This window comes from Astatotilapia calliptera, chromosome 18 (assembly GCF_964374335.1).
Source record: "Astatotilapia calliptera chromosome 18, fAstCal68.1, whole genome shotgun sequence".
Classification (NCBI taxonomy): Eukaryota; Metazoa; Chordata; class Actinopteri; order Cichliformes; family Cichlidae; genus Astatotilapia; species Astatotilapia calliptera.
In genome coordinates, this window is record NC_137439.1 from 36,774,870 (window position 1) to 36,919,048 (window position 144,179).

A 144,179-nucleotide genomic window follows, 5' to 3' on the forward strand; every position below is an offset into this window, starting at 1 on the left:
TAAAACTGTAATAATGAAAAATGACAAAGTATTGAACAGTCCTGACACCATCTGAAATCTCAGTAATTAGAAAGCATTTCAAATTAATTAATATCAGCTTGTTCAGGCTCATCAAATATATATATAATTGAATTTAAGCTCTCTTGTTACCAAGGTGTCACACAACATATATCCAGTGTTGGGAAGGTTACTTTTAAAATGTATTCCACTACAGATTACAGATTACATGCCCCAAAATGTAGTTTGTAATGTATTCTGAATACTTTGGATTACTTAATATATTATCATGCTTTTCACAACTACATGAATGTCCTATTGCTGTGTGATTTGTTACTGTTACTGAAGGTTACTCTCCACACCAACACCAACTAGATGTTTAAATCTTAATATAAATGAGTAACAGTAGGTGGACATTAGGTAAAGCTGCACTTTTTTCGTATAGAAAACTATTCCGTGCGTATATAAAACAGGTCCGCAGCTCTGAACCGTAGTAAAGGGACCTCTGGCTAATACGTCGGGCTCGTAGCTGAAAACTAGCTTTACTTTGTTGTCTGGGTCAAGTTTGCTAGCAGAGACAGAGAGAGGCGTTGAAAGGCTGCTCCAACCGAACTTATTGTTTCAGAGGAAAACACGAACACAGTGTACAGTCAAGTCTTGATAGCTTACTTACAACTGGGCTCGTCAGGCACTGACTTGGCTGCAGTGGTTATTATTATATTTACATGCTTCCAGCTCCCGTTTCTGCTCAATGACAGCTCGTACTTTTCCTTTCTCTCCCTCCCTCGCTCACAGACACATCACGGGTATGGCAGTCCATTCTCCCTGCAGCACGGACTATCACTCCCTCCAGTTAATACACGACACCACGGTTCTTCATTCACAGATGGATTTATTCTTCCGTCACACTTCTCCTCAGAAACCCCATAAAATCCACCTTCAAACTGTTATTACATAAAAGTACAGAATGACCAACATAAATATTACAAATAAACATTTAAACCCAAGTTAACAAATACGCGATAAACAAACACAGTTAACGTACCTCGCTGGCTGCACGTAACCGTGAGGGAATGAGTCCGCTTCAGGAACAACTTAACAAAAATAATTCCCAATTTCTTCTTCTTTGCAGCTTTCTTTTACTTTAAACTGCTTATTTATTCCTTCTTCTGCCTTAGTTAACTTATTAACTTAGCTTCTTGCACATGCCTTTTACTTCCCTTTACGTCACTTAAACAAACTGACATAATTTACATTTATGGCAGTTAAACGGACTACACTGCCCATCAGGCTGCATGCTTTAGCGCTATGCCTGTAACACTCTGCCTGTTGCCTTCATATTAAATCATTTAAAATATATATTTCTTCACGTCATTATGAGACGCAAGATTGAGACACAGACATTAGAGCCAATTAATCCATGTTTTGTTTGGGTTTCCACCGGCGTGGAAACCAAAAATAGAGCGGGGACAGCCGAACATATCAAACAGGACAAGACCGCCGTGTAATCCATTTATTTCAACAAAGTAACTGTATTCTGAATACCACCTAACGGTAACTGTAACGGAATACAGTTACTCATATTTTGTATTTTAAATACTTAACGGTGGTACATGTGTTCCATTACTCCCAACACTGCATATATAAGTTGGTTTATAATAGTTTGACCACAGTGCACACCTAAACAGAGGTCCACTGAATAAATGCTGGAACCCCAAGAATGTAACTGAAACGTATGTGTTGTTCACACAATGGCAGTGCTGAATAAACTGTTGACCTTAGTGCTCTCACCTCTGTGTATGTGTGGCTATGTACAGCTCTTCTCTTCAATTCAATGTTATTTACACAGCACCAAATCACAACAGCAGTCGCCTCAAGGCGCTTTATATTGTAAGGTCGACCCTACAGTAATACATACAGAGGAAAAACCCAACAATCATATGACCCCTATGAGCAGCACTTTGGCGACAGTGGGAAGGAAAAACTCCCTTTTAACAGGAAGAAACCTCCAGCAGAACCAGGCTCAGGGAGGGGCGGGGCCATCTGCTGTGATTGGTTGGGGTGAGAGAAGGAAGACAGGATAAAGACATGCTGTGGAAGAGAGACAGAGGTTAATAACAGATATGATTCAATGCAGAGAGGTCTGTTAACACATAGTGAGTGAAGAAGAAACACCCAGTGCATCATGGGAATCCCCGGCAGCCTACGTCTATTGCAGCATAACTAAGGGAGGATTCAGGGTCACCTGGTCCAGCCCTAACTATATGCTTTAGCAAAAAGGAAAGTTTGAAGCCTAATCTTGAAAGTAGAGATAGTGTCTGTCTCCTGAATCCAAACTGGAAGCTGGTTCCACAGAAGAGGGGCCTGAAAACTGAAGGCTCTGCCTTCCATTCTACTTATAAATACTCTAGGAACAACAAGTAGGCCTGCAGAGCGAGAGCGAAGTGCTCTAATAGGGTGATATGGTACTACAAGGTCATTAAGATAAGATGGGGCCTGATTATTTAAGACCTTGTATGTGAGGGGCAGGATTTTGAATTCTGGATTTAACAGGAAGCCAATGAAGGGACACTGCAGACATAGAGGACAGCTACAAGTACCTGGGGATCCCACAGGCAAATGGGAACCATGAAGAGGTCGCTAGGAAAGCTCCAACCACCAAGTATCTGCAGAGGGTCAGGCAGGTCCTGAGGAGTCAGCTGAACGGTAAGAACAAGATCCGGGCTACCAACACCTACGCCCTGCCCATGATCAGGTACCCTGCTGGGATAAGTTGAGCAAAGGAGGAGATAGAAGCCACTGATATCAAGACTCCTGACCATGCATGGAGGGTTTTTCCCCAAGTCCAGCACCCTGAGGCTGTACGCTAAGCAGAAGGAAGGAGGCCGGGAACTGGTGAGTGTCAGCAACACAGTCCAGGATGAGATAATGAACATCCACGAATACATCAGGAAGATGGCCCCAACTGACCGCGTGCTCAGTGAATACCTCAGGCAGCAGACCCCAGGTGCAGGCTGTGTAAAGATGCCCCAGAGACAATCCAGCACATAACAGCAGGGTGCAAGATGCTAGCAGGCAGGGCATACATGGAACGCCATAACCAAGTGGCCGGCATAGTGTACAGGAACATCTGTGCCGAGTATAACCTGGAAGTCCCGAGGTCACAATGGGAGATGCCCCCAAGGGTGGTGGAGAATGACCGAGCTAAGATCCTGTGGGACTTCCAGATACAGACGGACAAAATGGTGGTGGCTAACCAACCGGACATAGTGGTGGTAGACAAACAGAAGAAGACGGCCGTAGTGATCGATGTAGCGGTTCCGAATGACAGCAACATCAGGAAGAAGGAACACGAGAAGCTGGAGAAATACCAAGGGCTCAGCTGATCACACTCAGCTGTCCCGTCCTGAGGTTTTGATAAAGAGGGTACAGAGCGTGTTATGGTTCAAAATATTGGGGATGGAGACAAGAGAAAAACCAAAATAACAACACTGGTCCGGCCGGGTTAAGTCAAACGATTTTAATGGTCACACACGTGGGAGATGGAAACTGAATGCAGACAGCCTCTGATCTCAAAATGGTGGAGGATTACTCAAACTCTTATAGCCTCTGGTGCCCCCACCTTATCATAAAAGCCTAAACATTCACATGCTTTTCTCTCACACGGCGCCTAAGCTACAACCTTGGCTCCCCGTTTATCTGCTCCTGCTGAGATGGGGCAGAAAACTCCAGCATGCTCTGTTCTCTTCTAATCAGACAAATAAGGCGATGACTTTCTGCAAACAGTATTTCTTATAACATCATAAAACAATATCATTCATCCACAATAAATCAGCAGTCTAATGTAATTCAAATCAGTTTAACGAATGCAATAGTTATCAGCTTCTTCTAATTCAGGAGAATACTGCAAACTAAAACTACATAATAATTCACAATCTTTAACTAGGGGTATAACATGGCATAAAATAATATTATAATCTAACAATTCCCCCTGATGAGCTCGTTAGAATAATGAGCTCACCAACACCCTATAATCCAGTGTGGCCGGGTTCATCTCTTCTCACTCCTGAGGTCCTTTGTCCCCCTGATGGGTGAACCATATGTGAGATGACCTCTGTGTTTGCGCAGTTCAGATGCAAGAAAAACTATTATTCCAACAATAGCAGGTACAGATGACACTCCCCAGTTCTTCCACAGCTTTATTTGGTGCTACCTTATACCCTTCAGACGTACTCAGACTAGAACCTCTGTCCGAGGAGCTTTTAGCCTTTATTTTATTGCTGCAGCTACCAGTGTCGTCCAGTTGGGTGATCCTCTGCTCTTCTTTCTTCAACCTCAGGGGTTAGACAACCCTTCAGTCGTGGCACAGATCAGGGGATTATTCTGCCTCGATTTCAAACAACGATCTGTGTATCCTCAGGTCCTGTGTGTCCTCCAGAAAAAGATCAGGAAGGCGTCCCCCTTTTGCCCAAGAGCCTTTCGAACCTCGTTGGTCTGGTGTTCCCGGATTTCCGCCAACCCCTTCATGGTTATTGCTGTGTTTATGGAATCCATCCTTTTGAGGTGACTACCCGGAGCCCAAACGCCATCACCCTTGGACCCAGTTGGTGTCTCGGCAGTCACCGTATCTGTCTCTGCTGCCAAGGATCCTCGTATCTCTGTGACCTCGTCTGGTGTCTGTTCCTTTCTCTGTAAGAGACAGAAAACCAAAACACCCCTCTTCCTAACCCTAATAATCTAATGTTGTTATCTACTGACCTTCTAGTGTTTCAAAATTGGTCTAAAACATTCAGAATGTCCCAGGGACTTATTCTAATCATATCCTATGTGTGTGTAAGCGTGTATGCATTTAGCCCTCTGCACTCAAAGTCAATACCTACAATATATCAGTCCGGACCATCACGCCGAACGAAGCTTATGACCTTCAAAAGACCAAGTGCCAACTCATTATAAGCACATATGCAAGGTGTGTCTAAAAATTATTAATTTGTCTAATTAATTCAGTTCATTTCAATGATTAATGCCTAAACATGGAAATAATGATTTATGCTTCTCACTGATCCTCTACAGAAAGTCCGGAAACTTCTCGGGCCACTATTAGCTTAAGCTTTACCATTCCTAAGTTATTAAAGACACAAATGAAGTTATAAAAATGTTCAAATAATCCTTGTTTGATGTTAAAGCTCAACTTTCCCCCCTTTTTTGACACTTTCCATGTGTCAAATCAACAGAGCTAGAACATTCAAAGAAAAGGTTAGGCAGCTACAAGGTTTCCCAGATTGTTAAGGTGATCTGTGTGTGATGTTCTGACTCAGGTATTTAATATTTTAATAAATGTCGTTTAATCAACTGCCACTATTTAGAACTTAGCTTAAAGACATAATTGAATAAAAGATCACAAAGAATAACATGATATCAATGTTATGTAAGCGCGTTCGGCCCTCTATGCTCGAAGCCTTTTCCCTCAATAGATCAGTCAGACATTCGCGCTGACTGTAGCTTTTAACCCTTATTAACTTGAGCACAACTCTACAATGAGCAACAAACTGCAATATGTATAAAAATTATCATGGTTACACCTGCAAAGAAAGATTATATCATTATCCTAACACCTGTAAATAGAAGATTAATCAGAGGTTATAACAATCACAGGAACACAGATGTTAGTATAAGGTCAAAAGCTTCAATAAATGATGATCAATGCAATGCTTGTTGCATGATTCTCATACAATAATAACAGTAAAACACCCCCTTTTATCCCGTTTAACTTGACACATAAACGTTCATAGATGGCTCTCTTAAATTTGACCTTCCCCTGGTTTTTCCTTCACTGACCACAGCAGGGGAAACTCTGCTATGAGTCAGCCATGAATGCAGCTCACCTAATTCATCACTGAGCCCCACCGTCACTGGCGTCTGACAGGGTGGCGCTGCACACTCTTCCTTTAATGTGTCTATTTTCAATCTGTTAATTAGAGTGCTTAAACATGAAGCAGACTACGTCCACCACAAGTCAATACAGCTGTAAATGTGGCCAATTTTCAATCTATTATCAGTGAATAACAACAGATAGCTTTTATTTTATGAATGCTTTCAGTCAACCACTCACCCAGAGGATCTCCAATCCCAGGAAATTCCTTCTCCTCATTTAATGAGTCTGTCCTCCTTCCATGCCCTGGTAACTGGTCTATCCAGAGCCATATGATCTCAAACTATACATACAACAAGCCAAACCACACCTTGGTCACACCAACCCTTTCCCGCCCTGAAGATGTTCAACGCCATCTTAGTCTGGACTGCCTAAGGTGACTTTAACGCTGACTGTTCCGACAATCCATTTTATAACGTTTCCTGGTCAGATTTTGCGAATCTCTGCACCAGGGTTTTAAACATTTTGCCATTTTCATTTGTTTTTATTTTTATTTAGCTTCGACTCCAGATTGTCAATTTTTTACCAGTTGTAATTAGTTTTTACCAATTCTTTGCTAGTTTAGTCTAGTTTTTATTTTCTGAAAATCCTTAGTTTCAGTTTAGTTTTGATTAGCGCCAGTTATAGTTTTAGTTTTGTTTTGCAAAAATTAAAAATTGTCACCAAATCCCAGTTCCATTATATCAATCATGCTCCTCTGCTTATCCTTGGGTATTAAGATTATTAACTCTTGCTGCACCAGGTGTTCCTAATTTTGGTTCAAGTTAATTGATAGACTTTTTGAAGGCGATTGTTTCACACATTTATTTAGATGTCCCAGTCCTGTTGTCTCGGGATGCATCACGCTGCCTTATCTGGGGTTAGCTGTTTTCTGGGGATGCGGGTTGAGTGGGGGAGCTCTTCAAGATAAGCTAGGTTAACCTTCTTGTGTGAGCTTTTCAAGTGCACTTCAAGGTTTGTGGGATTTTTAGTTTTATAAATGTCCCTCAAGACCCCCTGATGACCCAGTAATTCATTTTTGCGCACTGTAGTACACATTTAGTTTTTGCTTGTAGCTCTCATACTCTACTTGCCACTCCTCTAAGTCCTGATGTTTCTTAGAGAGGAAAACAGTACCTTTAACATTATATCACATGTGTTAGGTTTGTAGCATAAACCTATTCGCTGGAACGTTAAGACAATATAATTACACTGCTAAGCAAGACACAAATAGGCAAAGTTCTTCATGTTACTCGTGCACGGGAGAGAACCGGACAACCGCTTGACTCCAGTTGGTCTCGTCCGTTCTCCCATACACTGTCCTTTTATTGAGGTTACATGAATATGCATAAGTTCATTAACATATGACGTCTACATACAAACAAAGAGTACCTTGCCTGTGTGTGTGTGTGTGTGTGTGTGTGTGTGTGTGTGTGTGTGGGGACTGCTGATCAAAGGGTCAAACATCCTTGGTCAGGAAGAGGGTAGCCTCCCCCTCACCCTAGATGGTTCATCCTAGATAACACGGTGAGGAAGTCCTGCAGTTCATCTAAACAAAGAGCACTTAGACTAGAACAGACGCAACTACGTTAATCCTACCATAAAATAATAAGACACGGTATGACCTCTCATGCTCCCAAAGTGCTGTCTAATACACACAAAGTTTGCAGACTATCAAGGATCAAAACCTCTACCAATCTACAACTAATTACAAAACTCTAAGCATATATAAGTAAATATTTCTAAGCATAAATGACAATCAACAATACAAATCTAACAACATGTGTGGGGGTGTGGCCTTGCCAATTGTTTTCCCCACCTTTTCAAAATGGCTGGCGTGCCCACCAGCACATTTTATGGAAGAAAGAAAGGTAAGCTTGATATTTACATTTAAAATGTTTTGTTAAACTCAGATTTTTATTTTATTCAAAAATAAACATCTAGTAAATAATTTAAGGGGTCTTTAAGAATTAGGCTTATTTAGTTTCACAGAGAACATGACTAATTTATTAATGTGTACTCTAGTGCACGTTGGGACTTTTTACTTGTATTTATTTCACTTTTTCCTAGTAGACAACTCTTTAACAAAGGCGGAGAGAATTCTCAACAGAATAATTGAGCGAGATTCAAACAGAGATTTTTCAGAAGATGAGAGTCATGTGAGCCAGATAGGAGAGGGTGAGGAGCCACACAAAGATTATCGAGATGCAGTGGCAGATGTAATGGAGAAAAACACAGGGCCACCTGAAATCTGTCGTCCTATCTGGTCCAAAACCAACATGTAGTAGAATCTGGAATTTTTGATTTTGAGTTAAAAATAAAATATGGGTAAAATGCAGAAATGTTTTCCAGTAAAGTAAAAAATAAGAGTCGCATTTATAAATGAATCCATGACACCTAATTGTTTCTACAAGATCACATCGTTGCTAAAAGTTATCAGTGATCTCAATGTGCGAAAAGAATTCACCGTATCTGGAGTTCAAGCTCCTCTTGGCTGAGAAACCTGGGACAAACATGTGAACAAGACCTGAATAATACCAGTAGTGAAAAGTTCTCTCCAAAGATCAAGAAAAGGAGGCCCAATCAGATGAGAGTGCAGAAAAATATGGTTCACTCCACTTGCCTGAAATGGTTAACGGTCCAAGGCATTTCAGTTGTAGAATAGTTGGGTGCAACAGTAAAACATATGTGAGATGTGGGAAGTGCCAAATGTTCCTTTGTGTCTCCCAATAAAAATATCACAGTACTTCCTCAGATATCATAAATGAATTGACTTTTGTGAAATAGAAAGCCCAGTGCAATCACTGATCTACATTTTTTGATATTATTATATAAATAAGTTTTAATCTCCTGCTTACAAAACTTTCCGTTAACGCAAATGTTTTTCCACTTCTAGTTTTCATTATTTCATTTGTTGTCTTTAATAATACCGTAATAACCTTGCTCTACACACTGGAATAAACATAATCAACATGATCAACATTTCACTGCATATCAATTCACCATATTATCGATTCAAGTGCTCCATCCTTATGTGGTTTGTGACATTATGTTTATCTAAACCTCCACTCTGTCTCTAAATGTTTGAAGAATTTTTCAAGTTCAGGGTCAAATTTTGAGAATTTTGACCATAAGTGAAAGTTATGGCGTTATCACCCCCTTTGGGGCTTACCTTTCCCAGTTTTGATGATATTCCTCCCCATTCTCTATTCTTTGCAAGTACCCCTTTTTCGGTGACGAGAAACTGTTGCTGTGGTCAAGCGGGTGCTGTAAAAACAAAAGCTCAGGACAGAACAGTCACCAGTCATGTACTTCATTCAAAATTAGCATATATTGAACTTCATATTGACCCTTTGAGTGTAATGGTACATTTTAATTTGAATTTCTCAAAGCTAAACACAATATTTTACTTTACCTTACTCTTGTTCTTGTGCAGCACCACCCCTGTCGGTTCTATCTTACTTTTAAATTGCTGACTATTTCAAGAAAGCACCCAAAAGGCGGGGACCAGTGTTTATCATTACATATCTCTATTTTGCGTGTGACAAGTCTATCATTCCCCTGTTATTCATAGACCTCGGTAGAGGGTTTTGTTTTGTTTTGTTTTTTACCTCTATAAAAGTTAATTGACTCTCTACAGTAACCCACTATGGTTAATAATAACATGTTCAGTCATGAGTGGAATCAAACCTTTTCTTCACTTTAGCATTTAACATTCCCAACCATATAATATGATACATTAATCGAAATACAGCTACTAAAACACAATTTTCTTAATGTAAACATCAGTAACTCAAAATTAGCAACCAAAGGGTTAAGTCTGCAGTTCACACTCCTGTGCAGCTACAGCCTCCCCCCTTAGTCTCTGTCAACCTTCTGTTCTTGCAAAAACAAAACAAAGCAAGACAAAACATCCACCCTTCTTTTACAGGCTGGGCGAATTGTTTATGGACATTTACTAATCCTAAAGTCGGTACCGTTTTTGTCTCAGTATCAAGTCAGTTAAAACTTTTAGTCGTCAGTCCATCACAGTCCAGTCACATGCATACATCCACACACATTCATTCCAGATATTGCTGATAATGGGGTCTCACGCGCAACCTATCCGAGCCTCCATCACCAGCAAGATGACGTCATCATTTTAAAGGAAACAGTTCCTTGTTTGTTATTTTTTCTTTGGACTGGATTGACTCGCTGCAATCCTTTTAGGCTCAGGACTTCTCATTCGATCAGTGTCCCATGTAAGTGAATTTCTCCCCAGCCCATTATAATCATGGAGAAAAACACTTTGCCACTGTTTTCAGTAAGAATATTTTATAGCGCTTTAAAGTTCAATCTCTCAGACCTGGATTAAGGAGCCGATTTGTTAAATCAGGAGCTCACAAAATACCAAAAATATCACCACCGGTGGATCACACCTCTCAGACGTTCTTATCTCAGTGCACTGTAACGAAAGCAAAAACAAACGTAACCAATAAAACACTCATATAATAACAGATACTGGGGCCCATTGCAAACATGTTCAAACATAAAACCATCCTTCTCTCTCTTACAGAAGGAAAACAATCCAAACCTCACTGATAGAATCATCCTAGTGTCAAACAAAACCCAAAGATCAACCAAAACTCCACACACAATATTGTGTAGGCATACAGTTACTGAAACTCCTTTTCTGCACCAACGAAAACATGTTGGATTTACTTGACTCAATAGTGGACACTGGTTACACACAGACGCTTTGCTTTGGCAGAAACTTAAACAACTAAGTTAAATCAACACAACCTTTTCATATTCTCTCCGAAATAAAACTCACACCGTTCATTCATCATTTTCACTCTGTACCACTGCTCCTTGTTAGCAGTGTTGGGGAGTAACGGAATACATGTACCGCCGTTACGTATTTAAAATACAAAATATGAGTAACTGTATTCCGTTACAGTTACCGTTTAAAAAGGTGGTATTCAGAATACAGTTACTTTGTTGAAATAAATGGATTACACTGCGGTACTTTCCTGTTTCATTTTGTCGCGGGTCAGGACTGTTTGGGTTTTGTTTGACAGCTACATTCTGTTGTTCCAGGCGGCAGCGTTACGGTTGCCATGGTTACAGGGCGACGCTCTCTCTCTGCGTGTTTCCTGGGTGAGAGAGCGCCTTTTCGTTGTTGTTGTTGTTGTGCTAAGCTAACAGGCAGAATGCTACAAGCATAGCTCTAAAGAATGTAGCATCATGGGCAGTGTAGTCCGTGTTGCAGGGAGAATGGACTGCCATACACGTTATGGGTCTGTGAGCGCGAGGGGGGAGAAAAAGGGGAGTGGAAAGGTACGAGTTGTCATTGAGAAAAAACGGGAGCTGGAAGCATGTAAATATAATAATAACCACTGCAGCCAAGAAGAGTGCCTGACGAGCCCAGCTGTAAGTAAGCTATTAAGACTCGACTGTACACCGTGTTCGTGTTTTCCTCCGAAACAATAAGTTCCGTTGGAGCAGTCTTTCAACGCCTCTCTCTGTCTCTCGCAAGAAAAGTTGACCCACACAACAAAGTAAAGCTATTTTTCGGCTACGAGCCGACAGGGACCCCGCCGTATTAGTCAGAGGTCCCTTTACTACAGTTCGGAGTCGCGGACCTTCAGTAATAGTAATAAATCACACAGCAATAGTACATTCACGTTGTTGTAAAAAGCATGATAATATATTAAGTAATCCAAAGTATTCAGAATACGTTACTGTCATTGAGTAACGTAACGGAATACATTACAGAATACATTTTGGGGCATGTATTCTGTATTCTGTAATGGAATACATTTTAAAAGTAACCTTCCCAACACTGCTTGTTAGGCTGTGTGAAGCACAGTAAACAATTCAGTGGAGGCCTTGAGCCATAAACAGACATCACGCACACACATTATTTTCATTACCAAACTGCAATAGACCTTGTCCCCTAAATCTACAAATGCCCTCTGGGTGACATGAAATGCATTTAACCAATAAATAATTGATGGGTTCTTGTTGTTATAACAGACTCCGTATTTGAATGTTAGTGTGCAGCATTTGTTAGTAAAGCATTCTTCATTGCATCAGCGTGTGTGTGTGTATCACTTCTCAGTGAATTGAATCAGCATTTCGATTTGTGCATGTGTGTGTGTCATTTCCCCCTCAATCAACGAATGCGTATGTGTGTTTGTGTGGGTGTTTGTGTTCATCACTTTCCTGTTGTGGTGTTCTGGGTAAACCACGGCCTAAAGCGTGCCCTTGGGTCCTGCCCTCCTCCATTTCAGTCTGTTTACATCCATCGGTTCTGCTGCTCAAAGTTCTGTCCCTACTGGTTCTGGCCCCAATTGGGGCAGTCCTTTTCTCCAGTGTCCTGCATCTTCTCCTTGTTCCGCTCCTCCTTAACTTGACCCTTTTTCTTCTGTAGCTCCGTCAGGGTTTTGATACGCAGCTCAACCGTCTGGATGTCCGTGCCAAGCTTCAGTCTACGCTGTTGCTCCAGCTCTTCCTCTGTCTCTCCCAGCTAGGTCAAGATTTTGTTCATGTCAGAGTTCAGCTGCTGCCACTGCTGCTCGTTCTGCTTTTTTTCTCATCTCCTTGCTGAGGTCCTGAGCCTGCCGGAGCTTCCACTTCCTGAGCTGCTGGGATCTGCTAGTCGCCCATCAGTCACAGATATCCCATGTATGAGGAGTCCGTTTCTGTGCTTGCAGAAGTGCGGCTGCTGTCCGTTTGTTGCAGGTGGAAACAGCTGACATCCAGAGGGTGTATATGAGAGTCTGCAGCAGCAACCTCCCCAGTGGAAGACCTCAGTGTTTGTTCTGTTAGTTTAACAAAGGCCTCAGGGCTCTCTGGGATCACTACATCTGACAAGCCTGAGGCAGGGCGCCGAAGGAAGTCTCCCTCCTCACTCTGGTGCTCTCTGGGATCCCCACTTGCACTTTCAAGCCCACAGCTCAGGTCGTAGTCGTGGTCCCATTCCAGGGGAATGGAGTCCATGTTTGCTGGGGTGTCTCGGCTCGAGCGTTCAGTCCGGCTCTGGGCAGCCAAGGAAGCTGAGCGACTGGAGGACGGCAGAGGCGACAGGAAGCCATCCCCCTAACGTTCACTCCACAGCAGACTGGACAAATCACAATGCTCATCTGGCTCCAGCAAGCTCCGGCCTGATTTCAAGTCCTGTGTCTGGGACTCCAAGCCTGATGGGTTCGATTATCAGCCAGCTCCTCTTGAGCCATGCTCAGTCTCTGCTCTGATGCCTTGAGCTCTTACTGAGGGCAGAAACCTCAGAGTCTTTTCCATACACATCAGATTGAAGTCCATTGATGTTTCCCTTGCTTTGCTCCACGGCCTTCTGCAGCTCTGCTGTTCGAGTCTTCTTAGAGGTCAGCTCCTGGCCGAGCCCCGACACCTGTGCCTTCAGCTTATTTTCTCCTGGTGCTTTTGTCCATTCTGAGGTGCCTCCTGACCTCAGTTACTCCTCCTGTCTCTGGCACGCCCTTTTTACTGCCCGATGATCAGTGTTGGTCCGTCACTGTCCTGCACAGCTTTGATGCAGAGTGGTTAAGGTCAGCATTGTCTTTCTCGGCCTCACTTTTCCTCTGGGCTTAATGGGCGTCTCCTCACAGCTCTGTCAGCTGAAGCTGTCTGGAAATCTCCCCCGTGTAGTGAAACGGGCCTTGGATTTAACGCTCTCCGTCTCCGCTGCATAAGATCGTTTTCCTGCAGCGCTGTTGACATCTTCAAGTTGTTGTTGTGGGTCCAGCTGCTATAGCATTTGGTCAGGGTCACATCAAAGATGGTGGACGAGAGAGCAAAGATGGTAGGGAGGGGGAGCAGGAGTCCAGGGTCAGCCTCGGCTTTCTGGGCCAACAAAGCAGCCTGTAATCAAACATAAAGAGAAAAAACAAAACAAAAACAAAACAAAACAGAACGAAAATAATGATGTTGTGTTGGCTGTGTCATTCAGAGAGGGGAGAAACACCGGGGCCAGGCCCTGTGTCAGCCTTCTCTCCCCCTTTTTTTGTTTTTTCTCACCATATAATCCTCTCATAACCCACCAAGCTGACAGGACAACACAGGTACATGTTAAAATTCTTAAGATTTTGTTTAAAAGTTCAAAAATGGAATTTTTTTCATTCAGTAATCACTTGTATTAATCAATCAGAAGAAAACATGTCACAATTTGACTTTCCTAACCACTAAATTTGTCGTGCCTTCACTGGTTGGTCATACCAGTGTCTTCTTTTTTTTTTTTTTTTTTTTGAAGTTAAATTGTTGTCCTGCAACCCAGAGAGTTTATTTGTTAGTAGTGGATAACTTTATTGTTTAACGGCGGGTGTATGTTAAGTTTCACTGCTTTAAACTTGCTGGAAAATCTTCACGTGTTCATGGGTGTAAGCTGTTTCTTCATTGCGTGTATGTTAGAGCTGGGCGATAGAACGATAACGATATGTATCGCGATATAACTTTTACTCGATAGAGAAATTAAGCTATCGCGATAGACCTCGCCGCTCTTGTCCTCAAAAAAAAAAAAAAAAAGGTCAGCCAATCCAAATTAAGTAGCGCAGAGCCGAACCAATCACAGCCGCAGCGTCACGTCGGGTGACTTGTTACGTACAGCACAAGTGCCAAGCCGCACGTGTGTTTGTTTGGGAAGCAGCCAGCGGGTAATGGAGGAAATGAGTGTGCCGACTAGAAAAATCAACCGAGCGTGACCGAAGAGAAAACAGATGATGGTTCCAACGCCGGAGAGATTGTCGAACGGAAGAGCCATAGAAGCTCCGTAGTGTGAAGGTATTTCGGCTATTTCAAGTCTGACAAAAAACAGAGTAGCGTGCACTGTAAATTGTGCCGAAAGCAAGTCTGGAAATACAATAAACTGGTGCATGCGTCACACTGTGCGCCACGTTATTGTTTCGGTGAAATGAATTTCTACAATACTGTTAATTCTACTCTCTACAGTGTTTAAATGCTTACATATACACACAGTTACTGTCCCTCCACACATACGACTCGGTTCTGCTTCTATGCCCCAGCTTTGTTTACTTTTTCCCACCGAGGCTTCTAGACTTCTGATTGGCCAACATTTCTGCACGGTTAGGAATCTAGCGCCACCTGCTGCTTTGGCATGTTCATAGCAGCGTTTTCCTTCATTTCTGCCTTTATGTGTGGACGGGATTATTTTTTAAAACGAAAACGGAAAATCTCCGTTTTCAAAAATACCCGTGTACGTGTGGACGTAGCCTCAGTCTCTGACTGGAAGCGCTAATTCGTCATTCGGCTTTTGTCAGACTAAAGTAACTGTTAAAACTGTTTGAAAAGCTCAGCTATACAACAAGGAGAGATTGAGAATTTCCTTTTAGTTCTCAGTTTATTTGATACTGACAAAAGTTAGTCAGTTTTGTCTGTTATTCTGTAAAACAAACTAAGATTTATTTTTAGAATTAATATTTTGTTTCTAAGTGGAATTGACAATTTAGTCTGTTTTGTTTGTTCTATTTTGAAACTTAAACGCTTTAGCGGCTGCCTTTTGTGTAGTTTGCAATATTTGCCTTTATTTATCTGAAAAAGTCTCATGTTCCTTAAGTACATCTACCCTGTTGAACTTATTATGGGAAATAAATATTTAAAAACAAGCTGCTGATTATTTCACATTTTACTTGTGAGCAACGGCACATTTAAATCTTACAAATATAGTTATTTGGCTTATATCGTGATAGATATCGTTATCGCCTGAAATGAAAAAAACATATCGTGATATGAAAAAATCTCATATCGCCCAGCTCTAGTGTATGTGTGTTTGTAGGTGGGTTAATTTAACCTTTTGTGTGCTCGTGGGGGGCAGTTGGTTCAGGCCCATAGCCACCTGTATCAACACACTAAGAGATTTATTTAATATCATTTTCATCACAATCTTACTCTGCCGGCTGAAGTGCCGGCAGAGTAAGATTGTGATTAAGATTGTGATTAAGTTTAAGATTGTGATTAAGACCGGTTGAAGATTAAGATTAAGATTAAGATTAAGAAGTTAAGATTAAGATTAAGACCGGCTGAAGTGCCGGTCTTAATCAAGCACAATTTGTCTCTTCTATATCTAAACCCAGCCAAACATCAAACATTCAGCATAGTCATTCAAAACCTTATTTGTAATATTATAATCAGCAAAATCAGCGTTTTAATTACAGGCATGTATCATTGTTTGCAAATCATAATTATAAAACTCAAAAACACACTAAACAGGAAGCAAAAATCCTCTGTGCGCCTCACAGCTCATTTGCATGTTCACACACAGTCTAAAAATAGCTCGCAGCGCTGCAGTGCGCTGTCGTCACACACAGGGTCAGACAAAACTCAGGCAAGACTCTATTATTTTATATTACAAAGACGTCTTATATTTACAACCACTGACAGGCCTGACAGATTCAGCACCTAACAAATTTCAAAAAATTTTACCATAACGGGTCTCACCGAAGAAAGATAACTTTTTTGTAATCAATTAACCAGTATCTGTTTCCTCCAGAACAGCCTATGGCCTGATTTCTAAAATCCCTAACTCAATTTAACTGTGTCCAAAAAAGCACATCACACCGTTTCCAACGGTGAGGAGACTCTAACTCCTAGCTTATTTCAGGATGCCCTGTACCCCACAGATAAGCCAAACTGAACTATCCCTGTTCGCCGACAGGTCAAAGCCGCGCGTCCACGGCCAGGAGGGAGCGTAACCTCCGGGCTATGCGCTTCTTAGAAACTTCCGGTGCCGTCCTATAATAATTTGTAACAATTTGAAACAACAGTCAACACCTTAAAACAAGAGTGTGACTAAGGCAAGTGCCTAGAGATGATCACACAGGACCACACTTATAACCAATTTGGACTTTAACCAACAACATGACCAATTCCCTACCAAACTACTTGAGCCTTTAACTCAATTCCTTGGGACTCTAACCCAGCATTTCTTTCATACTTTTTCAACTTCATTAAATACTCTTAACCGACTTTAACTGCATAACACACGCGGATCCTCATCAAAATCAAAACAGACCCTCTACCAGTAATTTCAGTGAGTAGACTTTAATTTAGTCATATCCAATTTGGCACACTTTGAAAAAATTCAACAGGTAGTGCCTTACCTTTAGATAAGCCGGCTTATGCCCACTCACGTCAGACCACTGGCTTGTGCCTGTCCGTTCGACAACCTCGGACCGTCCAAACCTTTAAATTCCACCCCAATACCACAGGACGAGCCCCCAAGATGTTATGGTTCAAAATATTGGGGATGGAGACAAGAGAAAAACCACAATAATAACACTGGTCCGGCCGGGTTGAGTCAAACGGTGATTTTAATGGTCACACACGTGGGAGATGGAAACTGAATGCAGACAGCATCAGATCTCAAAATGGTGGAGGATTACTCAAACTCTTATAGCCTCTGGTTCTCCCACCTTATCATAAAAGTTTAAACATTCACATGCTTTTCTCTCACACGGCGCCTAAGCTACGACCTTGGCTCCCCGTTTATCTGCTCCTGCTGAGATGGGGCAGAAAACTCCAGCATGCTCTGTTCTCTTCTAATCAGACAAATAAGGCGATGACTTTCTGCAAACAGTATTTCTTATAACATCATAAAACAATATCATTCATCCACAATAAATCAGCAGTCTAATGTAATGCAAATCAGTTTAACGAATGCAATAGTTATCAGCTTCTTCTAATTCAGGAGAATAATGCAAACTAAAACTACATAATAATTCACAATCTTTAGTTAGGGGTATAACAGGGCATAAAATAATATTATAATCTAACAAGCGCTACAACCACTCAAAGTCCCTTAGTCAAGGTTGACCTATAGGACGTCACTGCCATCAGGGTAGAAATGTTTTACTACAGGATAAAGGATCACTAGACCCAAACCATGGCAGTAAAATCCAGTCCACAAGATTCCTTATGGATTTCACATAATGTGTCATGTTTGTAGATTAGTAAAGAGAACCCTGAGCCTGGTTCTGCTGAAGGTTTCTTCCTGTTAAAAGGGAGTTTTTCCTTCCCACTGTCATGAAAGTGCTGCTCACAGGGGGTCATATGATTGTTGGGTTTTCCTCGCTATTAGGGTCTTTAACTTACATAAACGGCCTTGGGGCGACTGTTGTGGTTTTGCACTGTATAAATAAAACTTAATTGAATATTTGTATCTGATGTCTCATCTATGAAAATCCAATGTTATGACTGTTTGTCTTTTATTTTGTGAGGATATCTGTTAACTATCTACCTTTCCAACCACAATCATGGATAATGTTAATGCACAAAAAGGGCTCTGTGAGGGGCTCGGCTGCAGCAGTGGAGCAGAGGAGGCTGGGCCCTGAGATTTCACCTATAGAACGTTGATGTTAATTGTGAAGGTCATGAAGGGTGAAACTGATCTAACGATTAACTGTGACACACATCCACACAGAGGGTCAGATCACGTCTTCACGTCTGTTTCTTTTATTCACACACACATACAACCTAGCTTGAATTACCACCTTTAAGCTGCACACCACTAAAGTTTAAGCTCGTTCCTTCTATTTCACAACTACACCTTGGTATCCAACAGCATCGCTAAATGCAAGGGTCAGTCCGACTACAAAGAAGCAGTGGGTCAACACACAAACACTCACCTTTAATTCTTTCAGTGGGATACAGTACAAACAGTCAGAGCAGCAGCAGCTCTGAGGCAGTGTAACATCAGGTAAACAAACAGTGTACTACGCAGACGAGAGTTTGGCCCGGGCAGTTTTCACTGGCAGCAGCGTGTTCCTGCTGCTCTGTTTGCACGGCTGGCGTGTTGTCCTTCAGCTGCTGCAGGTTGAAAAGCCCACAGAAGTCACAATTGTTTCTTGACTCCTTACCAGTAAACTTGTACCAGCTTTCCCAGAGCCATCTTATTTACAGAGGACGACCCCGGCTGCAAGCTAAAGAATCATTTTGTGCAACGGCAACTCATTACTACCAGCTAGGAAACGATCTTTAGAGATGCTGCAGTGAAAACGCAGTTTTCAGTTAGATGTCGCTTGACAATAGTTCCAAAGGCACATTAATCCCATTAAAAGGCACGTTACAATGTTATATACAACGTGAAGCACTGTGAGGCGACTTTATGATTTGATGCTGTATAGATAAACTCAGTTAATACTTTGGATTCTTTCATTTAAATGGAAACACAATGAGCTGTTTTTTTTCTGTGCTGTGTCCAGGTTCACTTTGAATATCAGCTGTGTTTCCATTTGAAGGGCTGAAAATATTGTTCAAATGCAGTTCGATTTGAAGACGTAAGCGGCGGTATGGACACGACAGGTGACATTACGGTAGCCGTGCTGTGCGGGGAGGACGAGGAGCTGCGTTCCATGCTGGCAGCAGGAGGACAACCTGCCCAAACTCCCCGTTTGTGTACATTAAGGACAGGGCCGAGTTTCCCCGCCTGTCTCAGTCTGCTGCCACAGTGACGACCGTTGCTTTAGGCTCTGACGTGTTTACATACAGCTTCTTTAGCACCGTAGAAATGACACATTTGTTATCTGGAGCGATGAACACAGAAAGAACTGTTTCCTCCTCATCACCCAGCTCCGCCCCCTAAAGCTAGTCTATCTTCACAGTGTCTGAGTTGGAGGTTGTGACTAAACTAGTACCACAGTCAGTGATATAGTTCAGAAAGGATGCTGGGAGAAGACCTCGTACTGGTATACTTCCCACAATGATAAGGAGAGAATCATACAGTGACCATAAGTTGACCTTTGACATCAATGATTGGATAAAAGTAATCAGGTTATGTTGATGTACTGCGGCGAGCAGCGAGCTTTGTGTAGCACCAATAAAAGCGTGACCTTTGGTAACAGTGGCTGATGCTGAGGTGAGAGGTTACAGCGAAGGCTTCAGGGTCTGGGTGCCTTACAGGACTGGCAGCAGGCTTTCCTGTAGTACCAGTGGGAACACAGCTTCACCTTGAGAACCAGGGCGCAGTTGGCTGTTGCTTTGTCCTGGCAGAAGTCTGCTCCTTGTGATGCTGCAGGATAAACACACACATAACAAAGCTCCTGTTAGAAAGTCATCGTCTCACGGCGGCATCGTCTGCTCTTGGAGTTTTTATACCTGGTGCTTCTGTCGGACAGCTCTGGATTTCACAGCTCTGCTTGGTTTCTGGCTTGAGGGCAGAGTCGCAGCTGTGACCCCTCGTTACCAGCTCCTCCCCTTGGTAACACTTGACCTCTCGAACCTGGACGCCACGCCCACAGGTCTTGCTGCACTGAGTGAACAAGAGGTCAAACTTGCCAATTGTAGTTTGTTGAGGAAAGTTTGAAAAATGTGAGACGGCTGTGATTGTGTGCTGGGTGGCTGATGACAGGCGTCGCTACCTGAGACCAGGATGTGGTGAACCACTTGGAGCAGGGTCTCTGGAAGCAGGATGAGCTCATCTGCGGTTTGTTGGTTTGGTTACAGCTGCTGTCTGGAAACTCTTTGAACACTCCTCCTTCCAGGCCAGCACACACCACCTGACGCTGTTGCACGCCGCGGCCACAGGTAGCGTTACACTGAAACACAGACGCAAAACTAAAGAGTGCACGATCCTTATATAGCGTTAAAATATGATGTCTTCACTGTGCCACAGTCACCTGTTGCCACTCCTGCTCAACCCAGTGTGGAGCACAGTCTCTGTCACCGCAGGGATAGATGGCCAACGGGCGTAACGGCTGGTCACACTGCCCGTCTGACATCACAAGTCCGCCTGACGAACGGCAGGTCACAGAACGCACCATCCTGCCCTCCCCGCACTCACCTGAGCACTGACACAATGCAGAGACATTTTCATGCAAAATACATTTACACGCTGCACAAAAGCTGCTCATAACCTCCACCTCTGAAAACTACAACACTGCAAAATCGAGTCAGATTAATCTGCTGTTTATCCCACTGTAATCCACTGGTTTTCAGCCCAGTAACTGACAGCCGCCGTTCCACTGGGACCATTTCAGGAGAGGCTGAAGCAAAGAGATGGATCGACTGAAGGCCCAAAGGCTTCAAATGCTCTGTGTAGTTCTTTGTTGCTCTATATAAAACCTATTTTAACCTGTTAAACTCTTTTATCTTCGGCATTTTTCGTAGAATAATAAAAAAAACATTGCAAACTCTGTGTTTTTGTGCTAATAACGAATAATCTTAATATGCAGTTTCAAAGTGGTTCTTTGCTAAGCTGTCTGCACACTGCACACACAGCCCAGAGTTGGGCATGAAGCAGTGTTTAGTGGCTTAACAACAAAAACATTCAGGTTCAAGTAAACGAGTGAAAAAGCAGCGAGTGTCCACAGACGCTCATAAAGCCTGGAAAACTTTAAAAACGACAAGAAAATCAAAAGATAAAGACCCGAGTGACTCGAGACTGGTTTGTTACCATGGTGACGTATCTGGTGATACCTCTCACAGACACACTGTCAGGTCATCAAAATGACCAAACTTTACAGTTTCAGGCTTGGAAACAGTGATTGACAGTGTCAGTGTGTGGTGGGTACAGTAAAGGGCTGAACTCACAGGTCCCCAATCAGAAACGCTCCATCGTCTGTCACAAGGTGGGCCTTCACATTCCTGGCTCTCTATTGGCCGAGAGGTCTCGTTACATAGTTTCCTCTCCATAGAGCAACGAACCTCTCGAGTGCGGATGCCCCGAGAGCCACAGCGTGCTGAGCACTGACACACGGAGGGAGAAACGATGAATGACAGCTGGTGTGATGAAGCATGACAATATTCACGTGTCCTCCTGACGGGAGACAAAATCTCAAAAAGGTGAATCATGGAAAGTTTCTTCTTGCTTGTGTTAAGGTTCAAAATTGAGGAAGGAGAGTACAAACCACCCTTGGTCCAGAGGATCTTGGTCAAACAATGATTTTAATGACTACACACGTGTGGGAAGAACACTCTGTACGCCGACAGCAAGTGATCTCCGACTTCCTCAAAGCATACACAGATTTTATACCGTCAGGGCTTGTTTACTGACGCCCCTTCATGCGTCACAGATACATTTTATACATAGATCAGATCAACACCACAATGACTTTTAACCCAGAAGATCATCTTCTATTTTCATGGCTGGTACTTTCCGTTCTTGTCTTAAAGTGAATTGTTCCTCTTTCTTGCCGAGACATGACTAATTTCTCCTCTAAATAAATCTAACTCATGTGTGTGTGTGTGTTGACCCCACATGCTCTTTGTGTCACCTCTTCACCTACTAACTGTCTGTGTCTCGTCCTCAAATGCTCTTTCTCAATTCACCTGTTGCACTTCTGACCTTTCACTAGACCAGAGGCTCACTGAGACTATGTGTATGTCTTCTACTAAATAAATGTTTTAACCAAGAACCTCTACTTAAACCTTAATATGAAATGACCTGATATATAAGTGTTTTGTAAGCATGTATTGCAATTCCTTCTATGTTCTAGTTTTCCCTCAGCATGTATCACCTGAACAGTCACGTCAGTGAAGCTTAAGACCTTTAAAGAACCTGAACATCAACTCAAATAAGCACAGATATGCATTGTGTACACAATAGTTATAACTGCATCTGAAATACAAAATTAACATCATCATAAACATCTTAAGGCCATCTTAAAGCTATCTGTTACATTGTTAAAGCCTCGTCTTAGCCTGCTGCTCAAAATAACTTCCTGCTTCTGCAAACTCTCTGCAAGCCTGTTTCCTGTCAGCCTGTGACTTTTAGCCTTTCTGAAAGACACACTGTTCAACCCCTGAATGCAATATAAACTCCAGATTATATTATTAATGCAATGGTAATAATGATGATTATTTAACAATAGCAGTAAAATAATTTCCCTGCTCCACACTTGGTAACACGTAAGAACATGTAAGAAGTTTGCAGTGAACCAACATTAAACGAGAACTGGTTGTTATGAAAGTTAGACGCTGCTGTAGCACAAACCTCCGACCACTCCGACACCTCCCACTGGGGTCCGCAGCTTTGGCCGTGGCACACCTTCCTATTGGCTGGTTTAGGGAGATCATGTGACAGACAGAGCGAATCGTAGACAGAGGAGTCGAACCCAGGAGACAGCATCTTCCAGCAACGCACGATACGATACTGCACGCCCTCGCCACACGTCCGAGAGCACGCGCTCCAACCACTCGTCTCCCATCTGAGAACAAAGTGGAGTAGTTATCACAGGTCCGTAAAACATCTCCACACATGTAATGAATCACTCTCCTGGATTTGTGCTGGACTTCTGTTTAATTCCCTGGTGGGGCATCCATCCACGGTGGTGACCCCGTGTGATGCATTATGCAGACGGCTTCAGGTGTAACCCAAACTATGGCAGTAAATCAAAGCTATCCCCAAATATTCACTCTTACAGTCCTGGAATCATTTCCAACGTTTGTCAAAAACATTCAACTACAGTGGAACCCCGACTTACGAAGACCCCATTTAACGAGAAATTCAAGTTACGAAGGCACTTAACGGCAATATTTCTGCCCGTGTTGAGGCAAAATGCCCGTGTAACGAAATCCGCTGGCTCTGATTGGCTGAGCCCAGAATGCCTACAATGCCCACGATGCCTTCCGAATCATGTGACAACCCCCTTGGTTTTCGTACTTGCGCTTCGCTGTTCCACTTGAACGACGTATTGTTGTTGCCGTTAGCAACTAGCCTATAGCCTACCGTTCACTCAAAAGGCGCGATGGCTGCTTCGACTTACGAAAGACCCTCGGGAACGAATTAATTTCGTAAGTCGGGGTTCCACTGTATATGCATACGATAACATTTTTAACTAAAATATTTATAATAATATTATAAATAGGCAGTAAAACATGAGGTCTGATAAATCAGCTCCAGATTATTGAGAATAAAAAGAAATCCACAGATATTTAGCAGCTAATGCAGTAACACAATTAGGCCAGATGTTTGTAGGAAATCTGGGTGATGCTGTAAATTTATAGATACAGTTATACAGTGGGGCAAAAAAGTATTTAGTCAGCCACCGATTGTGCAAGTTCCCCCACCTAAAATGATGACAGAGGTCAGTAATTTGCACCAGAGGTACACTTCAACTGTGAGAGACAGAATGTGAAAGAAAAATCCATGAATCCACATGGTAGGATTTGTAAAGAATTTATTGGTAAATCAGGGTGGAAAATAAGTATTTGGTCAATAACAAAAATACAACTCAATACTTTGTAACATAACCTTTGTTGGCAATAACAGAGCTCAAACGTTTACTATAGGTCTTTACCAGGTTTGCACACACAGTAGCTGGTATTTTGGCCCATTCCTCCATGCAGATCTTCTCGAGAGCAGTGATGTTTTGGGGCTGTCGCCGAGCAACACGGACTTTCAACTCCCGCCACAGATTTTCTATGGGGTTGAGGTCTGGAGACTGGCTAGGCCACTCCAGGACTTTCAAATGCTTCTTACGGAGCCACTCCTTTGTTGCCCGGGCGGTGTGTTTTGGATCATTGTCATGTTGGAAGACCCAGCCTTGTTTCATCTTCAAAGTTCTCACTGATGGAAGGAGGTTTTGGCTCAAAATCTCACGATACATGGCCCCATTCATTCTGTCCTTAACACGGATCAGTCGTCCTGTCCCCTTGGCAGAAAAACAGCCCCATAGCATGATGTTTCCACCCCCATGCTTCACAGTAGGTATGGTGTTCTTGGGATGCAACTCAGTATTCTTCTTCCTCCAAACACGACGAGTTGAGTTTATACCAAAAAGTTCTACTTTGGTTTCATCTGACCACATGACATTCTCCCAATCCTCTGCTGTATCATCCATGTGCTCTCTGGCAAACTTCAGACGGGCCTGGACATGCACTGGCTTCAGCAGCGGAACACGTCTGGCACTGCGGGATTTGATTCCCTGCCGTTGTAGTGTGTTACTGATGGTGACCTTTGTTACTTTGGTCCCAGCTCTCTGCAGGTCATTCACCAGGTCCCCCCGTGTGGTTCTGGGATCTTTGCTCACCGTTCTCATGATCATTTTGACCCCACGGGATGAGATCTTGCGTGGAGCCCCAGATCGAGGGAGATTATCAGTGGTCTTGTATGTCTTCCATTTTCAAATCAAATCAAATCAAATCACTTTTATTGTCACATCACATGTGCAGGCACACTGGCACAGCACATGCGAGTGAAATTCTTGTGTGCGAGCCCCACAAGCAACAGAGATGTGCAAACACAACAACACAAACGAGCAAAATACAAGAATGGCCAACCTGAAACTAATAAATATATGTACAATATATAATAGTGTATGCATTTCTGGATGTGTATACTAAATATTTTCCTACGTGTGTGTGTGTGTGTGTGTGTGTGTGTGTGTGTGTACACATATTTTACAAATTAAATAGAGTAAACAATAAATAAAATATACAGAGTGAGACATGTGCAAAACAGTGGCATTACTGTACAGTATGGAGTGCATAATGTTGAAGTTCCAGTAGTGAAGCTGAGGTGTCTATGACGTGTTCAGCAGTCTGATGGCCTGATGGAAGAAGCTGTCTCTCAGTCTGCTGGTACGGGACCGGATGCTGCAGAACCTCCTTCCTGATGGAAGCAGTCTGAACAGTTTATGGCTGGGGTGACTGGAGTCCTTGATGATCCTCCCCGCTTTCCTCAGGCAGCGCTTCCTGTAGATGTCTTGGAGGGAGGGAAGCTCACCTCCAATTATCCGTTCAGAGCACCGCACTACTCGCTGGAGAGCTTTGCAGTTGTAGGCGGTGCTGTTGCCATACCAGGTGGTGATGCATCCAGTGAGGATGCTCTCAATGGCACAGTGATAGAAGGTCCTGAGGATGCGGGGGCTCATGCCGAATCTTTTCAGTCTCCTGAGAAAGAAGAGGCGCTGCTGCGCCTTCTTCACTGTTTTGTTTGTGTGTACTGACCACGTAAGATCCTCAGCCAGATGTACTCCAAGGAACCGGAAGCTGCTCACTCTCTCCACAGCAGCGCCGTTGATGGTGATGGGGGTGTGTACTTCTCTGCACCTCCGGAAGTCCACTATCAACTCCTTTGTCTTTGCGACGTTGAGGGTGAGATGGTTGTCTTGACACCAGTGGGTCAGGGCGCTGACCTCCTCCCTGTAAGCTGTCTCATCACCGTTGGTGATAAGACCCACCACTGTAGTGTCGTCTGCAAACTTCACAATGATGTTGGAGTTGTTAGTGGCTGTGCAGTCGTAGGTGTAGAGTGAGTATAGGAGAGGGCTCAGTACACACCCCTGTGGAGCACCAGTGTTCAGTGTGATGGGGGATGAGGTGATGCTGCCCAGTCTGACCACCTGGCGTCTGTCAGACAGGAAGCTAAGGATCCAGCTGCAGAGGGAGCTGCTCAGTCCTAGATCCTGCAGTTTCCTGTCCAGCTTCGAGGGAACGATGGTATTGAATGCTGAGCTGTAATCTACAAACAGCATTCTCACATACGTGTCTCTCTTCTCCAGGTGTGACAGGGCAGTGTGTAGTGTCAGGGCTATGGCATCATCAGTGGACCTGTTGTGGCGGTATGCGAACTGTAGAGGGACCAGTGAGTCGGGTAGTGCAGAGCAGATGAAGTCCCAGACCAGCTTCTCGAAGCATTTGCTTACGATGGGGGTCAGGGCTACAGGTCGCCAGTCGTTCAATGAGGAGATGGTGGAGGATTTGGGTACAGGGACGATGGTGGCCATTTTGAAGCAGGCTGGGACTACAGACAGAGAGAGGGAAAGGTTGAAGATGTGTGTGAACACTCCAGCCAGCTGAGCCGCGCATGACTTGAGGACGCGGCCGGGAATCCCGTCCGGACCAGTAGCTTTGCGTGCGTTCACCTTCCTGAAGCACTTCCGCACATCCTCCTCAGACACAGTGTGCGCACTGACGTCATCCGCGGTGCGCACACTGTCCGGTCTCATGGTGTTCGCTGCGTCGAATCTAGCGTAGAATACGTTTAGATCCTCACACAGAGAGGCCGTGGTCTGCGGTGTGCTGGTTTTCCCTCTAAAGTCTGTGATCGTGTTTAGTCCCTGCCACATACTCCGAGGGTTGTCAAACTGTTGCTCCACCCTGTCCCTGTACTCACGTTTGGCTGCTTTGATCGTCTTCCGGAGTTGGTAATGTGCGTGTTCGCGGAGGCAAAGGCGGTGTTCCGTGCCGCCAGTGCCGCGCGAACATCTCCGTTAATCCAGGGTTTTTGATTTGGGAAGGATTTAACTGTTCTGGATGGGACGACATCTTCCACGCATTTCCTGATAAATCCGCAGACTGAGTCTGTGTATTCATCAATGTCTCTGGCGGCCACGTGAAACATTTCCCAGTCCGCGTGATCAAAACAGTCCCGCAGCGCAGACTCCGATTGGTCTGTCCAACAGTGCACCGCCCTCCGGGTTGGAGCTTCCTGTTTCAGCTTCTGCCTGTAGGCGGGCAGGAGCAGGATGGAGCAGTGATCTGATTGGCCGAATGGGGCGCGGGGGAGGGTTTTGTACGCATCCCGGAAAGAGGTGTAACAGTGGTCGAGTTGCCGGTTTCCACGTGTGTTGAAAAGGATGTGTTGATGGAGTTTTGGTGAGGCTTTCTTCAGGTTTCCCTTATTAAAGTCTCCGGCTGTGATAAACGCTGCCTCTGGGTGTGCGGTTTCCTCGCTGCTGATCGCGCTGTACAGTTCCCTGAGTGCACGGTCAGTGTCGGCTTGTGGGGGAATGTAAACAGCCGTAATAATCACTGCTGTAAATTCCCTCGGTAGCCAGAATGGCCGGCACTTAATCATCAGGTACTCCAGGTCCGGTGAGCAGAAGGATTTGACCGGGTGCACGTTCGCATAATCACACCAGCTGTTGTTGATCATGAAACACACACCACCGCCTCTGCTTTTCCCAGTAAGATCCTGTGACCTGTCCGCGCGGTGCACAGAGAACCCCGGCAGTTGTATTGCGGAGTCCGGTACTTTGTCCGATAGCCAGGTTTCTGTGAGGCAGATCACGCAGCAGTCCCGCATCTCTCGCTGGAATGAGATCCGTGCCCGAAGCTCGCACAGCTTGTTCTCCAGAGACTGCACATTAGCCAGTAATAAACTGGGTAACGGTGGTCTGTTAGTGCGCCGTCTCAGTCGAACCAGAACGCCAGGTCTTCTCCCTCTGCGTCGGCGTTTGCGGCCTCCAGGGCCAGAGAACAAAGGCGTCTCAGGTGAGATGAATGGGGGGTCTGCAAACGGAGCGTCCGTGTTGCAAAACTTGAACTCCGGAAAGTTATAAGAAAGACCGTCTTTTATGTCCAGTAAGGTTTGTCGGTCGTACACAAGGAGACAAGTGCTGCTCGTGAAAAAATAAAGGAAAAGTAAAATTAAACACAGAAAAAAGCCGTTGCTTGGGGGAGCTCGCGACGAGGCTGCCATACTCGGCGCCATCTTGTCTCATCATTTTCTGATGATTGCTCCCACAGTTGATTTTTTCACACCAAGCTGCTTGCCTATTGTAGATTCACTCTTCCCAGTCTGGTGCAGGTCTACAATACTTTTCCTGGTGTCCTTCGAAAGCTCTTTGGTCTTGGCCATGGCGGAGTTTGGAGTCTGACTGTTTGAGGCTGTGGACAGGTGTCTTTTATACAGATGATGAGTTCAAACAGGTGCCATTCATACAGGTAACGAGTGGAGGACAGAAAAGCTTCTTACAGAAGACGTTACAGGTCTGTGAGAGCCAGAGATTTTCCTTGTTTGAGGTGACCAAATACTTATTTTCCACCCTAATTTACGAATAAATTCTTTACAAATCCTACCATGTGGATTCATGGATTTTTTTTTCACATTCTGTCTCTCACAGTTGAAGTGTACCTCTGGTGCAAATTACTGACCTCTGTCATCATTTTAAGTGGGGGAACTTGCACAATCGGTGGCTGACTAAATACTTTTTTGCCCCACTGTAGATGCAAAGGTCAGTTTTTAACAGTTTATTTATTGATTTATTTGATAAAAATGGCACGTTTGGTTCGTCCCAGTGTGAACTCCAAGTCTCCAGGTCCTAAAAGTAGCATCTGACTTCAGAGTATGTCAGCATCATCTGAAATCAGGCATAGTGTTAGTTCAGCCATGACATGGAGATCCATCCCTGCAGATCTCAGAGTCAGCCAGCATCAGTACTGTTCACCTGGGAAACGTGTGCTACGATCAAAGCTGCTTCTAACCCTGCTCCACCTCAGAGGTCCTGACTGAACATGATTGGTTTCTCCAGTTAACCAGCATTTCCATTCACACATAAAACTGTGTTAAACGTGGTGTGGATTTTGCAGTGAGTCTGAGGTGAAACAGTACCGTGGAGGACATTGCTTTCCAATGCAGAACTCTTGTGTGGGCTCCGGTCGGGTCAGAGAGTCACAATAACGGTCGTCAACTTCAGTGCCATCATACCGGACGCACAGGGCATATGTGCTGGTGATACCTGGGAACACAGTACATCTCAGAACTTCTCTCCTCTGAGCACTTTTACAACTTGCCTCGTGCACCCATTCATTTATGATTTTTCTATGGTTCTTCTGTGTAAGTGCTAATTATCTAATATTCACACACATTCATGCAAGACCCTGCTCCACCTGCTGAGCTACAGCCACCCCACCACACAGTGCTCACAGAGATGAACATCCTCCATGTCCTGGTCAAAAATGACTCCAAGGTTCCTCACAGCGTTACTGGAGGCCAAGGTAATGCCATCCAGAGTAAGAATCTGCTTAGATACCATATTTCTAAGCTTTTCAGGGCCGAGTACAATAACCTCAGTTTGATCTGAATTAAGAAGCAGAAAGTTAGCGGCCATCCAGGTCTTTATGTCTTTAAGACATTCCTGCAGTTTAACTCATTGGTGTGTGTTATCTGGCTTCATGGACAGATGGTGTTCAGAGCCATTTTTAGATTGCTCTGGTAGTTCTGTGCTGCTCTCCTGCTCTGTGCATCGTATGATTTCACCACAGACTGCAACACTACACAAAGCAGACATCAGCTCTTCTTTCAAGCTCACCTAAACAGGTCGATCACGTTTAGGCTGGGTCTCAGTTTGCAGCAGTCTCCCAGCACAAAGCCAGAGCATCACTGTGAGCCATTTTTACCATCACATTGTACTCTCCATCCTGAGTGCAGCTGTGACTGACACGATTATGTGGCAACACTGAAAATGCAGGTTTTTGGCCCCCCGGCCTGTTCATACCATTTCAGCCTGATTCAGTCAGGAAGAGCACGAAGCATCAAACACAATGAAACGTTTCCACTGCAACTGTTGTTGACAAATTCACTTCTTCAGTATGGATTATTAAACAAGGAGTGTTAGTCAAAATCATATTTTTAGTTACAAAGTTACAACATAATACGGTTTGTCCAGTGTCAGAGCAGTACTGTAACATCGCATCACCAAGTCTAGACCTGCATCAGGAGTTCATCAGTCCCTCAGGGATAGCGAGTACAGTGTCACTATGATCACCTTCAGTTAAATGTAGAACAATCACTTTTACACTGTGCTTGAATCTGTGCTGATTTGCAGCAGCAGCCAATCACACAAATATCTGGTTTGGCTCTAACAGTATCAGGTGACAGCTTTGTGTTTACCTGTTGTACAGGTGGAACTGCATGGAGCATAAGCAGACACCTTCCAGCTATACAGGTCTCCCAGACTAATATGTGGCTCCACATCAAAGTTGTTGCTAGAAGGAAGCAGAAACACAGACAGGAGGCAGATTCATGAAACCCACCAATGTCACAATGACTTCACTGAACCTGAGGATCACGTGTTAAAGCCCAGACCAGTCTGCACACATCTGAACCCAGTGTGGTGATGAGATGAAGGACTGTATGTGAAGCAGTTCTTGTTATGATTACAGTACAAATGCAGAATAAGCTCTGAGGATCATGAGATGCTTCATCGTACCTCTCCGTGTCGGCTGCCTGGACCTCTGACACCTGCTGCAGCTCTACCAGGATGGCGGTGTGAGGACCACTGACTGTTTCTGAGGCCACAGAGTCCATGACTGTGACAACGTCCCTGTGCATTTGTGAGCTTGTGTCTGTGTCTGCAGCAGCAACTGACTGCTGCTCAGTGGGTGTGTGTGTGGCTGAGTGAGTGTTTGTCTCCTCCAGCAGCAGGTGGGGAGCATCTTCTGCTGCAGGATGAACCCTCTGATCACCTGTGAACAACAAATGATTTTTAAAATTACTTTCAAGGTTAAGGTTTCATTTTTTATTTTCTAATCTTCATATTATTAGGTGTCTTTTTCATAACTTGTATATAATCAAAGTCAAACTCTACAGTCCTGTTCTTGCGCTTTCCCTCACTTCCTTACAATTTGCTAGAAAAATGGGAAACGGCTACAGGGACAGCAAAAGACTGGGAAAGTTGGTGAACAGGTTAGTGGGAAACAGGTGTTTGTCATGAGCATCCCCAAACGGCTCAGTCGTTTTAAAGGCTGGGGCGAGGTTCACCACTTTGTGAACATCTGTGTTGTGTTACACAACATCCCAACTTCACTGGAACTGTGGTTGTAGTATATTGGCCCAACACTGGTGCGTGAGTCCAGTGAGCTTTGGTGTGACCACAGGTCTTATTCACACCATGAACTCTGAAGTTTAAGCAGCCTTCAGGAGGAGTTCTCCAGGTTCCTTTATTGGCAGTAGAAGCATCTCTGTTCAGGATCATTGTCTGAAAAATGAAGCTGCTCCCAGTCACACACATAGCTGATCAACATCAGACTGTATTATTCCGCGTTCACACCCTGTATTGTCCAAAGTATTCACTCACCCACCCATACTTGTATAAAGCACTTTGAGTGCTCAGATAGAGTAGAAGAGCGCTATATATGAACCAGTCCATTTACCAAATATTCTTCCAAACCAACTTCCTTCCAAGCCAAAGACTAGAACATATTGATGAAGGATATCATGTTTTTGGCTTCACCTGCACAACAGCTGTCGTTCCAAGGCAGGTCTCCCCACCAGGATCTGTTTCCCTGCGTCGGGAGCAGCGCTGGGCTCTCCAAATCACGGACAAACAGGATCCCACATTCTTGATTTTTAGTTCACAAACACTTCTTAAAACGACTAACTACTCCTGAAACTTTGGAGGTTTTAGCTCTTTATACAGTAAAGTTACAGGAGGATAAAAATAATTACCAAGCAAAATGTTTGTTAAAATAATCCTGTCTGTTACCACGTGAGAACAATAAATATAAATTTTCTGGTGTAACCCTCAAACTGAATGGTAATGTAACAACACTCGCTCCTTCCACGTCTAATATCTGTAACGGAGGCGGAATAACTGGATCCTCGCTCCGTGCCCAGTGAATGCTCGCCACGCAGGGGGAAGACGTTTGGTCAGTGACACCGACACAGTTTGTTCCCCCGGTTCAAATCACGGACAAACAGTATCCCACAGTCGTTCATGTTTTAAACACTCTGCACAGACATTTTTTTGAAAAATGTTGAATATTATTACACAGTAAAAACCTAAAAAACAACACAAACAACTATACGTAAAATAATTAAAGATGGTTTGTTTTTCTTTTTTTAAAAGGAGGTAGCGGTTTATTTAATTGCAACCTGTAACCTTTTATTTCTTTCATTGTTTACAATTTATAAACTGCAGTGGAGTTTGAAACAAAATATGGGCGTGTGTGCACGTGTGTGTGTGGGCGGGGTTCTTGTAAGACAACGGGGGCCTAGCAAAGCAAGTTTGGGAACCACCGCCTTACTGTACACAAGGAAGATGTCTGAAGTGAAAACATTTGGGAAACAACTGGATTTGTCTTTTCTACCTGGGAAGGTGAGCATTAGCGTGTTGTCATCTTCAGCCGAGTGCTCGTTGGAAGAGTTGGAAGAGCTTTCTTCATGACCAGAGAAAAGAAAGACAGTGGCAGAAATCATGTGGTTAGAAAGCACCAATATCACGGAAGATTAAAGGATCACTAAAGCTGTTGTTGTCTCCTGATTGAACCTCTGGCACGACTCAGAACATCTTTAATAATACAAGTAAGATGAAACTTACTGTAGCCAGATGGTGCTGGAGGTCCCTGTTCCTCCACATCATTGTGACTAAACACACGAGTGATGACGTCAGCTGGTCTGTAGACCATAATGTCCACTGGTGCTGGTCTGGCGGTCTGGATCTCCCACACCACTTCCTCCTCCTCTTCTTCCTGCAGCTGGACATCTGGGTGGTCGTGCAGGTCGTGATGGACAGATGCTGACCCTCTGCTGTGGTTCATCGAGATACTCTGATCCCCTCTGACATCCACGTTTACGTCATTATAGGTGAGGTTAAGATTGGAGTGGCGTGAGGCCGCGGCAGCTGCTTGAGACTTGAGTGGGATGGTATACTCGTAGGTGATGTGGGGGAGTTTCCCATTCAAGTTGTAGTACTGAAATGACACGCAGCCTTGTTACAGTCAAACTAACAAACACGTGTGTGTGTGTGTGTGTGTGTGTGTGTGTGTGTGTGTGTGTGTGTGTGTGTGTGTGTGTGTGTGTGTGTGTTCCTGTACTACCATAACATTAAGACCCTGCAGAGTGGGTCCCTGGGCAATGATGTATTCCAACCCATCAGACAACACGACGCTTGGACGTCGGTACTTGAACACTGTTCCTGCCACGTGGAAATTCTGAGGATTGTCAAACACAGTGTTCCCATTGAAGAAGAAATATCCCGCTTCATCTGACAGAGCTAGAAAGAAGGGAAAACGTCAGGTAGGAGGGCTAAAAAGTCCTTTTCAAATGTCAGAGCTTCAGTGTGTACATGTGTGTCTTTGTAAATCCAGGCCAATGGTACTGAGCATGTACCAAAACGGGACAGTGTTTTCCTACATGTTGTCCCCGAGCCAAGGGGCCAAACCTACAGCGGGTAGAAGCACTGAGCAAAGGTTGTGCTGGTGCAACCACAATAAGCAGCACCACACTGGCACACAATATCATTCAGATTGTCTACATTCCCATCTAGGCCGTGGTAGTCTAAGGGCTTGAGGAGATGGGACTTGTTTGTTAGTTGTTGAAGAGCTCTCATCTGAAACGCATGTTTCTAACAGCTGACGGGGCTCCCTGACCACATATATCTCACATCTACCTTCAAAGTGACAACTGTGCTCTACTGAGAGACGCACACGAGACAACCTAGCACTATTTTATCATCAGGCGCTTAAAGATTCAAGTCACATATCTGTGGACTTAAATCTCGCTGAACACAGAGCAGTGAAGTACAACTCATAATTCAAAGCATATATTAGACACATGGAAACAGGAAGTACTTGTGATTGGCTGTTGATGAGGAGATGCTGTGTCCTTTGTGAAAAAAAACTCCGCCTACTCTGCAGTTGTTCCCAGACACGTTTTATTTCCACGCTGATGTCAGCTTTAACTGACACAGTAAAATCCCAACTGGGATGTTGGTGACGAACACATGACAAACTGATGGGAGCCACTTGAGGCCAGGGACGTCCCATCAGTTGGTAGGACTGAAGACGCCTTTCAGATGAGACGTGAATGACTTTAGGAACCTAGATAGGTGGTTCAGATCTGCATGTTCTTACTCTCAAATACCTCGAGACAGGAGGAAAATTCACAGAACCCAAAAAAGACGGTCCTGGTGTCAAACTGGACTTCTTTAACTTAAAACTAGTGAAAATGACCAAGTCTTAGCTGGAGACTAAAACGCTCATCACCACTGAAATGTGATGACATTTGCTTCCTGTGCAGGTCTGGGATCTGTAGTGAAATTACAGAATGAACAGCTGAGTGTTGGAAGCCATGCAGAATGCACCTCAACACAGAGTCATCATTTTCTAACATAGCAGTACCCAGAGTTTAGCTACTAATCCTGTTCTCTTCCTTTAAAAAGTTACTTAGGCGTTGGATTAGTTTGCTTACTGTAATACACTAATCATATATATTTCAAACAGGTTTGAAATCCTCCCGACCAAGCGATTGATGATCGGGAGCTGGTCGTGAGGTGTTAATCGCGTCTCGTTGTGCACTGCGGTCAAGTGAGCCCTCACTTACGAAGTCACAGTCAAGCTAGCCGCACCGCCAGCCGCACCGAAAATGTGGTTGCACTACTCTTACGTATATTACGGTATGGGTGAAGCCCGGCTTAGAAACGCAGTCTATTGTGTCCTGACACTATTTTACTTCACAATCCACTCCCAGTTTTAGTGTATCTCCACTTTTCCCCTGTGATCCACAGCCCAAATTACTGTATGATTCAGAGAAAATTAACAATAAAATTTACCCAATTTACTCTACTGTACTTTTAATCTCCTCATCTTTAACCTCAGATTACAGAAAAACTATAAGAGGTGACGCAGATATTTCACTGGATTATGACTCTGGGTGACCCCCACTCTTCACCCTGTCATCCACAGCCAAAATTACTGTACGGTTTTTGAGAAAATTGATAGTAAAATCTTCCCATTTTGCTTTACTGTACTCTATATAGCCTCATCTTTGACCTCAGATTACAGGAAAACTGTAAGAGGTGACGCAGATATTTCACTGGATTATGACTCTAAGTTGTCGCCACTCTTCACCCTGTGATCCACAGCAAGAATTACTGTACGGTTTTTGAGAAAATTGATAGTAAACTTTGCACAATTTACTCTACTGTACTCTATATATTCTCATCTTTGAGCTCAGATTACAGAAAAACTATAAGAGGTGACGCAGATATTTCACTGGATTATGACTCTGGGTGACCCCCACTCTGCACCCTGTCATCCACAGCCAAATATACTGTACGGTTTCTGAGATTGCTGTGTTGACAGAGTATGATAAAGGCTAAGAAAATATACTGCCTAAAATAATATCAAATTTATACAACAAATTACAAAATTGCCACATCTGCTGTTATTGCCATGTGTTAGAGCATTTTTCAGTCATAGAAAATACATATCATTGAAATATCATCAGTAAAAGAAATACTCCCACTATGTAAAACATGTTTTTAAATTCAGTTAATAAATATTGTATCAAGTCTGTACAGATGTTTAAAGACATAATGCAAAGCATGTTTGTTTCTTATTGCTTACAAATGTGTTTGTCTTTAACATAATTTACATTTCATTTATACAGTTTCACAGACGAAACAATAAAAGAGGTTTCCTGAACTGTTCTTCATGGCCCAAATTTTGAATCCTTTTGAGAGTGATGCATTATCCATGATGGTGGGAAATTTGTTCATTGATCTCTGACCCTCACTGACTATGACGCCTCCTAATTCTGCTTCCAGCCTTGCTGATTAATTTGTTCTTCCTTTTGGCATCCCTGTCACTGATGCTGTCACCAGTTGTACACAACATCTGTTTGTCCACCAGTCTAATCCGTAATTCAGGTGAACCCAGAATTACATGTATCTTTGTAATGTTTCAAAAAATATACACTATATGTTGATGGGCATTGTCACACTTTTCTTTCCTTTATAAGTAAGAATCTCTATGGTTTTAATGACAATTCATATACAGATTGTGGAGGACATTTAATTCAACACTCTAAAAAGTTCCTCATCAGCAGACTATAGTACAATTTCAGCCCACCGTTAATAAACCCATCCAATGCAGGGTTATCAGAGAAATTATGCAAATGTTATGTTTTCATGTACTGGTAATCTATTTATCATTTATCATGATTCCTGCTCTGATGATTACTTTCTTCTACTTCTGTAATTTTAATAGTTAAAGGATGTTGAACATTAAGCTCCAAACAGGATGAATGAGGAAGACCACAGAGGAGAATCATGGCTGTAGCAAAAGAATACATGCAGCTGTTTTTTTTTCATGGTGGAGGAGCAACTTCTGATACTATCTTAAAGAAAAAACACATCAAATTGAAGAGTAGAAATAATGACAACAATATGTCTACATTTTTTTATTAATTTCTTAAAGTAAATGCAGTCTTGTCATGGTCAGAGTTGCCCACTCATATTTAACTAATTCAAATACAATTACTGCATATGGGAAGATTTTACTATAAATTTTCTCAAAAACCGTACAGTAATTTTTGCTGTGGATGACAGGGTGAAGAGTGGCGACAACCTAGAGTCATAATCCAGTGAAATATCTGTGTCACCTCTTACAGTTTTCCTGTAATCTGAGCTCAAAGATGAGAATATATAGAGTACAGTAGAGTAAATTGTGCAAAGTTTACTATCAATTTTCTCAAAAACCGTACAGTAATATTGGCTGTGGATCACAGGGTGCAGAGTGGGGGTCACCCAGAGTCATAATCCAGTGAAATATCTGCGTCACCTCTTATAGTTTTCCTGTAATCTGAGGTCACAGATGAGGAAATTAAAAGTACAGTGGAGTAAATTGTGCAAAGTTTACTATCAATTTTCTCAAAAACCGTACAGTAATTTTGGCTGTGGATCACAGGGGGAAAAGTGGAGATAAACCAAAACTGGGAGTGGATTGTGAAGTAATGTAGTGTCAGGACAGAAAACACTGCGTTTCTAAGCCAGTCGGCACCGATACCGTAATATGCGTAAGAGTAATGCAACCACATTTTCGGTGCGGCTGGCGGTGCGGCTAGCTTGACTGTGACTTCGTAAGTGAGGGCTCACTTGACCGCAGTGATCCGGGGGATAGCGCCTCGTCATCCCCCGGGGATGACGCGGAGATTTCTTCGGAGGAGGAAATGGAGGAGCAGGAGTCCGGTTCCGACTCATATGGATCAGAGTCTGAAAATGAGAGCGGAGAGATGGAGGAAGAATCGGCAGGGTGGGTTTCCAAAAATGGAACAAAGTGGTCTCCGACAAACGCTGAGACGCTCCGCTACGTTCCAGCGGCCACGGGACACACCGGACCTACTTTTTATGCCATCGCCCGGATCAGTGACCTACAATCCAGTTTTTCTCTTTTCGTCACCGATGAAATTATCCTGCATATCGTCTCAATGACCAATCTCCAGGGGAGACGTGCTATCGCTGACTGGAAAGACGTGGACAGCGATGAACTGCGTGCGTATGTGGGGCTACTAATTCTGGCCGGTGTTTACCGTTCCCGAAACGAATCAACACTCAGTCTCTGGAGTGAGAAATCCGGCCGGGTGGTTTTTCGGGCTACCATGTCCGAGAAAAGGTTTCGCTACATTACCAGGGCTCTGCGATTCGACGACAGACTTGCGAGACCAAGACACCGTGATGACAAACTGGGTCCATTTCGCAAAATCTGGGATATTTGGACCTATCGCCTCCAGATGATGTTCTGGCCAAACAAGGAAATTTGTGTGGATGAACAACTTGTCCCTTTCAAAGGGAGGTGCGCCTTCAGGCAGTATATGCCCAAAAAGCCAGCAAAGTATGGTCTGAAGGTATGGGCGGTCTGCGATGTAGAGACGTCTTATGCCTGGAAACTACAGCTCTACACGGGAAAAGCAGCCGGTGGGCGCGCTGAGATCAACCAGAGGATGCGAGTGGTTCTGGAGCTGACAGAGGGGCTCCAGGGACACAGCGTCACCTGTGACAATTTTTTTATGTCCTTCCCTCTGTCAGAGGAGCTGCTCAGGCGAAAAAATACCCTGGTTGGCACCATTAGGAAGAACAAGCCCGAGCTTCCGCCACAACTGCTGCAGACAAGGGGGAGAGGAGTGTTTTCCTCCGTCTTTGCTTTCACTAGGACGCACACGGCCGTGTCATACGTCCCCCGCCGCGGCAGAAATGTCCTCCTGATGAGCTCCAAACACCGCACTCCAGGAGTCTGCGACGAGCCGAAGAGAAGGCCACACATAATAAAGGATTATAACAAATCCAAGGGAGGTGTGGACAAACTCGATCAGGTAGGTGTCATTACGCATCAGTTGCGCACGAATTTATTCATTCTTGCTCATATATTCTTGTGTAAAATATACGTAGGTTTAATGGGTTTTTTTTGTGTGTGTGTTTTGTTTTTTTATTAGGCTGTTGCCACCTACACCTGTAGGAGGCGAACGAGGCGGTGGCCGTTAGCCCTTTTCCACCATCTGATTGACATTTCGCTCTATAATGGTTACGTCCTGTGGACCGCGGTTCAACCAGCCTGGCAGCAAAGCAAAGCTTACAGAAGGAGGCTCTACATCGAGGAGGTTGGAGAAACCTTAGTTCAACCGCACATTGCCAAGAGAGAGCGACTTCCCCGCTCTTCCCACACAGCAGAGCATGTGAAACAGGTGCAGGGTGCTGCTGCAGATCCCTCTCCAGGCCCCTCTGCAGCCATCAGATCTAAGGTGAGGAAGCAATGTGACCTTTGCACAGGAAGAAGGAGGGTCTTTACCGTCTGCTGCAAATGTGGGAAGGGCGCATGCAAGGAGCACAGCCTGACCATCTGCAGCAACTGCTCCACCTGTACAGGACTGCCCCCCCCCCCACCCCCAGCCCCCATCTCTCATACCTTTCCCCATTCCAAACAGCACATGTTCATTGTTCTAAAGTTCTAAAAATAAATGTTTTGTGGTTCAAAGTAATCTTGTATTTTTATTTTCATATTTTTTTATTTTATTTTAGAACACAACAAGGTAATAGTATTTAGTGGTAATAAGCAATAAGTAAATAATAAGTGCCAATAAGCAGTTAACATAATCAAAAAGTGAAAACATGATCACCAATATATTACATTTACTGTGCTCCTAGAAAAAATAGTAATTGATCAGAATGAATGTTGGTGCCAGTCTTTGGTCCATCTAAGGGCCTAATTATAATAACAAACTAATATTACTTCAAATGTTTTTTTTTGAAAATATTTAGTTTTTTTGTTTTTTGGGGCTAAAAAAACAGTGCGCTCATGTAATAAAACTGGGATTTAAAGGGTTAAAACAACGAAAATATAATTAAAACTTTATATGAATATTTCAGGGAGAAGTAGTTTTAAAAGACTGACCAATTTAAAGTGGAAAAAAATATGAATATATAATCTTTTTATTGCATTTTTTGGGGCGGGACCATTTTTGGTCCTTAGGGCCTTTACAGGATGCATTTTTTTAAATCTGCTCCTGCAAAAAAAATAAAAGTGGATCAAAATGAATGTTGGTGCCAATCTTTGGTCCAGCTAAAGGCCTAATTATAATAACAAACTAATATTACTTCAAATGGTTTTTTTTGAAAATATTTAGTTTTTTTGTTTTTTGGGGCTAAAAAAACAGTGCGCTCATGTAATAAAACTGGGATTTAAAGGGTTAAAACAACGAAAATATAATTAAAACTTTATATGAATATTTCAGGGAGAAGTAGTTTTAAAAGACTGACCAATTTAAAGTGGAAAAAAATATGAATATATAATCTTTTTATTGCATTTTTTGGGGCGGGACCATTTTTGGTCCTTAGGGCCTTTAGAGGGTGCATTTTTTTAAATCTGCTCCTGCAAAAAAAATAAAAGTGGATCAAAATGAATGTTGGTGCCAATCTTTGGTCCATCTAAAGGCCTAATTATAATAACAAACTAATATTACTTCAAATGGGTTTTTTTGAAAATATTTAGTTTTTTTGTTTTTTGGGGCTAAAAAAACAGTGCGCTCATGTAATAAAACTGGGATTTAAAGGGTTAAAACAACGAAAATATAATTAAAACTTTATATGAATATTTCAGGGAGAAGTAGTTTTAAAAGACTGACCAATTTAAAGTGGAAAAAAATATGAATATATAATCTTTTTATTGCATTTTTTGGGGCGGGACCATTTTTGGTCCTTAGGGCCTTTACAGGATGCATTTTTTTTAAATCTGCTCCTGCAAAAAAAATAAAAGTGGATCAAAATGAATGTTGGTGCCAATCTTTGGTCCATCTAAAGGCCTAATTATAATAACAAACTAATATTACTTCAAATGGGTTTTTTTGAAAATATTTAGTTTTTTTGTTTTTTGGGGCTAAAAAAACAGTGCGCTCATGTAATAAAACTGGGATTTAAAGGGTTAAAACAACGAAAATATAATTAAAACTTTATATGAATATTTCAGGGAGAAGTAGTTTTAAAAGACTGACCAATTTAAAGTGGAAAAAAATATGAATATATAATCTTTTTATTGCATTTTTTGGGGCGGGACCATTTTTGGTCCTTAGGGCCTTTAGAGGGTGCATTTTTTTTAAATCTGCGCCTGCAAAAAAAATAAAAGTGGATCAAAATGAATGTTGGTGCCAATCTTTGGTCCATCTAAAGGCCTAATTATAATAACAAACTAATATTACTTCAAATGTTTTTTTTTGAAAATATTTAGTTTTTTTGTTTTTTGGGGCTAAAAAAACAGTGCACTCATGTAATAAAACTGGGATTTAAAGGGTTAATAACCCCTGTTAGGCCCTTAAAAAATGCACCCTCTAAAGGCCCTAGGGACCAAAAATGGTCCCACCCCTAAAGGTGCAATAAAAAGATTAAATATTCATTTTTTTCCCACTTTAAATTGGTCAGTCTTTTAAAACTACTTCTCCCTGAAATATTCATATAAAGTTTTAATTATATTTTCGTTGTTTTAACCCTTTAAATCCCAGTTTTATTACATGAGCGCACTGTTTTTTTAGCCCCAAAAAACAAAAAAACTAAATATTTTCAAAAAAACCCATTTGAAGTAATATTAGTTTGTTATTATAATTAGGCCTTTAGCTGGACCAAAGATTGGCACCAACATTCATTCTGATCAATTACTATTTTTTTTGCAGGAGCAGATTTGAAAAAATGCATCCTCTAAAGGCCCTAAGGACCAAAAATGGTCCCGCCCCAAAAACTGCAATAAAAAGATTATATATTCATATTTTTTTCCACTTTAAATTGGTCAGTCTTTTAAAACTACTTCTCCCTGAAATATTCATATAAAGTTTTAATTATATTTTCGTTGTTTTAACCCTTTAAATCCCAGTTTTATTACATGAGCGCACTGTTTTTTTAGCCCCAAAAAACAAAAAAACTAAATATTTTCAAAAAAAAACATTTGAAGTAATATTAGTTTGTTATTATAATTAGGCCTTTAGATGGACCAAAGATTGGCACCAACATTCATTTTGATCCACTTTTATTTTTTTTGCAGGAGCAGATTTAAAAAAATGCATCCTGTAAAGGCCCTAAGGACCAAAAATGGTCCCGCCCCAAAAAATGCAATAAAAAGATTATATATTCATATTTTTTTCCACTTTAAATTGGTCAGTCTTTTAAAACTACTTCTCCCTAAAATATTCATATAAAGTTTTAATTATATTTTCGTTGTTTTAACCCTTTAAATCCCAGTTTTATTACATGAGCGCACTGTTTTTTTAGCCCCAAAAAACAAAAAAACTAAATATTTTCAAAAAAAACCATTTGAAGTAATATTAGTTTGTTATTATAATTAGGCCTTTAGATGGACCAAAGATTGGCACCAACATTCATTTTGATCCACTTTTATTTTTTTTGCAGGAGCAGATTTAAAAAAATGCATCCTGTAAAGGCCCTAAGGACCAAAAATGGTCCCGCCCCAAAAAATGCAATAAAAAGATTATATATTCATATTTTTTTCCACTTTAAATTGGTCAGTCTTTTAAAACTACTTCTCCCTGAAATATTCATATAAAGTTTTAATTATATTTTCGTTGTTTTAATTTCTGAGGAATTCTACAGTAAATCTGGGTGAAACCTGGCACACAGGTACAGTAGGTGTCCCAGAGGGGGGATGTGTTGAAAGTTGGACATCAACTACTCAGGATGATTTTTAATGAATTTCTGACATTTCCATAATTGTATTGACTGTATCGGGCTGCTACATTGTAATTTGTGCGCGCGCGGGTATAGTCTTTCAATCGGCACATAAAGCGAAAAGGCGCTACCGTAAAGACTGGTGTAAAAGCGCAAGGAAATTTATGCGGCGGATAGGAGGCGGCTGGCTTGACCGCGGCTCACAAATGACGGCTCACTTTACCGCGGTGTTATGCTGGGCAGACACTGTGCGATTTTTGGCCCATTTTGAGCCGATTTTTGAGTCGTGCGACCGTTTTGGCGATCGGCACGATTTTGGCCTTCATCGTGCGTCGTGCATCGTGTAGTATACGTGGGGTAACGAGAAGCGATTAACACCTCACGACCAGCTCCCAATCATCAATCGCTTGGTCGTGAGGGTGTCACCGCAGTTAGTCACACTGCGCACGCGCAAACACAAATGTCAGCGAAAAAGACGGCGCAGCACGGCAGTGCAGCGTGTGATCTGGACACAAGCGATGGAGGCACAACTTGTAGAACTTTGGCAAGCTCATCCGAGCCTTTTCCATGTGGCCTCACAAAATTATCACGACCACAACAACCGTGAAAATAGTTGGATCTACACTGCTGCTCAATCACAGCTGCCTGATCAATGTTTTTCATTAGCAATTTAGCAAAGTTGACAGAGAGGGAGAGCGAGCGACAGAATTTCTGTTATAACCTTCATTTTATGGACGCACAGTGTGAGCACTCAGGTCGCATCAGAGCATTGGGCCGTATAGTGTGAAACCCTGCATCATGACCTATGAACTTCTAACCCCTGCGAGTCAATCGTACAGTTTGAGCAGGAGCTGAATCACGCGACTGAAAAAATCGCAGTGTCTGCCCAGCATTACCCCACGTATACTACACGATGCACGACGCACGATGAAGGCCAAAATCGGGCCGATCGCCAAAACGGTCGCACGACTCAAAAATCGGCTCAAACTGGGCCAAAAATCGCACAGTGTAAGCCCAGCATAACATTTGCAGCATGCGTGCTTGTTGTTTTTGTCTGCTTCCACTTGTCTTTGCACTAGGATGATGTCGGAGTAAATGTGCAGTCATATTTGTTGTGTTCCCACTAGTGCTGTCAGCGTTAATCTGAAATGACGTTAACGCCACAACACGGCAAATCTCCGTTAACGAGCTACCGCGGATCGCCCTGTGCGTGGGGCTGGACGGTGTCAAGACGAGCTAACTGCGCTAACACACTAGCTCCCACCCATGTAATTGAGCATTGCGTGGCACATGCAACACACTATTTTACTTTTGTCCATGACGCGCTTACCTTCAGGGTCATACGTCACATGAAGAACAAAATAGTTCCAAACGCCAGATCTGAATGAGGGTGGGGGAGGTTCAATTTGCCATGTTGCAACGAGCTTAGCTTCTGTCTTGCTAGCTTGTGCTGCGCTCAGTGGATCTGCGCTCGACAGTGCAGCCTAGGCGGAGTAGTCGAACGCAGATCCACTGAGCGCTCAACACAGACAGCATCGTCAGAAGAAAAGTTGATAAAATAAATTAAAAATTTTGTATTGTTTGATACATATGCGTACCGAACCGAAAGCACTGTATCGAACGGTTCAATATCGATACGAATATCGTTGCACCCCTGATATATATGCATATATTTGATGATATTGAACCATGGTCCCTCATGGTCCCTGATGATATTGACCTTAAAGAAGCTGTACGTTCTCACCCAGGATGTTCTCCGTCTTGTGCCTCTCTATGATCTGAATGTCTGAAGCTCCAGCTGGGATGTTGGTGATAAACACATAACCTGATGACAAAAACAAACTTGTCACTAAACTGCAACACAATTGGAAAGAAAAAACACTCCAAGAGTTTATCAGCAGGAACACATTTCTGTGAATACGAGGACTGAGTCTGGTGAGGACAGATCTCTGGCGAAGGCTAACCTATCTAAGTATGTTTTTAATGCACTGGTACTGCATCACACGATGGGATTACACCATGCGTCGACGTCTGCCTCCAACATCTTTGAAACATGGCTGTAGACAGTTGGACTCCTGATTAGATCCAGTCCGTTTGGATCCATCACTCCATAAGAGTTACGTTGCCTGCGATTTCCAGTCCAGTTCTAATGTGGCATACTTCAGCCTGTTCTCCCTCTTTCTGTTCCTTAACAGTGGCTTCTTGACAGCCGTCCTTCCATTCAGAGCACGTCTAATGAGGCTTCTGTGGAAAGTAAATGAATCAGCCGAAGGGTCAGATGCATTTCTCAGATCCTGTCAGGTCTTTGCTGGATATTTTCCTTATTACTGAAGGACATAACTGTTCATCTGCTGTAGAATTTCAGGTGTGCCACTTCTTTTGTCCTTAACTTCTCCTGTTTCTTCTGATGTTTTAAGAACGTACTTTACACCATGTTGCAATATGCCAAGTTTCATGGCAATATCTCTTTGGGAAGCCGTGTTGGTACAAAACCATGCTGTCAAACAACATTTTTCATTGGTCCAACTAAGAACAAACTGGTGTATGTGTTGCTAGCAATAAATTGCCTACAGATGCAATTTAAAATGTCTTCTTTGCTAAGTTTTCTGTTATGTGTAGAAACAGAATGATGTCAGGATCAATGTAAAGTTATTTAACTGACTGAAAAACATTCCCGTGTCCAAATAAAAACTCATAAATTCAAGAACATTAATGTTCAAGACCAATTTTTTAAAAAAAGATTACAAAGTCTGGCTCCTTGCAGGCAAAATCAAGGCATTAAAAAATATGTTGAAAAAGCTTCCCTCGCTTCGAGAGTCCTGCTGGCGGGCAGCCTGCTGGCGGGCAGCGTAGTAACAAACCAGCAGAAGGGGGTGAAGACATCATGGAGTCATCCACCCCGGTTTCAGGCTTCTATGACGACACATGTTTACAGGACACCGTGCAGTGGATTTCGCTGAGGTGGTTGTAAAGATAATGGTTTCCTTGAGCTGTCTGATGAGTGAAACAATCACTAAATGCTCGTCCTGTGCCAGTTAGATATGTTGAATGTGGTTATCTGTGTGTGTGTTACCTAACTGTGTGAGTGCCTTCCTGTAGGATCCAGAGATCCGCTGGCACGATGTCCCGTTTCCTCCGCACACACCACATCTGTCTACAGTCTTACTGCTGTACAGCTCCCCATCACACCCCACAGGCTGGAACAGAGGAGCAGACATAATACACATACATGTGACACTGTTTGTTCTTCAGAGACAACACTCATGCAGCTTTTTCTCACAACAACCAGAAACACCTGACTTGAATTTTTACTACCAGGAAATATATTCTTCCAAGCCACGTGATTGGGTGAAGGTGTTCACATGTTTTGCTCTTTAAAGCACACTTTTAAACACAGCCGAGTTCAACCACATGTCAGAGTGGGGAGGAAAGGTGACGTGGAGCCCAACAGGGCAGTCAGCTGCCCCACATCTGGGTTCAAGAAGAAAGGTCATGAATGTCAGCTCCTTTAGCTCCCCCCCTACTACAGCGACGGCAGAACATACAAAGAACTTCTTTATAGTGAAGTGAAACCATGTGTTGAAAGGTGAAGGCTGTTCCCAGCATGCCTCAGTACTGACAGCAGCTGCGTCCTCCTCTGCAGAGTTTACCCTCCTCTAACAGATACTCGAACCAAACAGCTCATATCATCTCAGACTGCCTGAGAAATCATGGCGGTAAATTAAAAGCATCATGCATGACGAGCACAATGAGTCTGACAGAGCAGCTGTGGGATGTAGTGGAACATCATGAAAATGCTGACCACAAAGCTGCAGCACCTGTGCCATCATGCCAAAGTATACGAAAAAGTCTGAGCGCCTTGTTGAATGAACACCACGGCGTACAAGCTAACGAAGCAGCTAATGAGTGTATTTTCTATGATGTTGAAAATATTTCATTAAGATTTTCTACAGTAAAAAAGCATCTGAACTTTTTCTGGTTGGTTACCTGACACATCCCCTCGATACACACTCCATGGTTTTTAGTATCCCGACAGGAGGTGCCATCGTGGGCAGGAACCAGCAGCTGTCGCTCACCACTGATGGTGGTACACTGCAGGTCACATGGTCTATTGGAGATGCTGATGTAATCGGCTACATGGGGAAGGACACATTTAAGAAAGCATTTCTTTAACAACATCAACAAATTGCACTGGCTACATCGTGTCAAATACACAATCTTCACATGTTGTATCTACTGTTGCATCGTCAAACGTAGATGATGAAAGTGAACTGACACATGAGGCTGACCTGGGTACAGGGGTATCCACTGATAGTATCTCCTTCCAAAGGCTTTAGAGTTGAACTGGGAACACTGGTGCTGCTTGAAGCTAACACTGGTGCTGGGACACGGCTACAAAACAAATACATACACAAAACGAACAAACACAGACAAAAGCTTCAATGCTTATTTCTACCGTTTCCTTATTGTAATCAATCAGTAAAGGATCAATATCATACCTGCTTTGAACAGAGCTGGTACTTCTTAGGGGAGCCAACACAACAGGAGCTGTTAACATTTTGAGTGGAGGACAGCCTGAGACAGACAGGAGTGTCAGGGTGCAGGATGATCAACACTTTTATTAATGACACCGTTCATCTAACTGCAGTGCTGCTGGCAGCTTGTGCTTTCACACCAAAGTATCAATTTGCCAACTGTGATGGCCAAACCCACGGCCACACTCGAAAGTCGGTAACTCTTGTATTTTCATTTCTTCATTTGAACACAAGAACACACTTTAGTTTCCAATAAGTTTATTGATTGGTTTGGATACATTCGCTCTTTTTGTAAGCGCGCACATTTAGGTTATGTATTCATACCAGTTCATTACTTTGTTTGACTAAGCTTTGTTTCTTTTACTTGCTGCTTACCTGCCATGATCCCTGAGAGTTACCAGACAAAAGGTGGAGGCCAGGGTTTAAAGCCCTTAAATACAAAGAGGGATAATTGGACCGCACCACCACTTCCTGCTGAAGGAGACAATGTTAAAAAAAAAGCTTTTGTATTTGATTACATATTTGAGTTTAGGGTTCAGTGATTTTGACGTTCTTCTTTGGTGTTGACTTTATAAACAAACCAGGCTGTACTGCATAATTTTTGTGGTTTATGATTGCGTTTTATTTAGTTACCCCTCGTGTGTCATGGTGGTCTGATCAGTCCTTATATAAACCCTTGTGTGTCATTTCCTGTTTAGGTCAGTTATGTTTGTTTGGGCTGAGTTTAGAGTTGTTTCTTTGACCTCTTTTATGAGCTCAACGTTTGTTATTTTTGTAAATATAATTTTTGGGGGTTAAATGGAAACCCTGGTTTTTCTAATAATTCCTGTGACCATCATAATTCCTGTGTCCATCACACCAACATACTGACAATAAATAAACTGTGTATAACTGAGTATCATGGATGATGTCACCAAGCTACCCACCAACAGTGTCCAGGTCTTACCTTAGATGGTAAGCTCTTAGAGATGACTGATTTTCTTGAATGGACATGCCTAATCCTGCACTTTCCTTCCACTGCCCACTAGCTACACCATGGTTACTGTGGCACAGTGGGTATCTTTATTTGCCTGCTAAATTCATCCGTTTTTCTTAATCGCTTTGGTCAAAATGAAGTGGAGCTGGAGCCTATCCCTGCACAGACAGGACACACCTGGGTTAACTCACCAATATATCACAGGGTGAAGACAAAGAGAGACACATAAATACTCCCACCCAGCAAAGGCCATTTTAGGATCATCACTTCATTCTGTTGTTCTCAGACTGAGTCACTGTAGGTGGGATGTTGCAGCTCTAACCCGACTGTTGTTCAGGTAAAATTCAAATGTGTTTTTTAAAATCATAATCATTAAAAAGGGATAAAACTTTTTCTTCAGATTCCAAAGTGGGCCATGGCAGAAGAAGCTCGACACCACTGTAGAAACCCAGCAAGCTTGTCTGCAGCCTGTGGGAACAGACCGAAGGAGAACATTTACAGCTCGTACTGGCCTCATTAAAACTTCCTTTCCTACAGCAGTAAGACGTAAACACAGTAAACTATTTAGCAGCCAAAGCAGTGGATCTGTTTCTTAGGAGGAGGCTATCGTGTGTGTGTGTGTGTGTTATTTTGAACTAAAAGAAGAGACTAAATAGCCTTATTTATGTGTTTGTGTGTAACTTTGGGAGGACAGAGAGTTACAGCATCTGTCTTTCATTACAGCGTTAATATCTCCCAAACACACACCTCTCTCACTGTATCTGCTTCCATTAAAATAATCTGCAAAGCTCTCTCAAAGAGACTGGAGAAAATAACCTCCCTCTTAATTCATCCTGACCAAACTGGTTTCATAAAAGGTAGGCACTCATCAACAAATACACGTAGATTACTTAATTTGATAGACTACTCATAAAGTAAAAACCTAGAAACTACAATATTCTCTTTAGACGCAGAAAAAGCATTTGACAGAGTTAACTGGAAATTTCTATTTGCAACTTTACACAAATTTGGTTTTGGATCCTCTTTCATAAACTGGTTAAAAATATTATATAACTCCCCAACAGCTTGTGTCAGAACAAATGACCAAACATCCTCCAGCTTCTGTCTCTTGAGGGGCACCAGGCAGGGATGCCCACTCTTCCCTTCACTGTTTGCAATTTTTATTGAACCACTAGCAGCAGCAATTAGACAGAATTCAGTAATTAAGGGCATAAAATGCAAGAACGTGGAACATAAAATCAGCCTTTATGTGGATGATGTGTTACTCTTTCTCCAAAATTCACAAACCAATATCTCTGGGGTGATTGAATTGAAAAACTCTTTTGCAAGAATATCAGATTACTCAATTAACTGGTCAAAATCTACAGTTCTACCGATTAATTGCTCCTTCCATAATTCCTCTTCTACACCACTGCAATCAGGAAATATAAAATATTTAGGTATTAATGTTTCTCCCAAGCTTGCAGATCTAACTAAATTAAACCATATCCCACTTTTAAAGAAGGTAGAAGATGATCTGGCTAGATGGAAATGTCTACCCATATCACTCATGGGAAGGGTTGCCGCTATAAAAATGATGGTCTTACCAAAAATAAATTATTTATTCTCAATGATCCCAACTAAACCGCCACAAGATTGGTTCAGATCTCTAGATTCATGTATGTCCAAATTCCTTTGGAAAAATAAACCCCCACGTATAAGCTTAAAAACACTACAAAAGACCAAGGATAAAGGAGGACTAGAACTGCCTAACTTTCAGCACTACTTCTTAGCCAACAGGCTTCAGTTTATCTCAGGATGGCTAAAACATACCCTCTTAGATGAACCTTGGCTAGATGTAGAACAAGCACTTTGCAATAATCTAGAGATCTCAGACCTACCATTTATCAGCTCAAACATCCAACGACATGAATGCTTCAAAAGCATCAACATCAGCTTGTCTCTGACAGCATGGTGGGAGTTTCTAAAATTGATGGCGTCTTCATTAATCCCATGCAAACGTACACCTATCTGGAACAACCCTGACATATTACAAAACAATAATATGATAAACTTTTCAGATTGGAGTGATAAAGGAATCAAATATTTAGAACATATACTAGAAGGAACAGAATTTATTTCATTTGACGGACTAGTTACACAATATGGGATCAACAAGAAAAGATTTTTAGAATATCAACAAATTAAATCCATAGTAAAAAAGAAATTTAAACCGGGTCAAGTTGAACTACAAACACCACCAAGTGTGGTTCAATTTCTTACTCTTAAAACCCCCAAATTACTATCCAAAATATACAGAATGCTTTCTAAAACAGATGAATCAATATCACTTCCTATTGCAAAATGGGAAGCGGATTTATCAGTTAACTTAGACCTAAACTTCTGGTCTCAGATTTGCTTAAAAACCTTTCATCTAATTAGAAATCCCAGTCTTCAATTAATTCAATACAAAATACTACATAGAGTGCACTATACAGGTCATCGGATGTTCAAGATGGGCTTTACGTCTACCAACAACTGCTCACACTGCCAAACCAATTCACCGGACAATTATATCCACGCTCTTTGGTTCTGTCCACCAGTTCAGAAGTTTTGGCGCGAGATATGTGAAGACTTATCGAAGTGTCTGAAATGTAACATTCCAACTTCCCCCTTAGTGTGCTTGTTGGGCAGCTTAGATAATGTCACTACAGAAAAGAATATAGCCCATATGGTTTTCACTGCCCTATGCATAGCCAAGAAAACAGTCCTCATGAATTGGAAAAATACTCGAAAAGACTCGAACTCTTCCACGACATGCATTTTTAATTTCTCTTTGATATTTGGTCACATTGGGACCTGATGAATGTAAAAACAAAGAATTACCAGATTTTTTTTAACCTTATTTTTGTTTCTAAGAAAAATGAGAGCCACATATGAGGATATTTGTTTAAAATTTTGATAGAACAGTGGCAGTATAATGTCCTCCTAAGTGGATATCAGGCCCTTGTAGAACAAAATTGAGTATTTTAGTCTAAATAACCCAAAATGTGATGTCCACATATGTGGACGCAGGTCCTAGGAGGTTAATTCTAACCAATATAGAAATTATCTAATAGATTATATTTAGTCTTGATACAGCCTCTGCCACCACATCAGATCAATTGCTCTGGGCTCCTATGATCAGCTCCATCACCTAGTGGGGGTGGGGGGTCATAGTTTGGTCCCACCTTCGCTGTTGTGATTGGTGTGGGGGTAGGGCCCCCACGCGGTAGGATTCAGAGTGCTTTCTGAGACACCAGCTGGGGCCTCCCTTGCTAGCAAGTAAAAGATGTTCGCCTTGTTTTTGTCGTTAACGAGAATAAGTTTGTGAACCAGCGGGGCTTGTGGAAACACAGCCCCAACAGTGGCATCGAGAAGACCGTCAGGGTGTACAACCTCACCCCTGGCGCTGTTGCCCACCTCTCAATTTTAAATACACGTAGACATTGAGGGCTATCAGGAGGGGCTATGCGCTTACCTGCTGCTCTCTGGCAGGTAGCTCCATGCCCTCCTGGGTTTTAAATGCACCTTAGAACACACATGCATCAACACTACATATGAGCGGGTGGAGGGAGGTTTGGAGTCTTCACACACCCCTGTTCTGTGTTGCCTGTTGGGGTGGGGGGGGCTAGGAGGAGTTGGCCGTCCGACTGCGGTCTGGAGTGTGGGGCCTCCCTGCTGCTGCGGAGTCGGGGCGGTCTGCCTCCCCCCACCGCAGGGAAAAGGGTAACACCACCTGGGTCTGGGTGCAGTTCCCCCCTCCAGGGGCAAGGGTACCTAGACCCGGTTCGTAGAGTACGCTTGGGGAGTGTGATCGTGTGTACAGCGTCTCTTTATGTCTGTCTCCACGTTGGTTGAGTGTGGAGTAAGTGCATATGAGAGCATGAGGGTGGGAATGGATGTTTGTATCTGTGTGTGCCTGTATGTCTGTGTCTATATGTCAGGTTGGGTGTCAGACACCACCTTTCTGGGGACATCTCAGGCCCTCCAAGGTTTGGAGGCCTTTCTCCCCCCACCACCACTTCCCCTGACAGTGGCAGACGCCCTCAGACATCGGTGCGTTGGTGGGTCTTTGTGTCTGGGGATGGCATTCAGGTACCCACCGGCTCACTCCTTGGTGGCTGCTTATCGGGGCCTGGAGCCTGGGGCTTGCTGGGCCCCTTCAGGGGTGGGGTGCCCTCGGCCTCTTGGCCTGGGGCTCGGTCACTCAGGCACAGCTGGCTGCCGGCGGAGCTCACGGGCACGTCACTGCACCCCCCCCTGGCTTCTGCTCCGCGGCTGCTGAGTGAGCCCTCATCTGGGACTCTCCTCAGCTCTTTCTGGGACAGTGGCGCGGCTGCCCCTCTGTTGGTCTTCCTTGGTCTCTTGTGTTCTGGGGGCCTCTGGATGTCTGGAGTTTTGATCTCCTCCATACCTGCTTCATGCCCTGGAGGACGGGGCTGTGGCCCCCCCACACCCTCTAACAGATCATTACATGAAGGAACCTTTTAAAAACAAGCGCGTCCATGCTCACAGGTGTACACACGGGTGATCACACACACAAACTACACTCTTTTTGGCTCCTACCTCAAAGCACACTGTGCGCTGTCGATCCGGCACAATAATATTCAATATTTAGTATTTACTGTTATATTCACATAGATTATTGCGATCATGTTGTTTATTATATTGCTCTCTTTTTTTGCTGGTTTTCTCTTTTTTCTTTCTCAACAGGTGATCCAGGTGATTGATAGATGGATTTTTTGTCTGTTTGTTTTGTTGGTTTTTGTTTTTTGCCTTTTATCACCGTCCCTCTTCCCCACTGTTTTTCTTTCCCTCTTTCTTTCCCCCAGTCAAGTCTGTCCCGTGTGTAGCAAGTGAAAATAAATTAAAATAAACAATAAAAGCAAAGGTGAATCAAATAGACCAATACGGCAAGGCCGGGATGGTCCATTTGGTAAAGTAAATCCGTTGGGATCTTTCTTTGCCTTTAGACAATCATTCTGATGGCAGCCTCGCTTCTGTCAGTCTGTCCCAGGACAGCTGTGGGTACAACTGTAGCTGCCTCCACCAGTGTGTGAATGTGAGAGTGAATGAATAGTGGTATTGTAAAGCGCTTTGAGGGTCTCGAAAAGCGCTATAAAAATGCAATCCATTATTATTATTATTAAAAGAACCAAACGGGACAGGTGAAAAAAAAATTGCTATCCGTGTGATGAATGTAGTGCAGACTCACAGACAAATGAAGGATAAATCAAAGACAGACTTTTATTTTGGAGGAAGAAGACAAGTGAGTAGAGACAGCTGGGACACGTCAGGAGGGACGAGTTAACATGAGACACACAAGACGAGGACTATCACAATAAAACAGGAAGTCTGGAGTCGGTGGGCGACTCTTGCTCGTGCTGCTGTTTGTGTGGGAACAGCTGTGGAATCACACTTCGTTTAATTATCTGACATAAATAAATGTAAACCGGTCTCATCCAGGAGATACTGGCAGCCTTTCAAAGGACAGAGATGCTTTTTATGCCTTAATTTAGGTTGTATGTGTACTTTACTGTATTTGAAATGACTGTACTAAAATGTAAATGTTTTCTTTTAATATGATTTTAATATGGTGCAGAAACACTGCAATTACTAAACAAATCGATAGCCACGGCACAGCTGATCTGTTTTATTCTTCAGAACAATGTTTGGTGTTTGTGCGTATGGGTTACAGTTACATCTGTAGGCTGAGACTCCACATGTATTGGAAACCAAAATATTCAGAAGGTGGAATATCATCTGAAAGTCACTCAGTTACCTCTGCATGAGACAGTGTCTCTCCTGGCTCCTCACTCCTCCTCCACAGCTCCTGGAACAGGAGGACCACGTAGACCACTCCCCCCACCACTGAAACACCTCCTCCTGGGAGAAAATATACAGGCCAGTGAGTAATGTGAAGTGGGTCATTAAGGTCAGCCTGTAGCCATCAAACATTAAAATAATGACCGTTATTGTTGACACCACTGTTACGAAGAACGCAGATGTCGTCCTTAGCATTCACAGAAGTGGGCACCAAACAGTGGTCTGTGGACCTACTGACCAACCAAACGTTGACAATTAAAGGTCACCTTTTTAAACTTCTCACTAATCGCTGAAACACGACTGTGTAAAGTGTAATATTACACTAGTCAGGCCAATGCAAGCTGTTCATTAGGTCTATCGCAATATGAACAATGAGTTATTGAAGACAAAAGAATTGATTTAAACCAAATTATTGTTTACAGAAATGTACAAATTCAGATTTAAATGTGTTTTGCCTCTTATAGTAAATTATTTATGCTGAAAATATTTTGCAGGAGCTGGAAATGTCTGCAAGCACTTACTTCAGACTTACTTGAGATGTTTTTGTATCCAAGTATTATAGAAAAGTAACAATTTCAATGTCATCAGTTGTCTACCACTTTTTTGGAGTTCAGGCTGAAGAGGACAGCAGCCCAAGCTGAGATGCCTACTCCGTCCACCGGTCTCCTCAGACACTGAGTCCTGAGGATCTCCAACAAGAAACACCTTGTTAAGGAGCTGTGTAGTAGGGCTGGGCCATATCATACCGTTCACGGTAATACCGGTATAATGTTGAGCAACAATAAGAAAATGAAATATGGCGATAGAATATGGGTAAAACGCGCATGCGCAGTACCTTTGTTTTCATACGCACATGGAGGCGACGCAGAATGAGAAGAGTGAAAGCGGATCGTTGAATGAAACAGATGAACCTGAACTGGTTTGTAAAAATGCTGCAGCTTCACTGGTGTGGAACTGGTTTAGCTTTTGTCCGTCAGATACACAACAAAGCACTATTTTTGGTAGCGCATGCTAGCGGGCCGTCGTTATTACCGTGTTGTTTGGAAAATATGGCGCACTTAAAATCAATCCTTTGATTTTTCTGAAAGTCGACAGAGCCCCTTATAATCCCGTGTGCCTTATGTATGAACTCTGGTTGTGTTTACTGACCTCGAAACGATTTTATGTGCACGGCGCTCGAAAATCTGTCAAATGTTTCAGTACGACTTTGCTAAGCTACGAAGCCGCACCGCTTGATGGAGTGTCGGAGCATTACGGCTATCGTAGGCGGAGCCTCGCGGAGTGATACGTACTGTGCTTCAACATAATATTACCGTACTGTGTGTGTTTAACCTCTTTTTAAGTGTTGTGGATATTATACATGGTTATGCTGAGGATGTGTCGGCCAGTTTCCACTGGAAATGCCTTTTGGTTAAACTGTCAGCGAGGAATTTGCATTTGCACTGTTACATTTTTATATAACTTTAATGCAGATAAAAAACAGCTGCTTGTTTAAGTGGAAATACATTGATGGTTTTTATTGCACTAATAAAGTTGTGGAGTTGTAAAGTATTTTGTCTAGTGCAGGGGTCAGCAACCTTTATCACCCAAAGAGCCGTTTGGACCCAGTTTCCTCGCAAAAGAAAACACTGGGAGCCGCAAATACTTTGTGACATCTAAAATGAAGATAACACTGTATATATTGTTTTTTTACCTTTATGCTTTGTGTGAACAACTAAGGTGTGTTGCTTATGAAATCCATGAAGTGCTACAGAGAAAATTACATTTTATTTATGTAATGAACACATTTTGAACTCTTAAAGAAATATAAGAAAAGGAAAGCTGAACTAAAATGATCCAGAAACAAAAACTGCTGTGAGCCGCCCTCATATCGCCTTTGAACTTTTGGTGCCTTGACCTGACTTTTAAAAAATAATTGGAAAAAAGCACTATGCTGCTGAAAAAAATGAAAAATAAATATTTGCAAAATTCTGCGTAAATATTTATTTATTTACTTATATTTATTTTACATGGTAAATGTGTGTTGCGGGGCGTGGTCTGCAGCGCCGACTATAGGCGTACAGCAACCGTGTGTGAAAAGTGGTCAATAAAGAGAAGCTGTAAAGCGTGTTCATGCAAACATCGTCAGGTCTGCCGTGATATGTTTACAACGGGACTTCTGCTCCTGAACCTCTGCGCACAGCGTCTGCAGGTCGGGGCGTACGAGTCACTTTCATCTTCACGCAGGACTGTAAGCTGTCATCTGTGAGGCATGAGCGTGTTTGTTTTTAACATAGTTCACGGTGGAGCTGCTGACATAATGTGGATCCGAAGATCCATAACTGGCCTACCTGGGGTTGAAAGTCTCGATAAATGCACGGCGTTTCGGCGGGTACACCGGCTTCCGCCAGTGTGACGCTTATTTTGAGCGACGAACAATAATAAAATATAATTTTATTTTTATACTTCAATATCAAAATAATCTTCCAATTTAGAACTACAAGTTTAAAAAGAACTAACATAAATAAAATACACTTCAGCTAAATACTTGTAATTTATTTTCCCAAACCACGCGGAGCCGCAGTATAAGGACTAAAGAGCCGCAGGTTGCCGACCCCTGCTCTAGTGTCAATTATGTCGTCAGTTATATCGTTATTGCAAATTTTCAAATGTATATCGTGATAAATATTTTTGGTCATATCGCCCTGCTCTACTGTGTAGTGACTGTACTGTTAGCGCCTCCAGAACAGCTCAAGTTATTTTTGTGCCTCTATTCTGAGCGCAAATACAAATTTTTTGCAAGTGCACATGTTGGATTTTGAGAAGAAAATTATTTTCAGCGAAGAAAATTGATTGCTGCCTGCAAGAAATGTATTTCAGTATTTGCTATTATCCATACTCACACAATAACAGCCCCTCTCGCTCAGATCTCTGCTCTGTGCACGCTCAACTCTCTACACCATTATAAGTGTGCCACAAAACACGCTCCAAAATGTAGTTAAATCCATTTTCAGTTAGTATGTTGAATTATTCTATTTAAAATTTTTATTTTTTTTTTAAATACCATTGTTGGTTTTAACCTAATTTAAACCAAACCACTCCACTGGATTTTTCTACACTCTGGACCATGTTTCCAGAATGCAGTAGCTAGCAAGCTGATTGGAGACTGTAACAGCCAATCAAAATTTTTGCATCCAAGTCTGTGATTGGTTGGTTTTGTGGCACACTTATAATGGTGTGCAGAGAGTTGAGCGTGCATGGAGCAGAGATGTTGAGAGCGACACACTGAGAGCAGGTCTGCAGATGTCTGTGAGCACACAGAGCAGAGATCTGAGTGAGAGTGGCTGTTATTGTGTGTGTGTGTGTGTGTGTGTGTGTGTGTGTGTGTGTGTGTGTGTGTGTGTGCGTGCGTGTGTGTGTGTGTGTGTGTGTGTGTGTGTGTGTGTGTGTGTGTGTGGATAATAGCAAACAGTGAAATACATTTCTTGCATGCAGCAATGAATTCTCTTCACTCAAAATCATTTTCTCTTCAAAATGCAACATTTGTGTTTCCAAAATGTTATGATGTGCGCTCAGAATAGAGGCACAGAAATAAAGCCATACCTTAACAGGTATTTGCTTGTATCCAAATCTTATTCTTTGTGTAACTATCCAGAGGTTGTGGTCATAGATGAGAGGAGATCTTCCAGTTAAGTATACCGTAGAGGAACTGGTAAACTTCTTCAGGCCTGGCCCTTTGTTCAGCACAACAGACCAGTCCACATCTCAGAACAGTCATCCAGTCCAATTCTTTATCTCCTCACACAATTTGTGAAGTAGTAACCAGATAGTTGCATTCCTCCATGGCATGAAGAGAAACCAAAAACATTAACTGTGTCACATTTTGCCTTTTTCTGCAGTTCCAGTAGAGACACTAAAACCCAGCAATCGGTGAACTGAATAGACTAAAGCAATCAACAGAGAGCTGACATTTAAGGTGTTCATGGGTTGATTTGGTGCTCCTGTTGTATTGAGTCAAGAATAAGGTGAAATATTTTACTAATAACTGGTAAAATATTCCACCTTACAAGCTGCTGGGATGTACTGGTTTGACATTAGCAACTAAAACTTGAGCATAAACAATAATAGGAACACTCCTGTTTCAATCATCTGGTCTCTTTATGTAATAATGATAATAATCCATCAGTATTTTTACAACGTCTGATCAAATCCTGTTCTGTTAAACTTTGTAATTGTATATTATACAAACTCCACACTTCTGTTTCAAAGTAAAAGCGCTTCAAAAACACTTCACTTCTTAACAGGACTTACACCGTGACATTTTCAGGAACTTGTGGCAAACATAGATTTACCTTAATGGTATCTTGATAATGGTAATGGTACTTACAAACGTGTGCAGTGGTTTGTGTGTAAGTTTTGAAGACTCACATCATATTTAAGGTTTAGTAAGTGAGTGAGACGGAGTTGTTATTCAAACTTTTAGATAGTTGTATCCACAGAAAAAGAAAATGATCCGACTCCATAAGCTGAACTTAATTGTGTGTAAACGGCCAGTTTTTTTATTCAGGTTTGGATGAGTCTGCCTACAGTAGGGAGGTTGAACGTCTGGTGTCCTAGTGCAGCCACAACAACCTGGTGCTGAATGCCCAGAAGACAGTGGAGATTATTGTGGACTTCAGGAAGCACACAGCCCCACTCCCCCCCATCATCCTGACTGACACCCCCATCACCTCTGTGGACTCATTCCGCTTCCTGGGTACCACCATCACCCAGGACCTGAAGTGGGAGCCCACCATCGAGTCCATCCTCACCTCCTCCATCACCGTGTGGTACGCTGGAGCCACTATCAGGGACAAACAGAGACTGCAGCGTGTTGTGCGCTCTGCTGAGAAGGTGATTGGCTGCAGACTCCCATCTCTGCAGGACCTGTACACCTCCAGGACACTGGGGCGTGCAGCTCGGATCTCAGCTGACCCTTCTCACCCTGGACACAGTCTGTTTGACCTGCTCCCCTCAGGCAGGAGGCTCCGGTCCATTCGCACCAGAACCTCTCGCCACAAGAACAGTTTCTTCCCCTCTGCTGTTGGACACATGAACAATAACCGTATGACTGTTCCCACCACTAACACATGACCCTACGCTGTGTTCACTGCATCATTCCATGTTTGCACTGATCACCACCTGCACTCATGTATATATCATGTATATATCTATCTACTTAGCACTTTTAACTCTTATTCTTATTTTTATTTTCATGTCTATTTAAGCGTAATTTATGACAGTATGTTTGCACTGAAGCACCGCAGCAATTTCCTAATGTTGTAAACCTGCTCAACATTTGGCAATAAAACCCTTTCTGATTCTGATTCTGAAGCAGTTTTACATGTGCTCAAATTGCTATGTATTTATGTGTGGGTGCAAGCACATGCTTGTGAGTACACACCAATCACTGTACACGTCTGTAACCCTTTTGAGGCACATTTCTCTCCATATTTCTCGCCAGCATGTTAAAAATGCCCCCACCTGCAAAAATTCAGAGTCAGACTGAAATCTACATGACAACAGTTCTGCATGCAAAGAAACTCAAAAGACAGTGATCACCTTTTTGCCTGTCTGTTTCCCATTTTGACTTCCGTGTGATCGTAGATGGCTGTCATGCTGCCCCACCCTTACTTCACTTCTGTCCTAACAGACACAGACAGACAAATCATGCACAGACACAAACATGGAGAACATTAGGACGGCTTAAAGAAAAATAAAAGGAAAAAAATTTATATAAATTTAAACCTGCAACCAGTGATGACAGAGCCCTCGCACACCGCTGCACGTCTAGGCGCACTGCGGTTGAGCGTGCTGCAGGTGAACAGCATCGTGTGCTTATGCGGTTTTCTTTAGCTTGAGATGATAATTGGCTGTTGGGTTGTTTATGTAAGGATTGCCATCTATGCCCACTAGAGGGCGATAGAGAGACTTACCCGTATGTAATGCTGATATATATCATGCATGAAACTATAAATGAAAATTTCATGTAGACTGGATGATGTCGCCATACTCAGACTCCCATCAAGCAGGTAAAGTTTGGGACAGACTGGTACAATGCCGATATACAATATACAGAACACAAATATATAAATATCAGGGGTGCAACGATACTCGTATCGATATTGAACCGTTCGATACAGTGCTTTCGGTTCGGTACGCATATGTATCGAACAATACAACATTTTTAATTTATTTTATCAACTTTCCTTCTGACGATGCTGTCTGTGTTGAGCGCTCAGTGGATCTGCGCTCGACAGTGCAGCCTAGGCGGAGTAGTCGAACGCAGATTCACTGAGCGCAGGGCAAGCTAGCGAGACAGAAGCTAAGCTCTCCTTGCAACATGGCAAACTGAACCTCCCCCACCCTCATTCATTGGCGTTTGGAACTATTTTGGTTTTCATGTGACGTATGACCCTGAAGGTAAGCGCGTCATGGACAAAAGTAAAATAGTGTGTTGCATGTGCCACGCAATGCTCAATTACATGGGTGGGAACTAGTGCGTTAGCGCAGTTAGCTCGTTAACGTGTTGACGCCGTCCAGCCCCACGCACGGGGCGATCCGCGGTGGCTCGTTAACGGAGATTTGCCGTGTTGTGGCGTTAACGTCATTTCAGATTAACGATGACAGCACTAGTGGGAACACAACGAATATGACTGCACATTTACTCCGACATCATCCTAGTGCAAAGACAAGTGGAAGCAGACAAAAACAACAAGCACGCATGCTGCAAACTTTACCCGAGTCATTTAGACAGCCGTTAGCACAGGATTCTCCTTATGGGGACCTGATATGTTTAACATGCTGCTGAGAATATAGCCCAGAAGAAGCGTATAGTATAGCTTTTATTTTGGAAAGAGCCATTTCTCTGTAATAAACTCAATTTACCAAAGATGAGCGATTTCTCGATCGATAGATTTTTTTTTTTTATTATTTTGTTGTTTCAGCAACATTAAATTTAAAAACTGTACTTTTGAGTTAAAATATATATTTATAATTTTAATAAATGACTAATTAAAAAAGCATGAACATTTTTTATATTGAAAAAATATCGAACCGTGACACCAAAGTATCGAACCGAACCGTGAATTTTGTGTATCGTTGCACCCCTAATATATATGTGTCATATGGTGAAAGGTCCAAGTTTGGCATGCTGCTACAACCACACCCTTACATGAAAACTCAAAAGCTTCACAATATAATGTCAACATCGTCTTAAGACTGTATTCACCAAAGATCATGATGATCTGATTAACAAAGTATTAGGCCTAAATATACTGTTATTAGTAATATTAGACTAGGAGATATTCCAGACAGTAAGAGATCTTGAAGTGTGAGAGAAACAAGGATCTGGTATCCACGTGGCCAGACTCAGTTATAAACAGAGGGTCTGAATGTGAGGTGTGGTGAGGTTTTACTTTGTTTGAGAGAGAAGACGAGGCAGTCTTCGGAGACTGGGTGAAGGTCACTTATGCAGGGATAAAGATCTGAACTGAATTTGGTCGTCGTTGAGGTAAACTCTGAACAGCACATGAATCCAGGTAGCAGTGAGCATATCTGTAACGGAGCATGAAAATAACAGAAAGATCCGAAGTTAGAGGTAGACAGCATGAGGTCGAAGATGGATGGGAAGAGAAGTTTAAAGTTTAAAGAAGTTTAAAGTGGTAGTGAAATTAATAAAAATTGATTTCAGTCCAGGAGCAAGGCTGTTGATAATAACTTCTTGGAAAAGGCTCATGAGCTCTGCAATGCTGGGGTTTAGATCTCGAATGTTGTGACCAAAAATCTAGGTACTTGCATCGGGACTGCCTCTGCATGAGGGCCGAGGCTCTGAACGACGAGACAGGGAGACAGCGGTGGAATGATAACGGATCTGTTCTGAGTAAGAACTGGTGGCTGACAGCTTCATGATGGAAGGGGAATTTCTTTGGCCTTTGTTAATTGGTCTACGGTGGCAAGGTTGTCTCAGTGGATGGGAATGGATCTTTTTGACCATTCATGGCTCCATAAAAAACCCGCACTGAATACTAGGTGCATTTTATAATAATCCCCAAATCTGGCAGAAAGAGCAGCATGTGTGTAGAGCTGAATATCCTCAGGGTAGGACAGCTGAACATGATAAAAGAAAGTGATTCCATTCCAGTTGGTGAGCAGAAGTTACCAGACTTGCCGTTCAGTTTCAGAAGATCTGTCCAGAGTGACTGTGTCAAGGAGAGATGGTTAAAAGCGCAGCTTGTGGATTTTTGCACAGGGCAAAGTTTAGGTGTCCTAACAGGTGAGCAGCTGCTATTTAGAAAGACAGGAAACAAGGACGTTTTGAAAAAGGAGATTAATTTGATTTAGTTTTTTTTAAATGGGTAAAGAAGCCTGGAACTGGATGATAACCCGTGAGTTGGAGGTGACGTGGAGGAGATATAATCAGGAAAACTTTACAAAGATGGACCAAATATTGCAGTTTATGGTTGTTGGAGAGAATCCAACATAGGCAATCATTCAAGTCTATATATTCTCAATGACGCCTTATACAACTTTTTTGTTCTAGACAGGCGTCCTATATCATCATCCTGAGCGCATTAACTCAAAGTCAGAGTAAAGAGGGTGTTCACCGTCAGCAACAATAAACCGGACCTTCCTTAAACAGCCTGATGATACAGTTTATCCAATGAAGTTTGTTGCTGATTAATATTTTTCCAGCAGTTCTGACGATCCTGTTCAGTTTGTTCTTAATTGCCCGATACGTAAAGCTATTAACGACTTCTGGTGACTGACTTTAAAATAGAGCACTTTAAAGGAATTTAGTTACCCAAAGTGCTTTCCAGTTAGAAGACGGCGACAATAAAATACACAAACACATATCAAATAAAGAAGACAAAAAATACAAAACAGAAAAATAAAAACACAAAATGTACAATACATAAACATAAGTCTTAAAAAGGGTACAAAAGATTAAAATTGATGAAAAAACTGACTAAAACTACCTGGACGCTAACAGTAGTACTCACATTGAAATCCAAAGGCTTTTTTTTTAACCTCCTATGACCTGGCGTCCACATATGTGGGCATCACATTTTGGGACATCTAGACCAAAATACTTAATTTTTCTCTACAAGGGCCTGATATCCACTCACGAGGACATTATACTGCCACTGTGCTATCAAAATTTGAAACAAATGTCCTCATATGTGGATCTCATTTTTCTCAAAAACAAAAATTAGGTAAAAAAAAAAAAAAGAATTGGTAATTCTTTGTTTTTACATTCTTTAGGTCCCAATCAACCCAAATAGCAAAGAAAAATTAAAAATGCATGCCATGAAAGAGTTTGGGTCTTTGGAGGTTAAACATGATTTAAAAACTGCAACTGCTGGGGCCAATCTAACAGGAACAACCCATTCCACAATCTGGGGACCAACAGTAAACTCTCAATCCACCCAGTGTTTCAGTCTCCACACAGGGACAGCAAGTATAATGAAGCACAAACATAATGAGGTACATTTAAAGTTTGCTGAACAACATTTAGACAAGCCTGGGAAAAACTGGGAGAGTAGAGTCTGGTCACATGAGACCAAAACTGACCTCTGGATGCCAGAATACACCCCATGTTTGGAGGTGAACGGCACTGCACCCCCAAAACACCAAATGGTGTGGGGCTGTTTTTCAGCATACAGCACTGTGATTCAAATAATTAAAGGATGAGTGGAAAAATGTCCTGAGAGTCTTGATAAAAACCTGCTGCCACCTACCAGGATGATGAAGATGAAACGAGGGGACAGTGATGCCAAACACAGCCAACAAACTCGGTTAGTTTCAGAGAGACAAACCAAAGCTGCTAGAATGACCCGGAACCTTCTGGACTGTGTGGCAGCACGGGTAAAATCACACCTGTCACTGTGACTAGTTTCTGCATACAGCAGGCGTATTGAAGCCAACAAACGCTTTTGTACGACGTATTGAATCCATTTCAGTAAACATGTTCGATACTGGTTCCCTCTGTCATTTCTCATCATTGCACATCATTTATGGACATCTATGGTTTGATTTTTTTTTTCTTTTTAGCATGTGGGGATTGGATGGGTTGTTGACAACATCTATTGAAAATTTAATGTCAATAGCACTTTTATAAGTATAAAAATTGGTGATGTGTTCAATACTAATTTTACCCACTGTATATTACAGATATGTATTGCTGTCTGATACGGTTCATCCAAGAAATATATGCTGTAGTTTAACTGAGTGAAACCCATGCATCCCATTATTGTGTTCCTTAGCACCCATACAGTTTACGGATGCAACTTGCTGACCAAGTTTAAAACTTAATAAATATGAGACGATGGGATGGCCCAGACAGTATAAAAGAGGGATATGCAGCTTCTAGGCATGAAGAGTGAAGCCAACACACACGTGTCTTAAACTCACATTCTCTTTAGAAACCGCTCTCTGGTTGTATAGATGTCCATGGGAAAATGTCTCTCAGCCCTCTGTATCTATGACCTTTAGTAAACATTTTCCTGTTGAGTTTGTGGGTCCAGCTTGGGGTCATATTCCACAGAGCATTGAGTCCCTTTTTGTGAATAAGAGTAATTTTCTTATTATGACCATCTTTTATTTATAGTCGGAGGATCTGACTCAAAAAATAAATGCTCTGTATGGACCACAGCTGTTACTGAGAAACTACTGCATACTGTAAAATGCTCTAATTAAGTTTCCGTTAGTTACCTGTAGTTAGCCTAGTAAATGAACAAAGTTCAGACAAAAATAAAATTTTGAGATCTACTCTTGCAGCAAACCATCTGTTTGAATTAGACAGTAGTTCAAGAAGCTGATGTTTTTAGCCACACTGTGATAAACAAGCAGGAAAGCTGAATGGGGGAAGCGGCAGAACAGCCCAAACACTGAACCACCGAAGACAAAAGACGCTTTTTCATTTGGCTTCAAACATAAAGCACACATCATACAGGGCATGTTTGAACGTATATGACACCAGTTATTGCGGGAGAGCTTCAACAGCTAGTGTTACATCTGCTTTGATCATAAGCAACATTTAAGTCACTTCACTGCTGTCTGTTTGCCGTCTAATGTGAACAGTGTTGAGCAGTTTTATGGCTCTTTACAGTCCAACGCGGATACGTCGAGGGGAACCCTGACTTCCCCGGACTGGGGAAGACTTATCTTCCCATCCGCCTGTACGGGGAAGCTCGACGTCAGAGAGCGCATTGCCATGTTACTAATAAACCGACTCGGAGGATGGCATCAATTACGAACTTGATACGAAAACTGGTGATAAAACCGTGAATTACCAAGACCCCCTTCATAACGTCTGAACAGACACAGAATTGATCGGAATGAAGTGAACGGCGACGACCCGAGTTATTTACCTTAACGGGCCAGCTGTCCGTTAGCGGGAAAACCGGGAGATGAAGCAGGAGAATTGAGCAAACCGGGAGAGTTACGATTCCTTTAGCGAACATAGTCCATTCATGTCAGGGACCTACAACACTTCCCCTCCCTCCTCGTTACCTCCGGACCCTCCTCGCTCCTCTCCTTGTGCCCCACTTCGACCCCCCCTCCCCCCCCCCTCCCCCCTTTGAAGTAGCTACGCCTTCTGCTCTCACTTGCACGCACGCATGTGCACACTCATCTGCTTGCCCGGATAGCACAACTCTTGACCGCTACATGACATGAAGGCAGGGGCGTTTCCATGAAATATAAGTCGGGGTGGCACAGGGAACCTAAAAAGCGAGGAAATGCAGATATCTGGTTTGGAATAATACAGTGTAACAATGTATCCAGAGGACCGTGGATGCACTATTCTGGGTTTTCTGCAAATTAAGCAGATAATTACCTTTTCTCTTTGACAGCTCTTCTCTCAGTTACAGCTGCTTTGGTGTTAATGAAATTAACAGGCGCACTACAGTGACAACCCCCAAAACAGGAGTGTGGGGGGCCATTGACAGTTTTTCCCTTCTCATCTTTTCTGACTGTTTTGTCACTAGTTATCCATTTGGTTATGGTCATTGTTGCTACTGGCTGCATTAGGTGAGCCTCCAGAGGTTGCAAAAATAGTCCAACTCTGCCTGGATGGCGCATCAATATGTGCCGCTGACACAAGGCTTGTCTCTCATCACAGTCAAGAGCATAGGAGAAAATCCAGGAGACAGCCAGTTACTCCAGGAGAGCTGAACAGGGCAGTCAAAGGCTACGTTCACACTGCAGGCGAAAACGCATCAAATCCGATCATGGTGTGACAGTGTGAACGGCACAAATCCGATATTTTCAAATCCAACCTGGGTCACTTTCGTATGTGGTACCGAATCCGATACATATCTGATGTTCTAGAAAGCATCTGCTGTTTGATGGTCTTGTCGCATTAAATCCGTCTTTTATGTCACTGACACGAGACAAAACGCCAATTATCTCCGCCGGAGAAGCGCCCGATAAGACATCGTGAACGCTTCCTGGCCATCCAGTGTAGATGTTAGTGAAACTGTTTGGAAGACAACGTTGGAGAAACGTGAACATTTTATTTGTACTGTATAATCTGCAGATTCTGACAGAAATCTGCAGCTATCCTTTGAAGCACCGCTCCTCTAAGACAGCAATCAGGATCATTATTAGGCCAAATGTAATGTCCGTCAGTCAAACAATACTGTTTGCTCTGGGTCCAAACAGAGCGCGTTCTGTGTGATGCCTTCTTTTGCACATGCGGCCGCTTTGAAGGTTCACACTAGAGCGCGTTTGCTGTCACTTTTTATTTGTCGTGTGAACAAGCAGACAAAAAAATTGGATTTGATCAAACAATTGGAATTGAGCATTAAGACCTGCAGTGTGAACGTAGCCAAAGGTCCTTACCTCATCAGCAGGACCTTCCTGCTTCCTTGTGCAAGGAGAAACAGAACCAGCACTCCCAGTCCTACAAAATTACCTCCAGCAGGCACTGGCATGAATGTCTCTGACCAAACAATGTGGCAGACATAGAAGGGTCTGCAGAAGCTGTGGAGAACAACCTGCTGCCTGTAATATCATTCAGAATGACTGGTTTGATGGTGGGTCGGTGATGCTCTGGGGAGGCCATGGAGAGACGCAGAGCTCTACAGGCTAGCACGCTGACTGCTATTAGCTATTGTGATCTCTACTTTCAAGATTAGGTTTCAAACTTTCCTTTTTGCTAAAGCATATAGTTAGGGCTGGACCAGGTGACCCTGAATCCTCCCTTAGTTATTCTGCAATAGGTGTAGGCTGCCGGATATTCCCATGATGCACTGGGTGTTTCTTCTTCACTCACTATGTGTTAACAGACCTCTCTGCATTGAATCATATCTGTTATTAACCTCTGTCTCTCTTCCACAGCATGTCTTTATCCTGTCTTCCTTCTCTCACCCCAACCAATCACAGCAGATGGCCCCGCCCCTCCCTGAGCCTGGTTCTGTTGGAGGTTTCTTCCTGTTAAAAGGGAGTTTTTCCTTCCCACTGTCGCCAAAGTGCTTGTTGGGGTTTTCTCTGTATGTATTACTGTAGGGTCTACTTTACAATATAAAGCACCTTGAAGTGACTGTTGTTGTGATTTGGCGCTGTGTAAATAAAAATGGACTAAAAATCCTTGGACCCATTGTCAGACCCTAAGCTGGTGTGGTGGGTCCTGGATTCCTCCTAGTGCACAACCAGTGTGGGACTAACGTGTTATTAAGTAACGCGTTACAGTAACTACGTTATTATTCTGGTAACGAGCACGGTAACTAATTATTATGCCAAAATCAGGAACGCGTTAATCGTTACTGGGATTTAGATAGGCTCGTTATTCGTTACTTTGTGTGGTGGCTATCACGGAGCTTCCACAGATTCAGTAACATTAGCAAGTGGTGGAGGCCAGCAGGTGGAGGAGGGAAAGGGGACGCAGGAGGAGGAGAGACCCGAGGCGGCCGCCGGTCCGAGTATCAGGTGAACTGAACTTCAGGTAAGAAGTTATGACCTGCAGTCTATCTGGGTCAGATATAAACCAAGTTCAGGTGGAGTTTATTTTCGTTGTGCTGACTTTTTACAGTCAGTTACAATAACTCGTACTGCTACTAGCTAGCATGACGGAGTTTCCATACAGCTGGGTGGTGCTATGATGTTACTGATAGTGAACTTTATTTTATTCATAAGGTTAGTTAGTAGATTTGCCAACCGTCCCCAAAAACACAGAATCATCTCGTATTCAGAGAAAATATTACGCGTATTGAGCTGAGAAGGAACACAGTTTGTCCCGGACTTCAGCTAGAAGGGAAAAAGACACAAAGCTGGAGTTATTCTGTGTCTTTGCTGCACAGCTGCCTCTTCTCTCTCCCTCTCTCTCCTGTTGCTACTTCAGTCATGAAACTGATCAGTGATCAGCTGATCGGCTTTTCTCTCTTGTTTGTTTATCGCCCACTTTGCGCCAGAAAGAGGAAACCAGCGGATGTCGCGCTAAACAACAGCAGCACGTTTAAGCTTGATCAGTTATTGTTAGAATGTATTTAATATTACTTTCTAGTATCAGCTGATGTTTTCTGGAGCCACAGCTGTAAAGCTGCTGGTCATGATGTCGGTTTGGATATGTGGTGAGAGGGAAACATGAAGATGAAACCAGGAGATGTCCTTACTGAATCATCAGAGCTGAACAGGTGATGGAGAAACAGGTTTACCTTTTAGTTAACATGAATGAGTTGAAGTTATCAACTGTTTCTGAGAGATAAATAACCCCAGGATCCTTTTTTTATGTAGCTGACAGCTGGTAACTGTGCAGGGGCGGGTCTAGGAAAGTGTTGCCAGGGGGCCAGATAGGGCATTAACAGGGAGAGGTGGGCACAAAGAAATACTTTTCTTTCTTATTCGCATTTAAAATGTCTACCTTTTAATAAATAATTATCTGAATCTTACAACAAACGATTGATAGATTGATACATATATACCAACAAGACAGTGCACATCAAAGTCAAAGTCAAAGTCAAAGTCAACTTTATTTGTCGATTCTGCCACATGTACAGGACATACGGAGAATAGAAATTGCGTTACTCTTCACTCCCTAGATAAATAGCAAATGAACATTTAAATATATTTAAATATAAAAGTGATTAAAAAATGCAAGTAAAATAATTAAAAAGTAAAAATTTAAATAAATACAATTTTACATATAACAAGAAAGCTATATAATATACAATATAATGGGTAAGTGACATTGAGTGTAAACCAGGCAGAGTAGTGCAAATAGGCAAATAGTGCAAATGGAGATTTGGTAATGTACGGTAAGAGAAAGTGTAACAACAAAGTCTTATGAGGTAATGGCAGTCCAATGCTCCACAAAGTGACTGGTAACTGGTGCAGGCCAGTGAGTGAGTCAGAGAGTGTGTGTGTTTGTGTGTGTGTGACAGAGTTCAGTGAGACCGTGGAGGAGAGAGGGGAGAGGGGGCAGAATCGGGAGGGAGTTAAGCTTCCTGACAGCCTGATGGATGAAGCTGTCCTTCAGCCTGCTGGTCCTGGCCTGGAGACTCCGCATCACTGTCACAACAGCATTTGTTTTCATTCAAAGGCTTTATGATGTTTCCTATAATGGTGGGCCAGTCCAGCCCTGTATGCAGCTCATCTGCAGTCTGGTGTTACCTACATCTTCCTATTCAGAAGGCAGAATTTCCGAGTTCTGAGTACAATCGAAAGCACCACGACTGCAGTTTTTGTGTTGGATGTAAAAAGCACACATGACGCTGTGACGCAGGCTAGAATCATGGCAGCAGTCAATGACGGTCCAGGCGTGGGATTTCTCTTGTGGAAATGTGCACATTATCTTTTCCTTTCTATTGGTAGGTGGCACAGTGCACTGTGGCAAGTAAGCAAGCTAGAAGACTGGCAGTCTGGCTGGGTATCCCGTTAGCAACACGTTAACAAGAGAATTCTGAGTAAAGCCAAAGTTACTTTCCCTAGTAACTAGTTACTTTGAAAATAACGAGTAACTTGAAGTAACTGAGTTACTTTTGATAGAAGTAACTAGTAATGTAACTAAGTTACTAATTTAAAGTAACTTACCCAACACTGTGCACAACAATACCAGTGCTCTTGTGGGAGAGTGGAGGTGGAGGTGATGCCCTGGTCCAGATTTGGGAGGTAATCCCCCAGAACACCATCCACTCATCATTCCACTTTGATTTTTAGGGTGTCCTTAAATTCAGCCCTCTGTAGGTTGATTTGCCTTAGCATCCTTTCCTTACTAACACATTACCTAGTCCACATCAGTATAGATATTACTATTTCAGTTTGGTTTTTTTTACTGTTATTATTTTGGTGTCATTTGTAAAAAGTACTTTTATACCTTGCCGTTCGTTGAAAATAAATGAAATTTCATTATGTCTACTGTCTTATATTAACTAAATGAACTGAAATGAAGTATTATTGTAGGGTCTAGCTTACAATATAAAGCACCTTGAGGTGACTGTTGCTGTTAATTGGCGCTGTATAAATAACACTGAATTGAAGAAAATGTCTGACGCTGTTGGCCTGAAGCAGAGTCCTACCAGGTCTCCAACAGAAACTGTGATGTCCTGCAGCACAGACAACAGTGTAGGTAATTTTCTCCTTCATTCACAGCAAAGGTTTCCATGTGTCCTGCCCCCTGAGCACTCTATCCAAGCTGCACGTAAACCAAACAGTTCTGACGGTGCATGTGAAGTGGACTATTGGATGATTTTACATAGTTTGACTTTACATAATTGGTCCCTGTTGTTTTCCAGCGCTCGTGCTTAAAAGGGCTTCTTTATGGTTATTTATTACTTTTTAATGTGTAATGAAGGTCTTCTTCATTGCTTGGCTAGATTAACATACATGAGTAATCATGACATTTGTGTAAAAGATGACAGTCATAGAAGAAGTCTGACGTGTTTTTATTGGTTATTTGTCTTCAGGTTTTTCTTGTTGGCAGTCCTTCAGTGAGTGCTGGTTAATGTCTGCCTAGGTGGGAAATATTACTTTAATATTTACCTGATGTGCATATAGGTAGGAGGGCCAAATTATATCCTAACTGAGTATTCTGGTGACAAGATTGTGTCTCACGTACATTTTCTCCCTGCAGAAAATCCCTGCAGTTTTTAGTTTGGTTTAGCACGTAACCCCAGATGAGGTTATGGTCGAGGGCCAGTTAGCAACAGCGCACTGACATCAGAGGCTGCTGGAACCATGTCCCACCACTGGGCTGCATCGCTTTATTATGTGTTATGGTTTGGCATTGTTAATGTTGGTGAATAAACACATGGTCGGTTTACAGCTCATCTCTGCCTCAAGCCTCCTGTTTTAGCCCCCTAACATGCTTACAATTAGCGATGCTCTTCTTGGCTGTCTTTTAGCATCTCTGTGATCATTTTGTTCCTACTTGTCAACATTTTGGTGTCATTTTGCACTTTTTCCCCTCGTTTTTTTTAATCATCTGAAATAGATCCGCCTCAAGGCATGTCCTGATATCCTGACATCCACGACTCATGCCACATCTAAGGTTGTGTGTGGTCATAAAATACACAGTGTGTGGATGTTGAAAGTCCCCATAGCTCATGCAAATCGGTGTTAACCAGTCCATTCACTGATACCACACATAAGAATGGGTACAAACAACACAACTAGTGCCTTATTTTCTCAGTGTTCCTCAAAGGTGTAGTTTGTGTATTTTATATCTACATATTATTTTTTCTAATATTTACTTTAGTTATCTGAAACAATAATTAAAAACCATTCAATTACTCTCCTTACTTTTTCTTGTCTTTTCACAGTTCCTATCAGTCTCTTTCTCTTCGTACCAGCTGGGTGTGGCCAATCCCTCTAACACCATACACTATGTGTGAGAAAGCAAAAGACGTATTATGCAATATATCACAACTTATACAGTCATTTCAACCTGCTTCACACTAAAGCATAGTAATTTAAAAGGTATTTAAACAATTATTTTATTAACATAGACATGAGCATAGTTCCCATACTGGCAAACTGCCCTGCAAATCAGTGACAGGCTAACCTCAAGCACTGATGTCCTCTAGTGGCAGTGATTAAAAACTACGTTCCAGTACAATAATTAAAGACTCTGATGTGTGGCTGACTGTGAAGCAGACAGAAAAATGCATCCTTATCAGAGTGTTTCTGTCTGACTTTGTGTGTATTTCTGATCATTTGGTGTAAAAATACCACCCCTGGACAGACCGAGGGTTTCCCTAACACAATACCCTCATTTCTTCCATAGCGTCTCATCATCATGTTGAGATGCATGTATCTGCTCATTGGATTGGTTCATACCCACAGCTCAAAATATAAAAAGGAAAACTATTTGTGGCTTTTGTGCTGGTGGTAACCAGACATAGAAGTTGAATGAACAAGTCAAGACTCAAATCTGTTTCTGATGGGAAAACAGAAAAGTGTGGAAGTCCACGTCTGCCACTGAAAAGAGAAAAGAAACTGGCACAATAATGAAACACCTCTTAAAATGATTGTTTATTGTTTGTTTGTTAATTTTATTTCAATCATGTAAACAATATTCAGAAGTTCATTTAGCAAAGAAAAGAAAAAATCTATACAAAATAAAGAAACATACATTTTTCAATTGGCTTCACCTGTTCTGATTCAGTTACATATGGAAAAGGAGTTTATGTTTAAGTTTTCATAATCAGCACTTTGTGCTGTGTTATAAGGAAATCTCTAAATTATTCTTTAAAATGATGACATTATGATGACATTGTGAATAAGAAACACTTTGTGTTATATTAACATACACATCTTTATAATGACTTTTTTTAAAAACTGCCAGGGCTTCGATATTATTATGTTTGCACTGGAAGGTGTCTGGATAATGGCTGCACACAAGCGTCACAGGTTCCTTCTCACACAGCAGCTCTGTTTCCCAGCTTGCATGCCAAAGTGTACGTGGGCAAGATACGCAAACCTAGAGCTGCTCCCAGCGCATTCATGAGAGTGTGAATGTGTGTGAATGTTCGACAGAATCCGCTCAGGCACAGAAAAAGTCACTGAGGTTGGTGGTGTAAAGTTCAGAATAACTATATTAGAACCAATCCATTTACCACTGCACCATCCACCAGTCCAATAAAAAAAAAAAAAAAAACACTTGTTATTCAAGATTTTATATTTATGAGGTGGGTTTTTCATAATCATGATTAACTATATCATATATCAGAAACTATTTATTAATATGATGAGACTGTTACTTATAACTCATGACACACCATCCATCCATCCATTTTCATCCGCTTTGTCCGGGGCCGGGTCGCGGGGGCAGCAGACTAAGCAAAGAGGCCCAGACCTCCATCTCCCCAGCCACCTCCTCCAGCTTATCCGGGGGAACACCAAGGCGTTCCCAGGCCAGCCGAGAGATATAATCTCTCCAGCGTGTCCTGGGTCTGCCCCGGGGCCTCCTCCCGGTGGGACATGCCTGGAACACCTCACCCAGGAGGCGCCCAGGGGGCATCCTTGTCAGATGCCCGAACCACCTCAGCTGGCTCCTTTCGATGTGGAGCAGCAGCGGCTCTACTCTGAGCCCCTCCCGGATGGCCGAACTTCTCACCCTATCTCTAAGGGAGAGGCCAGCCACCCTTCGGAGGAAGCTCATTTCTGCCGCTTGTATCCGCGATCTCGTTCTTTCGGTCACTACCCACAGCTCGTGGCCATAGGTGAGGGTAGGGACGTAGATCGACCGGTAAATTGAGAGCTTCGCTTTTACACTCAGCTCCCTCTTCACCACGACGGACCGGTGCAGCGTCCGCATTACTGCAGCCGCAGCCCCAATCCGTCTGTCGATCTCCGGCTCCCTTCTCCCATCACTCGCGAACAAGACCCCGAGATACTTGAACTCCTCCACTTGGGGCAGGAACTCATCCCCGACCCGGAGTGGGCACTCCACCCTTTTCCGGCTGAGAACCATGGCCTCAGATTTGGAGGTGCTGATCCTCATTCCCGCTGCTTCACACTCGGCTGCGAACCGCTCCAGTGCGAGCTGGAGGCTCATGACACACATTTTTCCATATAATAAGACAATGGGCCATAATTAGGTGAAGCTGGCTTCCGTTAAAGTGTTTTTATTGATTTTGATGGGAGTTTGGGTGATGGGTGTGTAGCAGTGACTTCTACAGTCATTGACGTGTACAGATGTCACCTGATCAGGCTTCCAGCACAGGACTCGGTTTCCCAGGTTACGTTGCTTCTTGTGTGTCCGCCATATTGCCTTCGCCTAAACGCGCTGGCTGGATCGTCTCTTACAACTGAAAATGTAAGTATGGAAAAATGATGTTCCCAGCTGGGATCCCTGCTTCGCTCCTGTGTGGGAAGTTGTGGTTAAAAAGCTCCAGGCGTCAGTTTGTGGTTGTTTCACGCTGTTTTCTGGAGGCTGGACAGCCGCACAGCTCAGCTCAGGACAGCGGTGCTCGGCTCTTGTCTGTTGTTGTTTTCCCCTCTGTCACAGCCACAAATTACATTCGTGACTCCGTCCCGAGTATTTTATTGAATAACTCGTCGTGTAATTGTGTGTGCTATTTAAATGGAAACGAGATGAGTGTCCGCCACGATCGTGCGGTCTTTGTCACGGTCTGTGTTCAGCTCCTTTCTGGCGTTAGCGCTGCGAGGAGCAGCTAGCCTCTTCGGTAGCCCGTGGTTAGCAGCCGAGCACCGTGGGTTCATTGAAATCTGTGCTCGAAGTCTGCCCGTGAACAACAGTTGATAAGCTAACACTAATAACTTGGTGGAAAATTAATATCAGAGTCGACTCAGCTGCCTGTGCGTTTGAGAAAACCCGTTTACACGCTAACAGCCGTAGAGACCGTGTCTAATTTGAATGTGTGCTGCACACAGGGTTTTGTTTATGGACACAGATTAATGATTGCGGTACAAACACGTCATGGTAATGTACTGGTCAACGCAGCCCCCGTTTTACGTCCCATTGTACTGTGTTTATTGATATTTTATTCTTCATATGTGGAAAGGTTGTGTAGCTTGCCTTTCAAACCGCTCGTTGTGTTTTATGTGAACCACCCCCATTTTCACCTCTTTAGTGCTGGGTATCGCAATGCATTTTGGGTAGTCTTTGCCATGTTGTTATTCGGGCAAAACCAAAACAAAGACAGAGGCCAACAGGTAATAAGGAGCAAAGCTGCAAACACCCAAATGATACGCAGCAGACAAGACAGAGAAATAAGGCCAAGCAGGGAGGCACAGAAGTCTAACTTGAAACTTATTAAGGTCTCCATTATCTGCAGCAGCTATTCTTTACATTACGAGAGTACACTGTAAGACAGACACACATATATACAGTATAACATTCTGACTAGACAAACCTCTCAGACCCACAACAGAACAGCCCCATATAACACAAATAACACTGGTTTCTTGTATTATCTGTACATAGACGAACTGTTATTAGGAGTGATCCGTATGCCCAGGTTACACAACCCTGTGTGTCGTGAGCACCAAACACATCAGCTCAGTTAAGAATTAGAAATTATTTTCCATTTTTCAGTGGAGTACCACCTAATCTGCGTGGAGTCGTTATAGCGACCCCGTGATGTCATTTGTTTGCGTGAAATGTGAAATGCCTGCTGTTTGGCGTGTGACTTTTCGTCAGACACCACAGTGTTGTTTTTTGTGTGTCCTTTTCCCTTGTTGTCCACTTTCGGCTTGGATTATCGCGAAGGAGTCGTGACTCATCGAGCGACTCTATTGACCAGCCCATTGATGGCAGTCTGTTGACGACACAATTTCAGATAGCTTGGCCAAATAAGTACTAAAAAAGTATCTGGTAACAGGTTCTAACACCCAATGGAAAAGCCTAAAAACCGAGTTGAGTTGAGCCAAGCCGATTACTGGGGTATTAGTACCTGTGTGGATACCAGTGAGAAGTATACAAGGGCTTCTGTGTGTCCGAGGTGTCATGATGGTACCCACTCATAATCATTTCATAGATGGGTTTCCTTTAAGGATCACACTGAAGCGTCTAAATGTGGGTGGGCGGTATAAACGGTATACGGTAGAAACAATATGAATTTGGCCAACAGTTGAGATTTTGGCTATACCGCTCTACCGCGATAGCGCATGTTGATGTTGTCATCAAGCTGCACCTGTTTTGGTCGAAAGCGTTGCAGCGGCTGCAAACAATATCATGTGGAAATTATGCCGGGCGACAGTCATAGTGATATCTTTGACTGCCTCACACACTTCTGAGGATTTTCAAAAGTTCTTTACTGAAAAAATTGATAATATCAGAGCACATATCCCGCTCCCATCCCACGACCCTTCTGAACCACCTGCATGTTCATTCTCTCCAAATTTAAACCAGTTTCATTATCCCATCTTTCTGATATAATAATGCCAACTACGTGAAACCAACTACGTGCCCCTTGGATGTGTTACCTACGCCATTTCTCAGAGATGTGCTGAAGACAGTCGGCCCTAACATCCTCGCTATTGTAAGTGGCAGTATCTCAAATGGAACTGTTCCTCATTCGTTTAAACAAGCTGTTGTCCAGCCGTTTCTAAAAAAACCTGGTTTGGACCCGTCAGTTCTTGGCAATTTTAGACCAATCTCTAAGCTGCTATTTTTGTCTAAGGTTTTCGACAACTTCAGTAACCCTACAAACGTCGCTGCTGTTTAGTTTTCTGTCCTCATTTATGTTGGAAGTGATAGCAGAGCTGTACGTTTTAATTTTCTCAGCTAGCGAGCTAACTTCCTGCTAACTTCTAACTCCGTTGAATTTAATAAATTGTGTTTTCCTGGATGTTAAACTTAATTGTTACACCTGGTAAAGCAGCAACGCTGATAATTTTATTACAGATGAAAGAATTTAGACAGTTTGTAACTCTCAGTGATGCCGCAGTGTTTGTTTGACTTTGGGACCTGAAAAGGACGGAGTTTTGGACCCAGATTACTCCGCGAGGCTCCTGATTACGGCAGCCGTAATACTCCGACAATCCATCAAGCGGTGCGGCTTCGTAGCAACCAAAGTCGTACTAAAACATTTTGACAGATTTCTGTAGCACATAAAATCGGTTCGAGGTCAGTAAGCACAACCAGAATTCATACATAAGGTGCACCGGATTATAAGGCACACTGTCGATTTTTAAAAAATTAAAGGATTTTAAGTGCGCCTTATAGTGCGGAATATACAGTATACAGAAGAAAAGAATATATCGTGAGATATATTGTTACCGTACATGCTTCAAATTATACCGCGATATGGATTTTAGGCCATATCGCCCAGCCCTACGTCTAAATAAAACAAGACCATAAAGCTTCCTAACAACCCTATTACATCTAAAGAGTTACATTTGTTAAAATGATAACATGACAATGAAATACTGTTGAAGGCGATGTTTCCAACTGCTATCCAAGAAATGCATTTTACTGGTGCAGTGACTTTAGCTGCTTCAGTCTGCAAAGTATAAAAACCTCTTAGTCCTTTCCATGAATGGAGACTATAAAGAGAGCGCGAGAGAGACGAGTCCCTCCAAGAGTCCTGAATTAAAGTCTGAGAGAAGTCAGCACCCACAAGTTTAAAACAATATTTTAATCTGCATGTCTGCCTGTCAGCGACACCTGAATATTCCCAATGAGGCACAATAAAGGATATTCCTATTCTGTTCTGAGCTTAGATGGGGATTTTATAAAATAGACACTGTAAACACATTGTTTTCTAATTCTATATAAACTTACTGGCAGCTTAATTTACTATGAAAGGTATAAGTAAATAACTATAATAGAAAAAAAGTACAGAGTAAGACCCTGGATCAGTGTGATGTCTCTGACAGTGCTGTGTTTCATCCAGTCGGACAAACTGGGTGAGAAGCTGGACTGTGTCAGATGCCAGCGCTAACACTAATGTCAGTGCGTTTATGGTAAAAAGTTTTGCTGCTGCTCATGAGGAATGAAGGGTTTGTGCGTCCGTGTTGACTTCTGCATTAATCGCAGCGCTGATGTGCTAAAGCAAGCTTTGAAGGAAACAAATCGTGGCTTCCTGTGCGCTGTGAATCCAGCACGGTGAACAGAGGTCAGCGGGCAGTGAGACCTTTTGGTCTTCTGCTCTCTGATTGGCTGACTTCCAGTCCCATTCCCTTTCCGCCCAACCCCCCACACCCCCCACCAACCCGACTCCCTGTCCACCAGTTTTTTGTCTTTCTTTCTGGTTGTTCTCTTTTTTGGATTTTTGGTTCATTGCTGAACTTTTATTTTACTCATTGACATTACAGGTTACATGTTTATGTGTGACAATAGAAAGTGTGCTGTGCTTACCATTAACTTGGAGTGAATAACTCGTTATCATTGATTTGCAGAAGAGTCTCCATTTTTCCTTTCTGTTTTTCAGAGTTTCAGTGATGACTCAAACAGTTCAGACCAATGGGGTCCAACCCCTCAGCAAGACTTGGGAGCTGAGTCTGTACGAGCTACAGAGGACTCCACAGGTAATCACTAACACCACCTCATCATCAGTCAGCCTGTGGCACGGCTGTGTTTGTGATTGTTAGGCCTGGTTCGTCTTGGTGCTAACCTCAGTCTGTGTGTTTGCTTCTACCACAGGAGGCTATCACAGATGGCCTGGAAATAGCGGTGTCACCCAGGTCCTTGCACAGTGAACTTATGTGTCCTATCTGTCTGGACATGCTGAAGAACACGATGACTACCAAAGAATGTTTGCATCGCTTCTGTGCTGATTGCATCATCACAGCTTTGAGATCTGGGTGAGTGCACGGGAACACCTGAGTAGAGCAGGGCGATATGGCCAAAAATATTTATCACGATATATATTTGAAAATTTGCGATAACGATATAACTGACGATATAATTGATGCGAGACAAAATACAACTCCACAACATTACTAGCGCAAAAAGACAACCTTCCATTTATTTTCACTTAAACAAGAAGCTGGTTTTTATGTACATTAAAGCTTTATAAAAATGTAACAGTGCAAATGCAAATTCCTTGCTGAAAGTTTAACCCAAAGGCATTTCCAGTAGAAATGGGCTGACATATCCTGAGCATAACCATGTATAATATCCACTGAAGTTAAAAAGAGGTGCTTTGCAACATTAAACTGCAGTGTGCAGTACGTATTTTTCGGACCATAAGGTGCACGGGATTATAAGGCACATTAAGCGAAACAAAGCAGTCAGATAAATCAAACTTTATTAAACTCATTCTTCTTGCTTCCTCCACTTCTGTACCATTGATTCATTAATGTTGAATTCTCTGCAGCTGCTCTATTCCCATGTTGTTGCAGTATATTAATGACTAACCTCGTATTGTGGATGGATTATCTCAGTTGTTCTCCTGACTGAAGTTTGGTCCGTTTACAGCATCCTGCCATGCGATTGCATTTGTCTCTAACCATGAGGAACCTTCACGTGTTAGTGTTCGTCCTCCAGCTTCACTGTTTATGTTATGCTAACATAGCTGTGTCGCTAGCGATCACGTAGCACATCATTATATACCAGCTAGCCCAACTTCAGTAACCCTACAAACGTCACTGCTGTTTAGTTTCCTGTCTTCATTTATGTTGGAAGTGATAGCAGAGCTGTACGTTTGATTTTTTTCAGAAATCTCTCAGTCAGAACATGCTATATCATGCTTAGGTAACTAGCGAAACTAGCGAGCTAACTTCCGCTAGCTTCCTGCTAACTTCTAACTCCGTTAAATGTAATAACTTTTGTTTTCATGGATGCCTGGAAGTTAAACTTTATAGTTACACCTGGTAAAGCAGTAATGCTGATCGTTTTATTAAAGATGAAAGAATTTAGACAGTTTTTAACTCTAAGTGATGCTGCAGTGTTGTTTGACCTGAAGTATACAGAGTTTAGGACCCAGATTACTCCCAGATTTAAGAGCATCTTAGTCCGACAAATATGACGGCCGCTTGCATGTTCTGCAAAAAAATGTGCTTTGTCGTGTATCTGACGGACAAACACCAAACCAGTTCCACATCACTGAAGTTGCACCATTTTTACAAACCAATTCTGGTTCATCTGTTTCACTCAACAATCGGCCATGTGCGTATGAAAACAAAGGCACTGCGCATGCGCGTTTCACTCATATTCTATCGCGATATTTCATTTTCCTATCGTTGCCTAACATTATACCGGTATTACCGTGAACGGTATAATATGGCCCAGCCCTACACCTGAGTAATATGACCGTCACAGCTGGACAGAGAGGGCGGCAGTTAGGGCTGCACGATTAATCGTTAGAAAATCGCGATCTCGATTCATACTTGTGTGCGATCTCATTTCCAAATGACAACGATTTTAAAAAAAAGAAAGAAAAAAAAAATACGCCGATTGTACCGCATTTTGATCCGGGACGTAATCTGCATGAAAACAAGCGCTCACTCTTCCTGCTCAACAAATGACAAGGGTGGAGCCTTATACCACGTGATACAGAAGCTGTGCCGTGTGATGCTAAAATTAGCAGGGAAAAAACAACGGAGAGCACGTCAGGGATGACGAGAAAGTGACAGGAGAAAATCCGTCCCGGTCAACCACCCAAACACCAATAACGGGAACCTTATACAGCGCTTCCCTATACCCGTCGAACTCGCGCAGGCACAAAGAAACTACGGAGGCTATCACTTATCACCTGACCAAAGATATGGCTCCATCAACACTGTGCAAAACGAGGGATTTAGGAAAACGATCAACACCCTAGACAAACACTACACAGTGCCGTCCCGCAACTATTTTTCTATTGTTGCACTACCTGCTCTGTACACGCAGCGTCGAGCAACGGTGGAGACGGAATTTCAAGCAGTACAACATTTTGTTGTTTTTATGTTTATTTATTGTTTTTATGTTCAGTCTCAACTGTTACGAAGTTGGTGTGCAGTTAATAAGTGCAATAAATATTTATACTGGAAAAGAGAATTGTGAGAGAATCGTGATCTCAATTCTAAACCAAAAAATCGTGATTCTCATTTTATGCAAAATCGTGCAGCACTAGCGGCAGTGAAGTCACGGAGCATCTGTGCAGCCTGTCGGGAAGCCTGTGTAGCCTTCCATGATTGGTATTGGCTGAAGCGAGCTTTATTCAAAGGCCAGAGTTAACGGCCAAATTTAGCCCAGGAAATTAGTTTTAACTTTTTATCAATGAGTTGCTCTTTCCAAATCCACTCTCTCTTTTAATGGCACTAAAACATGGCTAATAAAACACATTGCACCTACCCCACAGGATATTAGCATAGTAATAATACAGCAGTGAGACTGGTTCAAAAAGCCAAAGCTTCTCACCTGAAGGTTGATGTGTGAGAGTGACCATCTTACAGTCACAGCACCTGCTTCCACTCACACTTACAGATATAGGCATTAGGCATGCAGATGCACAGTAACAGTCCGAGCATCGTCTCATGCTGATGGGCTAGCACGGCCTCAGTGTGGTATGAATTTTCCTTGTTTTTGATATGCTGTTTTCACATACTGTCACTTCGTCTGTTGTTGTTCAGGCTTTCACAGGTCATGAGTTTTGCTTTCATAACACCGATACAGACGTTAGAAAACAACTGAGATGTTGTGCATGATTACCTGTTGTTCATGTGGAAGTGGCACTGATGCCGTTTGCTGTCTCCGCAGTAATAAAGAGTGTCCTACCTGTCGTAAGAAGCTGGTGTCCAAGAGATCGCTGCGTCCAGACCCCAATTTTGATGCTCTGATTAGTAAGTGATGTCAGGAAAGTTGTGCTTTACATCCACATGTTGATGGTTTCTTATGCCTGCAGGAAGAACATTTTGTGTCATTTTCACATTACTGTGGAAGAAGAAACATGGCAGCATTTGAATAATGAAAGCAGCAACAAAGATCAATCCATAAATAAGTGAATAGATTCATCAATACACCTTTGATTCCTGTGACACGACGCCAGCAAGTGTTCAGTTACACAGCGATGTTGCTCCAGAGGTTTAAATAGTGCCAAGTGCTTATTTAAAAGTGCAACAGATGTAGGGAGGAACGAGACTTTCTGCTGCTTTGTTTTCTTTGCTCTGTACCGTCTCCCTGAGAGTAACGGCTCGTACTGCAGAAAAGATATGGGATGGATCATTAACAGTTTTATGATCCTGATGAATCTTTTTCATATCTTTACTGGAGAGACTGGTTCTTTTTGTAGTCTTCGAGCTAATTTCTCACAGAAAAACCCAACACAGCCTTTCCATTTAAAAAAAGGTATCCACATAGATGCCTGAGTATTCATATGAGCTAACCTGCTGTGTCGTACACCCATCAATCCCCACTGAGTCATGTGCACATCCTAAGGTCAAAAATCATTTCTTTAGTTTTCTCAGTTTTAAAAATCAGATGATGATGATTACAGCACAGTATGAAATCACTACAATCAACAATTCTCCAAAATCACTATTTGGTTCATACTCAAGTTTTCTGTAGAGAAACATAATACAAAATAAATGTTTTTTAAACACAGCCTTCATTAATTTATTGTAATTGGATCATTATGTAAAAACAAATTGTTATATACGTGTACTTTCAGACCTGTAAGACACAGTCTGAAAACATGTGTGTGTATATATTATACATAGTTATTTCCTGTTTATTTACGTGTGGACATGGTGCGTGAAGTCTTTTGTGGCATTTTTCTACTTTCAGGTAAGATTTACCCGAGCCGTGACGAGTACGAAGCCCACCAGGAAAGAGTTTTGGCCCGCATCAGCAAACACAACAACCAGCAAGCCTTATCCCACAGCATAGAAGAAGGGCTGAAGATACAGGCTATGACCAGGTAAAGGACGTGTACAAATGCTCCAAATACTCACATTAAACTCAGTCCATTTCAATGAATGCGAGTTACCTCTGTGTCAGACTACAGCGTGGTAAGAGACACACAGTGGAGAACGGCAGTGGAGCTGAGGATAATGGAGACTCTTCCCACTGTAGCAACGCTTCCGTCCACAGCAACCAGGTATGATGTGGTATACATGGATGCTTTCTGTGTACCGCTTAAGCCTCTTTTCCACGTGTACCTGTTTGATTCAACTGGACTCGATTTTAGGATTTTCCATTAGGTGTTATTACCTGGTACAAGCTACACGCAGAACTTTCAGGCCGTGTTGCTGTAACAACCTCACCCACATTGACTCAGCTGTAATGGAAAACAACCTAAGCCGAGTGTAGTTGATTAGGATTAGGTTGATTTGGGGTGGCTGTTACTCAGGAGGTAGAGCAGGTCACCTACTGATCGGAAGGTTGGTGGTTCGATCCCTGCCTCCTCCAGTCTGCATGTCATGTATCCTTGGGCAAGATACTAACCCCAAGTTGCTCTCCGACGCATCAATCGGCGTGTGAATGTGTGTGAATGTAGTTAGAAAGCATATAGAGAAAGTGCTTGTGAGAATGGGTGTGATTGGGTGAATGTGGCATGTTGTGTAGAGCGCTTTGAGTACTCCGGGAGAGCAGAAGAGCGCTCTATAAGAATCAGTCCATTTACCAATAGGTACTACTGGAACAGAGGCATTGGCGTCTTTGTCTTCCTTTTCTTTATTTTTCATGTAGAGCATGACTAGGGCCGGGTATCATCACTGACTTCTATCATCGAATCACAAAGTCCCCATTGATTCAGTGTTTACTCAGTCGGAAATATTATAATTCTGATCATTTACATCTCCTTACATTTATGTCTGTGTATAAAAACAAAGCTGACACTGTGAGACTTCATCAGAGCATCACAGCAGATGTCTTTGTGTCAAAGTAACTGAGGATCAAACACAGAAAAACGTGAAGAGATTTTCCTGTCCTGGCTTTTTACAGCAGATAATAGAGCTGCACAATTAATCGTTAGAAAATCGCGATCTCTATTCATACTTATGTGCGATCTCATTTCCAAATGACAACGATTTTTAAAAAAAAAAAGAAAAAAAAAGACGCCGATTGTACCGCAGTTTGATCCGGGACGTAATCTGCATGAAAACAAGCGCTCACTCTTCCTGCTCAACAAATGACAAGGGCGGAGCCTTATACCACGTGATACAGAAGCTGCCGTGTGATGCTAAAATTAGCAGGGAAAAAACAACGGAGAGCACGTCAGGGATGACGAGAAAGTGACAGGAGAAAATCCGTCCCGGTCAACCACCCAAACACCAATAACGGGAACCTTATACAGCGCTTCCCTATACCCGTCGACCTCCCGCAGGCACAAAGACATTACGGAGGCTATTGGGGTTTTTGGGGGATATTGCTAACTCCGGGTCCGATAACAGGCACCACACCCGCAGTAGATGCGCTCGGTGTGAGGTCTCGCAGCAAGCTATCAAATACGGCGCATTTCTCGGCTTTAAAAAAAACCCGTCGCCAGGTGTTTCATCAGATTCGAGGTGTTACCTCCTTTGACAGTATCAGCTTAAAGCACTTGTTGCAGGCTGCTGAGTTTGCATCTTTTGTTGTGAAGTACAGCCAGACTTTGACCGCTTCGCTTTGGGCATTTTTAATCTGTAGCTCTGCTCAAAAGAACGTACGTACCTGGGCCCGCCTACTATCCTCGGAAACGTAAAATGATTGGCTAGAATCCAAAGTGTATGACATCTCAGGGGAAAAAAAGGCACCGGCATAATGGCACCGGATACCGGTACCCATCCCTACTGGTACCAGGAGCTGTTATCTAATGGGAAACCCTGAAAAGCGTGGCGAGTCGATCCGAGTACTAATGGCAAAGAGACGAACACACGAGTGTGAGGACCACAGTGATTTTTAGGATGGGTGATCTCTCTTCATCTTTAACTGTGGTTCTGTAGGAGGCCGGGCCGAGCATCAAGCGCACCAAGACAAGCGACGACAGCGGTTTGGACATGGATAACGCTGCAGAGAACGGGGGCGGGGACTCGGTGATTGATGGTGGTGCCAGTGAAATAGAGCTGGTCTTTAGGCCACACCCCACCCTGATGGAGAAGGATGACGGTCACAACAGGTAGTCAGACATTGCTGCTGACACATCCATTTCAATATAATACACACCCTACGTTAGCTCTGAAAATCCAGTTCCTGCACATATTCACACGAGTGCTTTTGTGTCTGCACAGTGTGGAGTTTGTCCCTCGCTACATAAAGACATCCGGTAACGCCACAGTGGATCACCTGTCTAAATACCTGGCTGTGCGACTGGCTCTGGAGGAGCTGAGGAGAAACGCTGAAGCCAGTCCTGTTAATGTGGAGGCAGCTTCAGAGAAACAGTACACCATCTACATACCTACAGCTGGAAACCAGTTCACTGTGAGCACCCACACAGACACACTCAGCTTTACTAAACATATAGCTATCCTGTCTTTTTCACTGTGATCCACACAGACGTGGACTGAAGGCTGTTGTCCCACAGACTTCTGTAAGACCGGAAGACTTTTTGCACCCACAGTATGATAATCTGGTGGCCATTAGTTTTAATTTTTCCAACCCATGTTTTTCTTACAGTGTTAGGGGCTGGCACAAAAATAAAACAAGTTATATAGTATAGCATTATTATTAGTATACCAAGGTTTAGCTTTGTGGTTTTATTTTTAAAGTGGAAGAATTCATGTTGGCTGTAGTCAACGAGGCACCACACTAGGGGGCGCTAACCACTTATTCCCTTTTTTTAATCCTTGAGGAAATGATGTAAAACACTGGCACTTGGCACATTTGATGTAGACGTACGATGTTGTAAAGGGATGTGCACAAAGGTGAGACAGCAGGTTTAGCTTTTCTATGTGCAAAAACAGTTCACAGTAACAACAACAGATTCAATGGCTACATTCAAAATACTGTGTGATTCAGTGTGTTTGGGAAATGACGTGTTGAACTCTGTCCACAGGTGCTGAATGGTTCCTTCTCCCTGGAACTGGTCAGTGAAAAGTACTGGAAGGTCAACAAACCCATGGAGCTCTACTTTGCCCCTACTAAAGAACACAAGTAGACGGCCAGGAAAACACACACACACGTGCGCACACACACACACACACACACACTCAGAGGAAAATCAAATGCATGGACATGGATACCTGTGCGGCACACAGAAACAAGAGCAGAAGTGTATTTCTGAAGGAGATGACAGGGTTGACTAAAACCCTCAAAAGGACTCTTGTACATAGAAGAAACCCCTTGTTTTATATTATCTGTATCCGTGTTGTTTCTATCTTAGTATGATGTAGCAGATCAGAACAGCAGCCGACAGACTGGGCTGCTGACAGTAACTGTGGATTCTCTCCAAACAAATCCAGGGTCCATCTATAGCGTGAAGTTAAAAGCACATGGTATACTGTCTTCATCTGGATGGCCTTTAGGCCGGGACTCGTGGGTCTGTTTGACTTTGGAAACCGCCCTGCATCACATGGGTGACATGTGGCTGGGTTTAGGGCCTTAAAAACCAGGACCAGCTCTGTCCAAACAGTGTAGGAGCACACGATCACTCCCAGTGACCTCCAGGATATCAGAATGATGCGCTTTGTTAAAATGCCTGTGAACAGTTTGCCATGCATTAGTGGGCCATGTACGATGCATCTGACATGCATGGAAGTAAATAAAAGCCACAATGTGAATATGTGTTGCATTGAAATGTGTTTCTGTTAGAACACTCTTCTATATATAATTATGGCGGCACGGTGGTGCAGTGGTTAGGTCCTGAGTTCGACTCCACTGTCCAGCCTTGCTGTGTTTTGTTTGTGTGGTTCTCTCCCAGTACTCCCAGAACATCACAGTTGGTTAGGGTAACTGGTGATTGTGAATGGCCCACAGGTTTGAATGGTCGCTCGCCCTGAGACAGGCCTGTCCGGGGCGTGCCCCGCCTCTCGCCCTGTGGTAGCTGGGATACGCTCCAGCATCCCTGCAGTCCTGATAAGCGGAAGAGAATCTTGCCACGTGTGACTGTTAGTTTACGTGAAAATGGAAACAAACCAACAGATTTGGTCGTCTTGTCACGGTCACAAAGTTGACGTGTACAGCTGGTTTATGAACCCTGATTTGAGTTGGAGAATCTCAGTTGCCCTGATCTGTAGGAACAAACTGTCTTCTAATATCTGTGGCTGCTCTCTATCGCTCATCCTTTTATAAATGTCTTTTGTAACAGTATGTGTGATCGGAGGCTTGGACAGTTTGACCTTTACAGTATTTATCCTGTTTGCTGAGGGTGGCTGTCCATCACAGGGAGGTTAACTCGTTGCTCTCACAGACACATCCTGGAGAAATCTTTGATACAGTTTGTTTCATTTTCCACCCAGCAGTCAGGTTCCTGAGTGTTTGGAAGAGAAACTCCACGGAAAGGGTGATTCCTGAGTGAGTGCGAGTCTAAACGTGTACCGTAAATGTTGTGACTTTGTCAATTTGTGTTCAGACTGGTTGCCAGTTGGTACATTTCAACAAACCACAAACATGTGCAGAGTTTGAGCTGTGCTAACGTGAGCTCATGCTCGGTTGCATGGACACTACTTGTGAGTGATTACTGAAATGTGTTGATGAGAATGTGAAGGGAATAAACTGTCAGTACAGCCTGTGTCATGTCATAAACTTGTTTTCACTGATGGTGGGAAAAGGAAGTGTTCAGACACAGAACATGGAAATGACTTGGTTTCATACAAATATCATGTTTGATATCCTGTAACGTGTTTTCCGTCTGTCTTTAAAACCTGCAGCTGTTAAACAAATGGTATAGCACAATGCCATGTTTCTGATTAATGTATAGTATGGGTTATATTAGAGGAGTTGGAGAATCTGTTAATTTAAATAAATGGAAGTGCTCTGCTCACTGCAAGTCAAAATGTTATTAGAGAAACGTCTAAATTATGGATAAAAGTCGGTGAAGCAAAGTTTATAAAGTTTAGAACGACTCATTTGTTTCCTAAACCTTGAAACTAAAAAACAGCAAACATTCTTTCTTTGGATGCAGCTCGTCTCAGGTGACGATTTGCTGCTATTCTTTCATTCGAGTCGATAACCAGAGAACGATCTTTCTGCACAGTAAGTATAACTTGGGTTCTGGAGAGTGTAGATGACACTTTACTCATTTCTGCCGTTCTAGAGAAAAAGGTAGTTAAGCAAAATGTAGCAGCTGAAGGAAAAGTAGAAACTAGCTGTTGCAACTAACCTCAGTGCTTGAGCAGATACCGTTTCGTTTTACTGACCTATACATTATTCTGAATAAAAATAGTTTGAGCAGAAATCAACATTGGACTTTTGAAAGTCACAGAGGAGCGTGACTTTCAACTTTAGCAAAGAAAATGGTCCCATTTCACAAAATACACTCACCATGAGAGAGAACCCTACGAGTCACAGCGTTACTCATGTTTCGTTTAGGACGAGTGCATCTGATCAGCAGTGTGTGGAGCTTGTATACTGCATCCTTCTGTTTGGTCAATAAAGCTGAATCTGAGTTCAACATGGAGCACACGGTGCTGTTTCTGCTCTGTAATCATGTTTGACATCCTTTCAGTTCAGTGGAGTCCAGTGTTACATGACCTCGGCATAGAGCTGAATACATCAGTGCAACTTCACATCAAAGGTATTTTTAATGAATTGGATTCAGTTGTCATATTAAAGTTTTTCCCCTGAACATTGGCTGATTCTATCATTTGTTCTGCTACTTTGTAAATAAAAAATATCAATAATTATAGTCATTTGTTAGAAACATCGCTCAAAATACCAGAATGTTAAACAAAATTAGCTTATGTTTCATTTAATGATGCATTTAGTTTTGGCACATGTGGCTCTCTATAGACTCCACTGGTTTCTTGCACTGAGGAAGCCAGACTGCACCAGTAAAACAGTCCTATAAAGTCTCACTACTTTACTGGCTCAAAGTCGTCACTCACATCACTCGCCCATAAAGCAGAAAGCCTCAAAAGGCTGTTCATCAAAGACCGTCCGGATTTCTCGACACGCTCCGACGGCTCTGCTCGTCCCATCACTAACAACTATCCTGCTGTTGTGATAAAAGCAGAATACAAACTCATTTTCAAATGTGTGAGCAAAACAACTACAGTAGTTTTATATGTATAAAAGGATTCAACAGAAGCAGAAAAGACAAGTGTTCAGCTTCGGCTCTTTATTCTTTTGTTGTTTCAAATATACAAAGAATCAACGTAAGAAGAACAGCCACGAATCAGGCTGAACCAAACACAGTTTTGGCATGAGCAGAAAAAAAAAAAAAGTGGACAAACATCTTGAGAAAGTTGAGGGTAAACAGGAATATTTCCTCTGGATGAGTCCGACTCTACCAGAGGAAAAGGGGAAAGATGCAGAGAAGACAGCGCGAATGGTGCGAGAGCCAGCAGAGCAGCCGGGGAGCTGTTTAAAGGAGGAGCTGTGGAGCTGCTTTGCGTCTGAGTGAGAGGTCTCTTTGCAGGGATGCCAAACAGATTGTGTGAGGTGCCAGCACCTTGCCGCCTGACTGACACCCAGCACTTTGAAATCCTAGAAATGTGTGTGAAATCCAGAAAGTAGAAAAAAAAGTAGAAAGAAGAGCAGTTGGAAAAAAAGTCCTATATAAAGACAGAAGCTCAGAAACACAATCAGCTGTGGCGTGTGACTGGACGCTGCAGGTTCGGCGACCATCAGACCGTCTTCCTCGCAGTCAGGACTCTCACGATAGAGCCAACTCCTCCCACTGCCAGGGCCTGGGGACGCACAGAAAAGAAACGTCCATAAACTTTTCTCTGCATTATGATTTGAGGGAATCGTCTGTGATTGTGATCAAAGCTCTGGCTTTGTGAACGTGGCACTAACCACTTAATGGAAACTGGTTTCGATTTCAGCACAATTTCCACTCTAAGATTGTATTAGCTTAATTAACAGAAAGCACTGACCTTTTCATGCCACTGCAGGAGTACAGCACTACTGTTGTCAGAGGGCTTCTCAAAGCCTCTGTAGATGTATTTCATGAGCAGATCCACTCCTGCTTTGTCCAGAGAGCCCACAGCCTTCTCTATGTCACTGCTCTTGAAGCTGCTCAACACTTTGACCACCAGCTGCTCTGCTCGCTCCTATGCACCAACACACATAAAGAGGGGGAGGATACTGCATATTAAAAAGCAGGTACCTAAATGAACACTTTCCATCAAGACATCTGAGCTCCCACATCATTTCAATTCAATTTTATTTATACAGCCACAATTCACAGCAGTTGTCTCAAGGTACTTTATATTGCAAGGTAAAGACCCTACAATAATACAAAGAAAACAGCAAGCACTGTGAGGAGACTGGGAATGAAAAACTCCCTTTTAGCAGGAAGATGACTCCAGCAGAATCCCACTCAGGGAGGGCTGGGGAGGAAGACAGAAAAAAGAAACGCTGTGGAAGAAGAGCCAGAGATTAGGGGTGGGTTTTATTCATCGATGCATCGATTAAAATCGATTCTGGCTTGGATAACGTGATATCGATTCATTAAAATCCTGAATCGATTTTTTAATATAAATGTATTTTGCCCAAAATTCCAGAATCTCTGGTGAAACGTCACAAAATTTTGACAACCACCAAACAGCTAAGACAGTGAATGAGAGCAGGAACACGGCTTCTGCACATAGACGTAAACACAAAGCGTGGAGCAGAATCGGTGAGATGTCGCCTTTCTCACAGTCGGGGCTGAAAGCCGACAGCTCGCTGATTCTGATGTTTCGGCGGGTCGAGCTTTGCGTTCACGCCCTTTTTGCGCCGATTCTGAAGCTGTTAGTTTGATCTCTCTCCAAACAACATTGACCGAACCAGCAGCAAAAGCAGATCCAAACTACGCTTCACATAAACATCGTCATGAATTCACTCAGACTTTTGCTGTTTTGCTTCCACCAGGATAAAAATCACACTTCATGCACAGCTCTCTCTCTCTCTCTCTCTCTCTCCCTCTCTCTCTCTCTCTCCCTCTCTCTCTCCCTCTCCCTCTCTCTCTGTACTTCAACAACAGTTTCCCGTCTAAAAATCTGTTTTCTGCATTATTCGCTTGCTTGTTACGCACAAGTCTACCGTTGTTTACAGGCTGTCGGCCGATGTTGTTTTTACTTACTTCTGAAAAGAAAACCTAATTTCTGCTGTTCAACAGGCTTCTGAACAAATGTAAACTTTTTAAAATTATACAAAATGCCTGTTAGCCGTGTCTCTAATAAAACCGCTGTAACTTCAGAGGTAACGTTCATATGCTGATTAATGGTTTTCTTTCATTTTTGATGTACTGCAGAATATTTTTATAAAATCCAGAACAGGAAAATCACCTTCATGTTTTTCTGTGTTTTATCTTCAGCGACTTTGACACAAAGGCCTCTGCTGTGATGCTCACACCTTTGATAAAGTCTGGAAAGTGTCAGCTTCCTTTTTATAGATACAAAAATATGTAAATGTACTGATCTGAATTATATTATTTCTGACTGTCAAAATTTCCCAGATTCAAATCGAATCGAAGATCAAATCGATTCAGGACCTTGTGAATCGGAATCGAATCGATTCTAGAAATCAGTGACGATACCCAGCCCTACCAGAGATGAATAATATCTCATGTGCAGAGTGATGTATAAACATATAGTCAGTGCACAGTCAACACTCAGTGCATCACGGGAAGCCGAAACCTACTGCAGGGTAACCAAGGGAGGATTTAGGTTCATTTGATCCAGCCCCAACTGCATGCTTTATCAAAGAGGAAACCTTTAATTTCAATGTGGAGGGGTAGCAGCTCTACTCTGAGCCTATCTCTAAGACAGAGACAAGAAGAGGACCCCAGGACTACAGGCCTGACATCCCACGTCATGAAGACCCTGGAAAGACTCATCCTGGACCAGCTCCGACCCATACTCAGACCACGTCAGGGATCCTCTTCAGTTTGCTTACCAGCCCCTTCTCGGAGCTGAGGATGTCATCATCTATCTGCTCAATCGCGTCTGCACCCATCTAGACACGTTGGCGAGCATTGTGAGGGTCATGTTTTTGACTTTTCCAGTGCTTTCAACACCATCAGGCCGACCCTCTTGGGTGATAAGCTTACAGCGATGCAGGTGGATGCTTCTCTGGTGTCCTGGATTGTTGATTACCTGACAGGAAGACCACAATATGTGTGTGTCTGACAAGGTGATCAGCAACACAGGAACACCACAGGGGACCGTCCTTCCCCCTTCCTCCTCACCCTGTACACCACACACTTCAGCCACTGCACAGAGACCTCCATCTTCAGAAGTTTCCTGATGACTCTGCGGTGGTTGGATGCATCAGCAGGGATGATGAGTCAGAGTAGCCAGAGGGCTGTGATGTGAGCAGAATCATCTGCAGCTTAGTGTGGCAAAGACCAAAGAACTGATTGTGGACTTTAGGAGGACCAGGAAACCTGTGACACCTGTTTCAATCCATGTGGACTATAAATACCTCGGAGTACACATAGATAATAAACTGGACTGGGTTAAAAACACCACTGTACTCTACAGGAAGGGCCAGAGTCGTCTCTAAGGTCCTTCAACATTGGTCAGACAATGCTCAGGATTTTCTATGAGTCTGTTGTGGCCAGTGCTATCCTCTATGGTGTTGCATGCTGGGGCAGCAGGTTTAGGGTTGACTCCCTTAAGGTGGTACCTGAGAGGCAGCTATCATCCAAGATGAAGACAATGCTGGATTATACCTCCCACTCACTCCATGATGTGCTGGCTAGTCACAGGAGCACGCTCAGTGAGAGACTAAGATTACCCACAATGCACCACTGAACAACACAGGAAATCATTTCTGCCTGTGGCCATCTCCCTGTACAACTCCTCCATCTAATGCACAGTACAGACTGCAATAGCTACACACTGTTGCACAAGTGACAAAGTTCACAGGTTAAATGTCCCTCATATATTCTTGATATTTATAATTGAGCTATTTGTATATATTAGAGCTATTTCTTATATTTCTAAACTTTGTAACATATTGTATCATGTAATTAGTTTAGTCTATTACTGTTACTGTCTTGGAGCAACTGTAACCCACGTAAAGTATTTCGATTGTTTAATATGTGCATTGAAGGACATGTCCTGGTCAAAAATGACTCCAAGGTTCCTCACAGTGTTACTGGAGGCCAAGGTAATGCCATCCAGAGTAAGAATCTGCTTAGATACCATATTTCATGTTACCCGTCTTATCTGTCTTCATGGATAGATAAAGCTGGGTATCATTTATGTCTTCTAATGATGCTGCCTAAGGGAAGCATGTATAATGTAAACAGAATTGGTCCTAGCACTGAACCCTGTGGAACTCCATAATTAACCTCAGTGTGTGAAGAGGACTCTCCATTTACATGCACAAACTGGAGTCTATTAGATAGATATGATACAAACCACTGCAGCACAGTACCTGTAATACCTACAGCATGTTCTAATCGCTCTAATAGGATATTATGGTCGACAGTATCGAACGCTGCACTGAGGTCTAGCAGGACAAGCACAGAGATGAGTCCACTGTCAGAGGCCATAAGAAGATCATTTGTAACCTTCACTAAAGCTGTTTCTGTGCTTTTTCTGTGTTTTTGAAAAAAATTGCAATAAAAAGAGGTTTGAGATGATCCTATAACTAGCTAAGACAGCTGGGTCAAGTGATGGCTTTTTAAATAACAGTTGAGGGCCTGTGGTACATAGCTGATTGATAGAGAGACTACGCTTGCTCCTCACCATCAACCAACCATCCTGTTTTTCCGGCTGCTAGGGACAACCTGCTGGGGAAGAGCTAATGGTAGCTATGCTACCTTTGGTCACACTGACTACAAGGGCCTGGCTAGTATTATGTGTGAGGTTAAAATATTTTGTTCTTCATAAAGTTTTGTTAAGTCAAATTATTTAGATAAGAAATATTATTAAATAGCAGGTGTATATAATGCTCTGATGGTCTGTTAAGTATATATACTTAAGTCAGGTCCAAGCAAGGAAACTAACCAAATTAAACCAATTCTGCCAAGAAGAGTTTCCAATCAGTCCAGAATTATGCCAGAAGCTTATTGATGGCTACCAAAAGCATGTTGTCAAGGTGCAACCAAAATATGTTAACCAAATATTAGTGGGGGTATATGTATATAAGCAGCATGGGGGTACAGTGGTTAGGACTTTTGCTTCACAGCAAGAAGGTCAATTCAATCCCAGGTCCTGGGTTTGAATCGACCATTTGGCCAGAGCCTTTCTACTTTGAGTTTACATGCTCTCCCCATGTCAGTGTGGGCTACCTCTGGCTTCCTCCCATAGTCCAAAGACTAACTGGTGACGCTAAACTGACTATAGGTGTGAAAGTCTCCCTGTGTTAGCCCTGACTGACAGCCTGTCCGGGCTGTGCCCCATCTCTTGCCCCATGGCAGCTGAGACAGGCTGTAACTCCTAAGCAGTTAATGGAGCTTTTCTATGAAAACCTTTTAATTAAAACTGAAGCGTTACTCTTGGATTATGTTTCATTTAAATCTCTTAGGAAAACATAAAGAACCACATTCAGAGAAGTTAAATGCCACTGTGGAGTATCGCAGCTGTCGGCTGGCCCGCGCGATCTGATATCGTCGTGTTGGTGTTGTTCCCAGATCAACATAGTAAATGTTGTTCCAGGATCAACATTGCAAGTGACCAATCAGAATGTTGTGACGTCATACTTTTGCGACTTCGGGAAAAACCGCCGTAAAACAAAAAAACTGTACTTAAGCTGCGAGAAACCGCCTCTGTCCGCCGATCAACGGACCCTAACCCTTTAATAAACGCTAAGCTGAATTGATATTGTCCTTGCAACATTGGAATTTCATAAATGCACGAATGGCTTGGCGCGCAAAAGAATAACGTCACAACAATGTGACTGGTCACTTGCAATGTTGAACCTGGAACAACAATTTCATGATGATCTGGGAACAACACCAACACGACGATATCAGATCATCCTGGCTGGCCCTTCCTGAGCCTGGTTCTGATGGAGGCTTCTTCCTTTAAAAGGGAGTTTTTTTATTCCCACTGTCACCAAGTGCTTGCTCTCTTTATTGTTGTCTTGATTCTTTACCTTACGATATAAAGCATCGTGAGGAGGCTGTTGTTGTGATTTGGTAGTGTATAAATGAAACTGAAGTGAATTGAAAATAAATGTAGAGAGTCAGGTTGAATAAAAACACGGATACCTTGGCATTCTGGTTCTTGGTGTTGATTGGAGGATTCTTTAGGACAGCACTGAGAGCTCCATTCAGATTCCCCTTACAAAATATCAGTCAAGGACAACACAGAGATGGAGATACACGACCTGTGCTTCCTGTTTTAAATGAATACACATATAGTATACACTATAGACACTATAAAGTGCAACTACAAAACAAGGAGTAAACTGTTTCTAAAGCAAACAGCAGGTTTCATTACAAATAACATTAAAAAAAAAAAGACTTCTGTGACTAAATTTTACAACTAGGCACACAAAGTCAAGAGTCAGAGTAGGGCTGCCACGATTCGTCGACTATCAAAATCATTGACGACTAATTTAATAGTCGACGTGTCGTTTGAAGCTTTGCAAGATCCTGAAAGACGCAGGAATAAGTAGCAGGATTTAAGAGTGTAATAACGGACTGAAACAGAAGATGGCAGCACTGCATCTACAAGGATGCCAGCTGCCGTTAAACCCCGAAGAAAAATTAGTCTCCGGTATCGTAGCTGTGTCCAAATTCAGAGGCTGCATTTGTTACAGCGACGCGACAAAGGCTGTCCAAACTCGAAGACTTCTCCAAATGCGTCCTTAATTTCCCCAGATTTGAAGGATGGGTCGGGTGTATCCTTCATGACCCAACCTATCCCAGAATTCATAGCGCAGCCCAGCCAATTACAGTTTCCAACGATGGCGGCAGCTACTTAGTTTTAATATTACTCTTTCTGGGTCACAAAATAAAGTTTTCAGATATTTTCAGGCGAGAATGCAGCTGTGTAAACCTCAAATATCTGGTCGATTTATCAAGACATCACATATTTACAAAAGTGCTCCGATGTTTTCGGAGATGTGCTGGCCGGGAGGTCAAGGTTCAACTCCTGGCACATCGTTCTCAAACCCCCCGCGGTCTTTCGCTACTCAGGTTAAACATGATATAAAAGTCACTTAGATAACTTAAAAATGTTATTGTTTGGCTTTTTTCAGCGTTTTGTTTGTTCCTCAGTAAATCGGTTTGGCTGAGATTAAAGTTACAGTTTTCACACAGTTGAATAAACGTCAAGCAGAAAATTGATTAAAAAGAAGTGTGAGATGATAGAGAGTTTACTCCAGTGTGCTGTTATATTTTAGATATGAAGTAGCAGACGGCTGAGTTTCCACTGAGACAATCTGCAAATTTCATTAAAAGTGTAATTAAAATATCACCTTGTCTTTATTTTTAGTTAGCACATACCTGAAACACTTCAAGCTGTAAGCTAATGATAGTTATATCAGAGCAGATGCTGCTGGTGCAATAAGCTGTACGTTTCACGTCCAGTGGATGATGATCTGATTGGTCGACTCTCACAATAATCGTGTGTGGCAGCCCTAATTCAGAGTAAAAGGACTACTCTATGGTGCTCCATAAACGACAGCGGTAAAGTAGAGGCAGCGAGTCCTCCTGCACAGCTCCTCAGCCTGCTCTCTATGCAGCCGAGCTCACCTTAAAGCACTGCTGTTGGTTTCATCGAGGCCTTTAAAGGCGCGGAAAGCTGCAGGTGAAAGAAACACAGTCGAACAGCAGCTCTTTAGCGTGAATACATGACAATTCTGATAATACACACAGTCCGACACACGGACAAAGAATGGGGCTGAAACATTTCCTTAAAAAGGAAAAAGTCACAGAGAACCACACCCTCCTGTGACTGACACCCGGAAGTCAGGTTTCACAGGCTCCTATGAAACAAACTGCACACAGGATGTCACAGAAACGTCAACTTTATGTCACTGTAAATACCCGGAACATTATTTTAACCATATAAAAACGGGTACCGAGAAGCACCGATACTGGACCGATACTCCGCCCTTCAAACAGCGGAGCTGTCCACATACACGCATCACTGTTCGCCGTGCCGTCAGCAGAACAGCCGCCAACTTAAAGGATATTGTCTGAGCAGAGAGTCCACTTCGGCCTCGTCCGGACCGCCCTGATTCTCTCCTCCCTCTTCCTCGTCCACGAACTTGTTCTCGTCGTATTCATCGACATCTACTTTCCTGAAGCGGTCGGACACCGTGTTCTTAGACATCCTGTACACGACAACAAAGATCGGCTAAAGGAAAAGACAAAGCTCTAAGGACAGCACACGCCACGAAACTCTGCTGTCCACTTCGCAGCCCCGCAGGTCCACTTCCTCACCTCCTCACTTCCTCACTTTCTTTCTACTTCTTCCTCATGTTCGGGCCAAACAAAAAACCCCAAACTGGCGCAGTGCTGCCTCCAACTGGTACGGAGTTTACAGAACATTTTATAATATTTGCAATACAAACTCATATGAAGAAACGAGAACATCGTGAGCAAACTCATTTTTTATGCAATCTATATTACATGTCAAGTGAATTCTTTTTGTTTTAATTTGATGACTATGATTCATTTCATGAAAGTCCAAAAGGTATTTCTGAAATGTATTTATAAGCAATGGCGTGTCCAGCGGGGTGGCCTGGGGGGGCACAGGCCACCCCCCAAACCAGACTGGCCACCCCAGGTGCCACCCCAAAGGCAAAACAATAAAATTCAATCAAATATCAAATGTCCGATTATGTTTTCACGGTGACGCTCAGATATCCGAGTGTAAGTGAATGCAGCATCGCTTCTGCGCTATGCGCATCACGTTAGCAAAGGTAGGAGAGCCAAGCGCGAAAGACGGCACTGCAGGAAACAATTTTTCGGTGAAAGAAAATGAGGACAGAATAAATGTCCCGGTAAGTAATATCAAGTTTGTTGAGTTTAGTAAACTTCGGTGAAATTAGAATACCAAGGAAAAAAATAACACTTAAAGAATTATTGCAGCTGTGGAATATTTCAGACAGTATGCTACTGAGGGCAGCTAACATAAGAGTTATGAGTTATAAGATATAATCTAAGTCGTAACATTGCTGTATGGAGCTGCAAATTTGGTTGCAGGTTAACATAGCTGGACTGGCCATCGGGCATATCCCCAGTGACTTATTTTTTATTTTTTTTGTAATGGCATGAACAATGAGAGGTGGTGGATTGGCCAGATGCAGGTCGATGTGTAGCAATAACTCCGTTGTTTGGTGGTGGCTATGACGGGGCTTCCACAGAGGCAACAGGTGGATGAGGGAAGGGGAGGCAGGAGGAGAGACCCGAAGCAGCCACCAGTCCGAGTGTCAGGTGAACTGAACTTCAGGTAAGAAGTTATGACCTGCAGTCTATCTGGGTCAGATATGAACCAAGTTTAGGTGGAGTTTATTTTCATGTTGCTGACTTTTTACTGTCAGTTGCAATAACTCATACTGCGTTCTAGCCAGCTTGGAGTTTTTATACAGCTGGGTGGTGCTATGATGTTACTGATAGTGAACTTTATTTTATTCATAAGGTTAGTAGAGTTGCCAACGGCTCCTTAAAAAAATGGAATGGTCCCTCATTCAGAGAAAATATTACGCGTTTCGTATTGAGCTGAGAAGAGACGCGGTTTGTCCCGGACTTCAGCTAGAATGGAAAAAGACACAAAGCTGGATTTATTCTGTCTTTGCTGCACAGCTGCCTCTTCTCTCATTCTCTCCCCCTCCCTCTCCTGTTGCTACTTCAATCATGAAACTGATCAATGATCAGCTGATCAGCTTTTCTCTCTTGTTTGTTTATCGCCCACTTTGCGCCAGAAAGAGGAAACCAGCAGATATTGCGCTAAACAACAGCAGCACTTTTAAGCTTGATCAGCTGTTGTTAGAATGTATTTAATATTAATTTCTAGTATCAGCTGATGTTTGCTGGAGCCACAGCTGTAAAGCTGCTGGTCATGATGTCTGTTTGGAGATGTGGTGAGAGGGAAACATGAAGATGAAACCAGGAGATGTCCTTACTGAATCATCAGAGCTGAACAGGTGATGGAGAAACAGGTTTACCTTTTAGGTGACATGAATGAGTTGAAGTTATCAACTGTTTCTGAGAGATAAATAACACCAGGATCCTTTTTAATGTAGCTGACAGCTGGTAACTGTGCAGGGGCGGGTCTAGCAAAGTTTTGCCAGGGGGCCAGGTAGGGCATTAACAGGGAAAGGTGGGCACAAAGAAATACTTTTCTTTCTTATTCTCATTTAAAATACCTAGTTTTTATTAAATAATTATCTGAATCTTACAACCAAAGTTTTTATCTGACGTAAATGTATAGAAATCATACATATACCAACAAGACTGTACATCACTGTCACAACAGCATTTGTTTTCATTCAAAGGCTTTATGGCTTTACTACCTGGTGGGTCGGTCTGTAGTAAAAATGCCCAATTTTTTTGTCCCAGTCCAGCCCTGCAGGTTAATACTGGCAGTGTCACCATGCCAGCTGACTGTATTTTATCATCAGCCAGTGTTGTTCTTTATCAATATTAGCAAAGTTGACCATAAGGCAGCATAGAAAGTATTTACTTGCTTTCAGGTTTTATTCAAATGTTAGTCTTTTCATTTGTTTCCCCACTTTTTTCCTGTTTCAAAATCAAACACCAGTTTGTGAGAAGATTATCTTCTTTTTTTAACAGGCAGATAAAGTTTTGCATTGGCATTGGCTAATTTGTCAATTGTTTGTTACAAATGTTCGTATTTTAATTTTCAAAAATGTTTTTGCCCAAAACATATGTGCACTATATGTCAGTAAAAATACTATGCAAATATTGATGTCCTTGAATGCTGAGTAAACACTGACAAAGCACTGATTGTATCTCTTGTACTTTATCAACGCAGTATCTAAAAACTTTGCACCGTAGTGGTTAAAATCTCATTCTAATAAGAGTTAAAAGTGCATTTGGTTATTAGGTTTATAGGATTATTGAATTATGGTTAAGGGTTGGTAGAATTTTTTTTTTAAACATTATCTGCCAATTAAATCTGCCACCCTTCTCCAAATCTGTGCCCCTACCTGGCCCCCCCAACAAAAATTTTCTAGACACGCCACTGTTTATAAGACCAATCAAAAAAGATTTACAGTACAGTCTGCCTACTGGTTACCTAGGCTCTGTAGGGTTTAGCTTGGTTAAGCTGGCTGGCCATTCAAGCACGGTGATGTCACGGTCAGCAAACTATTTGGTAATGGTTTGGGGACTTAGCACAAATCACCACAGAGTGAGTAAACTTATACTGTACTTCAAACAACTTGGATTCTGTGCATCGAAACTCTTCCTCCAGTTATCTCTGAAAAAGTGATTTGATATTAGAAATAACAGCTGCAGCCCCCACCTTAAGATGTCAGTGCGTGGTGACCAGTGTTGGGTAAGTTACTTTAAAATAGTAACTTAGTTACATTACTAGTTACTTCTCTCAAAAGTAACTCAGTTACTTCAAGTTACTCGTTACTTTCAAAGTAACTAGTTACTAGGGAAAGTAACTTTGGTTTTACTCAGAATTCTCTTGTTAATGTGTTTCTTCCATAACTTTGCCAGTCTTCTAGCTTGCTTACTTGCCACAGTGCACTGTGCCACCTACCAATAGAAAGGAAAAGATAATGTGCATATTTCCACGAGAGAAATCCCACGCCTGGACCGTCATTGACCGCTGCCATGATTCTAGCCTACGTCACAGCGTCATGTGCGCCTTTTACATCCAACACAAAAACTGCAGTCGTGGTGCTTTCGATTGTACTCAGAACTCGGAAATTCTGCCTTCTGAATAGGAAGATGTAGGTAACACCAGACTGCAGATGAGCTGCATACAGGGCTGGACTGGGACAGAAAAATCGTCCTGGGCATTTTGACTAGAGACCGGCCCACCATTATAGGAAAAATCATAAAGCCTTTGAATGAAAACAAACGCTGTTGTGACAGTGATGTACACTGTTTTGATGGTATATATGCATCAATCTATCAATCGTTTGTTGTAAGATTCAGATAATTATTTTTTAAAAGCGAGACATTTTAAATGAGAATAAGAAAGAAAAGTATTTCTTTGTGCCCCCCTCTCCCTGTTAATGCCCTACATGCCCCCCTGGCAACACTTTGCTAGATCCGCCCCTGCACAGTTACCAGCTGTCAGCTACCTAAAAAAGGATCCTGGTGTTATTTGTCTCTCAGAAACAGTTCATAACTTCCCTTCGACTCATTCATGTCACCTAAAAGGTAAACCTGTTTCTCCATCACAGCTCTGATGATTCAGTAAGGACATCTCCTGTTTTCATCTTCATGTTTCCCTCTCACCAGATAACCAAACCATATCATGACCAGCAGCTTTACAGCTGTGGCTCCAGAAAACATCAGCTGATACTAGAAAGTAATATTAAATAAATTCTAACAATAACTGATCAAGCTTAAACGTGCTGCTGTTGTTTAGCGCGACATCTGCTGGTTTCCTCTTTCGGCGCAAAGTGAGCGATAAACAAACAAGAGAGAAAAGACGATCAGCTGATCATTGATCAGTTTCATGACTGAAGTAGAAACGGGAGAGGGAGGGGGAGAGAATGAAAGAAGAGGCAGCTGTGCAGCAAAGACAGAATAACTCCAGCTTTGTGCCTTTTTCATTGTAGCTGAATTACGGGACAAACTGTTCCTTTTCACCTCAATAAGAAACGCGTAATATTTTCTCTGAATACCAGACGGGACGGTTGGCAACTCTAATAACTTATGAACAAAATAAAGTTCAACATCATTAACTTCATAGCACCACCCAGCTGTATAGAAACTCCGTCATGCTAGCTAGCACGCAGAATAACGAAAATAAACTCCACCCAAACTTGGTTTATATCTTGTTGCGTTGGGCTCTTTTAATAAAACTCCTCATTTAGGCGTTAACGTGGAATCCCACCATCTTTATTCCAGCTCACTCTATGTTCATGACATAGCATCACCTCCTGTCTAGAAGGGTAAGTACTGCCCCCTAGTGGCGCATGATATTCACCAATATAGATTACACCACATCCCCCTTACTGAAGTCAGACTGGTACATTCTTTTGTTCTTCAAACAAAACATAACTGCATATAGCTTTTTCAATACAGGCATACCCCAACATTTCAGGAAACATAAAGTCAGTATTGTCATAAACACTTTTTCTTTTCCTCCTGTAACAGAATAAACACTTTCTCTTTTCTTTTCAACCTGTAACAGAATAAACACTTTTTTTCTTTTCAACATGCTACTCTTAAAACCACAACTTAGCATTTGAAACACACTTTTCCGTTTTCAAACAATCAGCGTCACAGATCAAGTCTTTTCGGTTTAATCACCTCCCTACCAGACCGGGTTCTAACCACACCTGGTGTATGGGGTGCGCTTGGCTCAGAAACTGTCTCTGTAGGAATAGCTTGGATCTGTGTGGCTTCGGTTTGAGCCTCTGTTTGCGGGATCGGCACAAGATGACTGCGGTTCCTTCTAATTGTCCCTTGGGGCCCACTGATGACGTACGATCGTGGAGTCGGGTGGACTGCTGTCACTGTGCCCTGTGCTCTTGCGTCCGTGATCCAGACTGGTTGTCCTGGCACCAATTTATCCAGTTCTCTTGTTCTATGTCTCTTGTTAAAACTTTCGGTTTGTCTCAGCCGTTTCTCTCTCTCCGAACAACTAACCTGCTGAAAATCAGGCAGACGGGGCTGTAAGGTTTCAGGAAGCATTGGCAAGGTAGTACGAAGCCTGCGCCCCATGAGAAGTTGAGCCGGGCTGTAGCCATTTGCCAGTGCTGTTGTTCTGTATGCCAGCAACGCCTTGTATGGATCGCTAGCCTTTTTGAGGAGATTCTTGACGGTCTGGACGCCTCTCTCCGCTTCGCCGTTGCTCTGCGGGTACCTGAGACTACTGGTAACATGCTCAAAACAGTAGTCCTTTGCAAAGTCTCTCATTTCTTGACATGCAAATTGTGGCCCATTATCGGTGATCAATACTTCAGGGATTCCATGGCGTGCAAATATTGACTTTAAATGCACAATCACATTGGCTGAACGAGTTTGACTGAGTTGAGCAATCTCGACATATCTCGAGAAGTAATCCACTACTAACAGATAGTTTTTGTCTTTTAGTGTGAACAGATCAGCTCCTAAGTTCTGCCATGGCCTCTCAGGTAAACGTGTGGGCATAAGAGGTTCCCTCACATTAACTCTCTCCTGAATGCACAGCCTGCACTTAAGGACAAGTTCACCGATTTGGTTACTCAGGCCTGGCCACCACACTGCTTGTCGCGCACGTTCTCTACATTTGACTACTCCTTGGTGTCCCTCGTGTATTTTGTCCAGAACTGCGTTTCGCATGTTTGCAGGTATGACCAACCTTGTACCTCTCAGTAGTAGTCCATTGTGTACACTCAAAACTGCTCTTTCAGACCAGTAGTGCTTTACCACTCCCTGCAGCTGGTTCCTGTCCGGCCAGCCCTCTGCACAGTACTTCATGACTTGCGAACAGACGCTGTCAGACTGCAGCAGCTCACGGAGATCTGAAAGGTATTTGCTGCTAGTAGGAAGGCCCTCCAGCACTGTGTCAACGTAGATATCAGTGTCCTCCATAAGGTCATTGTCTCTGGGAATCACGTTGCCTTCCAACGGCAACCGTGACAGCGTGTCGGCTGTGGTGAGGCTTTTGCCTGGAATGTGCCTTATAGTGTAAGAATACCTCATCAGGCGCATGCGGAATCTCTGTATCCGCGGTGGAAGCAAATCCAGGGCTTGTCCTCCGAGTAGGCTCACTAGTGGCTTATGGTCGGTCTCAAGCTCAAAGTGTAGCCCTAGAATAAAGTCACTGAATCTTTCACAGGCCCAGGTGAGCACTAGCGCTTCTTTTTCCAGCTGAGCGTAGCGCTGCTCTGTGGCTGTCAATGATCGCGAGGCATACGCGACAGGTGACCACACGTCATTGTCTTTCTGTAGTAAGACTGCCCCCAACCCGTATGAAGAAGCATCTGCTGAGATCTTCTGGGGTTTGTTTGGGTTGTAGAGCTGTAGCACTGGTGCAGATGACAGTTCTTGTTTTAAACTGTTAAAGGCGTTTTGTTGCTCATGCCCCCAGTACCACATGTTTTTAGTTGAAAGCAAGTCTCTCAGTGGTTTGTCTTTTTCAGAAAGGTTTGGGATGAATTTCCCCAGCTGGTTCACCATTCCTAAGAAGCTCCTAAGCTCACTCACAGTGCTTGGCTCTTTCATCTTCTGCACCGCGCTAGTTTTGTCAGGGTCGGGGCTCATGCCTTCAGATGACACAATGAATCCTAAGAATTTCACTGCTCTTTTGCCAAACTCACATTTTGACATGTCCAGGGTGACGCCTGCCTTCTCTGCACGGTCGAGGACAGCGTGGAGTCTCATGTCGTGCTCCTCTCTCGTAGATCCCCAGACCAGGATGTCGTCCATGTGGCATACGACTCCCGCGAGGCCGGCTGTCACTTCTGTCACCATCATGTTTTGGAAATGCTCTGGTGCACTGGAAATACCAAATGGCAGACGGTTGAAATGGTACCTCCCAAATGGCGTAATAAATGTGGTGAGGAGAGCAGATTCTTTGGACAGCGGTATTTGCCAAAAGCCCATGTTAGCATCGAGCTTGGAGAAATACTGCGCCCCTGTGAGCATGCCTAGTGTTTGGTCGACAGAGGGAAGAATATATCTTTCACGACACACCGACCCATTTAAAGGTGTCATGTCCACGCAGATGCGGACTGTCTCTTTGTCCTTTTTAGGGGCTACGACCATGCCGCAACACCAGTCTGTGGGCTCCTCCACACGACTGATCACCCCCAACTGTTCCATCCTCTGTAGCTCTGCTTTGACTTTGCCCAGTAGTGGGAGCGGAACACGCCTGGGCACTTTCAGTGAATAAGGTTTAGCGTCGGGCTTCAGCTTAATCGTGTACGGTTTTTGAACAAGCCCGAGCCCATCCCATAGCTTCGGGTACGCTTTCTTCACTGTCTCAAGGTCAACATTGTCCATTCGGGCAATTAGTTTCAGTCTCACAGAAGCTGTCCTGCTTAAGAGAGCTACACGCAGGTTTCTGACTACGTAGATCGTCTCTGCAGTGCTCCTGTCACTGTAGGAAATGTCCTCCTTTGTGGACCCAAGCACGGTCAGTGCTGCACCTCCTGGTCCATACAGTGGCTTTTCAGCTTTTTGCAGATGCTCATTTGGCTGCTTAATGTCTTTGAATGTCTCTTCTGAGATAGCTGTGACATCTGCCCCCGAGTCTAATTTGAAGGTCATGCTTTTGCCTCTCACGCAGATGTTAGCAAGCCACGGGTCTTCTCCTGAATCCAGTTCACCTAGGAAGAGTCCATCTGCACAGTCTGCCACCTCATGCACAGCTGTAGACCTACAAACTCTCCCGTAGTGTCCACGTTTCCCGCAGTTGTGGCATTCTGCATTTTTAGCTGGGCATTGTGCTGCTGGGTGCATCTGTGTTTTTCCACATTTAAAACACGTTTTATTTTCTTGTTTTGTTATTTGTGGTTTTCGTGGCTTGAACTGCTTTTGCTCTCTGCTTCTGAATTTATTGGGCTGTGACTTTCTGACATGCATGGCTGTTTTGCCTGTGCTGCTTTCGCCTCTGAGGTCAGTTTGCTGTCTTTTTATTTCCTCAGATTGTCTCGCCATTGTGATAGCTTTGGTTAGCGTCAAATCTTTGTTGAGCTGCATTCTCTCCGACAGTGATGAATCTTTAAGACCCACAACGAGCCTATCCCTCAAAAGTTCATCGTGGAGTTCACCATATTCACAGTTTTCAGCGAGAGCATATAGAGCTGTTATGAAGGAGTCAACTGTTTCCGCTGGCTGTTGTACTCGCTTATTAAACTTTGCTCTTTCATAAATCACATTCTTTCTGGGGACAAAATGTCTGTCAAATGCGTTTCTGACCGCATCGTACTGCTGGCGCTGCCCGTCTGTTAGGTCTAGTCCCCTTAGCACGTCGTCAGCCTCGTCTCCCATGCAGTATACTAATATGTTCACTTGGTTAGCATCAGTTGAACCATTCAGATTACTTGCCATTCTGAAATGCTCGAAACGTCTGATCCACTTCTCCCATTCTTGGGGCTTTGCGAAGTCGAACGGTTCCGGTGGCTTGATGGTGAAAGTAGCCGCTGGTGGAGCTGCCGTAACCGGGCCAGGAGTCGCCGGTAATGCTGCTGCTTGCTCCGTCATTTTCGTCACTAGCCGTTCGCCAAGCTGACGGTTATTTTTTTCCACTGTCTCTCTTCGCCGCTTAGAGCGAGTGCACTTCTGACACCATGTTGCGTTGGGCTCTTTTAATAAAACTCATTTAGGCGATAACGTGGAATCCCACCATCTTTATTCCAGCTCACTCTATGTTCATGACATAGCATCACCTCCTGTCTAGAAGGGTAAGTACTGCCCCCTAGTGGTGCATGATATTCACCAATATAGATTACACCACATATCTGACCCAGATAGACTGCAGGTCATAACTTCTTACCTGAAGTTCAGTTCACACTTGGACCGGCGGCCGCCTCGGGTCTCTTTTCCTTCTGCGTCCCTTTTCCTTCATCCACCTGCTGGCCTCCACCACTTGCTAATATTACTGAATCTGTGGAAGCTCCGCGATAGCCACCACACGAAGTAACGAGTAACGACCCTATCTAAATCCCAGTAACGAGTAACGCGTTCCTGGTTTTGGCATAATAACTAGTTACCGTGCTCGTTACCACAATAATAACGTAGTTACTGTAACGCGTTACGTAATAACGCGTTAGTCCCAACACTGGTGGTGACGTGGGAACTCCAGCCTTACTCCACTCCTTATGAAACTCTCCAGAGTTCTTGAATTTGCTTTTTCAGTCAGTTCAACTCAATTCAATTTTATTTATATTATTATTTATATAGGACTAAATTACAACAACAGTTGCCTCAAAGCGCTTTATAAGGATTATTATATTATACCCTATAATAATCCCTAACAATCATATGACCCCTATGAGCAAGCACTTTAGGGACAGTGGGAAGGAAAAACTCCCTTTTAACAGGAAGAAAGCTCCGGCAGAACCAGGCTCAGCGAGGGGCGGGGCCATCTGCTGCGACCGGTTGGGGTGAGAGAAGGAAGACAGGATAAAGTCATGCTGTGGAAGAGAGACAGAGATTAATAACAAGTATGATTCAATGCAGAGAGGTCTGTTAACACATAGTGAGTGAAGCAGAAACACCCAGTGCATCATGGGAATCCCCCAGCAGCCTACACCTATTGCAGCATAACTAAGGGAGGATTCAGGGTCACCTGATCCAGCCCTAACTATATGCTATTCTTATTAGAATAGAGGGATTCGAATAATAATCCCTCAAGGAAATTATGGTTCCAGTAGCACAACATCAGTTCACCTTAAATACAAATAAGAAAAAAAACAAGCAGGTACAAATCATTAAGAATAAAATATCAGCAGCAATATACAGTGGGGCAAAAAAGTATTTAGTCAGTCACCGATTGTGCAAGTTCCCCCACTTAAAATGATGACAGAGGTCAGTAATTTGCACCAGAGGTACACTTCAACTGTGAGAGACAGAATGTGAAAAAAAAATCCATGAATTCACATCGTAGGATTTGCAAAGAATTTATTGGTAAATCAGGGTGGAAAATAAGTATTTGGTCACCTCAAACAAGGAAAATCTCTGGCTCTCACAGACCTGTAACGTCTTCTGTAAGAAGCTTTTCTGTCCCCCACTCGTTACCTGTATGAATGGCACCTGTTTGAACTCATCATCTGTATAAAAGACACCTGTCCACAGCCTCAAACAGTCAGACTCCAAACTCCGCCATGGCCAAGACCAAAGAGCTTTCGAAGGACACCAGGAAAAGTATTGTAGACCTGCACCAGACTGGGAAGAGTGAATCTACAATAGGCAAGCAGCTTGGTGTGAAAAAATCAACTGTGGAAGCAATCATCAGAAAATGGAAGACATACAAGACCACTGATAATCTCCCTCGATCTGGGGCTCCACGCAAGATCTCATCCTGTGGGGTCAAAATGATCATGAGAACGGTGAGCAAAGATCCCAGAACCACACGGGGGGACCTGGTGAATGACCTGCAGAGAGCTGGGACCAAAGTAACAAAGGTCACCATCAGTAACACACTACAACGGCAGGGAATCAAATCCCGCAGTGCCAGACGTGTTCCGCTGCTGAAGCCAGTGCATGTCCAGGCCCGTCTGAAGTTTGCCAGAGAGCACGTGGATGATACAGCAGAGGATTGGGAGAATGTCATGTGGTCAGATGAAACCAAAGTAGAACTTTTTGGTATAAACTCAACTCGTCGTGTTTGGAGGAAGAAGAATACTGAGTTGCATCCCAAGAACACCATACCTACTGTGAAGCATGGGGGTGGAAACATCATGCTATGGGGCTGTTTGTCTGCCAAGGGGACAGGACGACTGATCCGTGTTAAGGACAGAATGAATGGGGCCATGTATCGTGGGATTTTGAGCCAAAACCTCCTTCCATCAGTGAGAACTTTGAAGATGAAACAAGGCTGGGTCTTCCAACATGACAATGATCCAAAACACACCGCCCGGGCAACAAAGGAGTGGCTCCGTAAGAAGCATTTGAAAGTCCTGGAGTGGCCTAGCCAGTCTCCAGACCTCAACCCCATAGAAAATCTGTGGCGGGAGTTGAAAGTCCGTGTTGCTCGGCGACAGCCCCAAAACATCACTGCTCTCGAGAAGATCTGCATGGAGGAATGGGCCAAAATACCAGCTACTGTGTGTGCAAACCTGGTAAAGACCTATAGTAAACGTTTGACCTCTGTTATTGCCAACAAAGGTTATGTTACAAAGTATTGAGTTGTATTTTTGCTATTGACCAAATACTTATTTTCCACCCTGATTTACCAATAAATTCTTTACAAATCCTACCATGTGGATTCATGGATTTTTTTTTTTCACATTCTGTCTCTCACAGTTGAAGTGTACCTCTGGTGCAAATTACTGACCTCTGTCATCATTTTAGGTGGGGGAACTTGCACAATCAGTGGCTGACTAAATACTTTTTTGCCCCACTGTAATTTAAAAGGTAATAATCAGTACATTTGGTAATATTATTACATATCTACATACCTTTCAGCATTGATGATTCCTTTTCAGATGTGCAAGCTTCCAATTCTACAGGCATTACTTTTTTACTATGTACAGCACTTTGATCAACCTGTGTTGTTTTGATTGATTGATACTACACCACCATACAATCAGACATGCAGGCTTTTGAACTGAGTGCTGGATGACAACCCAGATGGTCCCTCTCCTCTTTAGTCCAGAGGATGTGGTGCTCATGTTTTCCAAAAAGAATTTCAAAATTTGATTCATGACTACAGACGGACAGAAGGGTTTTCCACTTTGGCTCTGTCCATTTGGTCCAGAGAAGATGGATGATGTCCACTTATGGCTCCTTCTTTGCTAGAAGTTTTGGTTTGCTGATCGCACAACGCTTTGTGGGTGAGATCATGCAGTGATTTCAATGACAGAATAAATCCTGTTTTTAATTCAGATTTTCAGTGTTGTTGTTTGTGCAAACAGTGTTGGGCAGAGCATAAATGAATTTGACAATAAAGCAATTTTTTAAATCATCAAGTACTGGTATGTGTCTTAGTCTGGAATCTTATACTGGTATAGATATTATGAGATATTTACAGTCTTCACACTTTTACACATGTTGAAGAACATTCTGATGCCTAATTAACCTAATTAGCAGCAAAATGTTCCTCAAACTGTTCCTTTAGGCACCTCTCACTCCTCCAGCTTCCACAGTACTTCTAACTCTGTACACAACCCTCATTTTGAATGCCGGGTGCTTTAATAAGCTATAGTTCTCTTATAATGACTTAATTTGTACCCACAATAAATTGAATTGAACTATCTTTTTAAAAAACAAAACAAAACAAAAGAACAGAACAAATTTAGATAAAAAACAAACTAAAAACCAGCAACAAACAACTTAAACATAAACAATTACAAAGAAAGAACAATACAGTATCCACATCTGAACCAAAGAGTAAAACAGTGAAATGTGGATTATTAAATATTAGGTCTCTCTCCTCCAAGTCTCTGTTAGTACATGACTTAATAATTGATCAACAAATTGATTTACTCTGCCTTACAGAAACTGGTTGCAGCAGGATGATTATGTTAGTTTAAATGAATCAACACCCCCGAGTCATTCTAACTACCAGAAACCTCGAAGCACAGGCCGAGGGGGCGGTGTGGCAGCAATTTTTCACACCAGCTTATTAATCAACCAAAGACCAAGACAGACTTTTAATTCATTTGAAAGCCTGATGCTTAGCCTCATCCACCCCAGCTGTGAAACTCAGAAACCAGTCTTACTTGTTATCATCTATTGTCCACCTGGGCCTTACACAGAGTTTCTGTCTGATTTCTCAGACTTTATATCTAATTTAGTTCTGAGCTCAGATAAAATAATTATTGTGGGTGATTTTAACATCCATGTAGATGCTAAAAATGACAGCCTCAACATGGCATTTAATCTGTTATTAGACTCAATTGGCTTCTCTCAAACTGTAAAAGAACCCACCCACCACTTTAATCACACTCTAGATCTTGTTTTAACATATGGCATAGAGACTGAACATTTAACAGTGTTTCCTGAAAACCCTCTCCTGTCTGATCATTTCCTGATAACATTTACATTTACAATAATTGATTACACAGTGGTGGAAAGTAGACTTTATCACAGTAGATGTCTTTCTGAAAGCGCTGTAACTAAGTTTAAGAATATAATCCACCCACTGTTATCATCTTCAATGCCCTGTACCAACACACAGCAGAGCAGCTATCTGAACGCTACCCCAACAGAGGTCGATTATCTTGTTAACCCTAGAACCCTGTATATATCTCATGTATATCTCATGCACATATCTTTCTTTCTACATAGCACTTTAATTCTTATTGTCTGCACTGAAGCACCGCAGCAATTTCCTAATGTTGTAAACCTCAACATCTGGCAATAAACCCATTCTGATTCTGATTCTGAACACTATCGCTGGGTGATTTACACCCGAGCAAATACATTTACATGATTTCTCTCTCCTGCAGCTGTTTGCGTGTCGAGGAGCCTGTGCCTTCACCAGGGAAGTCTCAAATGTCCCAGGAATGGGTGGACCAAAGACCAGCTTTCCAGAGTCATTATTTTGTTTTAGGGGGTTTTTTTTCTCATTTTGTTAGACATGGCACAGTTGAAAGTAAAAGAAGACCACTCTAATTTGTCATTTGTTGTCATATTTTGATATATTTGATTACTTTTTATTGGTTATATTATATCGGGTAAAAATCACCCGGCATTAGCGATTGTGTTACTATTTATAGCGATAGTGTTCTAGGGTTAATAATAATTTTACCTCCTCACTACGTACGACTCTGGATACTGTAGCTCCAGTGAAAACTAAGGTCTCAAATCAGAAGTACCTGACTCCGTGGTATAATTCTCAAACACGTACCCTAAAGCAGATGACTCGTAAGCTGGAGAGCAAATGGCGTGTCACAAATTTAGAGGATCATCATTTAGCCTGGAGAAATAGTTTGCTGCTTTATAAGAAAGCCCTCCGCAAAGCCAGAACATCTTACTATTCATCACTGATTGAAGAAAATAAGAACAACCCCAGGTTTCTCTTCAGCTCTGTAGCCAGGCTGACAAACAGTCAGAGCTCTGTTGAGCCAACAATCCCTTTAACGTTAACTAGTAATGACTTCATGAACTTCTTCACAAATAACATTTTAATCACTAGAGAAAAAATGACCAATAATCATCCCACAGATGTAATATTATCTACAGCTACTCTTAGTACCATTGATGTTAAGTTAGACTCTTTTTCTCTAATTGATCTTTCTGAGTTAACTTCAATAATTACTTCCTCCAAACCATCAACGTGTCTTTTAGACCCCATTCCTACAAAACTGCTCAAAGAAGTCCTGCCATTAATTAATTCTTCGATCTTAAATATGATCAACCTATCTCTAATGATCGGCTATGTACCACAGGCCTTCAAGCTGGCTGTAGTTAAACCTTTACTCAAAAAGCATCTCTAGACCCAGCAGTCTTAGCTAATTATAGGCCAATCTCCAACCTTCCTTTCATATCAAACATCCTTGAAAGAGTACCGTATTTCCCGGACTACAAAGCGCACCTGAATATTAGCCGCACAAGCTAAAATCAGTGGAAAATCCTGTTTTGTACATACATTAGTCGCACCTGACCAAAAGCCGCAGGTGTTTCAATATTGACTTATCATATGTAAGAGAATATGCACAAAGGGAATTGTCAGGAAAGAGATGGCTGTTTGGAGACATCACTTTTATTAATATTTTGAAAAACAAGTTATGGGTACATATTTGCATAACTTTTTAGGTATATGCACAAGTAGCGGTAATTACAAGTACGAAACATGTACTGTGCTTCATAAATGAGTAACAAATGTAGTACATAACAATAACCTACAGCACACCAGAAAAATAGATTCAGACTACCTTTTAGGCTCAGGTGCAGTGACACGGCTTTAACAAGAAGAAAAGTCAAGTCATTCACCACCATCTTTCTCTTCTTCCTGCGCACTAAAACCACCAAAGTCCTCTCCTCCAGTGTCGGATACGAACAGGCTCAGGGTGGCTTCGTCATCCACTCTCCGCTTCTTTCATTCGTTGTCACTTTCAAAACCAAAGAAATCCTCGTTGTCAGTGTCAGAGTCGAACACCCTCTGAAGGGCCGTGGCGGTGTCCTCCTCTCCATAATGCAGCAGTCCAGCCCTTTGAAATCCGTTGGTGATCATGGATGTTTTCACACTTTTCCACGCTGTCAGGTTCCACCGGTGGAGTTGAGCATAACTTGCTTTTCGCAAGTTTATCGCCGCTCGTCATCCACGACTCCCGCTGAACGCGTAGCGTTAATTTGAAGTTTGTTTTTCGCGCTACTTGTACAGCACTATGTTGCCTGGCGGATGGACACGTGACCAACATACCACTCTTGAACCCCGATACTGTGTGTCTGATCACATGCCCTTCCGCCAGACAACGTAGTGCCGTACAACAGCGGAACAAACAAAACAAATCGTCTTACGATATGACAAAAATCATGGACAATCCATAGAAAACCCGCACCTGACTAAAGGCCGCAGGGTTCAAAGCTTGTGCAAAAAGTAGCGGCTTATAGCCCGACAATTACGGTAGTTGTCAAACAGCTAACAGATCATCTGCAGAGGAATGGTTTATTTGAAGAGTTTCAGTCAGGTTTCAGAGCTCAGCACAGCACAGAAACAGCTTTAGTGAAGGTTACAAATGATCTTCTTATGGCCTCTGACAGTGGACTCATCTCTGTGCTTGTCCTGCTAGACCTCAGTGCAGCGTTCGATACTGTCGACCATAATATCCTATTAGAGCGATTAGAACATGCTGTAGGTATTACAGGTACTGTGCTGCAGTGGTTTGTATCATATCTATCTAATAGACTCCAGTTTGTGCATGTAAATGGAGAGTCCTCTTCACACACTGAGGTTAATTATGGAGTTCCACAGGGTTCAGTGCTAGGACCAATTCTGTTTACATTATACATGCTTCCCTTAGGCAGCATCATTAGAAGACATAAATGATACCCAGCTTTATCTATCCATGAAGACAGATAAGACGGGTAACATGAAATATGGTATCGAAGCAGATTCTTACTCTGGATGGCATTACCTTGGCCTCCAGTAACACTGTGAGGAACCTTGGAGTCATTTTTGACCAGGACATGTCCTTCAATGCACATATTAAACAATCGAAATACTTTACGTGGGTTACAGTTGCTCCAAGACAGTAACAGTAATAGACTAAACTAATTACATGATACAATATGTTACAAAGTTTAGAAATATAAGAAATAGCTCTAATATATACAAATAGCTCAATTATAAATATCAAGAATATATGAGGGACATTTAACCTGTGAACTTTGTCACTTGTGCAACAGTGTGTAGCTATTGCAGTCTGTACTGTGCATTAGATGGAGGAGTTGTACAGGGAGATGGCCACAGGCAGAAATGATTTCCTGTGTTGTTCAGTGGTGCATTGTGGGTAATCTTAGTCTCTCACTGAGCGTGCTCCTGTGACTAGCCAGCACATCATGGAGTGAGTGGGAGGTATAATCCAGCATTGTCTTCATCTTGGATGATAGCTGCCTCTCAGGTACCACCTTAAGGGAGTCAACCCTAAACCTGCTGCCCCAGCATGCAACACCATAGAGGATAGCACTGGCCACAACAGACTCATAGAAAATCCTGAGCATTGTCTGACCAATGTTGAAGGACCTTAGAGACGACTCTGGCCCTTCCTGTAGAGTACAGTGATGTTTTTAACCCAGTCCAGTTTATTATCTATGTGTACTCCGAGGTATTTATAGTCCACATGGATTGAAACAGGTGTCACAGGTTTCCTGGTCCTCCTAAAGTCCACAATCAGTTCTTTGGTCTTTGCCACACTAAGCTGCAGATGATTCTGCTCACATCACAGCCCTCTGGCTACTCTGACTCATCATCCCTGCTGATGCATCCAACCACCGCAGAGTCATCAGGAAACTTCTGAAGATGGAGGTCTCTGTGCAGTGGCTGAAGTGTGTGGTGTACAGGGTGAGGAGGAAGGGGGAAGGACGGTCCCCTGTGGTGTTCCTGTGTTGCTGATCACTTTGTCAGACACACACATATTGTGGTCTTCCTGTCAGGTAATCAACAATCCAGGACACCAGAGAAGCATCCACCTGCATCGCTGTAAGCTTATCACCCAAGAGGGTCGGCCTGATGGTGTTGAAAGCACTGGAAAAGTCAAAAACATGACCCTCACAATGCTCGCCAACGTGTCTAGATGGGTGCAGACGCGATTGAGCAGATAGATGATGACATCCTCAGCTCCGAGAAGGGGCTGGTAAGCAAACTGAAGAGGATCCCTGACGTGGTCTGAGTATGGGTCGGAGCTGGTCCAGGATGAGTCTTTCCAGGGTCTTCATGACGTGGGATGTCAGGCCTGTAGTCCTGGGGTCCTCTTCTTGTCTCTGTCTTAGAGATAGGCTCAGAGTAGAGCTGCTACCCCTCCACATTGAAATTAAAGGTTTCCTCTTTGATAAAGCATGCAGTTGGGGCTGGATCAAATGAACCTAAATCCTCCCTTGGTTACCCTGCAGTAGGTTTCAGCTTCCCGTGATGCACTGAGTGTTGACTGTGCACTGACTATATGTTTATACATCACTCTGCATATGAGATATTATTCATCTCTGGTAGGGCTGGGTATCGTCACTGATTTCTAGAATCGATTCGATTCCGATTCACAAGGTCCTGAATCGATTTGATCTTCGATTCGATTTGAATCTGGGAAATTTTGACAGTCAGAAATAATATAATTCAGATCAGTACATTTACATATTTTTGTATCTATAAAAAGGAAGCTGACACTTTCCAGACTTTATCAAAGGTGTGAGCATCACAGCAGAGGCCTTTGTGTCAAAGTCGCTGAAGATAAAACACAGAAAAACATGAAGGTGATTTTCCTGTTCTGGATTTTATAAAAATATTCTGCAGTACATCAAAAATGAAAGAAAACCATTAATCAGCATATGAACGTTACCTCTGAAGTTACAGCGGTTTTATTAGAGACACGGCTAACAGGCATTTTGTATAATTTTAAAAAGTTTACATTTGTTCAGAAGCCTGTTGAACAGCAGAAATTAGGTTTTCTTTTCAGAAGTAAGTAAAAACAACATCGGCCGACAGCCTGTAAACAACGGTAGACTTGTGCGTAGCATACATTTACACTGCTATGCAGATGACACCCAGCTCTATCTGTCCATGAAGCCAGATAACACACACCAATGAGTTAAACTGCAGGAATGTCTTAAAGACATAAAGACCTGGATGGCCGCTAACTTTCTGCTTCTTAATTCAGATCAAACTGAGGTTATTGTACTCGGCCCTGAAAATCTTAGAAATATGGTATCTAAGCAGATTCTTCCTCTGGATGGCATTACCTTGGCCTCCAGTAACACTGTGAGGAACCTTGGAGTCATTTTTGACCAGGACATGTCCTTCAACGCACATATTAAACAAATATGTAAGACTGCTTTCTTCCATTTGTGCAACATATGTAAGACTGCGTTCTTCCATTTGTGCAACATCTCTAAAATTAGAAATATCCTGTCTCAGAGTGATGCTGAAAAACTAGTTCATGCATTTATTACTTCCAGGCTGGACGACTGTAATTCATTATTATCAGGAAGTCCTAAAAACTCCCTGAAAAGCCTTCAGCTAATCCAAAATGCTGCAGCAAGAGTCCTGACAGGGACTAGAAAGAGAGAGCAGATTTCTCCTGTTTTGGCTTCCTGTTAAATCCAGAATTCAAAATCCTGCTCCTCACATACAAGGTCTTAAATAATCAGGCCCCATCTTATCTTAATGACCTTGTAGTACCATATCACCCTATTAGAGCACTTCGCTCTCGCTCTGCAGGCCTACTTGTTGTTCCTAGAGTATTTAAAAGTAGAATGGGAGGCAGAGCCTTCAGTTTTCAGGCCCCTCTTCTGTGGAACCAGCTTCCAGTTTGGATTCAGGAGACAGACACTATCTCTACTTTTAAGATTAGGCTTCAAACTTTCCTCTTTGCTAAAGCATATAGTTAGGGCTGGACCAGGTGACCCTGAATCCTCCCTTAGTTATGCTGCAATAGACATAGGCTGCCGGGGATTCCCATGATGCACTGGGTGTTTCTTCTTCACTCACTATGTGTTAACAGACCTCTCTGCATTGAATCATATCTGTTATTAATCTCTGTCTCTCTTCCACAGCATGTCTTTATCCTTTCTTCCTTCTCTCACCCCAACCGGACACAGCAGATGGTGTTTTTTCCTCTGTGTGTATTATTGTACGGTCTACCTTAAATTATAAAGCGCCTTGAGCTGACTGTTTTTGTGATTTGGTGCTGTATAAATAAAACTGAATTGAATTTACCTGAATTGAATATATTATGCTTCAATTAGGCTAAAAAAATTTATAAAAAAGGAAAAAGGAAAAAGCAACTCATAGTACTTGGTATCTTTGTGAACAGAGGTTTAACTTCCTTTCTTTTAAAGCTACTTCAGAATCAGAATCAGAAAGGGTTTTATTGCCAAATGTTGAGCAGGTTTACAACATTAGGAAATTGCTGCGGTGCTTCAGTGCAAACATACTGTCATAAATTGCGTTTAAATAGACATGAAAAAATAAAAGTAAGAATAAGAATTAAAAGTGCTACGTAGAAAGATATATGCATGAGATATACATCAGATATATACATGAGAATAAGAATTAAAAAGTGCTATGTAGAAAGATATATACATGAGTGCAGGTGGTGATCAGTGCCAAAACAATGATGCAGTGAACACAGCGTAGGGTCATGTGTTAGTGGCGGGTACAGTCATATGGTTATTGTTCATGTGTTCAACAGCAGAGGGGAAGAAACTGTTCTTATGGCGAGAGGTTCTGGTGCGAATGGACCGGAGCCTCCTGCCTGAGGGGAGCAGGTCAAACAGACTGTGTTCAGGGTGAGAAGGGTCAGCTGAGATCCGAGCTGCACGCCCCAGTGTCCTGGAGGTGTACAGGTCCTGCAGAGATGGGAGTCTGCAGCCAATCACCTTCTCAGCAGAGCGCACAACACGCTGCAGTCTCTGTTTGTCCCTGATAGTGGCTCCAGCGTACCACACGGTGATGGAGGAGGTGAGGATGGACTCGATGATTGCAGTGTAGAATTGCATCATCGTCCGTGTTGGCAGGTTGAATTTCTTCAGCTGCATCAGGAAGTACATCCTCTGCTGGGCTTTCTTGATGTCGGAGGTGATGGTGGGCTTCCACTTCAGGTCCTGAGTGATGGTGGTACCCAGGAAGCGGAATGAGTCCACAGAGGTGATGGGGGTGTCAGTCAGGATGATGGGGGGGAGTGGGGCTGTGTGCTTCCTGAAGTCCACAATAATCTCCACTGTCTTCTGGGCATTCAGCACCAGGTTGTTGTGGCTGCACCAAGACACCAGACGTTCAACCTCCCTCCTGTAGGCAGACTCATCCCCGTCCGAGATGAGCCCAATAACGGTGGTGTCATCTGCAAACTTGATTAGCTTGACAGACTGGTGGGTGGAGGTGCAGCAGTTGGTGTACAGGGAGAAGAGCAGAGGAGAAAGAACACAGCCCTGAGGGGAGCCGGTGCTGATGGTCCGAGAGTCCGAGACATTCTTTCCCAGCCTCACGTGCTGCTTCCTGTCCGTCAGGAAGTCAGTGATCCACCGGCAGATGGGATCAGGCACATTCATCTGGGAAAGCTTGTCTCGGAGATGGTCTGGAAGGATGTTGTTGAAGGCAGAGCTGAAGTCCACAAACAGGATCCTGGCGTAGGTTCCTGGGGAGTCCAGATGCTGCAGGATGAAGTGTAGGGCCATGTTGATGGCGTCGTCTACAGACCTGTTGGCTCTATATGCAAACTGCAGGGGGTCCAGGAGGGGGGCCGTGAGGGTCTTGAGATGGGAGAGAACTAGGTGCTCAAATGACTTCATGACCACAGATGTCAGAGCCACGGGTCTGTAGTCATTTAGTCCAGTGATCCTAGGTTTCTTGGGGACAGGGATTATGGTAGAGGACTTGAAGCAGGCAGGCACATGACATGCCTGCAGTGAGGAGTTGAAAATGCCAGAAAACACTGGGGCCAGCTCGTTTGCACAGTGTCTGAGGGTGGCAGGAGACACACCGTCTGGGCCGGGAGCTTTTCGAGCATTCAGACTCTTAAACTGCTTCCTCACATCTGCTTCATGAATATGAAGAGTTGTGGTGGGAGGAGGTGGTGTGAAATCCTCTTTTGTGTGGGGTGAGGAGGGGGGTGTTGTAGGTGAACAGTTTGAAGGTGGTGATGGCTCTATGGAGGGGGGAGAGGTGGGGGAATTAGTGTCTAAAGTGCCTCTATTGTTGGGGCCGTTGGAGGTGTGAAGGCTGCCTGATGGCTCGTCAAAACGGCAGTAAAAGTCGTTGAGGGTGTTGGCCAAGAGCAAGTCATCAGTGGAGTGGGGGGTTTTAGGCTTGTAGTTTGTGATATTCCTAAAACCTTTCCACACAGAGGCCGAGTCATTCACTCAGATCTGCTGCTGCATCTTCTCAGAGTGCTGATGTTTAGCAATGTCCACTTCTTTAGTGAACCTGTACTTGGCCTCTCTGTAGCAGTCCCTGTCTCCGCTTCTGAACGCCTTTCTCTTTTCCAGCCACAGCTTTTTGAGTTTAGGAGTAAACCAGGGTTTGTCATTGTTATAACTCACCCTGGTGCGTGATGGCACAATGCTGTCCTCACAGAAGTGGATATAGGAGATGACAGTGTCCGTAAACTCGTCCAAGCTGTTAGAAGCAGCCTTCATTGTGTCCCAGTCTGTATACTCCAAACACGTGCGAAGCTCCTCCACAGCCTCGTTGCTCCACAGTTTTTTGGTCCTCACGACAGGTTTGGAGAGCTTCAGCCTCTGTCTGTACGCGGGGATTAGGTGGATCATGACGTGGTCAGAAAGTCCGAGTGAAGCGCGGGGCACCGCGCGATAGGCCCCGCTGATCGTGCTGTAGCAGTGGTCTAATGTCCTCTCCTCTCTGGTCGGGCATTTAATATACTGCTTATATTTCGGAAGCTCATGGCTCAGATTGGCTTTGTTAAAGTCCCCAAGAGCAATGATGAGAGAGTCCGGGAATGTCCGCTCCGTGTGGAGTATCTGCTCCGCGAGTGCGCACTGAGCTGCCTGCGCATCCGCGTCTGGCGGGATGTAAACAGCGGCCAGGATGAATGAAGCAAACTCCCGCGGAGAATAAAACGGTTTGCAGTGAATAAAAAGGTATTCCAGAGAGGAAGAGCAGTGCTGAGCAATCACTGTTACATCTGTGCACCAGCCACTATTAATGTAGAAGCAGACACCTCCACCTTTGGTCTTACCAGAGAGAGAGGCCTGCCGGTCCGCGCGCAGCAGATGAAAGCCCTCCAGCTTGAGCGCGCAGTCCGGGATGTCCTCACTGAGCCACGACTCCGTAAAACATAAGACACAGGAGGAGGCAAAGTCTCTGTTCATGCTTCTCATCAGGGCCAGTTCGTCAATCTTATTCCCGAGTGAGCGTACATTGGAAAGGAAGATCCCAGGAAGAGCAGTTCGCAGTCCGCGTCTCCTCAGATGCACGAGTGCGCCGGCTCGCTTCCCTCTCTTTCGGCGTCTCACTTTCCTGATCAGAGTCTGCAGTAAATCTGCCGCAGATGCGACAAATATTGGAAATAGATCGACAGGTGTTGTAGTCCTGTAGTTAAGAAGCTCTTCTCTGGTGTAAGAATATCCAGAGGAGTGCCCAGACAGAGAAGTTATGCACAAAAACAAAACAGAAGTAACGCACCGAAGCACCAGGGCATCCATACGCGGCGCCATCTTGGAGATGGACTTAACTGAACCATTAAATAAAGATTGGATTTGTTCTACGTCACTGGCCTTTGATCTAGTACCGAGTGATAGTGTTAATTTTACTTCCGGCGCCACCCATGTGTGGCAGCCTGTTATGACAGCTCTTTCTTATTTCCTCCTGTGATTCTCGTAACCTTTTAACTTGAGTCGTAGCATTTTGATCCTGTTATCATGCACTACCATTTCATGCTCGTTCTGGTCAGTTTCCTTTAGATTTATTTTATTATTATTTATTATTAAATTTTAAATCATTTTAAGATTTAAACATCTAGTTGGTGTTGGTATGGAGAGTAACCTTCAGTAATAGTAACAAATCACACAGCAATAGTACAGTCATGTAGTTGTAAAAAGCATGATAATATATTAAGTAATCCAAAGTATTCAGAATACGTTACTTTCATTGAGTAACGTAACGGAATACGTTACAATCTACATTTTGGGGCATGTAATCTGTAATGGTCAGACAGACAGACACACACACACATCCACACACACACAGACAGACACACACACACATCCACACACACGTGCAGACAGACACACACACACATCCACACACGTGCAGACAGACACACACACACACACACACATCCACACACACGTGCAGACAGACACACACACACACATCCACACACGTGCAGACAGACACACACACACACATCCACACACGTGCAGACAGACACACACACACATCCACACACACGCAGACAGACACACACACACATCCACACACGTGCAGACAGACACACACACACATCCACACACATGCAGACAGACACACACACACATCCACACACGTGCAGACAGACACACACACACACACATCCACACACACGCAGACAGACACACACACACATCCACACACACGTGCAGACAGACACACACACACATCCACACACACGCAGACAGACACACACACACATCCACACACACACGTGCAGACAGACACACACACACATCCACACACACGCAGACAGACACACACACACATCCACACACACGTGCAGACAGACACACACACACATCCACACACACGCAGACAGACACACACACACATCCACACACACGCAGACAGACACACACACACATCCACACACACGCAGGCAGAAACACTAACACATCGTCACATGTGCAATACCACCAAGTGTATTTTTTTCTGACAACATAGTATTCAGAGTCTAGTCCAGGGTGTTTCCTCATTTTTGCTGCTGTAACTTTGAACTGTCCACTTTTCTGCTGTGACACAACAAATTTCCCAGGTGTGCGACTAATACAGGTGATCTCGTGTTATCTTTTAAATTGGAGATAAAATGTATTGAGTAAGAAGTGTATGAATGTACGGTTAAATGTAATTAACTGTAGTCCAAAGCACTTTGAGTGGTAAGCAAAACTAGAGAAATGCTATAGAAACATCTGTCAGAGTGTTATATTGGCAACACTGTCATTACTACCATGCAATAAACCAACTCAAACACACAGACATAGATGGAAATATTATATCTAAGGTAAAAACAGGGGTTGTGTAATTCTAGTGAGCTTGGCCACTGTTATTCTGGAACACAGCCTGAAATCTCTCAGGGAAGCTTTTTGTCATGTCTTTGTGGCGTCTTCAGCAGTAGTTTTCCAGGCTTCTTGAAGTAGATGCTGAAGCTACTCTTTGGATGTTCACTGCTTTTTGTCCAACTGTCTGTCAAGATGTCATAATATTTCACCAAGAAGCACTCAGAGCAACTCTCTGCCGAGGCAGCTAATTCTCTGGGGATTGGTTACATTCACGAGAATACTGTTATATTTTGTATGTATTCTTTTGTTTCAGTCTCTTTGGCTTAACAATACTTTCTTCAAAGAAATAACACATTTTGTGGCCAATGTCATATTTACAATCCCCAGATACCTGTATTATTATTTCCTAATGAAAATGCAAACAAAGGCAGTAGAACTTTAAGCATAGTTTTAAATATGAAAAAGCATTTTATGAAAGTTTGACCTTAAGGAAGAGGTCAAAGGTCCACAGTAATGTGATTGTCATAATAACCTGTGTGTGGCAGTCAGAGTGAAGACCAAAAGTGCAGGACTCAGAAACAAAGCTGGAATTACTAACACAATGGTTTAAACAAGGCAGGTACTACGAACTTACTACGAACTTACTGTGAAAGCTAGTGTCACAGTAGCTTTCACAGTAGTTCAGCTAAAGCCTTCAGTCAAAGCTGATACTATCAATAGCAGTCACAGTCTAAAAAACTAGCAGATCTTCCACTCCACAATTAAAAATAGTAATACTCCATAGTGTCAGGATAAAGCAACATTAAATATTGGATCAGCTGTTTGAAATAATTTCACTTTGTATAAATTCACACTGAAGACGACACACCTGATATAACAGATAAAACATTAAAACCTGATTAAAACACACACAGAGGGGAGACAGGGATGGGGGTTACATACACGTGCAAAACCACCATATATAATTTTCTCTTGACTAATTTTAAAGATTGGGTATCCAAATAATCAAGCACGTAATTAAAAAACAGAGAGAGGGGTCAGTGCATAGGGCGAATTACTATGTGCAGCTTCTTATTAATGGCAAGAAAGTGACATTGCAATGATCTGAAAACATAGACTTATCCTTTCAAGTGAATCTATTAATTTCATTAATCATTCCATTAATCACTCTCATTCCTACATTCTTCCTACATCCTTTCTCATTCCATACAGAGTATTTTGCCTGACAGTTCAAGCTGCACCTTTTTTAGTCTCATACTGAGTCTTGATGCCGGTACTGTACTCAGCTTCAGCTCCTCTCTTTATGGCTGCTCTCTGTTTATACCAACTTTATTATCTGATTGGCTTTCTGACTCTGGCTTTGACTTTGGCTGCATGGTGTGCAGTCAATCACATGCAAAGACAGACAGGGACAATATCATGCAGGCCAGGGAAGCAGAGAGACGAGGGAGCTGGATTTAAAAGCTAATGTGTTGGGAAAAAGTGACGAAGCAAGCAAAAATGTAAAATGAGCAGCATCTGACTGCATTTCAATGATAGACTGCAAAGCTGAGTGCAGAATTGATCAAAGGAGCTGGATAAAGTGTTACCTGTTTTCATTTCCAGCCATTTTCCTTTGTTTCAAACTTGTCCAGGCCTTAGACCTCATGTGTGTTCTCCCTGGTAGTAGTTGATGCATAAAAATAATAAAGAAAACACTGAATAAAATGTTGCTTTCTTGAAAACGATCATGTACATTTGAAAATGGAATAAAATAAAGTTATACAAGGTGTCTTTGAATGCCAGAGATGTATGCGTGTACCACAGAGCCATGGCTCAATGTCTGAGTGTCTAAATGAGTCTCACCGGCCTGAACGCTCGCTTGAAGTCGTTAATAATTCTTAACTTGTTGGATCTGCTGCTCACCACAAAGAAGCACAAGCATGAAATTTGGACTTTTAACTGTGTTTTTATAAGTTTTACAGCTTTTCCTAGTGATAAAAACCTCCTTTATTGCCATTCATGCTACACAAAGACATCAAGCAAATAACAATTAAATGACAGAAAAGTTTGTTTTTCACTTTTTACTACAGAAATCTCTGTTTTATATGACTACTGACAGGGTTTTTTTTAAAAATCACCCCACAGTTCTGCAGCTGAGACACCTGAGTTAGAAAACAAACACTGCAGTTGTCTTTATTCGCGAGGACGGTCACAGAGCGCTCGCACAGGAGACACTCACGGACTCGCGCTCTGTCACCGTCTGCTTTCTTTATTTATACAACAGGAATTAATACATTCGTTCAGTGACATGTGCATGTGCGTGTGTGTGTGTGTGTGCGAGGTCAGAACTGCTTGTTCAACTTCTTACTATCGCTGTGGAAAGATTCAGATACGAATATCAGAACACGTTTCATAAAGAACAATCAGTTCTGAGCAATGAAAAGATCATCATGCAGCATTCTATCACAAATAAACTTATATCACTTATACTGACTAAACAAATACAATTTTCTATTGACATTCCCTCCGAGTAGTGCGGTGCTCTGAACGGATAATTGGAGGTGAGCTTCCCTCCCTCCAAGACATCTACAGGAAGCGGTGCCTGAGGAAAGCGGGGAGGATCATCAAGGACTCCAGTCACCCCAGCCATAAACTGTTCAGACTGCTTCCATCAGGAAGGAGGTTCTGCAGCATCCGGTCCCGTACCAGCAGACTGAGAGACAGCTTCTTCCACCAGGCCATCAGACTGCTGAACACGTCATAGACACCTCAGCTTCACTACTGGAACTTCAACATTATGCACTCCACACTGTATATAAATGCCACTTGTTTTGCACATATTCAACTCTGTATATTTTATATATTTTATTATTATTATTATTATTATTATTATTATTTTATTTTATTTTTTTACTATTTAATTTGTAAAAATGTGCATACACACACACACACACACACACACGTAGGAAAATATTTAGTATACACATCCAGAAATGCATACACTATTATATATTGTACATATATTTATTAGTTTCAGGTTGGCCATTCTTGTATTTTGCTCGTTTGTGTTGTTGTGTTTGCACATCTCTGTTGCTTGTGGGGCTCGCACACAAGAATTTCACTCGCATGTGCTGTGCCAGTGTGCCTGCACATGTGATGTGACAATAAAAAGTGATTTGATTTGTGATTTGATTCCTGTTGTCAGTATAACCTTTAAGTGAGATATCAGTATGTAACATCTTGTTGTACATTTTCTGTCACATCATCATTAATCACACACACAAAGTCTTCACATTCCAACAGGTCGGGGTCATCATCATTTGTCACGGCTATGTACGCAGCTACAGTCGAAACGATTATGCGGTTAATCAATTTTCTATTGACAACTACAGTTTAAAAAACGAAAGGAAAAACTGTGCAGTTTGGGCAATGAGCTGTCAGGGCTTTTTTCTGTAATCTTACACGTTTATTTCTTACGATTTAAGTACAAAGAGCCGTGCCAACAGATTTCTGTCTTTGTCACAGCAGCTTTTTCTTTATCATGTAGAAAAACAGTTAAATATGTCATCTTTACACTGACAGAAAGGAGAGTTTCACTGGTCCAGCATACAGTGAGCCACAGCCGCCCTATTTTGAAACTTCTTACATTTTCTCGTTACTTTTGGTTCAACAAATTTGCAGGGAGTTATTGTTTCTGTCACTCTGAGCCTTCATTTAAAATAATCACCAGGGGACGTCACATAAAAAGAGATGACGTGTGCCATAGTAAAGGGTCCAAGTGGGCCGCTGTGTGGTTTTGATTTTTTAGCACAGCTCTGGAACGACTGCAGGTGTCCATAAGTTGTGGCCGCGGTACTTCAGCATCTAATGAGCCCTACAGAAGACGATCAAGCATAAAGGGAGTAACATGTCGTGGCAGGTAATTTCAAATGCAACGTTTCTATCAGCTGTGGAGATCAGGGAAATTATTTCACTGCTATGGTTCATGGTCATCATCATTACCATTGCAGTAATAACATTAATAACATAATCTACAGCATTGATATTGTATTCAGATGTTTAAACATATTGGTACCCAATTAGCCTTTATTACAGGTGCAGTTATAACCACGTTAAACTGTTGAGTTAAATCTATAATCTTAAATGCTTTTGAATGCTTGTTATAATCTTAAATGTGTATGTGCTGATTCTGTTGCATTATAAAAGAAAGGCCTAACTCTGAGTACACTCTGTGTTAAAGTAGACAGGAAGCGCAGGCTTTTGCAGAGCGTGCTTGTCAAAGTGAAAGTGACTTTGAGGAGCTGTCTGGATGCTATTTGAATAACCAGGTTATTCATTATTGTCTTTTATTAATTTATATCTTTTGATTAAGCTTTTAGTAGAGGTTCTTGATTAAAACATTTATTCAACATATTACAGATATAGTTTCAGTTAGGTTATTATGCACATGAGAATTGGCCTCTCTTCTCAAATCAAATCAAATCAAATCACTTTTATTGTCACATCATATGTGCAGGTACATTGGTACAGCACATGTGAGTGAAATTCTTGTGTGCGAGCTTCACAAGCAACAGAGTTGTGCAAAATACAATAACATAAACAGGCGAAATATACGAATGGCTAAATCTGAAACTAATAAATATATGTACAATATATAATAGTATATGATAGTATATGCAAAAAAAATTCTCATAAGACAAAGTTCGTGTGAGGTCAAGCCACACACACACACACACACACACACACACACACACACACACACACACACATACACCTGCACACACTGTAGGTAGGCTTATGTTCTAGGTGAGAGTTCAGATATATTTTCTTGCAACTGCATTTTTGTGCGTGCAGAATTGCTAGGTTGTTGCAGAGCATGGCCCGAGGTTTTGGAGAAGCGAGAGTCAGAAGATGGACCTGGCATGGAGACGAGGCGATGTTCTTTTCAAACTGTGTTAAAAGTCATTGTGGTTTTGATTTGACGTATGCATGTATTGTATCTGATGACGCATGAGGGGGCGTTAACCCTGATGAATCAAAAGCAATCTGAAGTGTCTTTTTGGGCGGAGATCTACAGCTGATGTTTTGCAGTGTACATCTCACCACACTGCGTGTGGTCATTAAAATCAATTGTTTGACCAAGCTCTTCTGGACCATGGTTGTTTTTACTCTCCTCCTCAATATTCAAATCAAATCAAATCAAATCACTTTTATTGTCACATCACATGTGCAGGCACACTGGCACAGCACATGCGAGTGAAATTCTTGTGTGCGAGCCCCACAAGCAACAGAGATGTGCAAACACAACAACACAAACGAGCAAAATACAAGAATGGCCAACCTGAAACTAATAAATATATGTACTATATATATCTATCGTTGTATTTTTACTCAGTTGTATATAGTATTTGTATTCTATTTTTATCTTATTGTATATTTATTTTATTTTATTCTACTGTATATAGTATTTTATTTTATTCTATTCTGTACAGTTGTGTACTGTATTTATTCTTATTGTATTCTAATTTTTGCCTCATAATTTTTGCACTGTCCACTTCCTGCTGTGACAAAACAAATTTCCCACGTGTGGGACTAATAAAGGTTATCTTATCTTATCTTATCTTATCTTACAATATATAATAGTGTATGCATTTCTGGATGTGTATACTAAATATTTTCCTACGTGTGTGTGTGTGTGTGTGTGTGTGTGTATACACATTTTTACAAATTAAATAGTAAAAAAAATAAAAAATAATAATAATAATAATAATAATAATAAAATATATAAAATATACAGAGTTGAATATGTGCAAAACAAGTGGCATTTATATACAGTGTGGAGTGCATAATGTTGAAGTTCCAGTAGTGAAGCTGAGGTGTCTATGACGTGTTCAGCAGTCTGATGGCCTGATGGAAAAAGCTGTCTCTCAGTCTGCTGGTACGGGACCGGATGCTGCAGAACCTCCTTCCTGATGGAAGCAGTCTGAACAGTTTATGGCTGGGGTGACTGGAGTCCTTGATGATCCTCCCCGCTTTCCTCAGGCACCGCTTCCTGTAGATGTCTTGGAGGGAGGGAAGCTCACCTCCAATTATCCGTTCAGAGCACCGCACTACTCGCTGGAGAGCTTTGCAGTTGTAGGCGGTGCTGTTGCCATACCAGGTGGTGATGCATCCAGTGAGGATGCTCTCAATGGCACAGTGATAGAAGGTCCTGAGGATGCGGGGGCTCATGCCGAATCTTTTCAGTCTCCTGAGAAAGAAGAGGCGCTGCTGCGCCTTCTTCACTGTTTTGTTTGTGTGTACTGACCACGTAAGATCCTCAGCCAGATGTACACCAAGGAACCGGAAGCTGCTCACTCTCTCCACAGCAGCGCCGTTGATGGTGATGGGGGTGTGTACTTCTCTGCACCTCCGGAAGTCCACTATCAACTCCTTTGTCTTTGCGACGTTGAGGGTGAGATGGTTGTCTTGACACCAGTGGGTCAGGGCGCTGACCTCCTCCCTGTAAGCCGTCTCATCACCGTTGGTGATAAGACCCACCACTGTAGTGTCGTCCGCAAACTTCACAATGATGTTGGAGTTGTTAGTGGCTGTGCAGTCGTAGGTGTAGAGTGAGTACAGGAGAGGGCTCAGTACACACCCCTGTGGAGCACCAGTGTTCAGTGTGACGGGGGATGAGGTGATGCTGCCCAGTCTGACCACCTGGCGTCTGTCAGACAGGAAGCTAAGGATCCAGCTGCAGAGGGAGCTGCTCAGTCCTAGATCCTGCAGTTTCCTGTCCAGCTTCGAGGGAACGATGGTATTGAATGCTGAGCTGTAATCTACAAACAGCATTCTCACATACGTGTCTCTCTTCTCCAGGTGTGACAGGGCAGTGTGTAGTGTCAGGGCTATGGCATCATCAGTAGACCTGTTGTGGCGGTATGCGAACTGTAGAGGGTCCAGTGAGTCGGGTAGTGCAGAGCAGATGAAGTCCCTGACCAGCTTCTCGAAGCATTTGCTTACGATGGGGGTCAGGGCTACAGGTCGCCAGTCGTTCAATGAGGAGATGGTGGAGGATTTGGGTACAGGGACGATGGTGGCCATTTTGAAGCAGGCTGGGACTACAGACAGAGAGAGGGAAAGGTTGAAGATGTGCGTGAACACTCCAGCCAGCTGAGCCGCGCATGACTTGAGGACGCGGCCGGGAATCCCGTCCGGACCAGTAGCTTTGCGCGCGTTCACCTTCCTGAAGCACTTCCGCACATCCTCCTCAGACACAGTGTGCGCACTGACGTCATCCGCGGTGCGCACACTGTCCGGTCTCATGGTGTTCGCTGCGTCGAATCTAGCGTAGAATACGTTTAGATCCTCACACAGAGAGGCCGTGGTCTGCGGTGTGCTGGTTTTCCCTCTAAAGTCTGTGATCGTGTTTAGTCCCTGCCACATACTCCGAGGGTTGTCAAACTGTTTATTTTTTTAATTTATTTATTTATTTAGGACAGTGCATGTTAATGAACATAAATGTAAAAAAAAAATTACATGAATGTAAACATACCAGATTATAGCCAAGGGCTAATTTCCATCTGTTGTCCTTAAGCATAAAAATAGACATAATAATTCATAAAAATTCATCATTCATTCATAATAAAAACTCCATCACCAAACTTACACATACACACCATTCTGTTCCCAAATAAAACATTAAAACTATACAACTTATACATGATCACACACTTGATTTGTCCATAACCAGTTTTTAACCTTTGCCTTAAACAAATTGAATGTCGAGCATTCTCTAATGGGTTGAGGAAGACTGTTCCACAGATGGCCACCCTGGACAGAAAGGACGTTCTGCCCAAATGCTGTCCGTCTGTGGGGTATAAACAAGTCTCCTCGGATTGAAGCTCGAGTGGTCCTGTCTGAGCTTTCTTTATGCCTAATGAACTGCTTTAGTGGTGGTGGAGCAAGGGAGTGTAAGACTTTATATATTAAACTCACTCTTTTAAGTTTCACTAAGTTATTGAAGTTCAGTAATTTATGTTTTTTTAACACATGACAGTGGTGGTGGGAAGTCGGTTTTTTGTCAAGTAGTTTTAAACTTCTTTTATAAATGTTTTCAATAGTTTTAAGTGTTGCTGGACAAGCAAGTGACCAGGACGTGAGTAAAAATAAGTTTTTGCAAATTTCATATTTAAATTATTACGTATATGATTAAAATTTCGATTATTAAATTTAAGTACCTGGGACACTTTATTTATGTGACTCTTGAAGGATAATGTTGGGTCTAGAATGACCCCAAGATATTTAAATTCTGGAGCTAATTCAAGCTCTACTCCATCCAGGAATATGTTTGACTGCTTCAAGTTTAAGGGGCGTTTTGAAAAATACATACCGACAGTTTTTGAGGTGTTCAACATTAGGCATGAGTCCTCCAGCCAGCTATGTATTAATGCTAAAGCAGCTGTAAGATCTTTTGCCACCTGCTGGACACTATTTGCTTGCGTATATATAACTGCATCATCTGCATACATTTGAGTAAATATATTTGGACAGACTTCAGGTAAGTTATTGATAAAAAGAGAGAACAATAAGGGCCCAAGAACAGATCCTTGAGGAACCCCTGTATCACAGTCTAAATATGGAGATTTAACCCCATCCAACACCACACACTGTTTCCTGTGTGAGAGATATGAGGCAAACCACTGAAGAGCCTGACTGGAGATATTAAACCGAGTCAATCTGGATAACAATATCTGATGGTTTACAGAGTCGAAAGCCTTCCTCAGATCTAAAAATACAGCTCCAACACAGGGACTCTTGTCCAGCAAGCTCTTCAAGTTCTCCACTAACATACACAGGGCAGTATCTGTGGAGTGATGTGCCCGAAAGCCAAACTGCAATGGATGTAATGAGGGTTGGGTGTTTTCTAGGTGAGCAGTGAGGAGTTTAACCACCCACTTCTCAGCTATTTTAGATACGACCGGGAGTATGCTTATGGGGCGATAATTAGCCATGTCAGTCTTCACACCTGCTTTGAAAATTGGTGTAACTGCAGCAATTTTCCAATCTGTTGGAACAATGGAGTGTTTGAAAGACATATTCAAAACACGAGTTGTTGGACGTACAAGAAAATCCATATGTTCCTTTAGGAAGTTTGTGTTAATACCATATACATCAAGTGCTTTTGATTGTTTTAAACCTGTAATTAGTTTAGCAACTTCAGTGTCTGAAATATGAGTGATGGTGAACAAATTTTGACCAACATCATTCACATTATCAGAGCATATGACTGAGTCAAAGCTCTGACTGATCTCCTTAACAGATGAAATAAAGAAAGTGTTTAAGTTACTGGCAATAGATAGAGGCTCTCTAACAATAGAGTTATTTACATAAAGTTCAATTGTGTTTTTACTTTTGTTTGAATGACGGCCAAGTAATTTATTTAAGTGTTGCCAGATAATTTTACCATTACCTTTGGCTCTTTCAATTATATTTATAAAAATTTTTGCTTTGGCCTGTCTCAAACTTCTTGTTACTTTATTCCGCATTGAAGTAAATCTCTGTCTATCCAGAGTTAGACCTGTTTTCAGAAACTGCTTTAGTAATTGATCTCTTGTTTTCATTAAATTCTTGCACTCTTTGTTTAACCAGGGCAAATTAGATGTTGTCTTTATTTTTTGTCGACCTCTAATGGAGTATGTTGATATAACATCCTTGACAATGTCAGTGAAGTGACTGCTGCAGAATTGTGGATCATCACTACACAATAAAGGCTCCCAGTTAACTGATGCTAATGCTTCTGCTACATTTTGTCGCTGACTTCTTGGTATGAATTCATAAAAGGATCTCCTATTAGATGAACTTTGAAAGTCATTCTTAACCCGTGATTTTATAAGTTTTCTAGAAAATAATATAAAATTGTGGTCTGAAATACCAGTGATAAAATTATAAGATTTAATAATTCGCTCGGGCTTATTACTGAAAACCAGATCTATTTTAGTTTTAGAGTGTCTTGTTATTCTTGTGGGTTGTTCAATGTGTTGAGTAAAGTTCAAAGTCTCCATTATGTCCTTGAGTGTTTTTCTGTCCTTTTCACAGTCCCAGTTGACATTAAAATCTCCCATTACAATTATTTCATTAGACTTATTATTTATAGCATGATATTTAAATAATATCTGTAGTTGTTCATAAAAAATATTCTTTGCTGAAGGAGGGCGATATAAACAGATCAACGTAAATGACATTTCTGGGGAAAGAGTGATTTTAACAGAAATATGTTCTATTTCAACATCTATTGGTGAACTAAGTAAAGAGCAATCCAGGTGTTTTTTTACATACACAAGTATTCCTCCTCCTCTTGTTCCAATTCTATCCCTTCTGAATACTGTGTACTCTGGAAAGATAACCGCAGACTCAGGAGAAGAACTTGTGAGCCAAGATTCAGAGATACCCAAAATAGAAATATTGGAATTGCTTAGAATATGCTCCAGCTGCTCATGCTTTGGTAACATACTGCGAATGTTAATGTGTCCACATAGAAGCCCCTTTGGTTTATTTTTAGTGTCCCAGATTACTTTAGCCTGCTTAAATGTCTTGCAGATCTTTGTTCCTCTGTAAATTTTAATAGCAGGATTTCTTGTCCTTTTGTTGACAATACTATGAGCATTTAATGATGAGAAACCCTTTACCGGAGACTGTAGTTTGGGTACAGCAGGTGGGGGCCCAGGCAGCTGAGATGGGGGCCCAGGCAGCCGAGGTGGAGGCCCAGGCAGCCGAGGTGGAGACCCAGACAGCCTAGGTGGAGGTCCGAGCAGCTGAGGTGGAAGCCCAGGCAGCTGAAGTGTAGGCCCAGGCAGCTGAGGTGGAGGCCCAGCTAGCTGAGGTGGAGGCCCAGCTAGCTGTTGCTCCACCCTGTCCCTGTACTCACGTTTGGCTGCTTTGATCGTCTTCCGGAGTTGGTAATGTGCGTGTTTGTAGTCCGATGTGTTCGCGGAGGCAAAGGCGGTGTTCCGTGCCGCCAGTGCCGCGCGAACATCTCCGTTAATCCAGGGTTTTTGATTTGGGAAGGATTTAACTGTTCTGGATGGGACGACATCTTCCACGCATTTCCTGATAAATCCACAGACTGAGTCTGTGTATTCATCAATGTCTCTGGCGGCCACGTGAAACATTTCCCAGTCCGCGTGATCAAAACAGTCCTGCAGCGCAGACTCCGATTGGTCCGTCCAACAGTGCACCGCCCTCCGGGTTGGAGCTTCCTGTTTCAGCTTCTGCCTGTAGGCGGGCAGGAGCAGGATGGAGCAGTGATCTGATTGGCCGAATGGGGCGCGGGGGAGGGCTTTGTACGCATCCCGGAAAGAGGTGTAACAGTGGTCGAGTTGCCGGTTTCCACGTGTGTTAAAATGGATGTGTTGATGGAGTTTTGGTGAGACTTTCTTCAGGTTTCCCTTATTAAAGTCTCCGGCTGTGATAAACGCTGCCTCTGGGTGTGCGGTTTCCTCGCTGCTGATCGCGCTGTACAGTTCCCTGAGTGCACGGTCAGTGTCGGCTTGTGGGGGTATGTAAACAGCCGTAATAATCACTGCTGTAAATTCCCTCGGTAGCCAGAATGGCCGGCACTTAATCATCAGGTACTCCAGGTCCGGTGAGCAGAAGGATTTGACCGGGTGCACGTTCGCATAATCACACCAGCTGTTGTTGATCATGAAACACACACCACCGCCTCTGCTTTTCCCAGTAAGATCCTGTGACCTGTCCGCGCGGTGCACAGAGAACCCCGGCAGTTGTATTGCGGAGTCCGGTACTTTGTCCGATAGCCAGGTTTCTGTGAGGCAGATCACGCAGCAGTCCCGCATCTCTCGCTGGAATGAGATCCGTGCCCGAAGCTCGCACAGCTTGTTCTCCAGAGACTGCACATTAGCCAGTAATAAACTGGGTAACGGTGGTCTGTAAGTGCGCCGTCTCAGTCGAACCAGAACACCAGATCTTCTCCCTCTGCGTCGGTGTTTGCGGCCTCCAGGGCCAGAGAACAAAGGCGTCTCAGGTGAGATGAATGGGGGGTCTGCAAACGGAGCGTCCGTGTTGCAAAACTTGAACTCCGGAAAGTTATAAGAAAGACCGTCTTTTATGTCCAGTAAGGTTTGTCGGTCGTACACAAGGAGACAAGTGCTGCTCGTGAAAAAATAAAGGAAAAGTAAAATTAAACACAGAAGAAAGCCGTTGCTTGGGGGAGCTCGCGACGAGGCTGCCATACTCGGCGCCATCTTGAACCCTTAACTCAGCTCAACAAACATCAGCAAACACACAAACTGTTTTTGTGCAGTTTGTTTCACAGGGTGTTGCAGCTAAAAGCTGCTGTATTTCACAGAGACAGAAACGGGTTTGAGATAACTTCACTCAGAGATGGAGAAAGAATACAGGACAGGAAGAGGAGAGCTTATATTTAAAGGTAAGGACTGCTCAGGACTGCTTGATGCAAATTTAAAGCTTGCATGGATTTCCTCATGTTCTCATATTGTGAAACACGCTGCAAAGCAAACTAACTGTGTTATTTAAAGAGCACATGAAAATCCTCTGCAGGTTAGTGCAGGATAATCAGGTTAGTTTACAGTAAAGAACTGCGTGTGACTGATGCACAATGGCTGTGGTGCTCGTGGTCTGTTACATCAAGTGTAACAGAGATGAATATGAATTTCAGCTGGTGATGCTTAAATGTAGAAAAAAGACGGTGTAAACAGTGTCCTGTCAGTGTAGAGGGTGGAAATCAGCCAGGACAGCTCCTGAAATACCTGCTTGCATCTTGTTGATTTCAGTTGTGTAAAGAGCTACTACAGCTGATTTTAGGGTTCCCCCACTCTAAGATGAAACCCCTGCTGAGCAAAATGAACAAAGGCTGCTCTCAGTTTTGCCAGAAAACATCTCAATGATCCCCGAGACTTTTGGGAAAATACTCTGTGGCCTGTTGAACTATCTCTGCTGCTCGTCTGCAGAAGTGACGAGTATCTCAGCCTTCCACACAGTGAGCCTTTTCTCTTCATTCAGATTGTATCATGGACTTAAGATCTGTGGTTTGATCTTTTCCTTCCATCTCTCCTGGTTTATTTCTCAATGATCTCACTTGCTGCAGTGACTACAATAAAAACATCCTGTTTGTGGAACAGCACATATGTGTCTGATCACTCTGCACTGCACGCTCAATACAAATCCCACCGCCAGTAAGGACCTCAGTCACAAAGAGAAAACCTCAACACATAATATGCACAATACATGAATCCCAGCTGTCATAATGTGCACCAAAAAGGGATTAATACTGTTTTTTCTGCCCTTGCAGTGCTTTCTGTCACCTAGAGCCAGTTAATGTCTCCAGACCAGCCCTAAAGAAGTGAAAATGAATCCACTGTGAGTGTGTGAACAAATGTCATTGTTTTTAAGCCCCACAGATACAATCATAGTTTAACTATACAATGCAATGTAGTCCAAATAATCCAGCACATATACAGCAGTGTTAGGGTTCAAATATCAAGAAGGGATACAGGAGGTAATCCAAAAAAATAACAACACTGATCCGGCCGGGTGAAGTCAAACACGCGTGGAGAGACGACCGCTGTACGCAGACAGCATCGATCTCTAACTAACAATGCACAAGCAGATGTTTTATACCATTAGGGCTTAAATTTAATGACGCCCCTTCAACGTCAAACAGATACAATAGATACGTAGGTTTCACAACCAAAAAAGTTTCATTAACGATTTTAAAAAAAGTTCAAAAGAGCATCTTATTCGCCTCCGCGCCAGGTGTCTTCCGGTGGCTGTCTCCCCTCGCTTCTCCAAAACCTCGAACCATGCTCTGCAACAAACTAGCAATTCTGCACGCACAAAAATGCAGTGACCAGCAAATATCTGAACTCTCTGAACTCTTTCAAAATGCTACATTTTAGGTTTTACCTTTGGCAGAATCACACTCTTACTTTTCTGTGTTCGTGTATTTGAAGTGAAATTAAAGCTAATTATGGTTCAATGACAAGAAAGTGAAAGTGGAAAGTGCTAAAAATACAGAATTATCCTTTTAAGTGAATCTAAATATTTGCCTTCCTCTGTCTAGAAAAAAGCTTCATCTCCTCTCTATGTTTATACCAACTCTACTGTCTGACTGGCTTTTGGAGACTCCGATTTGAAGCCAAACAGAAAAATCAATTTTGTTTTCATTGAATGTTTTCTAACAGTAAATATTTTTCTAACATTTGTTTCCAGTTTCTGTCTTTTCATGTGTTGTCCCTTAATCTGAACTGGAACCCAATGAAGCAGAGTGTAATCACCTCCTACGAGCCATCCTGTCACAGTGAGTGGAAGCTGCAGTATCATATACTGGCTCTTTGTCATTTACAATGTGAGCTATTCATGGTGGCCTAAAACAAACTGTGTGCATGCTCTTGTTGTTAAAGGGAATCATCCTGCAAAGCCACAAGTCAGCGTCACCTCTGTTTCCTGCTTGTCCAAAGTGAACCGTGATGAAAAGATCAAGTCATACAGAAGTGAAGCAGCAGGATCAGTCATGGACGCACGAGTTTGTTTTGTGGCACCACAAGGGAGCCTGGAGTGACTGGAGCTCCACTGGATCATCACCAGTAGGAAGAAAAAAAACAACCACGTGGAACATTTTTGTAGAATCGTTGCAAATTTTCCAGCACACACTGGATGTGATCTGGGAATGCAGTTTCTTGCAACGTGTACTCAGATATTTATGCAATACTTCTGTAAGAATGCTGTTTGTTGACTTCAGCTCAGCATTCAGTGCAGTCATTCCCTCCAAGCTGATCACCAAACTTGTGGATTTTGGACTCAGCTAGTAAAGCACCTAGCTGTGTGGTGCTGACAATAACCTGCTCCTGAATACCAGCAAAACCAAAGAGCTCATTGTGGACTTCAGGAGGGAGAACAGAGACCCCCATGTCCCCATCTACATAAATGGCACAGCTGTTGAACGGGTCTCCAGCTTCAAGTTCTTGGGGACCCACATCTCTGAGAATCTGTCCTGGTCAACTGACACCTCCAGCCTGGTCAAGAAGGCCCATCAGCGCCTTTTTTTTCCTTGAGGACACTGAAGAAGAACCACCTGTCTACTGACATACTGGTTAACTTCTACCACTATGTGATAGAGAGCATCCTGACCAACTGTGTCACACTCTGGTATGGGAACTGTTGCTGGCCACAAGGCACTGCAGCGGGTTGGGCAGTTTTCACCACAGGGACTTCACTTCCTGCCATTGAGGATGTCCACAAGAAGAGATGTCTATGCCGAGCACGCATCATTCTCAGGGACTCCTCTCATCCTGCCAATAAACTCCTCCAGCTCCTCCCCCCTAGAAGGTGCTACAGGAGCCTTCAGACTAAAGCCAGCAGGTTTAGGAAGAGCTCCTCCCCCACAGCTGTCACCATACTGAACTCAGCCCCCGCTGAGCCTTTCCATCCACACTCACTGAACCCTTCTACACTCCTCCTCCCAGTGACCGTGATCATGTCATTCTCAACATTCACCACATGCTCACATTGGTTACTGCTATAGTTTTAGGACACTGACAGAGTCTCTGTTATAGTGCCTACACTGTTCACTGTTAGTCTGTTCAGAGAGCTACGCTTCCACTGCTGTAGATATATTCATAGCACTCTGTGGATCTGTTTACCTCACACCGATACATCTGCATATATGTAGCACATTTGTATATTTGTTCACAGTACACCTGTATATCTGCCCATCTGTACAGCAATACAGAACATCTGTATGCTACACCATCTGTATATCTGCTCTCTACTGAACTTATACATAATCTGCTCTTATTGCACTTACTGATTAGATGCAAACTGTATTTTGTTACCCTGTATTTAGACATGTGTAATGACAAACGTTGAATTCTAAATGCTATCCTAAACATTTAAACAGCTACAGGAGAAGTTTTTAGAAGACCAGTAAAGAGAGCATGGAGGCAGATGGAGGATGCAAAGTCCACTGAATCTACACACTTCCTGTTTCCACCTCATCCTTCCAGTGCTTTACTACTATGGGCTCAATTGTGGTCATAAATATTTTGTACTTGTAAATCAGTTTTGTACTTGTAAATCAGGATTTGTGTGTGTAAAAAAGATTTGTGTGTGGACTTATCCAAAAAATACGTGTTAAAGTCTGCACAGGTTCTCAATGGGGTTCAGATCAGGTGAACAAGGAGGCCATGTCATTATTTTTTCTTCTTTTATACCCTTTCTTGCCAGCCACGCTATGGAGTACTTGGACGCGTGTGATGGAGCATTGTCCTGCATGAAAATCATGTTTTTCTTGAAGGATGCAGACTTCTTCCTGTACCACTGCTTGAAGAAGGTGTCTTCCAGAAACTGGCAGTAGGACTGGGAGTTGAGCTTGACTCCATCCTCAACCCGAAAAGGCCCCACAAGCTCATCTTTGATGATACCAGCCCAAACCAGTACTCCACCTCCACCTTGCTGGCGTCTGAGTCGGACTGGAGCTCTCTGCCCTTTACCAATCCAGCCACGGGCCCATCCATCTGGCCCATCAAGACTCACTCTCATTTCATCAGTCCATAAAACCTTAGAAAAACCAGTCTTGAGATATTTCTTGGCCCAGTCTTGACGTTTCAGCTTGTGTGTCTTGTTCAGTGGTGGTCGTCTTTCAGCCTTTCTTACCTTGGCCATGTCTCTGAGTATTGCACACCTTGTGCTTTTGGGCACTCCAGTGATGTTGCAGCTCTGAAATATGGCCAAACTGGTGGCAAGTGGCATCTTGGCAGCTGCACGCTTGACTTTTCTCAGTTCATGGGCAGTTATTTGGCGCCTTGGTTTTTCCACACGCTTCTTGCGACCCTGTTGACTATTTTGAATGAAACGCTTGATTGTTCGATGATCACGCTTCAGAAGCTTGCAATTTTGAGACTGCTGCATCCCTCTGCAAGATATCTCACTATTTTTGACTTTTCTGAGCCTGTCAAGTCCTTCTTTTGACCCATTTTGCCAAAGGAAAGGACGTTGCCTAATAATTATGCACACCTGATAAGATAAGATAAGATAAGATAACCTTTATTAGTCCCACACGTGGGAAATTTGTTTTGTCACAGCAGGAAGTGGACAGTGCAAAAGTTATGACGCAAAAATTAGAATACAATAAGAATAAATACAGTACACAGCTGTACAGAATAGAATAAAATAATATACTATATACAGTAGAATAAAATAGAATAAAAATATACAATAAGATAAAAATAGAATACGAATGCTATATACAACTGAGTAAAAATACAACGATGCCAGAAAAGATTATTGCACTTAGTGTTATTTCACATGTGTGGATGTGTGTGTTTGATATAGGGTGTTGATGTCATTAGACCACACCCCTTCTCATTACAGAGATGCACATCACCTAATATGCTTAATTGGTAGTAGGCTTTAGAGCTTATACAGCTTGGAGTAAGACAACATGCATGAAGAGGATGATGTGGACAAAATACTCATTTGCCTAATAATTCTGCACTCCCTGTAGGAACATAGTGAAGACAAGTTATTTAAGAGTAAAAAGAGGTTAGTTTATTTTGGAGTAGAGCTCCATTTATTAAGAAAAATTAAAAAAGACAGGAACACTCTTTAGAGGTTTGTGGGTGGCTCTTAAAAGAGCCGTTGTGGGGAAGTCACTCAGACTTCAAACAGGCTACTCCTTTGGTTGCCAAGACACGGCTCCCTCCGCCGAGAAGTGGGCCATGAACTTCTCCCCCACCAGGACAGCCTCTCTGGAGGAGTTGTTTGCTGCTACACGACCCAGGCCTTGCAACGGCTCCACCACAGCAGGTGCCACACCCCTCACAGCAGGTGCCACAGGGGTGTGCTGTGATGTCAGCAGGCAGGTCAGTGGAGCCCTCTAGTGGTGGATATATGGCAGTGAAACAGGAGGAGGCCTGAGAACAGACAGCAGGCTTAACTAGCAGGACAAAGTAGCATGTAGTACTTGAAGGAGTCATCACAGCCAATCAGCTCTCAGGAAAATGGAACATCACATAAATATTTCTCTTCTTTGATTTTCATCAATTATTTCCTTTGATAGATTTTCTGTCAACACTTCTGCTTGATTAGAAGCTCATAGGCAGTTCCTGTCACTCTACAATAAAACAATGTAAAGGCTGCCCTCTCTGCCCTCCCACTAGCTGACACAAGTAAACTGTGCCAAGATGCCCTACATGGACTAAGGTTCTTGGCCACACACATATAGATTTGCTTGGCTGTAGAAATCCATGCCATGAAGCTCCCAGCGCACATTTTTGATGCTTCTGTCTGTGGCAGAGCAGGTTTGGAGCTCTGCAGAGCCTTGGTGACTTTTACTGACTATGCACCCCTACCCATAATAAATGGGTAGGGGTGCATAGTCAACAAAATAGTCAACAAAATATGTAATTTGACATATTTTGTTGTTTTGTGTGTGTGTTTGTCTGTGTGAAGTTTTGATGTGTATGTGAAAAACACAATTTTGAAAACACTGGAAAAAGACCTCAAGACATGTTTTCCTTTACTTTCTATGAAACAACAATTCCCACCAAGGCTTTTCAGGGTGAAATTTAGTGCATAGAAAAACCTGTGCCAGGTTGTCTCCATCTAGTGGTGAACATGGCCTCACCACTACATCAGGTGAGCTTTTCACTGTGCACAGTGACACAAAAGTCATTTAACAATTTTAAAAAAAAGCAATGTTACAGATTCAGTAAGAACTGAAGTTTATCATAATCCTTCAAGTTTGACTCAGTAACAGCAGCTTTTTAATATTATTGGCTATATTTTAGAGTCACATTTATATGAAATGTCAAACAATCACAGAGTGACACTGAACTAAACAATCAATGCCATGTGAGTTGTTCTTATTTGTTCTTTATCTCGGATTTATTGTAAGCAGCGGGAGTAGAAGCTAAAGAAAAATAGTAAAGATATGAATGAATCTCTGCTCTTACAGCTTTTATTGTGCCATAATGTCTGCTTTGAAACCGTCCTCTTGCTCGTCTCTTGGATGCTCACCTCTTCTTCACCTGTTCCTTTCACCAAACTGCTGCACTCTCGTTCTCTGCTCTCGCCTCCAATGGCGTGTCCAGCGGGGTGGCCTGGGGGGGCACAGGCCACCCCCCAAACCAGACTGGCCACCCCAGGTGCCACCCCAAAGGCAAAACAATAAAATTCAATCAAATATCAAATGTCCGATTATGTTTTCACGGTGACGCTCAGATATCCGAGTGTAAGTGAATGCAGCATCGCTTCTGCGCTATGCGCATCACGTTAGCAAAGGTAGGAGAGCCAAGCGCGAAAGATGGCACTGCAGGAAACAATTTTTCGGTGAAAGAAAATGAGGACAGAATAAATGTCCCGGTAAGTAATATCAAGTTTGTTGAGTTTAGTAAACTTCGGTGAAATTAGAATACCAAGGAAAAAAATAACACTTAAAGAATTATTGCAGCTGTGGAATATTTCAGACAGTATGCTACTGAGGGCAGCTAACATAAGAGTTATGAGTTATAAGATGTAATCTAAGTCGTAACATTGCTGTATGGAGCTGCAAATTTGGTTGCAGGTTAACATAGCTGGACTGGCCATCGGGCATATCCCCAGTGACTTATTTTTTATTTTTTTTGTAATGGCATGAACAATGAGAGGTGGTGGATTGGCCAGATGCAGGTCGATGTGTAGCAATAACTCCGTTGTTTGGTGGTGGCTATGACGGGGCTTCCACAGAGGCAACAGGTGGATGAGGGAAGGGGAGGCAGGAGGAGAGACCCGAAGCAGCCACCAGTCCGAGTGTCAGGTGAACTGAACTTCAGGTAAGAAGTTATGACCTGCAGTCTATCTGGGTCAGATATAAACCAAGTTTAGGTGGAGTTTATTTTCATGTTGCTGACTTTTTACTGTCAGTTGCAATAACTCATACTGCGTTCTAGCCAGCTTGGAGTTTTTATACAGCTGGGTGGGTGCTATGATGTTACTGATAGTGAACTTTATTTTATTCATAAGGTTAGTAGAGTTGCCAACGGCTCCTTAAAAAAATGGAATGGTCCCTCATTCAGAGAAAATATTACGCGTTTCGTATTGAGCTGAGAAGAGACGCAGTTTGTCCCGAACTTCAGCTAGAATGGAAAAAGACACAAAGCTGGATTTATTCTGTCTTTATGCTGCACAGCTGCCTCTTCTCTCATTCTCTCCCCCCTCCCTCTCCTGTTGCTACTTCAATCATGAAACTGATCAATGATCAGCTGATCGGCTTTTCTCTCTTGTTTGTTTATCGCCCACTTTGCGCCAGAAAGAGGAAACCAGCAGATATTGCGCTAAACAACAGCAGCACTTTTAAGCTTGATCAGCTGTTGTTAGAATGTATTTAATATTAATTTCTAGTATCAGCTGATGTTTGCTGGAGCCACAGCTGTAAAGCTGCTGGTCATGATGTCTGTTTAGATATGTGGTGAGAGGGAAACGTGAAGATGAAACCAGGAGATGTCCTTACTGAATCATCAGAGCTGAACAGGTGATGGAGAAACAGGTTTACCTTTTAGGTGACATGAATGAGTTGAAGTTATCAACTGTTTCTGAGAGATAAATAACACCAGGATCCTTTTTTATGTAGCTGACAGCTGGTAACTGTGCAGGGGCGGGTCTAGCAAAGTTTTGCCAGGGGGCCAGGTAGGGCATTAACAGGGAAAGGTGGGCACAAAGAAATACTTTTCTTTCTTATTCTCATTTAAAATACCTAGTTTTTATTAAATAATTATCTAAATCTTACAACCAAAGTTTTTATCTGACGTAAAATGTATAGAAATCATACATATACCAACAAGACTGTACATCACTGTCACAACAGCATTTGTTTTCATTCAAAGGCTTTATGGCTTTACTACCTGGTGGGTCGGTCTGTAGTAAAAATGCCCAATTTTTTTGTCCCAGTCCAGCCCTGCAGGTTAATACTGGCAGTGTCACCATGCCAGCTGACTGCATTTTATCATCAGCCAGTGTTGTTCTTTATCAATATTAGCAAAGTTTACCATAAGGCAGCATAGAAAGTATTTACTTGCTTTCAGGTTTTATTCAAATGTTAGTCTTTTCATTTGTTTCCCCACTTTTTTCCTGTTTCAAAATCAAACACCAGTTTGTGAGAAGATTATCTTCTTTTTTTAACAGGCAGATAAAGTTTTGCATTGGCATTGGCTAATTTGTCAATTGTTTGTTACAAATGTTCGTATTTTAATTTTCAAAAATGTTTTTGCCCAAAACATATGTGCACTATATGTCAGTAAAAATACTATGCAAATATTGATGTCCTTGAATGCTGAGTAAACACTGACAAAGCACTGATTGTATCTCTTGTACTTTATCAACGCAGTATCTAAAAACTTTGCACCGTAGTGGTTAAAATCTCATTCTAATAAGAGTTAAAAGTGCATTCGGTTATTAGGTTTATAGGATTATTGAATTATGGTTAAGGGTTGGTAGAATTTTTTTTTTAAACATTATCTGCCAATTAAATCTGCCACCCTTCTCCAAATCTGTGCCCCTACCTGGCCCCCCCAACAAAAATTTTCTAGACACGCCACTGCTCGCCTCCTCTTCTGGTTATAATTAGAATGCAGTCAGCATGTGCCAAACAAACTCCCCCCAAATCGATCATGTTTGATATGATGATGACGTTTTTAACATCTTATTTATGCACTTGTTGGGTGGGAAAGAGTAAACAAAGATGGGGCATAGAAGTAGGGCTGCCACAAACGATTATTTTGATAGTCGACTAGTCACCGATTATTTATGCGATTAGTCGACTAATCAGATCATCATCCACTGGACGTAAAACTACAGCTTATTGCACCAGCAGCATCTGCTCTTATATAACTATCATTAGCTTACAGCTTTAAGCTTTTAAGGTGCTAACTAAAAATAAAGACAAGATGATAGTTTATTCAATTTTAATGAAATTTGCAGATTGTTTCGGTAAAGTTTAATAAACTCCTTGCTGTCTAAAATATAACAGGACACCGGAGTATATTCTCCAGCATCTCACACTTCTGATAATCAGCTGTCTGCTTGACGTTTATTCAGCTGTGTAAAAACTATAACTTTAATCTCAGCCAAACCGATTTACTCAGGAACAAATAAAATACAAAAAAAAAAAAAAAGCCAAACAACAACATTTTTAATTTATCTAAGTGACTCGGGCATGGACCTGGACCTCCAGCAGGCCCCGGGGACCTACATCACACCTTGCTCTTGCCTCCCTTGCAGCTGAAAAAGGTCCATGCTTTTGCCCTGGCCCTGCTGAAATTGCCTCTCCATTTA

At 42.8% G+C, this 144,179-nt stretch overlaps 4 protein-coding genes and 1 long non-coding RNA gene across 9 annotated transcripts in view; 3 read left to right on the plus strand and 2 right to left on the minus strand.

The window, feature by feature from the left end:
* Nucleotides 1-1,787, plus strand: part of agla (amylo-alpha-1, 6-glucosidase, 4-alpha-glucanotransferase a) — a 40,047-nt gene extending 38,260 nt beyond the window's left edge. For all 3 annotated transcript variants that reach the window (XM_026150325.2, XM_026150327.2, XM_080292893.1), the window contains exon 35: nt 1-1,787. This exon is cut by the window's left edge and continues 2,568 nt beyond it. The gene's annotated coding sequence lies outside the window, so the exon portion shown is untranslated.
* A 16,737-nt stretch (nt 1,788-18,524) lies between these two features.
* On the minus strand, nt 18,525-65,441 carry LOC113010989 (ADAMTS-like protein 2). 3 transcript variants are annotated; one of them, XM_080292894.1, is made up of 21 exons: nt 65,271-65,408; nt 61,317-61,455; nt 59,461-59,544; nt 53,837-53,940; nt 47,022-47,097; nt 46,812-46,914; nt 46,510-46,655; nt 45,596-45,719; nt 44,267-44,347; nt 33,401-33,576; nt 32,902-33,274; nt 32,672-32,740; nt 30,793-31,048; nt 30,474-30,568; nt 29,193-29,319; nt 22,848-23,061; nt 21,446-21,601; nt 20,533-20,703; nt 20,275-20,451; nt 20,012-20,165; nt 18,525-19,925 (listed from the first exon to the last, which is right to left on the minus strand). In XM_080292894.1, the coding sequence occupies exons 4-21, from the start codon at nt 53,842-53,844 to the stop codon at nt 19,795-19,797; spliced, it is 2,637 nt and encodes an 878-aa protein (XP_080149020.1). In that variant the 5' UTR covers nt 53,845-53,940; nt 59,461-59,544; nt 61,317-61,455; nt 65,271-65,408; the 3' UTR covers nt 18,525-19,794. The 3 variants fall into 3 exon arrangements, with proteins under 3 accessions (XP_080149020.1, XP_026006122.2, XP_026006124.2); XM_026150337.2 differs by lacking the exon at nt 61,317-61,455 and having other exon boundaries at nt 65,271-65,441; XM_026150339.2 differs by lacking the exon at nt 61,317-61,455 and having other exon boundaries at nt 19,790-19,925; nt 20,012-20,160; nt 65,271-65,441.
* Nucleotides 65,442-74,015: 8,574 nt separating this feature from the next.
* Nucleotides 74,016-87,374, plus strand: rnf2 (ring finger protein 2). Its single transcript, XM_026150383.2, has 9 exons — nt 74,016-74,155; nt 78,237-78,333; nt 78,449-78,609; nt 81,488-81,570; nt 82,514-82,646; nt 82,727-82,826; nt 84,652-84,824; nt 84,937-85,126; nt 85,701-87,374. Exons 2-9 carry the CDS (start codon nt 78,247-78,249, stop codon nt 85,800-85,802), a joined length of 1,029 nt encoding a protein of 342 aa, XP_026006168.1. The 5' UTR covers nt 74,016-74,155; nt 78,237-78,246; the 3' UTR covers nt 85,803-87,374.
* Nucleotides 87,375-88,907: 1,533 nt separating this feature from the next.
* LOC113011029 (actin-related protein 2/3 complex subunit 5-A-like) lies at nt 88,908-97,193 on the minus strand. The gene is made up of 4 exons (XM_026150404.2): nt 96,890-97,193; nt 94,956-95,028; nt 89,683-89,859; nt 88,908-89,493 (listed from the first exon to the last, which is right to left on the minus strand). The coding sequence occupies exons 1-4, from the start codon at nt 97,027-97,029 to the stop codon at nt 89,431-89,433; spliced, it is 453 nt and encodes a 150-aa protein (XP_026006189.1). The 5' UTR covers nt 97,030-97,193; the 3' UTR covers nt 88,908-89,430.
* Nucleotides 97,194-135,415: 38,222 nt separating this feature from the next.
* LOC145421912 (uncharacterized) lies at nt 135,416-139,702 on the plus strand. Its single transcript, XR_013903286.1, has 2 exons — nt 135,416-136,170; nt 136,274-139,702. It is a non-coding gene; the product is annotated as an uncharacterized LOC145421912 (long non-coding RNA).
* Nucleotides 139,703-144,179: the final 4,477 nt, after the last annotated feature.

Excerpts from the sequence above, each read along its gene's own strand:
- LOC113010989 (XM_026150337.2), bottom strand. The coding sequence starts at position 65,363 with ATGTTCGCTAAAGGAATCGTAACTCTCCCGGTTTGCTCAATTCTCCTG. Across the intron at positions 53,941-59,460 it reads GGAAACAGACAGGCAAAAAG|GAGGAGGTGTTTCAGTGGTG; the intron begins GTGATCACTGTC and ends ATTTTCTCCCAG. Across the intron at positions 44,348-45,595 it reads GAAGGCACTCACACAGTTAG|GTTATGTGTTTATCACCAAC; the intron begins GTAACACACACA and ends TTTTGTCATCAG.
- rnf2 (XM_026150383.2), top strand. The coding sequence starts at position 78,247 with ATGACTCAAACAGTTCAGACCAATGGGGTCCAACCCCTCAGCAAGACT. Across the intron at positions 78,334-78,448 it reads AGCTACAGAGGACTCCACAG|GAGGCTATCACAGATGGCCT; the intron begins GTAATCACTAAC and ends CTTCTACCACAG. Across the intron at positions 82,647-82,726 it reads AAGATACAGGCTATGACCAG|ACTACAGCGTGGTAAGAGAC; the intron begins GTAAAGGACGTG and ends CCTCTGTGTCAG.
- LOC113011029 (XM_026150404.2), bottom strand. The coding sequence starts at position 97,029 with ATGTCTAAGAACACGGTGTCCGACCGCTTCAGGAAAGTAGATGTCGAT. Across the intron at positions 89,860-94,955 it reads CCAAGAACCAGAATGCCAAG|GAGCGAGCAGAGCAGCTGGT; the intron begins GTATCCGTGTTT and ends GTTGGTGCATAG. Across the intron at positions 89,494-89,682 it reads TCCTGCAGTGGCATGAAAAG|GCCCTGGCAGTGGGAGGAGT; the intron begins GTCAGTGCTTTC and ends GTGCGTCCCCAG.